Source organism: Bos taurus, chromosome 15, assembly GCF_002263795.3.
Source record: "Bos taurus isolate L1 Dominette 01449 registration number 42190680 breed Hereford chromosome 15, ARS-UCD2.0, whole genome shotgun sequence".
Taxonomy (NCBI): Eukaryota; Metazoa; Chordata; class Mammalia; order Artiodactyla; family Bovidae; genus Bos; species Bos taurus.
This window is the reverse complement of record NC_037342.1, coordinates 76,568,359-76,673,856: the sequence shown is the minus strand read 5'-3', so window position 1 is coordinate 76,673,856 and position 105,498 is coordinate 76,568,359. Positions and strand designations below refer to the sequence as shown.

General features: G+C 49.1%; 5 protein-coding genes across 24 annotated transcripts; 2 read left to right on the top strand and 3 right to left on the bottom strand.

Annotated features, from left to right (window-relative positions):
* Positions 1 to 2,621: 2,621 nt before the first annotated feature.
* Positions 2,622 to 17,009, bottom strand: F2 (coagulation factor II, thrombin). Of its 2 annotated transcripts, none has more exon segments than NM_173877.1 (14): positions 2,622 to 2,886; positions 3,021 to 3,091; positions 9,361 to 9,542; positions 9,785 to 9,958; positions 10,457 to 10,624; positions 11,606 to 11,732; positions 11,808 to 11,942; positions 12,238 to 12,552; positions 13,763 to 13,899; positions 13,997 to 14,102; positions 15,480 to 15,530; positions 15,760 to 15,784; positions 16,399 to 16,562; positions 16,907 to 16,990. In NM_173877.1, coding segments are annotated over 14 exon segments (1,878 nt in total). In that variant the 5' UTR covers positions 16,986 to 16,990; the 3' UTR covers positions 2,622 to 2,742.
* Positions 17,010 to 25,444: 8,435 nt separating this feature from the next.
* ZNF408 (zinc finger protein 408) lies at positions 25,445 to 30,891 on the bottom strand. Its single transcript, NM_001193157.2, has 5 exons — positions 30,843 to 30,891; positions 30,276 to 30,553; positions 29,333 to 29,394; positions 28,850 to 29,109; positions 25,445 to 27,771 (listed from the first exon to the last, which is right to left on the bottom strand). The coding sequence occupies exons 1-5, from the start codon at positions 30,889 to 30,891 to the stop codon at positions 26,261 to 26,263; spliced, it is 2,160 nt and encodes a 719-aa protein (NP_001180086.2). The 3' UTR covers positions 25,445 to 26,260.
* A 56-nt stretch (positions 30,892 to 30,947) lies between these two features.
* ARHGAP1 (Rho GTPase activating protein 1) lies at positions 30,948 to 50,965 on the top strand. 5 transcript variants are annotated; one of them, XM_059874670.1, is made up of 13 exons: positions 30,948 to 30,999; positions 35,134 to 35,315; positions 35,568 to 35,663; positions 42,184 to 42,271; positions 46,349 to 46,480; positions 46,847 to 46,933; positions 47,143 to 47,241; positions 47,884 to 47,991; positions 48,071 to 48,147; positions 48,326 to 48,403; positions 48,766 to 48,894; positions 49,072 to 49,175; positions 49,318 to 50,965. In XM_059874670.1, exons 2-13 carry the CDS (start codon positions 35,183 to 35,185, stop codon positions 49,504 to 49,506), a joined length of 1,320 nt encoding a protein of 439 aa, XP_059730653.1. In that variant the 5' UTR covers positions 30,948 to 30,999; positions 35,134 to 35,182; the 3' UTR covers positions 49,507 to 50,965. The 5 variants fall into 5 exon arrangements, with proteins under 5 accessions (XP_059730653.1, XP_059730654.1, XP_005216508.1 ...); XM_059874671.1 differs by lacking the exon at positions 30,948 to 30,999 and adding an exon at positions 31,359 to 31,401 and having other exon boundaries at positions 35,175 to 35,315; XM_005216451.5 differs by lacking the exon at positions 30,948 to 30,999 and adding an exon at positions 31,359 to 31,401.
* A 2,854-nt stretch (positions 50,966 to 53,819) lies between these two features.
* On the bottom strand, positions 53,820 to 95,887 carry ATG13 (autophagy related 13). Of its 13 annotated transcripts, none has more exons than XM_005216429.4 (19): positions 95,327 to 95,645; positions 94,817 to 94,929; positions 76,406 to 76,487; positions 75,360 to 75,440; positions 74,863 to 74,982; positions 72,864 to 72,910; positions 71,273 to 71,413; positions 68,337 to 68,377; positions 67,481 to 67,577; positions 67,041 to 67,139; positions 66,139 to 66,232; positions 62,985 to 63,083; positions 62,129 to 62,239; positions 61,583 to 61,719; positions 59,315 to 59,429; positions 58,710 to 58,787; positions 58,429 to 58,590; positions 57,747 to 57,875; positions 53,820 to 56,040 (listed from the first exon to the last, which is right to left on the bottom strand). In XM_005216429.4, exons 3-19 carry the CDS (start codon positions 76,472 to 76,474, stop codon positions 55,963 to 55,965), a joined length of 1,698 nt encoding a protein of 565 aa, XP_005216486.1. In that variant the 5' UTR covers positions 76,475 to 76,487; positions 94,817 to 94,929; positions 95,327 to 95,645; the 3' UTR covers positions 53,820 to 55,962.
* Positions 95,888 to 95,984: 97 nt separating this feature from the next.
* Positions 95,985 to 104,954, top strand: HARBI1 (harbinger transposase derived 1). Of its 3 annotated transcripts, none has more exons than XM_005216453.5 (3): positions 95,985 to 96,091; positions 97,081 to 97,893; positions 104,055 to 104,954. In XM_005216453.5, exons 2-3 carry the CDS (start codon positions 97,224 to 97,226, stop codon positions 104,432 to 104,434), a joined length of 1,050 nt encoding a protein of 349 aa, XP_005216510.1. In that variant the 5' UTR covers positions 95,985 to 96,091; positions 97,081 to 97,223; the 3' UTR covers positions 104,435 to 104,954. The 3 variants fall into 3 exon arrangements, with proteins under 3 accessions (XP_005216510.1, XP_005216511.1, NP_001069136.1); XM_005216454.5 differs by having other exon boundaries at positions 96,060 to 96,175; NM_001075668.1 differs by lacking the exon at positions 95,985 to 96,091 and having other exon boundaries at positions 97,132 to 97,893.
* Positions 104,955 to 105,498: the final 544 nt, after the last annotated feature.

The window sequence follows — 105,498 nt, the reverse complement described above, 5'->3', positions numbered from 1 at the left end:
ACGGAATACGGAGAGCACAGGGGCTTCCTGCCCGGTCAGCGGAGTCTCTGAATCTAGACTAACAGTTGCTTCACGCTCGGTCTCAGTAAAGCCTAGAAATAGAGCCTCCCTGGTGGTCCACTGGCTAAGACTCCGCAGTTCCAAGGTGTCCAGGTTCTATCCCTGGTCAGGGAACTAGATCCCACATGCCTCAACTGAAAATGCAACTAGCCACAACTAAGATCTGATAAGGTCAAATAAATCATGTTTAAAAAATAAAAAAGAAAGAAACAGAATTCACCTCTGCAGTACATTCCACAAAGCCCCCTTCCACAGTCAGAAAACATTTAAGTCAAAAGAACTTTTCTACACACCTCTTAAGTGGTGTTCAAGAAATGAAAGGGTGATGGGAAATGAATCCTCTACTGATTCTAGTCATGATTTTCGGATGGTCCACCTGCTGCCTGAAATAAAATTAAATTTGCCTCTCTCTTCTAATGGGAACATAGAAGTAAGCCTTTCACTGAAAGGAAGACAGAAGGAATGTATTTAGAAGAATGGCTGTGCTTGGATCTTGAATTAGCAAAGTGGCCATCAGTCTTGTGAGAAGGTACGCCCTTGTTGAAAAAGCAGATTTGGGGTATTACAACTAACAATGCCTTCCCCCTGCTCTGGGCTGCCAAGATCCTACATGCTCACTGAGTTTTCCAGTTTTTACCCTACTTTCTGGTCAACGAGAACCTAAGAATGAGGAACTCAGTCCTAATTCTTCCTTGATGTATTTTTTAAAAATGAGAATGGGAAAAAAGGAGAGGAAGGGGAGAGGTGGATAAAGACACCTACTTTAGGTCCCCTCCAGCCTTAAACCGTGAAATCTAAAGATCTTAGCTCCTAGGCCCAGAAGGTGACCGCCCATGCTCCACCCACCTCTGAGCCCGGGGTTGAGAATCCCGCGTCCTAGAGGTGGTCACCGAGAGATCAGCGTCTCACACCGGAGGCAACTCCCTGGCACACACATCGTAGGCTGCAGTGCCCGCTTCCCTGAGTCAAACACACCCAACAGGAAGAGCAATAGGCCGAGGTCAGCTAGAAACTAGAGCTACGCAGAAGGGCAACGACGTGTCAGAGCTACGTGCCGTCCCGTACACTGCCCTCCGAGCACTGCACACAGGCACGTGCTGTGAAGACACCTTCAAGGTTCCACGGCTCCTAAGACTCCAAACCCTGTAAGAATCCACTTCCACAACGTGTTCCCATTTTTTAGGAAAACAAATTACTCCAGTCTGATAACCACGGTGGGAGTGGAAATTCCAGGCAGCAACAACCCCAGCACCTGGCTTTTTCAGGGCCCAGAGAAGGAAGTGGCTGAGGAACTTTCACCACACCAGGCAGCAGGGAGAACAAGAGCAGTGGTGACTCGTGGAGAGCTGACCAGGTGCCAGACGCTCTGCTAAGTACACAATGCCAATGGTCTCCTTTAATTCTCAAAACCTTATTAACGTCATCATATAGATCTTATACATAAGGGAACCGAGGCTCCGGGAAGTCAAGCGACTTAACCGTGGTTATCCCCCCACCCTTTTTTTTTCCCCTCTGCGCTTAGTGGCGGCTTGCAGAATCCTAGTTTCCTGACCAGGGATCAAACCTGGGCCCCAGCATTAGAAGCACAGAGTCCTAACCACAGGACCACCAGGGAATTCCCATGATTATCCTTTTTAAGGCTGACGCCAAAATATGGACTTCCCAGGTAGCTCAGATGGTAAAAAAAATCTGCCTGCAATGCAGGGCACCTGGGTTTGATCCCTAGGTTGAGAAGATCCCCCGGAGAAGGGAATGGCTACCCACTACAGTATTCTTGCCTAGAGAATTCCACGGACAGAGGAGCCTGGTGGGCTACAGTCCATGGCGTCACAAAGAGTCCCACGCGACTGAGCGACTAACACTTTCAGGCAGTCTGATGCTAGGGCCCCTACTCCAATCTGCTATCCCACAACCCTTGAGAGTGAAGATGCTTAAAATACCGAGCCTTTGGGGGGCATAGATCTGATACTTTAATAATCTGTGCTCAGTCACATCCAACTCTGCAGCCCCATGGAGTAGCTAGTTGCATTTCCCAGGCAAGAATACTGGAGAGGGGTGTCACTTCCTACTCCAGGGGATCTTCCCCACCCAGGGAGTGAACTGCCGTCCCCACCTCTTGCCTCTCCTGCGTTGATTGGCAGGGGGACTCTACCTCTAGCGCCACCTGGGACGTCCCTTAAAGACGTTAGATGGATGTAACTACTCCCCCCTCACTAGCCTGCCCTCCTCTTCTCTGGAGGCTTGTCCCAGGACAAGCTCTTCACAGTGCAGCACAGGCCTCAGTATCGCCTATATTTCAAGTCAGACGTAGGCCCTGCGTAGCCGTGTGGCCTTGAACAAGGTACTTCTCCAAGTCTCGGTTTACTACCTCGCGTGAGGATCGCATGAAATAATCCATGGACGCCCCAAGCCTGGAACATCTGAAATGCTAAGTTCAGGCTGCCATGTCCCCTCTCACCTGGCCCTGTTCTAGGGGTGGCAGGTCCCTCGCGTGCCGCTTGTCCAGGGGTGGGGCTGGCGCTTCCTGAGCTGCCCCATGAACAGCACTGGGAGTCCCGAGGCTCGTTGATAGAGTCACTTTTATTGAGAAAGATAGTTTTAGGAACAAACCACAAAAATAATTCATTCACTGGATTGGCCTCTGAGATTTTGCAGTGAGGAGCCTGGAATGTGGGTGGCTCCCTAACTTCCTAACCGATCAATGACTTTCTGTATCCACTTCTTCAGGCGGAAGACGTGTGTGTAGAAGCCATATTTTCCATCCCTGTCACAGCCTTCACCCCATGAGACGATGCCCATTTGATACCAGCGGTTGTTATAGGGGCTCTGAGGAAGAAATATGGGGTTTCCAATAGAGTGGAGTCCAAGGTAGGGTCAATTGATTGTTCCTGAATCCTCGGGTCCCTCCCGTCCACCCAGAAGGATCTCCCCACCAGTTCCGGGCCTTCGGAGACGCTTACCTTCATGACGAAGGGTCCCCCGCTGTCGCCCTCACAAGCGTCCCCTCGTTTGCCTTCACCAGGCTTGTAACCTTGAGAGAGAACCGCAGTGCTCAGGGAGTGACCAGCTCACGCTCCAGCCAGAGTGCCCCCCGACTGCTAGCCCTCCCTGACTGCGCATTGCCTCCCCCACGCATCCAACCCAGGCAGGTTTTGTCAGCTCTGTCTGCAACATGCAGCCCCAGTCCAGCCACTCTCGCCACTTCCGCACCCGGGCCCATCACACACCACTTTCTCCCCGAACCGCTGCTTTCTCTGCCTCTCCTTTCGCTGCCTCCAATCCAGTCTCCACCCAACAGGCAGAGTGACTTACAAAACCCACCAGACTGACAGGCAGCTGAGAAGAATGGCAGCTGCCTTTATCCAAACATCCCCAAGCACCCTCCGCAAACAACACAGAGGAACTTAAAGAACAATAGACGCTACACCATTGACATACGTGTAACCCAGAGAACACCCAGACTTCAAGCCGCTTTTATGTATCTAAAGGCTAACGTGTTAGTCGCTCCGCTGTGTCCAGCTCTCTGCAAACGCACGGACTGACGCCCACCAGGCTCCTCTGTCCGTGGAATTCTCCAGGCAAGAATACAGGAGTGGGCTGCCATTCCCTTCTCCAGGGGACCTCCCCAACCCAGGGATCGAACCCACGTCTCCCGCTTTGCAGGCAGGTTTGCAGGTTCTTTACCATCTGAGCCACCAGAGAAGCCCATTAGTTAGATACATCAATTAATGTACATTTACTAATGTATCTAACTATACATTTAATATCAAAACTTATGTGGAGATGAGGAGGGAAGAATACTAGATCAAAGAAATAGACGCATATGAGTTAGGAATCTTGTAAATAACCCCAAATCTGCAAAATGAATAGATGAAAACCAAGTAGATCTATACAAAGACACAAGACAACAATGAATATGAACAAAAATAGCTCAGCTAACAAAAAGTCCCCAAACACAAACATGAAACAGAAGAAAACTGTGACTGAATTAAGTGTCACGTGGGGAATTCCCTGATGGCCTAGAGGCTAGGATTCCAGGCCTTCATTGCCGTGACCCCAGTTCAATCCCCGGTCAGGGAACTGAGGTCCTGCAAGCTGCACGATACGGCCAAAAACGAGACAAGATATCCTCAAGCAAAATTTTGGTATGTGAAAAAGAATGAATCAGAAATTCAAAAATTAAATGGATAAAACAACAGTAAGTAGTTAAAAGCAGAAAGTGGTTGAAATGGAACTCAGACGAAGGGAAGAAAGGAAGCAACGGGACAGAATTAATATGTACAATATAGTCCCAGAAAACTTCATAGAAATAAAAGATCAGATGTGCATATTGAAAGGACCCACTGGGAGCCTGGCAAAGCTGATCTAAAACACTCAACTCTAAGACCTAGTCTAAAAAATTGAGACTTCAAAGATGAAGAAAATACCTTCAAGGCCTCCAAGCAAAAAAACCAACTCCCTTGCAAGAGCAAAAGAATTACACTTGGCATCAGACTTTGAAAACAACATCTGAAGTAAGTAACAATAAATTCAAGGGAGGAAAACTTAAACCATGGATTTCAAATCCAATGCTGCTGAACTTGAGGTATCAAAGCTACAGAAAACCAGTTAGTTACATACAAGCACTCAGGAAATTCTTTACCCATAACCCTCTTGAAAAATCTACTAGTGAAAAGCTTCATCCAACCAGGAGATGGATGCTTCAACAAAAGAGCTGATTAACTGCCAACAAGTAGAAAAAATACAATGAAAAGTATGAGAGGAGAAAAGAAAGAAGAAAGCACACTCCCTCTTATTGACTCCCTCCTATTGACTACACAACAATTCAGCGTCAGTTTCAGTTCAGTCGCTCAGGCGTGTCCAGCTCTTTGCAACCCCAGGGACCGCAGCACACCAGGCTTCCCTGTCCACCACCAACTCCCAGAGCTTGCTCAAACTCAAGTCCACTGAGTCGAAGATGTCATCCAACCATCTCATCCTCTGTCATCACCTTCTCCTCCCACCTTCAATCCTTCCCAGCATCAGGGTCTTTTCCAGTGAGTCAGTTCTTCACATCAGGTGGCCAAAGTATTGGAGTTTCAGCTTCAGCATCAATCCTTCCAACGAACACTCAGGACTGATTTCCTTTAGGATGGACTGGTTGGATCTCCTTGCAGTCCCAGGGACTCACAAGAGTCTTCTCCAATACCACAGTTCAAAAGCATCAATTCTTCAGTGCTCAGCTTTCTTTATAGTCCAACTCTCACATCCATACATGACTACTGGAAAAGCCATAGCTTTGACTAGACGGACCTTTGTTGACAAAGTAATGTCTCTGCTTTTGACTATGCTGTCTAGGTTGGTCATAACTTTCCTTCCAAGGAGTAAGCGTCTTTTAATTTCATGGCTGCAGTCACCATCTGCAGTGATTTTTGGAGCCCAGAAAAAGTCAGCCACTGTCTCCACTGTTCCCATCCACACAACAATTAAAAGACTAGAAGAAGAAGAAAAAAAAAAAAAAAAGACTAGAAGAAACTAAGGGCATTTCAAAAAGGGGAAAAGACCAAAGATAATGACCAGAGCAAAAGTGCAACCCTTCCTAGTTATATGGAATGGTTTGAAACAGCTCACAACATCAACAACACATTTGGATCAGGAACTGCCGATGGGCGTACAGCGTAGTGGTGGTTCAAGAACTTTTGCAGAGGAGACGAGAGTCTTGAAGATGAGGAGCATAGTGGCCAGCCATTGGAAGCTGACAAAACAATCGAGAGGATCATCAGAGCTGATCCTCTTACAGCTACACGAGAAGAGGCTGACGAACTCAGCATCAGCCATTCAACAGTAGTTGGGCATTTGAAGCAAATTGGAGAGGTGGAAAAGCTCAGTAAGTGGGTGTCTCATGAGCTGACCACAAATCAAAAACATCGTCTTCTCTTACTCCACACAAAAACAGCTAATCATTTCTCGACTGGATTGTGATGTGCTCAATGAGTGGATTTTATGTGACAACCAGCGATGACCAGCTCAGTTGCTGAACCAAGAAGAGGCTCCAAAGCACTTCCCAAAGCCAACTTGCACCAAAAAAGGTCACGGTCACCGTGTGCTGGTCTGCTGCCCGTCTGATCCGCTACAGCTTTCTGAATCCCAGAGAAACTGTTACATCCGAGATGTATGCTCAGCAAATCGACGAGATGCACCAAAACTGCACACCTGCGCTGGCATCGCTCAGCAGAAAGGGCCCGATTCTTGGTGACAACACTCAACCGCACACTGTACAACCCAGCTTCAAAAGCTGAGCGAACTGGGCTCAAGTTTTGCCTCATCCATCACATTCATCTGACCTCTCGCCAACAACGACCATGCCTTCAAGCATCTCAACGACTCTTTGCAGGGAATAACGCTGCCACAACCAGGAGGAGGCAGAAAACGCTTTCTGAGAGTTCACTGAATCCCGAAGCACGGATTCTTATGCTACAGGAATAAGCAAACTTCTTTCTCACTGACAAAAACATGTTGATAGTAATGGTTCCAATTTTGATTAATAAAGATGTGTTTGAGCCTAGCTATAATGATTTAATGGAGAAGGAAATGGCAACCCACTCCAGTGTTATTGCCTGGAGAATCCCAGGGACGGAGGAGCCTGGTGGGCTGCCGTCTATGGGGTCGCACAGAGTCGGACGCAACTGAAGTGACTTAGCATAATGATTTAAAATTCATGATCCAAAACCACAAAAAAAAAAAAAAGGCAACTACATTTGCACCAACCTATTAATACTTCCTACACTGATCCTACAAAGTCATCCATGAGGGGTAGAACAACTTCTAAACTCCTGTTCATGTCGACATTTTGACTTCTTTCCATGAATCACAAATGTTCTTAATGGCATCTAGAATGGTGAGTCCTTTCCATAAGCTTTTCAATTTACTTTGCCCAGATCCATCAGAGGAATGACCATCTATGGCAGCTATAGCCTTATGAAATGCATTTCTTAAAATCCTAAGACTTGAAAGCCAAAACCACTTCTTGACCCATGGGCTGCAGACTGGATATTATGTTAGCAGGCATGGAAACATTAATCTTGTGGGGTGTCTTCATCAGAGCTCTTGGGTAACCAGGTGCATTGTCAAGGAGAAGGAATATTTTGAAAGGAATCTTTTTCTGAGCATCAGGTCTCAACAATGGACTTAAAACACTCAGTAATCTATATTGTAAGCAGATGCGCTGTCATCAGGCTTTGCTGTTCCATTTAGGGAACACAGGAAGAGTAGACTTAACATCATTCTGAAGGGCTGGTGGCTCAAGTGGTAAGAATCTGCCTCCAATGCAGAAGACCTGGGTTTGATCCCTGAGACAGGAAGATTCTCTGAAGAAAGAAATGGCAACCCATTCTAGTACTCCTGCCTAGAAAATTCCATGGACAGAGGAGCCTGGCTGGCTACAGTCCATGGGGTCACAAAGAGTTGGACATGACTGAGCGACTAACTCTTTAAGGGCCCTAGGATTTTCTTAAGGGTAAAGGAACATTGGCTTCAACTTTAAGTCACCAGCTGTATCAGCCCCTAACAAGAGAGCCAGTCCATCCTTTAAAGCTTTGAAGCCAGGCACTGACTTCTCCTCTTAACTATGAGAGTCCTAGAGGGCATCTTCTTCCAGGATGAGGCGCTTTCGTCTGCACTGGAAATCATCGGTTTAGTACAGTCATTGTCATGAATTATCTTAACTGAATCCTCTGAATAACTTGCTGCTTCACCTTGCACTTGGATGTTATGAAGATAGCTTCTTTCCCTAAACCTCATGAATCAATCTCTGCTAGCTTCTAAGTTTTGGCTTAAGGGAATGTTGTGGCTAATTCTATCCAGACCATTAACACTTTCTTCATGTCACTAATCAGGCTGTTTTGCTTTCTTATCATTTATATGTTCACTATAGTAGCACTTTTTTTTTGGTGGGGGAGTGGGTCACACTGCATAGCATGCAGCATCTTAGTCCCCTGACCAGGGATTGAGCCTGTGCCCCTGCAGTGGAAGCATGGAATCTTAACCACTGAACCGCCAGGGAAGTCTCTAGAAGAGCACCTTTACTTTCCCTTTAGAAGTTTTCCTTTGCACTTACAGCTTGGCTAACTGTTTGACACAAGAGGCCTAGGTTTACATGCCTTGCTCCTTAAGCTTAATCATTTCTAGCTTTTGATTTAAGATGAGACAGATGCAGCTCTTCCTTTCACTTGAACCCTTAGAGGCTATGGTAGCCTTATTAACTGGCCTAATTGCTATAGTGTTGTGTCTCAGAGAATAGAGGCCAGAGGAAAGAGGGATCTATATGGGTGTAGCTCCTGATGCCCCAAAACAATTACAATAGTAACATCTGATCACAGATCACCATAACAAATATAATAATGATGAAATAATTACACATTGTAAGAATTACTAAAATGTCCAGAGGGATGGTATGGGGAGGGAGGAGGGAGGAGGGTTCAGCATGGGGAACACATGTATACCTGTGGCGGATTCATTTTGATTTATGGCAAAACCAATACAATATTGTAAAGTTAAAAAATAAAATAAAATTTAAAAAAAATTACTAAAACGTGACACAGAAACATGAAGTGAGCAAATGTTGGTAAAATGGCTCCCGTAGACTTGACTCAAACCTTCAATTTGTACAACAAACAAAAAAAACCCACAATATCTGGGAAGGGCAATAATGCAAAGCAAAAACCTAAGCACCCATCTACAAATGAACAGATGAAGAAGATACAGCATATACATACACACACACACACACACAATATTACTCAGCCTTTAAAAAAGAATGAAATTCTGCCATTTGCCATAACATGGCTGGACCTAGAGGGCAGCGTGCTTAGTGAAATAAGAAAGACTGACAGGGACAAATACCGTGTTATCACTTATCTGTGGAATCCAAAAAATAAAACAGATGAATATAATGAAACAGAAACAGACCCACTGACAGAGAACAAACTAGGAATTGCCAGCAGGGAGAGGGAGGTGCGGAGGGGCAAGACGGGGCTGGGGGTTAAGAGAGAGAAACTACCGCATCCCATCTAAATAACCAAGATACACTGGCCAGCGCAGGGAAATACAGCCATCATTTTGTAATAGCTTTAAATGGAGTATAAGCTATCGACACACTGAATCACTGTGTTGTACACCTGACACTAATATTGTGTATCAACTATATTCAAATAAAATGTGTAATACACAAGCAAATAAAGCGAAGCCAGGCCTTGAACACAGGCCCGCGCTGTTAACGGGTCTCATCCTCCCACCGCAGCCCCGCCCGCCCAGGGCACTTGCCGGCACAGAACATGTTGTCGGTGATGCGGATCCGGGTGGAGGCCTTGCACACGGGCCGCTCCACGAGAGGCAGGTTGACCACCTGGAGGACGCTGGGCTGCACCTCGGCCACGCTGGTGGTCCACGTCTCCCTCCGGTTGCCCCAGCCCGTCACCCGCCCTTTGAACCCAGCGTGGAGCAGCCTTTGGGGAAGGGAGAAGGACCCAGTGAGAACACACCCGCCCAGGAGCCTCCTGGCCCCAACACCACCCCGTAGAGACTCGAGCCTAAGACCCCCGTGGCAGGAAGGCCCGAGGCCTGGAAATGGGAAGGAGCTTCGGCAAGGCAACAGGATGTGAGAGTTGGGCCCAGAACCCAGCCCAGGCCCCCTCAGCCTCAAGCCGCCCCCTCCACCACCCCCCCGCTGCCCTCCTGGCTGCCCAACTTGGCTGCTGTCTGCTTGTCGGGCAGGCACACGGGGTGGATGTAGTCGGATAACTCGATGGGCCTCTTGAGCTTCAGCAGGGCGATGTCCCGGTCCAGATTCTCCTTCCAGTTGTACCTGGGGTGGATGTAGATCTTGTCCAGCATGGAGATCTTTTCAACCTTCCGCTCATACCTGTGCAGACCCCAGCAGAGAAAAAAGAGAAGCTGCAGGCCACCCAGGGAGGTCGGCAGATTCCTCAAGGAGGCAAACTGCCTGCCCTCAGGGGCTGGAAGTCAGGGTAAACATCGGACCAGCTCCCGCCTTGGCAGGCCCCAGGCAGCTTCTTCTCGGCCTGAAGCTGCCCCGGAGCTTCAGGATCAAGCAGCCCAGGCAGTAGCGGGAGGGACACAGGCTGCAGGCCCTGACCCAAACGACCTCTACTCAGGGCTCACGCCTGGGCCGCGTCCTGATGCCTGGGGGGCGCCAAGGGCAGGCCAGGACTCTGCTCTCTGCCAAGCCTTTTAGTTTCCCTGTCCCCAGGTCCAAGCTTTAGTCAGGACATGGCCAAATCGACTTTACAGTAGGGACTGCTGGGTTTTCTACCGTGAGAGACGTACACAGACATACCCCGGTGTCTCAGAGCCACGGGGCCCGCACAGTCCCGCCGCACACCTGGGGGCCCCTCCGCACCTGGTGCGGGAGTGCTTGCCGATGCGCACCAGCAGGTCATCCACGGTGAAGTTCTTGTCCCAAGGCGGGTACAGGAGACAGTGGGCAGCCGTGAGGACCCAGCGGTCACTGATGAGGCTGGCCCCACAGAGCAGCTCCTGGGGACTCTTACGAAAGAGCATCACCTGCCTGAGGCGGGAAGCCGGAAGCATTAGGTGGTGGCAGGGTTGGGCGGGGGGCTGCCCCATTCACCAGCCCTACAAGCAGAAAGGTCCGTCTTAGTCAAAGCTATGGTTTTTCCAGTGGTCATGTATGGATGTGAGAATTGGACCATAAAGAAGGCAGAGCGCCGAAGAATTGATGCTTTTGAACTGTGGTGTTGGAGAAGACTCTTGAGAGTCCCCTGGACAGCAAGGAGATCCAACCTGTCAATCTAAAGGAAATAAATTCTGAATATTCATTAGAAGGACTGATGCCGACCCTGCAGTCCTTTGGCCACCTGATGCGAAGAGCTGACTCACTGGAAAAGACCCTGATGCTGGGAAAGATTGAGGGTGGGAGGAGAAGGGGACGACAGAGGATGAGATGGTTGGATGGTGTCACCGACTCAATGGACATGAGTTTGGGCAAACTCTGGGAGATAGTGAAGGACAGGGAAGCCTGGTGTGCTGCAGTCCATGGGATTGCAGAGAGTTGGACACGACTTAGTGACTGAACAACAAAAACAAGCGTAAAGTCCCAAGTTTAAGAACTAATTAGAGCTAACTGCTGGGCCCAGACCCCAGCTTGACCTGGCCACCCTTGGGGACAGGGCATCCATGTGACACGAAGAGGCAGCCACCTGCATTTTGCTTCCACCGCATTGAGCTTTTTCCAGGCCACAGTTGGCACAGCCTAGCAGAGAATCAAAGAACTGGAATCGAGTCCTGCTATGTAACCCATTCACTAACAGCATCATTTAGACGAGTCCCTTAAGCGCTCTGAGCCTCAGCTTCACCATCTGATTTGGAGAAGTAACAAACCCAAATCTAAGTAGGTGACAGTGAGGATTCGATGCGATGCTGGTGTGGCTAGGTTACCAGTGGAGCCTAAGTCTGTGAGCGCGGAGAAGGCTCCGGGGCGCGTGGTGGGGGGCGGGGAGAGGGCACGGGGGAGGCGAGGAGCACGCACCAGGGCGAGAGGCCAACCTCCGCGTCCTGACCCTCCACGATGCGCCCCTCGATGTAGGACTCGAAAAGCTCCTTCTCCGTTTGGTCCTGCACCTGCTTCTTCTCGAACAGGGGTCGCAGGCCACAGTCTAAGGGGCAAGCGGGACCGTGAGAGGTGGAGCGCCGCCACGCCCCGCCCGCACGCCGTGACCCCCACACCTTACCGGCCTCCCCGGCGCCAAAGGTCTTCTCGTTGAAGAAGGGCTGGAAATGGTCCTCAGACGTGCGTCCCTCGATGGCCGCGTCCGGGTCCGGGTCCTCACCCAGCCTGTCTCCCAGGTCTCCATCCACCGGCTCCTCTGCAGGGACCCAGACACGGGCTGCGGCTGGGCCGGGCCATGCCACACCCGCTGCCTGGACTGCCCCGAGCCCGCACCCCGGGGAGGCCGTGTGGCGGCGGTTAAGAGCGCACCTTACTAGCGAACCGCAGCTCGCGGGCCTCACTGGCCTCAGCTGTGGGCAGGGGCTAGGCTCGCCCCTACCTGGCTCAGGAAGGCCCTGTGCCCACGTGGGAAGCCCGAGGCCAGGGAAGGCTCCGCTCCCGCTCTGACCGCCAGGCCCCGTCCTCTCTCGGCCCCGGCCCTGCCCTCTCACCGCAGTAGTTCAGGTCACAATACTCAAAGTCGCCAGGCTGGTCGGCCACGTAGCACCAGGCGCCCTCCTCGTCCCCGTCTGGGTTGCGGCAGAAGTTCTCCGCCAGGGGCACGGCCGGGTTGAAGTCCTGGTCCTTGCTCAGGGCCTTGGCCTGCTCGCTGCTCCAGGCAAGGCAGCGGGACCCGCGTGTGGTCACCGCCAGCCGCCCCCGGTACTCCCGGCCGCGGTCCGGGACGCATGTTTCCAGTAGAGGCGACTGACTGGTAGTGGAGCCTCCCGACCGGGGGATCACCTCCACTGTGACTCGGTCCTGGCCTGGTGGGTGAGGAGAGAGAGGGGGCAGAGAGCGTTGGACCACAGTGGAGCCAGACAGGATGGGAAGCTCTGCCCCCTGACCTTTGACCTGTACGATGTCAAGTCACTTAACCTCTCTGAGCCGCATTCGGCTTGCCTGTGAAAGGGATCTCTAATGAGGTTTTTTTTTGCAGGGTTGTTGAGATTTAAACAAAAGATATGGCGCAAGTGTCTGGGGCGTGACTAGCCAGGGATGGTACCCAGGTTTCACCTCCTGCGCTATCTGTACTCTACTGCTAGTGCCCGCCCAGAGTCTAAGGGATTCTGTGTTTTCACAAAGACCCAGTACGAAAGACAGCTGGATCGACTGAGGATGACAAAAGAGAGCAACCCATGTTTGCTAGATTGAGTTACTGGCACTAATTCTTTATCCCTGCCTGAATCCACACCCTCTGTCCTGTTATTTTATAAACAAAGTGTAGCCTCCACCTCTCAACCTTGGCCTTGATCACTTGACTTGCTCTGGCCAAATGTGGGCAGAACTGACTGCCAGTGTCTGTGCTTCTGTTCACTGATTGGTATTTCTGCCATCCCCACGGAAGGAGCTGCAGCCTTTCTGCCTCCCTCACCGTGGAAGAGCAGACCTAGACCCACCCACCCGAGGAGCTGAGCTCAGCTGGACCCACTGTTTGAAGCGGGGCCCCCCACCGAGCCCAGCCTACATCTGGACCCCACAGACGCATGAGCGAGTGTGGCTGCAAGGAGCAGAGCCACCCCAGCCGACCCCAGCAGACACATAAAAAATACACGCTTACTGGTGTCTGCCCCCGAGCTTTTGTGGCTTGTTGGTCATTTTGTGGGCTCTGCGGCACTATTGTGACTATAGCTAGCTGCCACGAGATGGGAATTAATAATGAGAATCATGCAGGGCTGGACTGTACGAGGCTTGCTGTTGGCACTCAAAAAAGGGCATGTGGACTGAGATGGTTAGGAAGGGCTTCCTGGAGAGAAGAAGGCCCGGAGCAGGAAGGAAAGCATATTTAGAATGAGCCACGTCCTGGATTGTACGGAAGCAAAAGCTGTGGAGGGAGAGGAGGAGGCTGGAAGTGGACTTGCTTTGGCCTCCTGATGTCACTAACCGGAAAGTGTCTAACTAACCCGGGTCAGAGGGTGCTGGCATCTCGATTCCCGTCCTGGCTGTGGCCTTGGGCCACCGACCGCCCCCGCTCACCGCACACCGGGACGCTGCACTCTTCTCTCCGCAGAGTCGGGGATGTGGTGTAGCACCAGGGCCCAGTAATGCTGCCATCCGGGTTGCGGCAAAAATTCTCCCGCAGGTCAGCCCCCGGGTGGGTGGTAGAGTTGATTCTGGAATAGAAAGCATCTCAGCAAGAAGCCCGCCCCCGCCACCCGCAGTGTCTCCTCGCCCCCGGCGTCTCAGCAGACAGGCCTGCCCGTCACTCACTCTGGCTTATGTGGGTAGCGACTTCTCCACAGCTGGCACTCGATGCCTGACCGGGTGACGCTCACGTTCCCTCGGTAGTTCATCCCCACACCTTCAGCGCAGTTTCCTGCGGAGACCCCAGTCCAGGTGTCTGCCGCTGAGGACTTGTCCACCCGCCCTTCTGTCCTCGTAAAGCTCTGTCGGTCCCTCCCCTCCAAGCTACTTCTGCTCCATGACCCTTAACTTGCCTTCACTCAGCACTTCCTTTGTACCCAGCAGGCACCCAACATTCACTGAGCGCCCCCTGTGTGACAGCCATGTGCCAGGCGCTGTGCCCGGGACCAAGAACACAGCGATGAATAAGGCGGTCGGAGCCACGATAGGTCCCTGCCCTCACGGAGCTCATATCCAGCGGCTCCCCACCACGGACTGAAAGCGTGAACGAGGTCCTTAGAATCTGGCCCTGGTCTGCCTGTCCTGTTGTCTTCGTCCTCAGCCTAAGGGCCTTTGCGTACGCTTTTGCACACACCTTGGCCTTGGCCTTGGCCTGCTTTCCTGTTTGTTCATCAGTGCATCCCACCCATACAAGTAAAACTACTCCTGGGGAGTGGTCCTTGATTCTGCCAGCTAACGAAACTCTCCCTCTTCTGGAATTCTCTGGGCACCTGGAACAGAACTTTTCCATCAATTAATTTGATGTTTTGTATTTTTGCTTTCCTATGAAACTATGAGCTCCCTCATTCTCTTAAAATTCCCAGCACTTGACCATAGAGCTTGACAGATTGCAGAGGTTTGATGAGAGGTCTACTGAATAAACCCTTAACCCACGAAAGCGTGGCCAGTGGTTAAAGCTGTGCTGCGGGGCCTACTGCCACACTAACGGTGTATTCGGGACGCGATGGAGGAGGGATGATGTGCCCGGGAGGCCTGGCAGGGTGGTGCATTTGCACTAGTTCCTGAAGGGCGGCGCGGGGTGGGGTGGTTCCCCAGTGAGGGCTCTCCGGGGGAGATAATCGTGCTAACAGGGGCCAGGATCTGACATATCTTGGCCTGTTTAGAGAAATGCTTGCTTTCAGGAAGCGGGGGCTCTGGGTTCAGGGTTGGTGAGATGGGAGAGAAGGCTAGAAGGGAAGGTTAAGGTCAGAACCCACTAAGTTCACCAGGCTAAGAAGCCTGTGCTTTATTCTGGGGACAACAGGGGCGGTGTTGGAGAATGAATGTGACGTTATCGAAGCTCTGCCTTAGGGACACGGGGAAGACTGATTGGCATGGGCAGGGGCTTGGCTGAGAATGAGGCCTTAGCATTAACTCATGACGCGTTCATTCATTTCCTCCTCCACAATGAATCATCGCACGGATGATTGCCAGGCATACAGCCAGGGGCAAAGACGCATCCTTGACCTCAGGAACAGAAAGGCCACCGCCCCCCACCCCCGGGCCTCGACTCCTACCCCACCCCTACTTTGCACACGGGGGTCTCCCCACCCCCATGTCAGTTCCTCACCTTCCAGACATTCATTGAGCTTTTCTCGAGGATTTCTCGCTGACTCACAAGCTAGAAAAGACCCAGAGACACCACTGAGATTGAGGTGGGGACGGGACAAGTAAAGGGTAGGACAGCGCTCAGAAACAGAGGGGCGGGCAGACAATGGAAGGAAGGGAGGAACGAGGCAGGGGCGCAGGGATGGGCGGCTGGGCGGACCAGAAGCCTCTCTGGGGTGGAGCACTCTGCAGCTGGGGTCCCCAGGACTCCCCTCCCAGAGCAAAGTCTTCCGCGTGTTCACCTGTGTACTTGGCCCAGAACGCATCCTGAAAAACAAGGCTGAGTATGAGGCTGTGGCAGGATCCCTTTTGCTTTTTAGAGTCAACTTTGTCTTCTCCCTATACGCCCCCCCTTTCCCTTACTCTGGTTACTCCCCGGGGACATGAGGGGAGCAGCCTGTACCCCTCCACCCTCCCAGGTCAGCCAAGACCGAAAGGGATTTCTGTGGAGGGTGGTAAACTGGCGGAGGGGCCCAGGCGGAGCCCCGGGGAAGGGAAGGCTGCTCAGGGCTCCCGGGACACTGAGCCCCACGCCTGACGGGAGCCCCAGCACCCCAGGGCACAGAAGTCACAGCAGACCTAAAGCTGAGCCACGCGGCCAGCGCCAGCCGCTCCAGAGATCCCAATGCAGACAGACGGCTAAAGACTGAGGAGCCCCCTTCCCTCGAAGCCCTGGAGCCTTGCCGGACCCTGGGGCCTTGACAGAGCCAAGGCGCTGGGCCCTCCCAGAGAGACCGAGCTGTTCATCCCAGCGGCCCAGTGAAGCAGGGCCCACACGACGCGATCAACAGAAAGCTGCCGGGTTCCTCCATCCCCGACTCTGTGCTCCTGCAGCTGGGACCCCTTGGAGGGAGCCAGGACCTGCCTCACCGGGGCCTCACCGTGGCACTGAGAGACTCCAGGGCCTCGAAGGCCTCCTCGCGGCTGCATGGCTCCTCCAGGCACTCTCGCTCCAGGTTGCCCTTCCGCACCTCCTCCAGGAAGCCCTTGTTGGCACGGCGGGCCCTCTGGAGCAGCGAGGATGCTTGCTGATGGGCCAGGAACACTGCAGGGGGGAGGAGGCTGGGACGATGGCCACCGTGGGGGCAGGAGGCAAGCTCTGCTGGCTTCCGAAACGGGGGAGGGGGACTCCGGGATGGCGGCAGGCCCCGGAAGGCTGCTAGTGGCAGCCCACTAGCCCTCTCCTTTCATGGGTCACCCCCAGCCCACCTTCCATATTGCCTGAGAGCAGTAGTCACTGTCTGTCCGGCCCGGAGCGGCCGGGTCCTTCCCTGAGCTGGACATGGTGAGGATCTGGGGACCAGCCCTGTTTCTCTCGGTGGAGACCCCCAGCCCACAGACCCACACCGCAGTCCGCCAGCCTATCACAGCTTCCAGCGCCCCCCTTACCATGCTGGCTGTGCACGAGGCTGAACAGGGCAGCCAGGGCCAGGCAGCCAGGCAGCCGCGGGCCTCGGACGCGCGCCATGGTGTATCCGCTCCGGCACTCTGCGGGCTGGTCCTGACCCCACCGGGTTAATGTTGAACCAACGTGAAGAAATCAGCCGGGAAGCGGAGGTCAGCGGGTCAGGGCCATAGGGACACGTGGATGGAGAGCCCACCCCCGCCATCCTGGGAGGAAGCCCCAGAGCGGAGCCCAGACGTGCTGCCACCATCCAGCCTCTCCCTCTCCGGGGTCAGTGGGGTCACAGGGTTCTCCTGCAGGCTCCTTCCTACCTAACACACGGTGATGGTTGCTTTGACCTCTGTGAGCCTGTCTCCTCCTCTGGGCGGTGGGGAGAGTGTCCTGCTGTAGAGACTGAAGGAGATTCTTAATTTAGAGGGGAGCTTAGTGAGCAGCAGCTGTGTGCAGGAAAGCCTGCGGGGAGGGCTGTGGAGTCCACCGTCCACATGTAAGGAAATGGAGGGCAGGGTGTGGCCACCCGGCCGCACACGGAGGGTCCCACGTCCCCGCCCTGCCTGGGAGCTGGGGAGGCGTGTTTGTGTGTAGCGGTTGCCAGGAGGAAGAGTCGGGCCCTGGGCCTCCCAGGCCTCTGGTCTATCTTCGTTCCCAGGTCACCCAGGACCGGTGGCCTGCAGGGGCAGCTCATACCCCCACACCCACCGACCTCCAGGGCAGGGCCCTCCCTCTCCCCCGGCCTGTCTGCCCTGGGGCCGGGCCTCCCCTATTCCCCGATTGCAGTATGAAAGGTAAATATTAGTCCTGGGTCTAATTAGGACAGAGGGCCAAAGAGCAGGAACACAGGGAGCACGGGTTTTTGCCTCGCCATCCTCTGGGCCTAGCCGTTTGGGGTCTGGACTGAGGTCATGTCCAGTGTGGGAAGATCGCAGGGAGAGGCCCAGGGCAGAGCGGGGGATGGAGGGGTGGCAGGGAACTAGCGACCAGGGCTCAAAGGAGTCAGCTCAACTCCTGGGTGGCCCCGTTCCACTGTATATATATATTTACGTTATACACGCACTCATTCCTACTTTTCTATGTATTTTAAAAACTGAGGTTTAGCTTGAATACAACAATGTTGAAACAACTCACAGCGTTTCACTCAAACTGTTATTATACACACACTCACGTGACCACCACCAACTCAAGAAGAGGACATTTCCAGCCCCCAACAGACTCCTTTGAGTCATTCCTGAGATAATCACTACTCTAACCACCATCGTTATTACCATAGATCAGTGTTCCTACTTTTGCACTTCATATAAACCGAAACCACCAGCATATACCTGTTTGGCTTCTCTCACTCAGCACGTCTCTGAGGTTCACCTCCGCTGCGTATATCAGCAATCTGCTCCTTTTAAAGCTGTGTAATATTTCATTGCATGAATATTGCAATTTCATTTACACATTCACCTGGTGGGCTTCTTGGGTGGTGCTAGTGGTAAAGAACCCACCTGACAATGCAGGACGCATAAGAGACACGGGTTCGATCCTTGGGTTGGGAAAATCCGCTGGAGAAGGAAATGGCAACCCACTCCAGCATTCTTGCCTGGAGAATCTCAAGGACAGAGGGGCCAGAATTAGGCCTCCATGCGGGGCTATAACAAATGGTACTGCTGTGGATGTTCGGGTACAGGTCTCTGGTGTAGATGAGCACTGATTTCTGTTGCATACAGAAGATCCAGGATGGGTCCCAAGGCAGGCATTTGTTTTGACTGAGACACTTTGATAAATAGTCGTCCTGAGTGGTTGTACTGGTTTATACTCCCACCAGTCTGAAGACTTTCAGCGGCTCTTATCACACCAGCTCATCTCTCCACTTCACAGCAACCATTCTGAGGGATGTGTCGATGTCTCGTTGTGGTTTTAATTTGTATTCCCTGTTGACTAATGATGTTGAGCCTACTCCATTTTTTTTTTCTGTCTTGTAGTGGAATGGTGAAAAGATCTCACCTCATTAATTTCTTTAAAATCTCCATACGAGTAGGGAAGGGGGTAGAGCTGAAGAGGGATGTAGTTTCATCCTTCCTGTGTTTTTTTTGAAGGGGGCCCCGCCCCCTCACTGTGGCCATGCGGAACTTCCCAGACCAGGGATCAAACCTGTGTACCCTGCACCGCAAGCGCAGAGTCTTAACCCCTGCACTACCAGGAAAGTCCTCGTCCTTCCTGCTCGAAGGCAGGCGCTCTTCCTTCTGCTGAGCAGCAGCCTGGGCCAGTGCTGAGTCAACCTGAGTGGGAGGAGAGGGTGTTGGCCAGGACACAACAGGCCCCCTTCCCCTGCAAGTTCCGGCCGAGCGTGGGCTACTGACTGCCCTGCCGGTTCCCTCACTGTCAGAAACCCCGTCCTGACAGCCAAGTACCGCAGCATGCAGGAGAGTGCTGGCTTGGGAGGCTGGTCCTGGGGCTCACTACCTGTAAAACCAGAAATGCAACAACATTCACTTTGCAAGGCTGTTGTTGAGAAGCTTAAGGTCACACTGGCCTCTCCACAGGCTCTTCTTTGGAGCTGCAGCCTCGTCAAGTCCATGGCACGCTTGTGCACAGACACGGCTGTGCGGGGGCAAGCCATGGCACGCTTGTGCACAGACACGGCTGTGCGGGGGCAAGCCATGGCACGCTTGTGCACAGACACGGCTGTGCGGGGGCAAGGCTTGGCCATGTCTTCCTGGAGCTGTTTTCAGACGATGTTCCCAAGGAGAAAACATGAGATTTGGTTATAAGGATTCCTGCTTTCCCAGGCTTGTTCCTGGATTTATGAACCAGGATGATGAATTTACAAGCCGCGATAACCCCCATGGCCATGTCTATGTAGAGGGGACAACTTTTCTGACGAGAACTTCACTTTGAGCATGTCCAGACATCTGGTCCTTGGCAAACGCGGGACCCAACCCAAATGGTTCGGTTGGTTGTCAGCACAGTTAAGAACGATGGGTTGGATGGCCAGACTGGGTTCTTTGGTCAGGAGACAGACGGTGTGGATACTGTGGAGGCCATGAGCACTTGGAGCCAGGGATGGCAAGACCAGCAAGAAGACTCTCAGCCATTCTGATTTTTTTTTTTTTTTTTTTGGTAGTATTTTCTGGGCCATGCCACCCAGCATGTGAGATCTTAGTTCCCCAACCAGGGCTTGAACCTCCGTCCCTTACATTGAAGCATAGAGTCTTAACCCCTGGATCACCAGGGAATTCCCTTTATGATCAACTTGATTTTGTGTTTTATCTTATCTCCATGGTCCCTCTTGTCCCTGCAGAGACCACCTCCCAGCGCTCACATCCTGCTGTGTCTGTGCTCTCACTGTAATTCTTTGAATTCCAAATACCTCTTGTCTCCTTCCAGGCCTAGTTGGATTCAGTTTACTGTTGTGAAGTAAAAACTAAATTACTCCCCAAAGCGTGTTATGTTTGTAAAGTCTCACAAGGCCTGCCGCACAATAAGCACTCAATAGACAGCATGGATTACGGGATATGATGCAACAAGGAATCCACAATGATGCCAATGAAGGGTTCTTCCTAAAGGAGTGAACCTGGACTGGATCAAACCTCCCGATTTAATTACTAGTTTAGAGGACGGACAGACAACAGAGGAGTGAGTAAGACACTGACCACGAGGAAGGAGGGACATCTGACAGGACAAATGACCCTGGTTTCTCTAACAAATTCATGATGTGGAAAGGAAAGGGGTGGGTGGCAAAGACCATTCAGAAAAGAAGCATGAGAAAAGGCCTAACAGCAAACGCTCAAAGGGAACAGAACGACCATGACTGGTTCAGACCTTTGAACACGTCAACTGTAAAAGACTGATTTTGGACGAGTAAAATCTAAACATAGGTTAGATATGCAATGCTATGGAAGAGTTATTTTTAGTTTGCTGCATAGTGCTTTTAAATCCTTGTAAGTTACAGATTATATGTAGGAATTTACAATAAACAGATGAAACAAGCAGGGCAAAATGTTAATGATCATTAAATCTAGGTGGTAGGGATTGTTACATTATTCTTTTACATGTGTTGTGTCTGAAAACGTTCATGATGAAAGTGGACTTAATTCCTTAAGAAATGGAGGCAGGGATTATCAAGTGGGTCCTAGTTGGACAGCCTCCCTGCTCTCTTGAGTGAACACAAGCTGCACCCACTCTTTATTTTGTGGAGAGGACCGGGGGAGAGCACCCCTCTGTGAATGTGGCTCTGGGGGGATCCGAGAATTCTGAGGGACAGGGTGGCACTTCCATGGGTGAAGGGCCCCCATGTATCAAGCACAGGCTCAAGCCTCAGGGCCCACCACAAGCCGCCCAGCCTCCAGGGACCTTTTCCCTGGAATTCTCTGGGGCCAGGAGGTACCTACAGTTAAGCTTGTCATTCCTGCTTTTACCACAAACACATACCTGCACCTTTCAAGCAGGTTGAATTTTCCTCTTGAGAACAAGGCCATAATGAAGGGTTGCATGTTGGCATCAAAAAAAAACCATGGGGGAAGCCAACATTATGCCGTAAAGTAGAGCTCTATAATCATTGAAAACAGCCAAATTGTGTTCCAGGACAATTACAGAATTGTAATTACAATAGAATTACAGAATTTCAGAGCCGGAAAGATCAGATATTACTAAATCCAGACATTTTGAAACCTAGGCCTCTGGGCATGTACCACATGGTGGCCTGTGTTTTTGCATATTAAAAAAAAACTCAAAAAATTATAAAAGTAATTTTTATGTTTTTCCCCAGGAATTCCCTGGCAGTTCAGTGAATAGGACTCAAGGTTTTATTGCCGAGGACCCCGGTTCAATCCCTCATTGGGGAGCTAAAATTCCGTAAGCTACATGGTGGGGCCAAAAAATAAAAAAGGAATTTTCCCCCTTTTGGTTGAAATTATATCTTTTTAGTGGTTGCCTTGTCTTTTGTTCCTTAAGCTGATTAGCAGTTTTCTATTTTCTTGCAAAAAATATAAATCAATTTCTCTTACATTTTTTTAAAAAAAAATATAAGACCCACAGAAGAAAAAGCGAGCCAAAAAAGGCTTCATGATGAAGCTGACATTGGGATCCACTGATCTGGTCGTTTCCCAGGTCATTGAAGAAAGGGAGCCTCAGAGTTGGGAAGCTAATGGTCAAGGTCTTAGAGAGAGGTGGTGATCCAGCGAGGACCAGGCTCTGCCTCCCGCCTCCTGGGCGATCGGTCTTCTCATATGACCCCGTCCTGACAGTTTGGCAGGGTACAGCCTAACTGCACTACACACTTATCCGAAGGGGATTCTAAGACCCTCAGCGGATGCCCAAGACCATGGATAGTACTGAAGCCTGTCCATACTGCTTTTTCCTATACTAACAGGAGGGTCGTCTACACTGGACGAAGAGTGGGAGGGCAAGAGACTTCACTGTGCTACCTAGAATGAGTTCACAGCTTAAAATTTGCAAATTATTTCCAGAATTTTCCATTTAATGCTGTTGGATGGGAGTTGACTGTAGGTAACTGAAACCATAGAAAGTGAAACCAAGGTGGGGGAGGAGGGGATGACTGTATACCCACAGGACGAGTACCTGAACACAGAAGTACTGAGTGCTGCTGACCTAAACAAGCATTACCTACAGGCAACGTGGACCTCAACCTTGTCCTCAAGGTAAGGGGGCTGGGCCCAACACTGTTCTTTAAATTTGGTTAGCTGAAACACAAGATCTAGCTGCCTGACTAGGGATGGAATCCAGACCCCTGCATTGGGAGTGCAGTCTTCACCGCTGGACCACCAGGGAAGTCCCTCCAATACTATTAGTAACCAGCTGCAACTTACTAGGTGCTCAGCATGTGCCAGGTATGTAGTACTGATGAGGCAGGTACTACGGCTGGTCCCATTTCCTGGATGAGCAAACAGAGGCACGGAGAAGTACCTTGCTTGAGTTTATGCTGCTAGTTCAGGGTGAAGCTGTGATCCACACCTGGACTTGTCTAGTCCACGAATCAAATTTTATTGTATTGTGAAGATTTTTCTGACAGTATTAAAGCTGCAAGTTAGGATAAAAGACCCCTTGTCTCCCGCCCTTTCTGATGTTTGCTCAGCAGCTGTACACACTGCGTGGTTCGATCTGTGAAAAAGCTTCCAGCAACATTTTCATTGCAACTTTGCTCTACAGCAAGCAGCAGCATTCACATTCGGTGCTAAGTACACCAAACAGCTCAAAGTGACTCCATCAGTGGATGGAGAAGAGAAGTAGGGAATAAAGGACTCCGAACACTGTAATCACACAGGAACTGTTTTGGTATGTGGGAGGGGATATTTTCTCAAACCATATTCCCATGATGTTTTCCCAAGAACTGTCACTGCATTTTATTTCCATTGGAGAAGCACTGAGGTGGGCTTCAGAAGGCCTGGGGCCGTCCTGGTTCTCTTCACTGGTCTCATGCCTCCATGGGGGACTTCTCTCTTGGCCTCTGTTGTCTTATCTGAAATGGGAGGAAGTTGGATGATGCTCTTTGACACCCACTCCCACTTCAGCCGTCAGCGCTCTGAGGACAGGCTGCTAATCCAGGTGCCTCTGAATTTGGTGACATGATCTGACACTGCTCTGCATCTCCAGGGACAATCAGTGCAGAGAAAAGGCCCCCATCTGTGTGAGGATGTACCAAAGTGGGAGATAAACATCCCAGCTTCTGGCCTGAGGATGGTTGTGGGGATTGACGGGCCTTCCCAGCAATCCACAGTACCCCTGTTTCCCCGCAGTTCAATCTCAAGCGATAGTCATGTCCCAGGTTACCTAACACTGGCTAGACACAGCTGAGTGGTCACTTGAGTTGGAATGACCTGCCCAAAACTGCAGATGGAAAAGAATAAGACCTACCAGGCTAAGTCAGGGGGTTGGCTGACTCAAAACTATTATTAGAAGCTGTTTTTCAGGTTTTGGATGGTGTGGGCTTGCTTTCCGCAGATCGTCACCGTCTCTCCATGTCTTCCCTCTCCTTGGACAATCTCAGAATGACGCTCTGCCAAGAAGTTATTCAGGCTGGGTGGGTGGATGAATGAGTCAGTGGCTAAGCAGGAGACACACGGCTGCTTGTGGCGCCATGATCAAGAGATGGGGAGCCGGAGGGCATGCCACGTTGCAATCCTGGCTCTGACTGGTCTCGGCTGGGACTACCCCGCTCTGAATCGGTTTCTTGTCTGTGAAATGGGGGGCACAACACCCAATTTGCAGGCCAGGAGGAGGGAACAAGAATGTGAGCTCCCTGTCTCTCTTGTCTCCTCCTTCTCAGAGCAGTCTCCAGTCTGGCTTCCAGCTGCCCTCACTCAGCTCACTGGCAGCTTCTGCAAATTTCCACCTTCTCAACAGGCACAGCCATCGGCGCCCTCCTCTTCCTCCTTGCCAAGATGCTCTTCCATCAGTTTCCATGACTCATACATGCCAGGTTCTCCGGTTTCATCAGAGGCTGCCTTAGTCCCTCCTGCGGGGCTTCCCCTCTCCCCACAGGTGGTGCCATTTCTGCTAACTGGCAATCTCCTCAACCCAGCCCAGCCCAGCCTACATCACAGCTGTCCTGCTCCCACCCCAGGGCCACCTAACTTCCTAAGTCAGAAAGTGGGAGCCAGAGCTTTCTCTCCCTCTCTGAATTCAGTCGCTTCTACCTTCCAGAGAACATGTCACCCCAAGCCCTGGCCACCACCTACAGTCGCTGCCCAGCCCGTCTCCTTCCTCACCCTGCCTGGGCCACGCTGGCCCTTGCTCTTGCTTGAACTCGCTGGGCCCTGGCGGCCCTGCTCCCTCCGCCTGGAGCCCGGCTCTGTCTGCAGACAGGCTCCCTCCTCTCCACGGTGTGGTCTGTCTACTTACTGGAGGCCTTCCCTGATCACCCTCATGGAGTCTCGCTCCCCATTCCAGCCCCTCCTTGCGTTACTCTTTGCTGCAAGGGCCGTGACCTGGTATGTATTTGTTTCCTGGCTCTTTACAGAAACAGTTGTTACTGCTACCCCAGACGCCCGGCACACAGGAAGCGCCATTTGCTCGGTCAGTGACCACTCCCACTGCTGCCAACTCTCCCCGCCACCTCACTGACTTTCCACACCTGCCTCTCACCCACTCATCCTCTCCAGGGGTTTCTTTAAATACCAATCTCCCACCCCCCTGCTCACCACCCTTCAAAGAGCCCCTCAACGTCCTGAGAATAAACTCCAAACTCCCGAAGCAAGGCCCATGTGAGCTGGCCCTGCCTCCTCGCCCCTCGTTCCGTTCCAGCCACGCTGGTCTCAGGGGCTCACGCCCCAGACCCTCACCAGGGTATTTTCACAACCAGCTCCCCACATGCCCACCTTGCCCCGCACCGACTCATCCACCACATGGCAGCTGAAATGCAGGGCAGCAGAGCGTGGAGGGCAAGAGCCTGACTCCCGCGCCAGACTCCATGGGTTTGAATCTCAGCTCTGTCACTCTGGGCAGGACGCTGAAAGCTCTTCATTCCGCTTTACCTCACCGGACTGCTGTGAGGGTTATATAAGTAAACTCACAGAACGGACTGGCCCACAAAGAAGGGTGTTTATTATCATCTCCTGTGGGCGCCCTCCCTGATGCCAAGCTGACCCACCCCATTCAACAGGTTCACAGCACTGGGAAGCACTGCTCCTTGAACTCCTCCAGTGCTCTTCGCTCCTGCAGACCCGTGCTCTGCAAAGCGCGCCGCCTGTGCCTCATTCACAGCCGCGTCCCCAGCAACTCGGGCAGGCCAGGCCCACTGTGTTGATTCAAAACACATGTTCGTTCTTTGCTCTTTCCCTCCACAGAGTTGCCTTTGGCCAGACGCACAGAAGGTGCAGACCTGGCCCCAGACACCTGGTGAGCTCAGCACAGAACAAAAGCCACCCTCACAGCCCTTAGGTAGGGACAAAAGCTGCCAGAATAACCTTCAGTCTGACCCAGAGACTTGTGAGCAGTGAGCCAAGTCTCTCTGGCCTTTTAACCCTCAGAGTCATCCTGTTTAGGACCAAAGAGAAGTACACAGATGTCCCTCGGGGAGCTGGGTGGGAGAGACAGAACCTGGTACTACGTGCCCAGGCAGGACCACCTCCGCAATGATCAAACAGGCACCTCGAGGAGTTCCCAGGGAGGCGGGCAGAACAAGCCCCCTGTGGGCTGACAGGAAAACTTCACAGAAGATCCGTAAGTGGTTCACCTTATTGAGGGTCTTGGGGAACAATGTGGTTGTCTGGAAACAGGAAGGGAAGTCCCTGACCTGCTTGTCACAGACTGGCCTCTATCGGGAGCCCAGAGAGGAAGCACACCCACGCTCAGACACCCGAGCCTCTCTCAGAGCTCTGTGGGGTAAGGCGAGGCTGTCAGCTGCCCGTCTCCACCTCCACCACCTCCGCCCAGGTGCTGAAGCCCAGGTCCTTGTGGATGAGCACCAGGCCGGGGGCAGGGCCCGGCTCCTCAGGCGCCACAAAGCACTTCTCCTGGCTCTGGGAAATGGTGACCTCGAAGATGTCCCGGGCCGGGGTGCCGTCCCCTTCGCTGCCTGCATCCTGCAGGAGCACCACGGTGGGCTCGGATGTGGCGGGCGGCTCGCAGGGCAGGCTGGCGGGGGCCCCGGGCTGGTGGCTGAGCTGGTGCCGCCTGAGGCTCTGTAGGAGCGCGTAGCCCATGCCGCAGGTGGGGCAGCGGTGCGGCTTGTCGGCCAGGTGGGATTTGAGGTGGCGCCGCAGCTTGGTGGCCAGCGTGTACGCCCGGCCACACTGCGGGCAGGGGAAGGGCCTCTCCCCTGAGTGCAGACGCTCGTGGGCGCGCAGTGTGTGCGGGTCCCGCAGCGCCTTCCCACACACGGGGCACAGGTGGGCCTCGCCCGTGTGGGAGATGAGGTGGCGCCGCAGCTCGGGCCGCTGTGGGAAGGCGTCGGCGCAGTGCGGGCAGCGGTACGGGCGCTCCCCCGTGTGCAGCCGCAGGTGCCCTCGCAGGCTGCCCCGCTGGCGGAAGGCACGGCCGCAGTGTGGGCACGGGAAGGGCTTCTCGCCCGTGTGCAGCCGCATGTGGTTCCGCAGCGAGCCCTGGCTGGCCAGAGGCCGCCCGCACACCGGGCAGGGGCACGGGGTGGGGGCCGCCGCCGCCTGGTGCGTCTTGCGGTGCAGCCGCAGGGAGGGCCGGCGGGCGAAGGCCTTGCCACACTGCTCGCAGGTGAAGGGCCGGGCGCCGGAGTGGACCACCTGGTGCTCTCTGAGGTCCCGCCGGGTGCCGTAGGCCTTGTCGCACTGCGGGCAGGGGAAGGGCCGCACGCCGCGGTGGCCCAGCGTGTGGGCTCTGAAGCTCTCCTCTGAGCTGTAGCTCTTGCCGCACTCAGTGCAAAGGAAGGGCTTGTGGCCCGTGTGCACGAACGCGTGCTTCTTCAGGTGGCAGAGCTGCAGGAAGGCCTTGCCGCACTCCCCACAGCGGTACCGTCGGCCCTGTTTTGGGGAGCCTCCCGCCGGGCCAGGGGGGCTCCGCAGGCGTGCAGGGAAGCCAGGGCGCTGCGGCTCTCCAGTCGCCTGGGCCCCGGGCTCTGAGGTCTTCGCTCTGGGTGGGTGCTGACCGCTGGGGCTCCGCAACTTCTTGACCAGGTGAGCACACAGCTGGGGGGCCCTGTCAGAAGAGGAGGAACTGGCCTCACCCCTCGCAGGGCCCTGCTGGGGAGCGGAGCTGCTCTGAGGCTCAGGTGGCGTCTGGGTCTGGGGCGGGTCCTCCTCGTCCACGCTGTCATCTGCAGGCAGCGGGCCAAGTGGCTGGTTCTCCTTGGGAACCGGGGGCTGGGTCTGGGGCGTAAGTCCAGGGCTCACCACACTCTCTGCCTGGATGCTGGGGGGTGACTGGTGACCGGGATCTGCAAGGCAAGAGAAGGGTGCTGGGCTTAGTAGAGACGGTAGCAGGTGGTCATGGTGGTCTCACCAGGAAGTTCTAAGAATACATCTTCTCCTCCTCCGCCCCTGAACCACGGAGGGAGCCATGACACTGACTCTTCCCTGGAGCATGAGCCACGCGCTCTGTTTCTGGCCAGTCTCAGGGGCCTTCTGGGGAGACTCTCCCGAGAACCGCGGTGTTCTAGACATCTGAGTGATTCCTAGAGAAGGCCATCCCAGAGTGCCCTCGTGCTCCCTTTCGGTACAGGCAGGCGTTTCTGATGAGCTGAGACCACCACCTCCTCAATTTAGCTCCTCTGAAAATAAAGGAACCCACATCCCCAGCCCAGACAGAAAAAAAAAGTAAGAAAATTGGGAACTTTACACACAGCTTGCTGTCTTCATCCAGGTAACCCTACTATTCTGGGAAACTTAACTCAGAAAGATAAAACATGCAAACATCTATACAGCTGACCCTTGAACAACGCAGCTCTGAACTGCACGGCCCACTAATACGTGGATTTGTTTCAACAGAAATTCAACCACAGCACTACGCAGTCCCAAGTAGATGACTCTATAAAAGCAGAATCACCGATACGGAACCTTGGATACGGAGGTCTAACTGTAAGTTGTATTCAGAGTTTTGACTGCCCAGAGGGAGCCAATGTCTCTAACTCCTGTGCTGTTCAAGAGTCAACTATACTGTTCATTCCATGGAAAAGACTCATTATTCATCAAAAAGAGCAGCCAGTGAGTTTACATCCCCAAACTCCTTAAACCTCTCACCTGAAAATTCTAGTCTTGCTGCCTCCATGATCCTAAGCCCCTGTCATTATGTCATGATCCTTAACCCAAGCCTGATCATACCCCACCCCTATCCCATACTGGAAAATCCACCTTATACCACACTTTCAAATTTCAACAAATATCCAGGCTTTGCCCTTTCCCCTCAGAAAAGCTACTGTTCTCCCCTGCCAGCTTACACCGTGAGCTCTGCTTTATCTTATCAACACAGGTAATTCAGGTGAAAACGTGGGAAGCCAGCGTTTATCTGGCACATACCTGGGCAAGGTTCCGCTGCATCCTCCCCAGGGCAGGCCACTTCCTGTCGCAAGGCAGACTCCACTTCTGTCACCACTGCTGCGGACGACGCTTCCTCTAGCCTGGGCTGGGGGGGGCTCGGGCCCTCGGAGGGAAGCTGGGGCCACAGCCGCAGCTCAAAGCCCGGCAGCACGCGCCGGGACACCCGCAGGTGCAGCCTCTCGCCGATCCGCACCGGGGCCACGTTCCCCTCGCCCTCCAGCCTGCCCAGCTGCACAAAACTGCAAAGCAGAGCACGGGCTAGCCCAGGAGCTCCCTTTCCAGCGGCCCTCCCTGAAAGCCCCAGCTCCTGGACAGTCTGAGTCCTAGAGGACCCCGTGCCTCTGGGAACACTCACTGCAAAAGATCCCTGGGTGGGACTTACAGACCACTTCCGGCTCCACCCCCTGCCACTACACCAGGCCCCAGAGGAGCATCTCCACTACACACTCTCCTGTAACTTACCTAGTCCAGCCTGCACTCTGCTCACAAGCACACACGTCTCCCCATGAGCCTAGTGACACGTCCTGAAATAAACCAATAAAAGTCCTTCTCCCACGTGCTGGAGGGGCCAGGGTGAAACCAACAACAACAACAAACCCTGATGGAAGCTTTCCTGAGACAGATCTAAGATGAAGTCCCTGGGAGGTTAATTGTCGCTGGTCTGCTGCTCCAGGACTACGCTGTTTGAGTTTTCATTCAATAAAGGCCAAAACCAAAAAACTGTCCCTCACCTCCTCCCAAGGTGTGGCTGCTGCTGCTAAGTCGCTTCAGTCATGTCAGACTCGGCAACCCCATAGACGGCAGCCCACGAGGCTCCCCTGTCCCTGGGATTCTCCAGGCAAGAACACTGGAGTGGGTTGCCCTTTCCTTCTCCAATGCATGAAAGTGAAAAGTGAAAGTGAAGCCGCTCAGTCGTGTGGAGGATTACTAAACTGAACAGCACAAGCAGTAAGACTTACCTATGAGTTCAATGAGGCACGGCACAGAACTAGTTATATGACAAGGCTTTAACTCCATGGCTTTGTAATTCCAAAAACCTTTGCTCTTGACTTTTGGGACTACTGACACTCCTCTAATTCACCTTTTCTTTTCTTTTTTACATTTCGGCAGTGCCACAGTGGCACGTGGGACCTTGGTTCCCAGAGGATAAGGGATGAAACCCCTGCCCCCTGCGGTGGAAGCAGAGAGTCTTAACCACTGGATCGTCAGTCCCCTCTACTAACCTACCTTTTAAAAACTTTTTGCACCTCCTTAGTTACCACAAGAGAGGGGAAACAATCCCCGAGAGACCGGGCACAAACCACCTCCTATCTCTTGAAATACTCTGCACCTTCTAACAAACTGGAACGTTATCTGGAAACGTCTAATTTTCAACCATGATGAGGAGACGCCTATCCCTCAATACCTCCTTCCGCTTTGGTTCCACTCCATTTCCCTTCTGCTCGGAGACAGACCCCTCTTCCAGCGGCCCCCAGAGCAGTCCCGGCTGCAAGGGCTCGCCGACACACCAGACCCCCAAGCGCTGCTCCGCGGTGAGTGAGGGGCCAAGGGCCAAGCCCCGGGGGAGGCTCTTCAGAGCGAGGATGGCTCGGGTCGGTCCGGGCGGGACGTCTTTGAGTCCCGGTGCACAGCCTTCGCTGGGAGGGCTCCATCCCGACTCCGGGCCCAGGCGTGGATCGGGGGCTGCGGGGAGAGAGGAAGCGGCCCAAAAGGTGGTGGGGGTGCCGAAAGGTGGGGTGAGGAAGGAAACGCGAGGTCCAGCTAGGCTTTAGGAGTCTGAGGGATCTCTAAGGGTTCCAAGAGAGCCCTCCGCTTTGAGGGCTCTTAAGAAGGCCCCAGCGATTATTCGGAGGGCACCGGAGGGGGACGCCAGGCTCGGGATGAAACCGGTCAAGGAAGAAAGAGTTGACCAGAGAACGTCCGGGGTTGCCAGAGCAGAGCGGAGGGTCGGAAACACCCGCAAGTCACTCACCTAACTGCAGTCTCCCCCTCCCCAAGAGCAGCTCCTCCGTCGCCTCCATCCCGGGTCAGAAAGCCTCCTTCCGCCGGAAGTGAGCTTCGCCTTCTCAGCTTCCCCCTGAGGAACCGTCACGGACATCCAAATTCCCTTTCGGGAAAGAATCCAAAGAGTAAGACCTCACGAGTGCACAGGACCGGGGGTTTGGGAGTACTTGGTGAGGCCAATCTCTGTCCGAGGACAATACGAGCTTAGAATTCGGGAGGTCCCCCCGGGGATCTGAGTATCCGGTAAAGAGGAACTAGTTGTTCTAGGCGCTTCCCCCGGTAGGGACCACTGGGACAGTGACACTGTTCCTCCTCCTGGCGGGCACGTACTCAGGCACGTACGGAAGGGGAGGAGCTTCCGCGAAGGCCTCGTTGGGACCCGGCGGCAGGTCGGAAGTGGGTTGGAGGTGTGGCGGAAGTGGCTGGGGAGTGAAGGGACTGGGAGGGGGCGGTTCCCCGTGAGACAGAAGAGCCGGATGTTTGCAGATCTTTGACAGGCGTGGCAGGGAGAGCGGTGCCCCTCCACGGTGAGCTGCGGGGTGCTGGGTCTCCCTGGGGGTGACGGGGGCAGGAAAGGGACCGGTCAGATCTTCTGAAGGAAGGGGGTTCGGATGGGGAGGATCGGAGCAGAACCGCGGAAGGGAGCGAGGATGGAGTGGGGCCTGGGAACCTGGCCTTCCCGCTGCGCGGGCTTTGCTTCACTCGGATCTGAAGTGAGAGGACTTTACTTCCTCGTTCCTGGCCGCCTCGCTGGCTGTCATCGAGCAAGCTTGTGGGAAGGGGAAGTCTCCCTGGTCCCAGCTGGGCAAGCACAAAGACCAAGAGGTTTGGGGGAAGAAGTATTCCACCTTTGCCATTTCTCGGCAAATTACATTTTCGTATTCGTGACATGGGATACTTAAACCCAAGCCAGGTTTGGTAAACCATGAGTTTCTGTGCAGATGTGATTGTAGTTGGAAGTTTTGCCGCTGTGTTGTGAGATTTGCATTTTCACAGTTCTGGAGTCCCACCTAGGAGGGCGATCCCAACGCCAGAGAATACGATTTCATGTTGTTTATTCCAGTTATCCACGGAGGAGATTAGGGAAGAAGCTTTACTTTGCCCTTTTTGTAGAACTTTGAGAATCGCTTGAATAACAGTCCCTTAGAGAAGTATTGAAGGAATTGACCTGCACAAAGGGACCACCTTAAGGTAGACATGGATTAGAATCTTGACTTTGCTGTATGACCCTAAGCAATTGCCTTATTATTATTTTTTTTTTTTTCTGGTGCTGCTGCTGCTGCTGCTAAGTCGCTTCAGTCGTGTCCGACTCCGTGCGACCCCATAGAGGTTTCTCAAACTGTAATGGGTTTTACATACCTCTCTTGTTTTACATAACCTCACTGGTGCTGTTGTGAAAAAATAATTTGTATCCAGCTCATGGATGGTTGGTTCCCTTTTCCTCTTAGGATACAAATTGACTTGTTCTGTTACTCAAAAAAATAACTGAGCATCTACTCTGTGCCAAATGTAATTTTGAGTAGGTCAGGCAGGCTTTCTTAAACAGGGCCTGTGAATCCCTTAAATTTCATGCAAGATTTCACGCATGTGCTGATTTTGCTGAGCGAAAAAGCCACTAATTTCTCCAGAATTTCAGAGAGCTCCAGGACTTCTGCCTAAAATGATTCTTGAAGATTTTTGTAAAGTTCAACATTTTACCAACTGAGAAGGGAAAATTTACTCTGAAAGTAAAGGCTTCGCAGGTCGCTCAGTGGTAAAGAATCCACCTGCAATGCAGGAGATATGGGTTCCATCTCCGGGTTGGGAAGATCCTCTGGAGAAGGAAATGGCAACCCATTCCAGTATTCTTGCCTGGAGAATCCCCATGGACAGAGGAGCCTGGTGGGGTCACAAAAGAGTCGGACGTGACTGAGTGACTAAATAACAACAAAAAGAGTGTTTTGCAGAGTGGTGCAGGACTTGTAAGTGACAGGAGTCTTGGGCAGCCAGGATACTTTTTTTCCACTATTTTATGTTCCAATTTCCCTGTACTAGCTTCCCTTCCCCTCCCACTGAATGGGAGCTGAGCTTCTGGGCTCACTTGGGCAAGAGCTGTTGGTTGGAAAGTGATGAGAGAGGCCGGACTGGCTGGGAGGGGGAAACAAGAATGATTAGTTGTGCTGGAAAAGGAGGTTATGGGGCAGGGGAGAGGTCAGTTTGGAAGAACTGGCAAAATGCGACTGTTACTGGAAGAGGTGGGGTTAAGCTCATCTCCCTTTGAGAGAGTGTCCCTTTCCCTCCCTCATACATACTTCAACTCCCAGCTGTTTCTTCTAATCCTGTTGTCCACTTTAGCATAAGTATTTTATTACACTGGACAATTATATTTCTAGGAGGAACCTTCACTTCTGTAGATGAGGAAATTAGGCCTAGATAGGAAGAGGACTTGCTCAGCATTTTGTGACCCACACAGCTCTATGGCCCAGGTCTTTGGTGTATCTCATTCCATGCCTTTTTCACAGCATCAAATACCCACCGTGAGCAGGAAGACTTCTCTGGAACAGCTGGGGGCAGGGCTGAAGGAACGCTTGGTGTCTGGGCAATAACCCAGCAGAAGGGATGGAGAGAAGGCTCAGGCCTGGAGAGGGTTCCTGTGAGCTGCATTCTGTCCCTGTTACCTGGCGAGAGGGGTCTCCCTGGGGGAGCCTTCACAGCCTCCTGGCTGAATGCTGGGGCAATGCTTATTCCTGAATTAGGTGTTGGAGGGTCGAAACGGAATGGGGAGCTGGGGTGAGGGGTACAGCGGCACTCAGTGGGAGAAATGCATTCCCAAACAAGAAAGGACATCTTTCTTGTGTTTGTGGAAAGGGACTTTTGCTCTGGTGATAAGCAGTGAATAAGGGTAGCAGGTAAGGCCAGAGGACAGGAAGAGGAAGAAAAAGAAGTTGTGGTGTGTGTTTTTTGGGTGGGGCAGGGGAGTTGTTTGGCAGCTCAGTTTTGGCTTCAGACCTTCAAAGAGCTTTTACCACTGAAGCAGTGTGGTTGCTCTGGTAACAGGGTAGTTGTTGCTAGTTTGTTGCTACATAAGGAAGTAGGGAGCTGCTGGTTTGCCATCCAGAATCTTTGCCAAGACGTGCACAGGAGGTTGTCACGTTGCTCAGAGGTGTCCAGGGTCTGGATCTGGGCCCACAGTTCTCGCCTCTTCTCCCCTACCCGCGTCTGGGTCTTGTCTGCACTCCTTATCTGCCCTGCTGAGTCTCTGACCATATATGTCATTTTTCGGGGCTCCAGGAATGCAGTGGACTTAGAGCAGCCTCTCCTGCGGGGTTGGCCGAATGGGTTGAATTAAAACTCCCCTCCCTCACACATCTGGTGAGCTGGTGAAGGCAGAAGGGGTGAACTTCTCGTCAGGGCCGAGGGCAGAAGGTGCTGCCTCCAGGCTGCATGCAGCCGCGTCCCTAAGGCCAGACCCCAGACGCGAGCAGACCCAGCGTCGGAGCTGGCTCTTCTCCCTGCCCGCCTGTGGCAGCCGCTGTGCTGGTCTCCACCTCCCGGGTCTCTGCACTCTGGGTATCGTGGGCTTCCTCCTCCCCCACCTGTACCCTCCGATCCTTAAGGTGGTCTGAAACCAGCATCAGGAGGTCCCCACAGAGTAGAGTGGGCTTGGGAGCCTCCAGGAGCCTGCAGATTGTCCGTGGTGACTGGCAGGCAGATTGCATTTCCTGCTGCTCGATCCTGTTCTGGGGCAAACCCAGCTGGGCCCCGTGGCTTTGGCCTTTTTCCTTTGCCTCTGGCCACCTCCTGCTCCCAGGACCACAGCTGACCCATTTCAGGCAGGGATCTGGAGCAACCCTGTGCTCCTTAGATTCTTGCGCAATCTTTTCCCCATAACTACTGGGGTCTGGGAGGCGTCCGTGCCCTGTGACCCTGAAGGAGAGGGGCACGGGCCTCGACCCTCCGCAGCTGGGATGGCAAGGCTGACCCAGCGGGGCAATGGGCAGTGCAGGGTGTGGCGCAGCCCTTCCACATCCAGCTGGAGGGGCCTGACGGTGGGCACTGAGCCGTGCCCTCTGTTGCCCCAGCTGCCTTTCCTGACAGCGTGCCAGAAAACCATGGAGCCAGGAAAGCCAGGCACTCCATGGCGCTCTTGGCACGGGGGAGAGATGTTGAGGAACAGGGACAGAACAGGGGAGCAAAGAGTGGGGGCCGGAGGGCTTGCCGTAGAAGACATGGGTGAAGAGAGTGTCTCACTGAGCAGCCAGCTCCCTTCTGTCTCTCAGGGTTCTCTGTGGGTTCTGCCGTGTGGAGCTGTGGGGTGCAGGCTTGGCCATGGACCCGCTCTCAGAGCTGCAGGACGACCTGACCTTGGATGACCCCAGCCAGGCTCTGAACCAGCTGAAGCTAGCTTCCATCGATGAGAAGAACTGGCCCTCAGACGAAATGCCCGACTTTCCCAAGTCAGGTGGGCGCAGCCCAATGTCAGCAGCCTTTGGGTGCCTTAGAAGGGGAGACTCCCCCGCACTTCCTGTGGAAGGAAGACCCTGGGAGGACGAGGTGGGGGCAAACAGATCAGCCCCCATCAGAGCAGGTCAAATCAGATGAGGGTGGGGCTGGGGCACAGGCCTTACCTGGGAAAGGGCCAGAGAGCAGGGATCTCAGAGGGGGACGTTAGCGCAGCCCCCGGCTCATCCCCTGACTTTGCCGTGTTCCTCAGATGACTCCAAGAGCAGCTCCCCAGAGCCTGTCACACACCTGAAGTGGGATGACCCTTACTACGACATCGCCCGGCACCAGATCGTGGAGGTGGCAGGTGAGCGCCCCTGCCCCCCAGCCCGCACTTAAGGAAGCCAGCCCCTTCTGCCTGAGGGCAAGGGGCTGCAGGGGAGGGCCAGGCATGACCCCTGACTGGGGAGCTCTTCCGGTTCCATGTACCATTTTTTTTTTCTTTTCAAGTTCACTTTATTTTTGTTTTTTGTTTTTTAATCGGAGGATGATCGCTTTACAGTGTTGCGCTGGTTTCTGCCATACAGCCACAGAAATCGGCCATCAGTGCATGTGTATACACACACCCCCTCCCTCTCAGACCTCCCTCCGCCCCCCAGCCCCACCTCGCCCCTCTCGGCCACGGCAGGGCACCAAGCCGAGCTCCCTGCACTTCGCATTCTTTCAACAAGCAGACTCAGTTGTGAGGGCCGCTGGGTCTGGTCACCCACAACCACCTCCCGACCTGTGACCTGGTCTCCGTTGGCGGATGGCGTGTGGGAGGCATGCTGAAAGCCCTGGGTGTGATTCCCAGGTCTGCCTCTGAGCGCCTTTCCTCCTCACAAGGTTTGCTGAGATGATGACGGCAATGAATGTATGTCAGGGCCTGGCCCACAGCCAGAACATAGTTGGCCCTGAACACGTGTTCATGCGGCTCCCTGCCCTTTGCCTCAGGTCAACTTTGCTACCCCAGGAATTCCGAGGAATCCCAGGGAGGTGGCAGTCCCTCTGGGGAAACCCCAACTCTAAGGAAGTCTGGAATGGCAGAGCCTCCTTGCGGGAATTAGGAGCCACGTGACTCCTGGGGCATCGGGTTCCCCACACATGTCCTACCTGCTAAGAACAGGTGTGGAGGCCCCCTAGAGTCTTGGCCTCAGTGAGTGCCCACCCTGCTGTTCATAACACGGGGCCCAGAAGACCCCTGCAGCAGGGAGGAAGCAGAGACGTTGATGACCTGTTTCTGCCCTTAAGGTCCTCCTGCTGAAGGAGGAAATTGAAACTGTAGGATCCTTTGTCTTTCCTTCAGCTGTAAGCAGGGTGACAGCATGGCCCTGCTCTGAGGTCTTGGGGTGGACTAAGGGAGCCAGATGGCTTGTGGCCCCCGGAGCCCTGCACCTTGCTGGCCGAGGGGTACCTGGAGGCATCTGGCCACAGGGAAGGGGCAGGGAGCCCCATCTCTCCTGAATGCTGGGCTCGGGGAGGGGTGGGGAAGTTGAGAGGGTTGTTCCTAACGTTTCAAGGAGTTTCCTTGGCATCGATGTCCCTGACGCCTACCCTGGTCTGGTTTAGAGAACTTGGTGGTGGCCTCTCTCAGCCCTACTTAAGCAAGGCCAAGAGTTCTTTAGTGATCTGGTCCTGCCCTGAGCACAGGAGGGTCCCTTGAAGGTTTAGAATTTTCCCCGCTCCAGGAGATGGACCTGGTTGGGAGTGTCTGATGTGAAGGAGTCTGTCTCCTGACCTCCTCCTGGCGCATGTGCCCAACTCACCGGCACAGCAGGGTAGGCTGCCCCCAGCCCGCCACGGATGTGACCCTCGAGAGCCGAGCGGCAACTTGTTTCTGTCTCTCCAGGGTGTGATGAGCCTGAGGGGGCCCAGCCAGGTAGGTGTGTTGCTGGCTCTCCGTGCTTGGCCTTCTCTGGGCTGTGGATCAAGAAGGGCTCTTGGTGGAAGCCAGGTGGGGCCAGCTTAATTGCAGCCCCACTCCCAGGAGCTGGGAGCTGGTGGTGCCGGTGGGGGCCGGGTGGAGATCACAGAGGATTATAGGAGGTTTGACAGCGTGGGAGCTGTGCAGGGACACATGCAGAGCCCCAAGGGCACGGTGCCCCAGAGGAGGGAGGAGGCCCTGTCCACGGCGGGTCTTGGGGCTGCTTGGGAGCCGTGGCCTGGCCTGAGTGCTGGCTCGGGGCCCCTCTCAGGGGGCATCCCCCGTGCGTGTGCCTCTCTGAGTGCTGAGAGGCGTTCAGATTGGCACTGCCCGAGCAAGAGTTGTTTGATGAAGACTATGGGAATGTCCAGGGAGTCGTTTCCTGGCCTTGGAGCCCCTCCTGCAAGGGGCAGTGCGTTACGTCCCCAGCTCCTCTGCAGTCCTCCGTTGTCCTTGCTGGCATGCTCCACAGTCAAAGCTGACTGGTCCACATGGGTTCTTTCCAGTGGCGTGCTGGTAAATGTTTAATAGTTGGTCCTCCAGAAAGGAAAAAAAAACCCCAAAACTGTTACTGTACTATTTGTAGCATTTTCAGTTTCTACCTGCCAATAGCAGATTTCAAGCCACCAGCAGTGATGGCAGCTGGCTTGCAGAATCGCCGGCAGTTTAACCTTTGTGCAAACGTGCCCCAGCTCCCACCTCCCACCTCCTCGGCTGCCTGCTCTCAGGTTGTGGGAGGGTGCTGGTCCGGCCCATCCAGAATGCCTGCTGGAGGAGGCGCGCTGTGGCTGACTAGCCCCCAGGTTCCCCTGGGAAGTTCCTGATCGGTGTCTGGGGAAGGCAGAGGTTTCATTCTCAGGCGGCTGGTCTTTTCCTGGCGCTGTTCCACAAGTGCCCGGCCCGCCCTCTGAGCCCTCTCCCTCAGTGCTCTGGGGACACAGCTTCTTCTTTCCCTTCAGTCTCCAGGGTAGAAGTCTGTTCTGAGATCAAGAGGGGACTCCCAGGCCTTTTTTATGCATGCGCCTTGGAGGAGCAGTTACCCTGCCTACTGGCAGATGCCCGAGCTACCCAGGACTTGGGCAGCTGGGGCTCCACTCCAAGGAGGAGAGGGCAGGCCCTGGGCCTGGGGCTTACCCATGTCTCGTTCCTTGCTGCTCGGAGATTCTTGCCACCCAGTCTCTCCCTGACCGCCCCCCTACCCCCGACTTTGTCCCTCATCCCCATCCTGACTTCACTTGCGTTTGTAAAACATTTACTTTGGAACAAGCCCAGTAGTCAGCATTGAGGATTCATTGAGGAAAAATGTACACTCCTTCTTTCACGGATCATACAGTCCAGTGAAGTGGTTCTTGAAGTGGTCAGGCGGCCTCCTTGGGGATATGAAAGGTATGGCCCTCTTTTGCAGAAAACACATGCATGGACTGGTAATATCTTTTCTCTAACATCATGGCGTTGGTGGGTGCCCATTGGTGGAACCCCGGTTCAGGATCCAGTGTCCCATTTACAAGGTGCTGGGGCAGCTGAGTGGTGGAACCACAGGCCTCTGGCCTCTCGCCTCAGCGGCTTGCTTAACCTGTTACCAGCTCTTTAAATCCCAGGGCCCTGTGAGCTCAGACCTCCCGCCCTGCCAGAGTCCTCAAGTCTGCCAGCCAGTGTGTGTGTGTCAGTCACTCAGCCGCGTCCAACTCTTTGCAACCCCATGGGCTGCCGCCCACCAGGCTCCACTGTCCGTGGAATTCTCCAGGCAAGAATACTGGAGTGGGTAGCCATTCCCTTCTCTAGGGGATCTTCCTGGTCCAGGGATCGAACCTGGGTCTGCTGCACTCACCAGCCAGTGAGGGTTACCTTACTGTTGGAAGGCAGTGATGACAGTCTTTCAGAATCCTCGATGCTCCTCCCAGCATTCCCCCTGCACCCTGGGTATTTCCTCTATTCAGAGAAGAGTAGAGAGATGATGCGTTCCCCCTCCCCCCTCCCCCAGCCACAGGCTCGTAGTAGGAGGCCGAGGGGTTATTAAGCTCCCGACTGTACACAAGTCTAACCTTCGTCCTTGCCCCCTGCCAGCCTGCTCTTCCTTCTGTCGGAGTCAGTGGGAAGTGAATCAGAGCAGGCAGCAGAGCCACCCGCCGCTGGCCGTGAAGGAACCCAGCGCCTCAGGATCTGGGCCAGGCTGGGAAGGAGAACAGGTAACACCTGCTCCTTCAAAACAGACCTGCTGGATGGAGCGGCACCGTCTCCTCCTCAGGAACGCTTGCAGAAGGATCTCGGCTTGTGAAGTCTGGAGAAAGTCTGCCCTGCGCTTTGGGAAACTGCCTAGAGCAGTCTCATAACCCAGATAGCACTGTGAGCAAACTCAGAAATAGAACTGTGCCGGGCTGACCTGTGCCAGGCGACCGGCGCTTCCTGAATCCCCGTCACGTTGCTGGGCTCTGGACCAGCCCTGGACATTCAAAGACTGACACAGTGGCACCTGTCTGTGAGCTGCTCATCACCCCCAGAAGAGACAGACACGAAGACAGTTATACAGGAGAGTCAAATCGTCGTGACAAAGACGGGTGACAGTTCACGCGGGGAATTGCCCCTGGCCTGCCCCAGGGAAGGAGGAGAGACACAGGCTTCTGCTTGGGACGAGTCTTAAGGGTTCAGAGGAGATAGCGGAGAGGAGCAGAATTGCCTGGTGGAAGTCCTGTCTGTCTGGCATGAGAGGCAGATGCTGAAGCCGCCTGCCGTGCACTGGCCTGAAAGCGTGTGGAGTGTGAGCCTGCCACGGGGGGATATGGGGCCAAGCCTGGATAGTCCTGTGAGCCTTTCTGAGGGGCTTTTACACAGCTCAGGATGGGGTTCAGGAGGAAAGGGGAGTCAAGGCAGGAGAGACAGGCGCAGGTAGATGTTTCTAATTCTCCACAGCTGGAAGTTGGGGCAGTTTAGAAAGAAGAATGGAACCAGTCTCTGGGCCTGATGGGAAACCTGATCCAGGAAATTCTGGGAGGGCCCTGGCTAGCACCTTTCAGGGCCAACAGAGGCTTGGCAGTGTTCTGAGTGGAGATGGGATTGTTGGAGGGGTTGATCCAGAGGCTGGACATGATAGTCGGACTCCTAGGAGCCTGGGAGGTGCAGGCTCAAGCCAGAGCACCAGCAGGGACTGAGGCCATGCCGCCCACATTCCAGAAGCCTGCCTCAGCCTTGAGCAGAAGGGCAGAGCATTGGCAAAGCACTGAGTCCTGGGTTAAGTCACTGACCAGAAGGATCATGAAGACCATGGTTCATTAAACATGGAGAACACTCAGTAGTAAGGTGTCAAGGAATCCCTTAGTCCTCAGAGGTGAGAAGCAGACAGGCCATGTGGGCTGTGTAAATGGCTTTTTATTTGCCTCTGCAGGAGGGGCATTAGGTGAGTGTGGTCTGTGACTCTGGAGAGTGTGAGGCTAAAGATGAAGGGAAGGGCCCTGGGACATGGGGCATGGGGGCCGAGCCTTATCCCCACCCGGCTTTGTTTGGGGTCCCTGGTCCACACCCTGGAAGAGCGTCTCACCTTGGGAGGCTGTCTCATGTCTCAGAAGCTCCCCGGCTTCATGACAAGGCCAGATGGTCAGACCATGAAATAGTGACTCATTTTGGACAGACATCCCTCAGGGACACCATGAGCGCTTTTCCAAAGCATCATAAACTCCTTCGAACTCCACGTTCTTTAGAATATCCTTAAGGAGAAAGAAATGATTTGTAGAAATGTCCAGAGATCAATCAACTGTGGCCAATAGTTCTGATAGTAAAAATCAGAAAGTGCTGTTAGTAGTCAAGACAAAGACATAACTATTAAGTCATCAGACTGATTTCCTCGGTGGCTCCAGGCTTTCTGAGAAGGTGGCTCCAAGAAGTTTTTCACATACAGGCTGTTCAGAGCGGGTGCTTCTGGGATAAGCGTGGAATTATAAGATGATGTGTGGCAGTTGCTTTGGCGGCTGTGACTTGTTTTGTTTTCTTTAGTTATGGTGAAATTTACATAATGTAAAATTAACGGTTTTAAAGTGTTTAATTTGGTGGTGTTTAGTACATTCTCTGGAGAAGGCAATGGCACCCCACTCCAGTACTCTTGCCTAGAAAACCCCATGGACGGAGGAGCCTGGTGGGCTGCAGTCCATGGGGTCACTGAGGGTCGGACACGACTGAGCGACTTCACTTGCACTTTTCACTTTCATGCATTGGAGAAGGAAATGGCAGCCCACTCCAGTGTTCTGGCCTGGAGAATCCCAGGGACGGGGGAGCCTGGTGGCTGCCGTCTGTGGGGTCGCAGAGTCGGACACAACTGACGCGACTCAGCAGCAGCAGCACGTTCTCACTGTTGTACAACCACTGCCTCGGTCTAGTTCCATCGTTTCGTCCGCAGTTTCCCCCGTGCCACCCCCCATAACCACGAGCGTCAGGCCCTAGTCTCCCTTCCTCCCAGCACCTGTAACCACTGACTTGCTTTCCTTTGCTACAAATTGACCTACATAGCTCATATAAGTGGGACCAAACAGCATGTTTCCATTCAGGTTCTTTCACTTAGCACCCTGGTGTCAAGGTTCACTCACAATGTGGCATGCATGCTCCCTGCCTTTTTATTGCCAAGCAGCAGTCCACTGCACAGAGACACCACATCTTCTTTATCCACCCATCCTCTGATGGACATTTGGGTTGTTTTCCACCAGGCGTGACTCTTCAGAAAGTCATATTGTATTTTTTATACCCCGGGTCAGCAACCCTGAGAGCACCCTGTCCTTTCTTCAGTGACGTGCCCTCGAGTGCAGGCAGCTGCACAGAGGTCTGTCTGCACGGCCCCCGAGCTAAACGGCACGGGTCTCCAGGCCTGGCCCCTTTCAGATCCTCGCCTGACTGCTCATGGCTGGTCACACACTTACTGTCTTCTGTCTTTCTCCACACCTAGGAGATGACAAGTACGGGCGGAAGATCATTGTGTTCAGTGCCTGCCGAATGCCCCCGAGCCACCAGCTGGACCACAGCAAGCTCCTGGGGTGAGTGCCCACGGAGGGTGGGGGGGCAGTGGTGGGCCGCGTGCCCGGATCTCTCCTGCTGCGAGGCCGTTTTTCTTCCTGCTCCTTCCTGCCCTGGGAGCACCGAGCCAGCCACCTCCCTCAAGGCCTCCCCTCTTCTGCCGAGCCGGTTGTCTCACTTTGTTTATCTGTCCTTGGCTGCGCCGGGTCTTGGCTGCTGCACAGGCTTTTCTCTGTGTCAAGCGCGGGGGCTCCTCATTGCAGTGGCTTCTGTTGTGGCGGAGCACGGGTTCCAGGGTGCTCGGGCTTCAGCAGTTGCAGCACGTGGGCTCAGTACCTGCGGCTCCCGGCTCTAGAGCACAGGCTCAGTGGTTGCGGCACACGGGCTCAGTTGCTCCGTGGCATCTGGGATCTTCCCAGACCAGGTGTGCAACCTGCATTGGTAGGTGCATCCTTTACCACTGAGCCATCAGGGAAGCCCTGTTTTTTTATTTTAATAATTTTATTGAAGTTCGACTGTGCTGGGTCTTCGTTGCTGTGCGGGCTTTTCTCCAGTTGCAGTGAGCGAGGGCTTCTCTTCGCCGGGGCTTCTCTTACTGCGGACCACGGGCTCCAGGGCGCACAGGCGTCACGAGCTGCAGCTCGTCAGCGAGCCATTTGACATCTGTGGGGTGGGCTAGGAATCAGACCTGGTTTCTAGTCCTGGAAGCCATCTGCGTGACCTTGGCAAATGTCTTCATCTCTTCCAGCTTCTTTTCACTTTTCTTAGGGGATGATACAGCCCTTGTTCCTAGGAGGAGTGAGATACTGCTTGGGAAAATACTTTGAAAAGTCAGATACTGTCCAAACATGAGGCCTGATTAAGATGATGATCAGTCTGAGGCGGTTACAGTTGTTCACCATTTACATGAATAATTACCATTAATTGTATTTTGTGCCACATCTGGTGAAATGACTTCTGTACGTATGTGGGTTCTGATAGCGAAATGGATGAAATAGCTCTGGTTGGTCTGGAAATCTCTGGGGGCAAGTTCGAAGGCTGATTGAAAGCAGAAGTTTGACAGGCTCTGTTCTGATAAGTGTGGGTCCTTGGGCCCCCACCAGGCGTGCGCTGGGCCCACAGCGCGTGTGTGCAGGACCCGTGGAGGCAAGGCCATAGCTGCCTTCCTCCTGAGGCTCCTCCTCCGTGTGTGCACCGATTCCCATCTTGTACTCCTTTCCCGACCACTTCAAAGCACTCCGCTCGGTTGAGAATATCTGCCCTGCCCTTACCAGCTCTTTGGGGGTCCTGAACGGTTGTGTATGTGGAGGGGCTGGTGTGGGGTCAGGGACAGTCTGGGGCTGCTGCAGCAGAAAGGCGTGGGGGCGGGGCGGGGGTGGCGGCATACAGTCTCTGCAGTCCTGTGAGCCAGGGCCGGGCCGCGTCTCTGCAGTCCTATATGACTGCTTTCCCTCTAGTCTCTGGAGCCCTCCTCCTGGGGCTCCTGAGCCGCGCAGGCAGGCAGAGCCTTGCCCGGGCCTGTCCTGCGGCCCAGCCAGGAACAGGCCAGGGACCCCGGCCTGAGGGGGGGCTGACTCACATGCCCTCCTCTCTGGTTTTATCTCAGCATCTGGCAAGGCATGGGACAGACTCCTGGCCGAATGATGGTCTGAGTGGGAGGAAGTCAGAGGAGGAAGGTGGGAAAGCACCCAATTTTCAGGAGCCAGCTTGCCGAGTAAGGCTGCCCCCTACTCGGGGGCTTTCGGAAGCCCTCTGTCTTACCCAGGAAGACACCCATCCTGTCTTACCACCTCCACCCAGCCTGGCAAGGAAACCTTTCATCTCGCATCAGTCCTGTCATCTTGTTTCCAGCCTGATTATCTCAGGCTTGGCTTTTCCCAGCTGTCCAGTCAGATCTGGGGGGTTGAAACAGAAAGTGCCTGAAGCTTGGATGCAGAAGACCAATGAAACTCCAGCCCTGCCATTAACTAGCTGTGTGCTTGGGTCAGGTCTCTCCTGAGCCCTATAAAAATAAGAATTGTGCTCACTTCACCAGGTTGGTGTGGACCTTAGGTAAGAAAATATACATGAAATGCTATTGTATTCATCTGTATCACAGATTTCAAGAATTTAGAAAACTGTAGATAGCGATTAAGAAGAAGTACAGAGAGCAATAAAATGTCCCATAAACCCACCACCTAGAGAGAAAAACCACTGGTAATATTTCACGTCCTATTTTTTTTTCTGGAACATATATTGGACTCTATAGTTAGTTTTATGTATTACATAATGTTTTTATCTTCTGAGCATTAGACATTCCTCAAGGACATCCTTTTAAAAAATTGTTATCGATATATATGTGTCCAGGAAAGCAAGCACATTATGTACACTACTTGATGAATTTTCAAAAATTAAATACACCCAAGTCATCCACACCCACAAACCTCTCTTTGCTCTTCCAGTCACTGCCCCAGTGTGACCACTGTTCTTACATCAGGCTTCACAGATTGGTTCTGTCTGCAGAAACATCCTGTGGGGCATTCTATTTATGGGTGTCCTGTGATTTATTTAACCAATTCCCTACTCTTGGACACTGAGTTTGCTGCTCATTTCCCACCCCATTATAAAACAGGCTATAATGAACAGACTTTTATTAAAACACTTCTGTCCATCTCTGAGTAGTTCCTTGGGATAAATTCCTGGACACATTTTTACCAGGTCAAACAGTATGAACATTTTATAGCTTCTGATAAACACCACTTCACTGCCCTCCCAAATGTCATAACATTTATCAAAGGATGAGTGTATTTTCACTACAACCTTTGCTGTTTCACTTGTCTTTGTAAATAAATCAATCGCGCGGCACACAGGCTCTTAGTTCCCCCACCAGGGATTGAAGCCATGCCCCTTGCAGCGGACGCTCTGAGTCTTGACCACTGGACCACGAGGGAAGTCCCTAACTTTTGCTGTTTTACAGTTGTGAGATGCCCTCTTTTTATGTGACAGCTTTTTTTGCCAAGTGCTCAGTGTGTATAAGGGGTAAATTATTGGGCAGTGATGATGATCAGAATTAAGATAATCAGTCCGGCATCAGGCACCCCACATGCCCACCAGTGCTGTCCCAGCCGGGCACCCGTGGACCAGCGTTCAGGTTATCCTCTCTGGGTTAGGTCAGATTGTGTCTGGGCACTTAGTCCCATCCTTGGCCACTTTTCCCGGCTCCTTTCCTCCTTCCCTGCGTCTCCTTGGAAGCCCTTAGCATTCCTGTGTGCCCAGCTTCCCCACATGGAGCAGCGTTCCTCCTGGGACCTGGGAGCTGTAGGCCAGGCAGGACAAGGGTTTTCCCCAGGGCTCCTCTCCCTCTCTGGAATTCATATTCATTCACTTCCTACTTCCCCACCTCAGATGAGCCCAGCAGCCACCTGTGTGTTTGTATTAGATAGTAGGTATTGTGCTGTGAGGATTGGGAACTTGAACTGTGGGTCCTTGGTCCACAAGCTGTCCAGAAAAAACACTGGAGCAGGAGAGAAGGTCCTCTGTCCACTCTGATCCCCTTTTACAGTGCTCCGCAGCCAGCCCAGCAGGTGTAAAAGGCAGACCTGTCCCATGGTCAACATGGCCAAACTTGGGAGTCAGTTCACCTCCAGGCTCTCCCACAAGCTTGACCTCTCTGAGCCTCACTGCTGTCACTTGTAAGAGGGGAATAGTGTCAGCCTCCATTATAATGAGGAAGGCGTGAGATAGTGTATGCCAAGTGCTCGGTAGACACTGAAAGCTTAATCCTGACAAATGGTGACCGCCATCATCATTGACTCACAGCAGTCCCGTGAGGGGAAAGACTGTTACCATTTTGACTGGAGGTATGTGAGGTGGCTCCAGTAGGAGTCCTGGTCTCCTGACTTCTGGTCAGTGCTCAGGAGAACTGTTGTTGCTACTGTTATTCCTCGCCCAGCCCGGCTGTTCCTCGTCCACCACAACATGGTGACCAGTGGTGCAGCCAGAATAGACCGGGCAGGCCGCGGGGGCGGCGGAGGGGGCAGCTTCTTGGGGCACGGGGTCTGTCTTACCCGGGCCTCCCCTGCGGACACAGCAGGCCTGAGTGGGGCTGTCCCTTGCAGGTACCTCAAGCACACCCTGGACCAGTACGTGGAGAGCGACTACACGCTGCTCTACCTACACCACGGCCTCACCAGCGACAACAAGCCCTCCTTCAGCTGGCTCCGGGATGCCTACCGGGAGTTTGACCGCAAGTGGGTGGGGGCCTCGGGGGAAGCTCCAGGGCCCGGGGGCCAGCACCTCTGCCCTATGCTGGGCTGCCCTCTGCTTGGGCAGGAGTGTGTATTCCATGCCCCGGGGGAGGCAGGTGCCCCCCGACCTGGGTAGACGGAACACTAAGACTCCCAACTTGGAACGGCCTGGGCTTGAATCCCAGTTTCTCTGCTGACTCCCTCCATGACCTTTCATGCTCCTTAAGCTCTCCGAGCCTGTTTTCTAATGTGTAAAATAGGGCCGCAGTGGCACTTAACCTGGCAGGCCTACCTCGAGTCATCGAGTCAGGAAACGCACATCAAGGCCCAGCTCTGCCTGTCCCCTGAGCGCCTGTTCTGTCTCTGCAGGTACAAGAAGAACATCAAGGCTCTGTACATCGTGCACCCCACCATGTTCATCAAGACCCTGCTCATCCTCTTTAAGCCCATCATTAGGTGTGTGGGTCCAGGGCGGGCCCTGGTCTCTCATGCCCCACTGTGTGCTGTGAAGCAGGTCCCCAGGAAGCCACCCATCCTGGGGACAGACTGGTCAGGCCTCTGCCTGACCCGGGTGGGCCGCTGAGAGTGCTGGGCCGCTGAGAGTGCATGGAGGCCTGCTGGAGCCGGCCCGCCCTGGACCCACATGTGTTCTGTCCCACCGACAGCTTCAAGTTCGGGCAGAAGATCTTCTACGTGAATTACCTGAGCGAGCTGAGCGAGCATGTGAAGCTGGAGCAACTAGGGATCCCCCGCCAAGTGCTCAAGTGAGGCCGGGACTGGGGCTGTGTGTGCCCAGCGGGCACTCTACATGCAGGTCATGCCTGTGTGGGGAGAGCGTGCCGGCCAAGGGGAGAAGCAGCCTTGAGACCCCCCGGATACACCGAGGACGCAGATGTAATGAGAAAGAGGCAGTACCTGGGGTCAGAGTGAGCGAGTTCAGGTCCCATATCTGCCACTGAGAAGCTATGTCACTGAATCTTTTTTTTTTTTTTTTTTAGTTTTAAGTGGCGTGTAATTGCTTTACAATGTTGTGCTCCTTTCTGTTGTACGGCCACGTGAATACACTCTGTGTGCACAGTACAGCTCCCTCACCCTGGAGCCTTCCTCCCTGGTGGACAGAGTAGGGGAGGGGGAGGGGTGGACAGGTGAGAGAGTAGCCCTGAGATACAGACACACCTTGTGTAAAACAGAGAGCCAGTGGGAAGCTGCCGTCTGACAGGGGGAGCTCAGCTCCCTGCGTGTGATGAGTCTTTTTGAAGTCTTCACTTGCTCCTGGGCAAAGCTGGGTTGGTTGGAGGACTGTATGAGGTCACCCATGTAAGGCAGCCCAGTGTCTGACACACAAGAGTTGCCATAGTGACCGCCCAGCCAGGTCAGGGGCCCGACCCTCCCCACTGCTCCCTTAGGTATGACGACTTCCTCAAGTCTACACAGAAGAGCCCCGCGACCGCCCCCAAGCCCATGCCACCACGGCCCCCTCTGCCCAACCAGCAGTTCGGGGTCTCCTTACAGCAGTGAGTACGCGAAAGGTGGGGTGGGGCTGGCATCCGGGGCGGGGAGGGCGGCAGGGCCCTCACAACCTCGTGCCCACAGGCTTCGGGAGAAGAACCCAGAGCAGCAGCCCATTCCGCTTGTGCTGCGGGAGACCGTTGCCTACCTGCGGGCCCACGGTGAGTGCCCGGCGCACCCTCCGCCCTCGGGGAGCTGCGGGGCAGGGCTGGGTGGGGTCCCACGTGCACCAGTACCCGCCCTGACCCGGATGGGAAGCCCAAGGTGCGCGGAAGGGGTTGGGGGATTCCACACGGCGCCCCAGAGCTCTGAGACTCACCAGGCCTGGCCGTTTGCCAGCTCTCACCACTGAGGGGATTTTCCGGAGGTCGGCCAACACCCAGGTTGTCCGGGAAGTTCAGCACAAGTACAACATGGGTGAGTGGCCCCCAGAGATGTGCTGAACCCCGAGGGCCGGTGCAGATCGTGTGTGTGTGCGCGCGCGCGCGCGCGCGCGTGTGTGTGTGTGTGTGTGTGTGTGGTTTTTTTGGCATTTGGTATGATTACACGGGTCTCACTCCTGCCTGCTTGTCCCAGACCCACTTCCTCCTAGATGAGGTTTCTGGAGGGAGGCGAGGAACTGCCGTGGTGTGTGTTCAGGGGCCCCACTCGGCAGACAGCCGGCCCTGTGCCCCTGTCTCGTGGGAGCCGGGGCTTGTGATCAAGGGGGCGGCCAGGATTGGCTGCTGGGCTCCGGGCCCCGCCCAGCGCCTTTCCGCGCCCCGCCCTCGCGTCTCCAGGGTTGTCTGTGGACTTCGAGCAGTACAACGAGTTGCACCTGCCGGCTGTCATCCTCAAGACCTTCCTCCGCGAGCTCCCCGAGCCCCTGCTCACCTTTGACCTCTACTCGCACGTGGTGGGCTTCCTCAGTGAGTGGCCCCCTCTTCCCTCCCCAGCGTCCGCAGGGTGGGGTCGCAGCTGGCCTCAGAGCGCGCCTGTCCGCCCAGGAAAAGTCTGTTTGGGGGTCTCACTCGAAGCCTTCTGATGGGGCTTCCTGAACCAGTCTGGCCATGGGCCCGTGTGACCCAGGCGCCCGTTCCTCACAGACATCGACGAGAGTCAGAGGGTGAAGGCCACTCTGCAGGCCCTGCAGACGCTGCCTGAGGAGAACTATCTGGTGCTGCGTTTCCTCACTGCCTTCCTCGTGCAGGTAGGGCTGGGGGCCGGCCTCTCCGCTCCTCTGGAGTGGGGGTGGGGGGCGCTGCTCCTGGACTTGGGTGCCGGCGCGGGAGGCAGGGGTCTGTGGTTTCCGGCTGCAGCTCCCCCCTCCAACCCCGCCGTTCCTCCCGCAGATCTCGGCCCTCTCTGACCAGAACAAGATGACCAACACTAACCTGGCCGTCGTCTTCGGCCCTAACCTGCTATGGGCCAAGGACGCCGCCATCACCCTCAAGGCTATTAATCCCATCAACACCTTCACTAAGTTCCTCTTGGATCACCAAGGGGAGCTCTTTCCTAGCCCCGATGCCAAGGGGCTCTGAGTGCCCGCCCCGCCCGCCCCCTGCTCCGGCAGCCCCCACTCTGGACTCTCCCTCCTGGCTTCAGCCTTACCGGAGCCAGGGGATCCTGCCCGGAAAAGGGGCTCTGAGTCCCCTAGGAGAGGGAAGCTGGAGCCCACCCCCAGACAGCTCCTCCTCCCTTTCTGGCTGGCCCACCTGGCCGGCCCTGAGGCCTCACTGTAACCACAAGACCTTGTCTCTTCGCCTTATTCTTCTCACTGCCTCCTTGGGTCCCTGGCTCCTGCGAGGCTCTGTGGAGCTGGCTCCAGCAGCCACTTCCCTGCTTCCTCCTGCCTCTCTCCCTGGCAACTGGAGATGCCAGAATCACTGCCGGCTGGGCTGGTAGCCGGGGCTGGTCCTCCCCCTTCTGCCTGCTGGGGAAAGAAAGGCTAAGCTGGTTGGACTGGCCCTGCTGAGGCTCCTCCCTGTCTGGGTGCAGGGAGCACCCAGATGACAGCACCCTGTTCCTGTCATCTTCCCTCTTACGGCTCGGCCTTTGGCACTTCCACAGTGAACGGACAGCAGGCTGGAGTCCCACAGCGGCCTTCTCTTCCGCACATCCTGGGTCCGCCTCTCCCAGATGGTACTGCCCCCCAGGGCGTCCTCACCCCCCCTGGTTCTCCTGCCAGGACTGGGAGCTTGGGTGACAGGGCTGCGTCCCTGCCTCTGTTCAGAAGAGAAGCCCCACTCTCAGCCCGGCAGTCCCCTAGGGTCCGGTCAGACCGGTGACCAGCAGCGCCCCGCCCATGCCCCGCCTTGCCTCTCCTCCCTCCCCAGTTGGACAGATCCTTGGCCTCGTCTGTTGTGGAGGCACAGGGGGGGCCCTGCTGGCTGACTCAGGGCCTCAGATGGCTGGTGGTTCCTTCCTCCAGTTGCGGACTCCTGGAGGGGCTGGGTAGAGACTTTGCTGATTAGATTGGCCCCTGCCAGGTAAGTTCTAGCAGCCTCCCCCAGGACCTGGTAATGGCGGAGGCCCCTCTTTCCAGCTGTCCCTTCCTGGTGAACCTCCTTCCTGAGGCCTCGGTCAGAGCCCACACCGTGGAGGCCTCACTGACCAGCCCTGCCCCATCTGCGAGTTGGGCGTGGCCTGGGCCCTGACCTCACTGGGCTCTGTCCCCAGGACACTGGCGTGTCAGGACCCCCAAGGACGGATGTGGCTGTTGCCAGCCACTGTGTCTCCAGGCCAGGCCCAGGCTTCTGCTGTCTACCTTCCTTTGTATATCAGGTGTTGCTCACCATCCCATTTACTGGGGAGCCTCGTGGATCTGTTTGGTCTCTCTCCTGTCCCCCGCCCTCACCACTAGTCTTTACCCTGGGGATGCGGGGACCTGTGCTGTGAATCAAGCGTTCACATTCATGCTTAATGGCTTCCTTGGCACCAATCGTGTATTTTACCTTTGCACTTTTTATATTTCAGTAAAAATCGAGATGGAAAACTTTGCATCTGGCTGATCATAGAAGTGGGCGTGGAGGCTCAGAACCGGGTGGGAGGTGCAGTGTGGGGTAGTGGCAGAGGGGCAGAGGGGCCGCAGGACGCCCCCGCCCCGTCCGTCTGACCCTTTCCACATCCTGCTGGTATGAAGCCAGCTTTCTGTCTTCCAGGCTTACCTTCCATTCTTTCTGCACCTGTTGCATTCCAGCTGGCCCCCAAGCGCTATATCCTATTAACCAGGACCTCTGTTCCCCAAACAGAGCGGACTGTGGTGGACCACAGCACGAGCTCTGGAGTCAGACCGGGGTTTGAATCCTGGTTCCATCACTCGTAACCAGCTCTGACTGGTAATTGTCATGCAACTGGTCCCACCACTGAGACTGTCGCTTCGTGTCTCAGAAGATCAGAAATATAGTTGTCCTTTCTAGATGTGGGGGATGTGTTCCAGCCACCCCCACCCTGAGATACCAAAATCTAAGGGTGCGTGAGTCCCATATATAAAGTGGCACAGTAGTTGCAATATAACCTCCATACATCTTTTCTTTAAATCATTTCTGGATTACTTAGAATACCTAATACAATGTAAACGCCATGTAAATAGTTTCGAACATGCAGCAGATTCAAGTTTTGCTTCTTGGAACTTTCTGGAATTTCCTTTTTCCAAATATTTCTCTATCCAAGTTTGGGGGAGCTCTCAGATGTGGAACCCACAGGTGCAAGGGCCAACCATAAGGTACACACGGCATAACAGAATGAGTGCCCGGTGGACACTGGGATGATGGTCTTGTCGCAGATAAATGAAGTGACAGGCCCACCCTCTGGTAGCAGCCCGGGTTGGAGCCCTCGCCTCCTGACCACTGTGGTCCTCCCCATACTTCCCTCAGCCGGAGAGCTTGGCTGTTTCCATCTGCTACCCAGTCGCGTGGAGGCTATGAAAGATCCAGTTTTCCTCTTTTGAGCAGGTTTGGCTTTGATTTCAAGGTTAAGCTAGGGACTTTTTGGTGCTCCAATAGCTAAGACTTCATATTCCCAGCGCAGGGGGCTTGGGTTCCATTTCTGGTCAGGGAACTAGATCCCACCTGCCGCAACTGAGTTCACACTCTGTAACTAAAAGATCCCACCTGCCACAACTAAGACCCGGTTTTGCAAAATTAATATTAAAAAAAAAAAGTTTAAGATGGTAAAATTTATGTTACATGTATTTTACCACAATTAAAAAAAATGGTATGTCACAGGGAGCACAGGCCAGAGTTTCACTTGGCACAGTGACCAAGTTCCAGCTGTTAGCTGCTTGCCAGCTGATTGCAATCAGGAGGGTACGGTGGCCTCAGTCAGGCCTGTTCTTTTATCTCCTCATTGCTTGATTTGGCGGAGGAAGGTGGGCCAAGGCTGTACGATCAAGGCAATGGTTATAAATGTTGACGCATTGAGCTCCAGGAAGCCAGTCCCCCTCAGCCTACCCTTTGTCCTCAGCTACCCTTTGTCCAGGTAGCTCAAACAGAAGGTGCTGGCCACCTGTCTCCCTGGGTCTGCCCAACTCTAAGCTGGGTGACTATTTGGAACAGAGGGGCGGTGACCCAAGGAGATGATGAGGCAGGCGGTCAGAAGACAGCTGTTAGGGCTGAGCTCCGGCAGGGCCTCTGCTGAGTGACTCAAGAGCCAGTTTACCCCTGCCTTGGCAGCAGTGGGTCCCTGGGGCAGAACATCGGGACGCGCTTTAAAGGAGGATACCACCAGACGTGGGGCAGTTGAATACTTTGCTTTATTGGAGTGGGGGGGGCCCAACTGAAAGTGAGGACTCCAAGGACAGTCTTAACCACCATTTCTGACCCCGGGGTGGGACGCATGCGTGGTCAGGTGTCATGGGCAGCGTCACGTGCAGTTCGCTAACTAGCAAGGGCTCTAGGGCTCAAAGTGGCGGCAGTGGGCGGGCCCATCCTTTCCAGCCCCTTGGAGCTGAATTTAGAATTTTCTAACCTGCCCTCTCCTCCCCTGGGGCCTGGCTTCAGCCTGAAGGGCATGGGAGGCAACCGAGACAGCACTTGCCTGGGTTTGTCGGCAGCTCCACCTTCTGCTCCCGTTCCTACCACAGGCAAAACAGAGGAAGGAGCTGGCTTGGCTGAGGGCTGTGGAAGCTCCCAGGTCAGATCGGGGCAGTGCAACGCAACTGCCTGGGCCCTGGACTTCACTCAGTCCCTCTCCCGTCTGGTTTGCTCAGCCACAACCCCTCATACCAGATCAGCAAACATCCTGGTGGTTTGGGGAGTCCCCCGCCCCCTGCCTGGTCTCTCTGCAAACAGGACAAGAGCACTGCCAGCTGTCTTTTGCTGTCTTTCCCTCTGAGCCAAAGGCTGGTGCCTGGGGTGAGTGGGGAGCTATGGTGCAGGGAGCAGGTGAGGTCCGGAGGAGCCGAAGATGACGGCCTGCTGTCCCGAGGGCTTTACTTCACACGCATGTCTCCGTCACACAGGTCACCTCACTGAACACGTGTCTCACATTACTCACACACAACCCCTGAAATGGGAACATTACAGACAAGGAAAACGAGGCTCTAAGAGGGGTTTGCTGGGACCTCCCTGGTGATCCAGTGGTTAAGACTAGCAGCTCCCACTGCAGGGGGGCGTGGATTCGATCCCCACCCAGGGAACTGAGACCCTACGTGCCCCACGGTGCGACCAAAAAAAAGGAAACGAACGAGGTTTCCTGACCAGCCCAGGACCCCTAGCAGCCGGTCAGGCTCTGAACCCTTGCTGTGCCTCACATGGCACTTCTCTTCCCTCCCCGGAGCCTGTCAGCAACCTGGGGCTGTGCGACGTTGGAGGAAGAGGGTAGGTTTTTTGACAACCTGCAGGACAGGAGGCCATAAAGTACAGAAAAAGTTTATTGGAAATCTCTTGAATACATTTTAAAGTAATAGCTTAGTATTTCCAAATGGATTCGGCTGGAGGCAGGGAGGGGCTGTTCCCCCTGGAGACGCGACTGGTCCCAGCCCCATCAGGGGGTGCTGTGGAAGTCGGTCTAGGGCTCATACCTGCCACTGCACAGGGCTGAGGGACAAGGGCCGGCCTTGACAGTTGCCCTGCTCCTCCCAGGCTCGGCTCCAAGTCCGGCTCAGCCCCCCTGGCCTCTCACGGAAGGGGTCCTGAAGAAAGGCTGCTGCCTGCAGAGGCCAACAGTTCAAAGAGGACAACGGCTCAGAGGTCTTCCCCTGCTCGGCCTTGGAAGGAGGGCTGAGAGGCTGGCTGAGGTGGGAGTGGGGGGTATCAATGACTTACCAGGGCCTCCACCCTCCTCAGTGCTGGGGCCCTGGGGGGTAAACCAGGATTGGTGTAGCAGGCCACAGGTGTGCTCGGCCCCACACCAGGAGGGCCAGCTGGATGCCACTTCGAGAAACGTGCCTTTGTGGCAGCAGCGGGTGTGCACGAGGCTGGGCTCAGCCCCATGGAGGTGAGGACAGAGCTGACCCCAGCGCTGAGATCAGCCTCGTAGGGGGAGGCCGCCGCCCCCCGCCCCCGCTAACAAGCAACAGAGGGCCACCTGCTCTGCTGCAGAACAGCTTCTGCCAACGAACACCCAGGTGGCCGCGGCGGGCAGGGCACGCCTAGCCTTCCTCGGATGGGGCTACAGATGAGGCGACCAGGAACAGATGGTCCGTGAGTGAGGCTGGGCTCTTGGCCGACTCAAGTAACAATACCTGAAGGGTTAAGTCAACTGAATGCCCAGCTTTGGTTTCTCAACAAGGAATCGATGCAACTAGTAAACCTCAGGGCAGGGTACAGACCCTGGGGTTAAAGAGAGCTGGTGGCCAGGCCCAGGTGGAAGGAGGAGAAGGTCCATGACCCCGCCCCGAGAAACCAGAACAGTACCCCAGGAGGAGGGGCCTGCCCAGCCTACCCCAGGGCCATAGCGGGGGACACACACAGCACCCCGTGGGCACTACCAGTGGCATGACCCTGGTGAGTCATCACATTTTGAATCCAAGACTTCCTGGGCTGCTAGGACATGGTCAGTCTCTCTGGAGAAGCTGGGCGATTGAAGGTGCACGTGTCTAAGGTAGAGTCTGTGGTCAGCTGTCAGTTCACATGCAGCAATTCTGGGAGGCTTTGTGGCCCGCCCCGGCCAGCCCTGTTCTGGGATCCCACCTTCTACGCCTCGGAAGGAAGATCTGAGAGCAGCAGCCCCGAGTGTGAGGAGCCGCTAGAGAAAGAGGCACTGCCCCAGGGAGCCTCCAACCTTCCCAAGTGAAACATGTTCTCTCTATAAAATATCTGATTTCTCTGAAAGTAATAAATAGTGACTGTGTCCTGTAACAGGGGAAGAGGGGAGGAGAAAGGAGAACCTGTGCTGTGACTCCAGTGACAACTCCTAGAGACGCAGGACTCTGCTTCCACACTGCTGGGCAGGCAGCCGCCAGGGCTACTCGGATGGGCGGGCACGGCTGACTTTCGAGTTCTCATCACCTGGGGTGGGAAGCCCACCACATTGCCAACAATACAGGCCCGGGACAAAGGGAGGAAGACAGAGAGGAAGAAGATACCAGAACTAAGAGGAAAGACCCTGAAGGAGAGCGTCCTGCCTCCCTCCTCCCGGCACGGTCTCCGTCCTCCTCCTGCCTCCGCTCCAGCCTCGGGGCTACCAGCTGGAATGTCGCCTGGCCGATGGCCACGGCAGGCCGGCAAGGGGCCAGCTGCTGGGCAGCCCCGGGGCGCGGGGCTGGCGGGAGGAACGGGAGGACGGCCTATGAGGCCTCCGCTGAGGGTGGCGTGAGCGGAGGGTGGGCAGAGGGCGGGTGGCGGGGGTCCTCGCGGATGCCGTCATGGGCTGTCGCTGCTGCCACCGGTCTCCGGGAGGGGCCAGAGCAGGGGCTTCCGGGTCCCCCAAGGGGACCGCCTCCCCTCGGCCTGGCCTGGAGCAGGACAAGGGGTGGGAGCAGCTGCCAAGGGGGAGGCGCTCTGTCTCCTGGGGCCACAAGAAGGGGATGCTGCTGGGACTCAAGGACACCAACTTTACTGCAGGGTTTCTACAAAGGCATCAAATTCTCGGACATTCTTCTCGTGCGCAGCCAGCTTCTCTGGGAGTGAGTCCTGTGCAGGGGGGGGGAGAGGAGCTGCTTACTCAGTAGGCCGGGAAGCCAGCTGTTAGCCGGGGCTGCAGGGAGCAGGGTACTGTCCGGCTCCGCAGGGCTGGGCTGCCGAGCAGCTGAGCAGGCACTGGCCAGTGGGGGCTGAGGAGGGAGACAGAAAAGCCTGGAGAATCCAGGCTGGCCACACACGCGATGAGATGGAAAAGGGCCACGCCCACAATGGGACAACACAGAGGAATCCAACGTGAAATATCTTTGGCACAGATTAGACTAACGTTAGATTAAGACAGTGGGTTTAGAGCCCTACAGGTTCAGGAAGCGAACGCTATCCTCACAGCCTGCGCTGGGCCGGTGGCAGAGTCCCGTGGGGGCACACACCAGGCAGTCCCAGCCACACCCTCAGGAGGTTCTGACCCTGCGGGTCGGTGGCCAGGTTGGAAGTCTGCATCTTTACACCAGCTGAGGGGCTGGGTGAGGGTTGGGGCATTGAGAGAGAACAATGAAAATGAGGCAGAAACAGGCGGAGTTAAGTGTAACTGCCCACAGGTTCAACCATTAGTTAAAGCCTGGCCCTAAGCAGGTGGTCTGGCCCCACTGCCGAGCGTGCAGCGGCAGAGCTTACCCCCCACAGAGGACGCCCTGCCAGCTGGGGGCACCTGGAGCTCTTCGGAAGCAGCGCAGACACGCCGGCTGCCCGGATGGGTTTGGGGGGCTGGAGCAAGCCGGCTGCAGCTTCATCTTAAGAGCTTTTGGACTCCGGCTCCTTCCAAGCAAATTTCAAATGAGTCCGGAGAGTCAATTAAAAGCCTAAAATCAGAAGCCCGACTCTCAGGGGTCAAACCTTTGTTTTGCTGGCTCAGTGTAATCACCAGCAAGTTATTTGTTCCCAACGTCATTCTTCTCATCTGTAAACTCGGATAAGAAGAAAACCTACCTCTTGGGGTCTCATGCTTGGCACCTAGAAAGCTTCAATAAATGTTAATAATGACATTTTTGCTATATTATTATTACCGAGCAGCTTACCAAGCAGGCTTTTCTGTTTAAGGCAAATCAAGGGCAGCTGAGCCAAGATGCCTATTCCTAGAGCCACTCCTGACTGCAGTATAGGAGGTCAATATTTCCACCTCAGGCAGGGGGACCCCAACATCTCGTGGCACAGGCACCCTGGATCTGTGGCTGTGCCAGACACTCCTCTGCCCATTGAGGACAGGAAATAGAAAACACCCTAAACGCTCATTACAGTTAGTATCGGGACACCTGGCTGAACTCGGGAGCACGGGGATGAGTGAGCAAAGGGCAAGAACACCACCACTCGGTCCTCCTGCTGCTTCTGCCCTGTGTCCCTGGCACCTGCCTGGCAAGCTGGACAGCTGATGGCAAGAGCTGCTAAGGCAGCTTGGCTGAGTGGCATCAGCAAGTAGAGGACATCAGGCAAACAACAGGGGAGTGAGAACTGCTGGGATCAGAGTGCAGGGAAGAGGAGGAACAAGCGCAAGCATTTCAAGACAGCGACTGTGGGACACAACGCATAGCTCGAGTGCGATCGCAGGAAGGCAACGGTTCAACCGTCTTGTCCTGTGACCTCAAGATGGGAGGTGTGAGCGTGGGGGAGCAGCGGGAAGAACTCTCCAGGCCTGCGGAGCAGGAATGGCCATGGAAGGAGACAGGAGGCCAGAGGGCGAGACAGCAGGCAAGGGGCTTCCGTACCAAGTCCTCGGCCATGGACTGGGCCCCGATGTCGAGGGAGAGGCTGCTCAGCTGAGGCGGGTTCTGAAATTCACGATAGAAGGTCCCCAAGTCCATCGGAAGGATGTCGTCTTTAGAAAAAGCTGGTTTCTTAAAAAAAAAAAAGAGAGAGAGAGACTGACTCAAGTTTAGCTTGCCTTAAACCACAGTGGAAAATCAGACGGGCTTAACTATTAATAACCCTCTTTCCTTTCAGGAATTAGAGGAGAAAGGGCTCCTCCAGGCTGACCTTTGTGGAATCTTTACAGTTTTCTCTTCTGGGCAGCTAAATTCATCCTGGGGATGACCTCCCTCTATCCTGGGCAAATTTCTGTCCCCTTCCTTTACATTCCTCTCTTTAGCAAAGGGCTATCCATTCATGAACAGGACCCGCGCAGGTCCGACTAGACAATCCGATCCCATTTAGAGGTGAATTTGAATCAAAGACACAGCACCAAATGCCTCGCTGCTCATGGGCCTCTACACGTCTCCCCAAGCGGCGTGTAAGGCCAGGTTCCCCACGCAAAGTGCATAGCCGGGCACCCCCCTTCCCTCTGTCTGGACCAGCCCATCGGATCCCCGAAGGCCTACTCAAGAGCAACAGATGCTTCTAGGTTTACTGCCTCTGAAGCAGCAATGGGCAAGGGAGATGCTGCCAACTTACAAAGTCGATCATGACGAAGTCGTCCTGGGTATGGCCGCTGCTGCCCCCGCTGGAGCCATCAGAGTGCAGGCTGCCCTGGAGAGGAGATGTAGTCTCTGGGGAATCTGGGGGATTCACCTGTTTCAGAACAAGGCGGAGGCAGGGGCTGGTCCTGGGCACTGGCTGTAAACCATGAGCCAAGGGTGTGGCTAACAGTCCGCGGAGGAACAGTGAGCGGCCCACCAAGAAGGACAACCACTGTTCGCTGTCTCCCTGCAAACTCGACTCAGCAACGGACTCACCATGGGATCTGCATCCTCCAGCTCCAGGTTCTTGGGAGCAAACATGGCAAAGGGTATGTCCAAACTGGTCAGGGTCACCTGGAGAGACGCAGGAGAAAGTATCAGTGCGCCCCCTTCCCCCAGCTCGTCTGCTTCCTTAGGGGCTGCCAGAAGATGGGGGGGCATCCAGCAGGTTCACGCACTTCAGCTGACCATGCCACCCTCAGGTTCCTGTCTTGCTGGAGACCCCTCTGGTCTCCCCTGCTTTCCACCACGTGCCCACAGCATCCACAGGACCCTGGATTCAGCTCTGGAAGCCTGACCCACAGCAGTTCAGTAACAAGTGTTCCTCACTGGCAGAACTGAGGAGGACTTTCCTGTCTCAAGTAGTGCTGAGGCGATGACACTGCAGTGCAACGTGTGTGCTAAACGGCGTGGTCTCCTCTCCTACGAGACCGCATAGCAACAGTTCTTAACGTTTCTGGAGTGATGTCACAGGTCATTAATCCTCCCCATAGAAAATTCACACCATTTTGCATGTGATTTCAGTGGTTCCACAGGTCCCAGGTAAGACCTCACTCTAAGGGCTCACACATTCTCACAGGTTGCGGGGGCAGAAAAATCACCTGGTTGATGGGCTTGTTGACAAAAGCCCCCACTTTCCGGACAAAGATGGTCTCCAAGACATCGTGGGGGGAGGCCCGTCCCTCGCTGCTGTTTGATACAGTTTCAGCATCCTCACTGGAGAAGAAAGGTCATGTCGGCTCTCCTTCTCAAACCACAGCAGAGCCTACTGGGTTCCCCGTAAACCCACCACCTTGTGAGGCCACAGCCCAGGACAGGAGCTGCCCCCACCAGCCCAAGCATGTGGGAAATGGCAGTATGAAGCCTGCCTGGGGCCCCGTCACCCTCACTTCTGAGTTGAGAGCACAGGACTGCACTTCCTGGAAGAGCTAAAAACAGGCATATGTGAATGAAACTCGCTGTTACACTTGTATAAAGCTTCCATAAAATTTACTCTGTCATACCAGGGATAACCATCAGTCACCGTGCATCCAGCTATCATACACATGGGCAAGCAGCTCTCATAAACGACTAATTTTAATGTCAGTCCAGTTACAGAGCCAGACTCGAGATCTTACATCCCCCTCTTCACTTTGTCGTTTTGCTGCCTGAAGCTCCACACCACGTGTCCGCCCTCCCCTTGCCCCGAGTCCTCTCTCTGTTCAGCAAGGTCTCTCAACAACACACCCAACCTGGCTGCCCCTCCCCCTCCTCCCAGGTGGCACAGTGATGAAGAATCCGCCTGCTAACGCAGGAGGAGGTGCGAGTTCAATCCCTGGGTCAAGAACATCCCCTGGAGAAGGGAATGGCTACCCACTCCAGCATTCCTGCCTGGAGAACTCCATGGACAGAGAAACCTGGAGGGCTACAGTCCAAGGGGTCACAGAGTGGGATACGACAGAAGCAACTAAACGACTCCCTCCCGCCCTCCAGGCTGATGCTGAGTCCCGAAAGGTGGGGGACACCAAGCAGAAGAAACAGGAGCTCAGACTGTCAGTCACAGCCCTGTGAGAAGCCGGGGACGGGAAAGCCCCAAGGCAGGGGCTCAAGATGGGGAGGACTATGCAGTCCAAATGGCTCCCGGCCTCCAGACACCAGGGGGGACCAGCGTTTGAGAGCCCCCGGCACAGGGCCCTCTGTCTTCAGTTACTCCAGGTCACACCCCAGGAAGCTAGGCTCAGAATGCGAGTAAAACGACTACGATGGGGCTTCCTTGGCTGTCCAGTGGCTAACACTCTGCTCCCACTGCAGGGGACACAGGTTCAATCTCTGGTAAGAGAACTAAGACCCTGCATGCTGCCAAAAAACACTAAGAGGATTCCCCCTCTGATTATCTAACAGGAGGAAAGAGGATGGCGGTTTGAGGGGCCAGGCATGAAAGTAATTATTTTTCCTGATGGATGACATGGAAAGATCCTTCCAAATAAACCCCCTCCCCCAACTCCACTGTGGGAATGGAAAAAAAAAAAAACAGGAATTTCTAATATCTGAAAGTTCATTTAAGATGCAATGGGGCAATCGACGTCAGTAACTCTGGGGCCTTCCAGTTAAGAGAGGGCAGTGCAGGTCAAGACAGGCCCAGCTTCCCACAGAACTTTCGGTGAAATGGAAAGAGTGAGTCTGGGCTCTGCAATCCAAGAAGCCAGGCCTGTGCCTGGCCGTTCTGTGAGCTAACTGTTCTCTTAGGCCAATCACTTAACCCTTCTGAGATCCTGTCGCCTATTAAAGGGAGGTAACATGGTGATTTTTGCAGGGTGGGATTATGAGAACTTTCCACCCAATCCATGTCTTCAAAATCTGACTTACAGACTGTATCACTTCTGCAATCAGAAAAGACAAAGGTTTCTTTTTGTATTCCAGTAAGGAAAAACAGTTGTTTCTACAGGATCCCCAGGAGGCACGAACACAGCAGAAAAAGATAATGGATCATAACTACCACCGCAGACACACCATGACTCCGATGTCACGGGTGTGGTTAACACCACCCTGTTCTGGTCTCAGGGAATACTGAGGACACCCAGGGAACCCATCTCAGGGGACGAGAGGAACATCTCAAAACACCTTCCTGCATCAGGGTAAGGCGCGCCAAGCCCGGCTGCCTGCTGTCAGAAGACAGTAGTGGTGCCCAGGGCAAGCCCCCCCTCACACACCAGCTGCAATGCAAGATTCTTATCGGGAATTTGAAGGATTCCACATTTTCCCTGCAAATGCCAAGCCTGAGCCAATGCTGAAAGCTACTCTTTACTTGCTGATACCAAATAAGCAGATGTGTTGGGGAGGACAGGCCCCTGGTTGGTCTGAAGAGCGGCCGAGCCAAAACGTGAACTCACCTGCTGGACGGCGTGGCGGCGCAGTGGGCCCCATCAGAAGGGGTGTAGGTTGCCAGTCTCTCCTGGTCAGCCTGGGCAGCATGGGCAGGCTGGCTGGGACCAAGGGGTACCCCACCTTCCTTCCCAGGGACCATTAGCTTTGGGGGAAAACGAAAAAATACAGTGAATCACAGCAACATCAGGCAGGAGGGGAGACTTGCTGCCTAGCACGATGGCATCAGCTGTCCAGCTTTCCCATCACCAGTGCTGCCACCAAGTGGGCAGGAAACCTTGGAAATCTTGATCCTTTCTGGGGCTCGCTCAGTTAATGGAAGACATGCACGGAAGTGACTACAGAGGGAAAGAGAGGGGGGAAACACTCGGGAAGCTCTTCTTTTCTTTCTGAAGTGTAAGAGGCGGCCTCTCAGAACCATCTAGTCCTCCGAAGTTACAGAAGAGCTTTGGTTCAGAACACGTAGGACACGGGTGTCTTAAGAGGCCCTCTGGTGTGTCTGGGCAGGGGAGGCAGCACAGGAGCCCCTGGTGCCCTCCCACCTTTAAAGATACCTGCTGAGGGTGTGCGGCGTTTAAGCCAGCAGCAAACACTACTGGATAAGCCAGGTCAGCAGATCCAACGCCCAGGGCAGCAGGCTGATAGGAAAGGCGAGAGCTGGAGAGCTAAGCAAGAGAAAAACAAAGAGGGGCAGCGGAAAGGAGGAGGGAGAAACAGGCACTCCTAGAGTGTGACCAATGATCAGATCAGTAGGGCGAGGAGCGGGTCCCGTGCGCTGCGGGGGAGGGCCTGATGTGAGGCTTACAGACAGACCAGGCCGTTCCTCTGAAAGTAGGAAAACAGACTGATCCGCAGTGGGGCGGACAGTCTCAGCTCCGTGCCCTCCCAAGGCCTCACGTGAGTTCCCTGCTCCCCCTTCTCCCAGGGGTTCAGCTACATTGGCTCAGTTTCCAGCCCAGCAGATCTGGGGAGCACCGTCTGGGCAGAACTGGGAACCAGAGCCATCAGTTTTCCCAGGTCATTCTAGTCTCTTCTTTGACCTTGAGGTCCCTTTGAAACACAAGGCATCTTCTTTAATCACACCCTCCATCACCACTGGGTTTGGGAGGGTTCCTATTTATAGTGAAAAAGAAAGAAAACCACTCTTGGATGATTTATCTGGGGAAAAAAAAAGATCTAAACAACTCCATGTACTTTTCACATCAATGGTAGGAGGAGGGGCGAATGATGAATCTTATTTTGGGCCGCTGGTGCAATGGCTGCATCCTGTTGAAAATCAATTACCGCACCTCAAAATAACCCACAGAACACTTGGGGATATTTAAATAACTATACCCTGTACTTTATTTATAGTTTTCAAATAAAAAGAAACCATCTGATAGTATCCCCTTCTTCCCAGTATGGACTCACTTGATGGGAAAAGGCCAGTCCTGCCGTGGGGACCCTCAGGGTGTCCGTCACCACAGGAGTAGGGGTCTGAAAAAGTGCCTTTGTGACCGTAAACACACACTGTGCACAGATACACACAGACAGGAGAAACAGGGGAGAAAAAAGAAAAGGGGCTTGAGAAAGAAGTGAAAAAAACTCTGGAAAGGGCAGTAGCAATAGAGGCTGAAATGTACAGTGACGTCAGGAGGGAAGCAGGGAGAAAGCTGTATGACTGCCTTCTGAAAAGGACCGCTTGGAAAGGTGTGAAGAAGAGAGTTTATCCCTGGCGTTCTCCCTGATGCGCAGGTGGAAAGCAAAGCTGAGTCGAGCTGCTATGACTTGGTGAAACCTGAACCAAGCATTAGTCTGCCTTTAGTCAAAAGAGGGTCTCTTTTAGAAAATTTCCAACAGGAGGGTCCTGAGAATGTACACAGGGTATGCTAAACAGGAATGAGGATGCTGAGGCTAAGATATTAGACTGAAAGCCTTCTTCTGGGGACTCAGAATCTGTAGGCTCAGGTTTAAACAGTTGATGCTTGTTGGCTGTGCTTTTAAAATGCTCAGGAACCCAGCGGTGAACTTTCTTGCATCAGCTCAGGGAAGATGAGGTGGTATGCAGGTGTAGGCATCAGGGTGTGTGTGTGCACACGCTCACAGTCCCTGAGGGTGTAGAAGAACTTGATGGAGTAAAGGCTGGGGCATTTTCAAAACTCAGGATTTCAAAGCTAATTATGGGCAAGATGATTGTTTTGGGTCTTGCTGTTCCATCTTTAAGTCTCGCCAATTAGCTAATTAATTAATGCCTAGAATTGGAGGTAGGACCCCAAGATACAGTACAGGTTCTGAGTCACAGCTATTTATTAACTTAGCTCTGTGCCCAAATGATACAATGATCCTTACTTTACTAGAAAAACAAAACAAAACCAGCCCATTAGTATTTACTGGATCACAGCAAAAGCTCAAACAGAAATTGTTGAACAATTATGTGATTCCCTAGATTAAACAAAAGAAGAAACTATTTCAATATTTACAGGAACAAAGAGACCAGGTGGTAAATGATTTTTCTTCCTCTGTTCTACCATCAAGCTTCAAAATGAGTATTTCTGCACCAAACTGTATAGTCTTGATTACAAGTACTCAGGGAGCAGTGACAAGGCTCACCCACTGGGTGCTCTCTCTGATGAAATCTTGACAAGATCTACCTTTAAACTGTAACAAGACACAATAGGCAACTGATAACATGAAACACACAGGCTCTCCTTACACAGGTTAATAAACCTTTCTGCAAACCTCAGCTACAGAAACGACTTAACTTCCCTTTACCTTTGGGGTCTGGCTGAATTTCCACTGTATCAGAGAAAAAGAAAAACTGATGTGTTAAAGCCGCAGGCTCACCACCCCTAACATCTCCCAAGTTTATGTATGGTTTATGAGTTTATCAGTTGTTAAATGAGCATTAAATGACATATTCAAATTTTGATGATTTAAAAAACCATCAACTCACGAATGTGAACTAGTAAGAAAGTGGGCTTTCCTCTTTTTTTGGGTCAGTATCGCTCCCTGTCAGCAAGCATACCAGAAGCCACCCTCTTCCAGAGCAACAGCAATCTGTATGCCTACATATATTAACGGGGAGGGGGGGTGAATAACAATTCCTACACACCCAAACCAAACTGTTCAAACAATTTCACAAGACTCTCTTAAACTTTAAATAGTCACATTAGAAATAACAGTGATCCATGAATTTCTATAAAGTCCTTCACACATAAGTTAGCTTTTGTGCTTAACCCCTGCTTTTAAAACAAATCAGAACTATACTTTTAATTTAATATCTAAAAGCACAGGATGGAATAAATCTAAATTTTTTCTTAATGAAGAAAATATAGAGGATAAAAATGTACGGACAGCTAATTAATTTGTTGGGTCCAACACCCCCGAGCAAGATGGTGAAAGTAAGATGGTGAAAAAGGATAATCAGGGGCTAATTTAGGCTTCCCAGGCAGCACGAGTGGTAAAGAACCCACCTGCCAACGCAGGAAATGTAAGAGACGTGGGTTCGATCCCTGCGTTGGGAAGATCCCCTAGAGAAGGGCTCCAGTATTCTTGCCTGGAGAATCCCATGGACAGAGCAGCCTAGCAGGTTATAGTCTATAGGGTCACACGGAGTTGGACGCAACTGAAGTGACTTAGCACGCACACATGCATGGGTCTAATTTAAAGGAAAATAGAATTCACTTAGGGAACCATCTAATATGAAAGAAAAGAGGAGGGAAAAAATAGAGGCAGGCAACGGGTAGATGATAAACAATCTGGGGTGGAAGGGAAGAAACGTGCCCTAAAATTCAGTCAGCTGGAAAAAACGACTCCTTATCTGAAGCAGTCTCAGAACCACATGTATATCATACACTTCTTTGGGGGAAGTGTTCACATTGCTTGGAGCCTGCGTTTTATTGAAACTGGCTGTGACACTGAAGATGGAGCCTAATCATGTTCAGAGAGGGAATGCAGACAAACAGATGTCTATGTAACTATTAAGGAAAACTGCATAGCTGGGGTCTTAATGGCATTTTATGCTAAATGATCACTGGCTCCTTTTTTGCTCCTTCCATTATTAGGAACCATATTTAGGAACCACTTCAAAGAAGCAGCAGCTACTAGGACCTCCCTGGTTGTCCGGTAGTTAAGATTCCATGCTTTTACCACAGGGGCATGGGTTTGATCCCTGGTCAGGGAATGAGGATCCCGGATCTCATGTGCCGCTGGGTTCGGCCAAAAAAAAAAAAAAGTAGCTGCTAGTTCTAACAAGTGTTGCTTTCAGTGTCTCTCTGGTGCCAGAACACAATTCTGATTTTGTAGGGGTTTTCTGTGGCTGATTTTCTAGGGAATTGTAAGATGTCACCAGGGAGGTAAAAGTTACATGGAATCTTGCATGTTAAGATTGCAGACTAGAAATACTACAGTATTATCTGCTGGGTAAGAAGGTTCTCCTTTACTCCTCAAAATAACTCCTTGAAATAATCACCACCACCACCACCAGAAGAGATTGTTATCTAAATTTTCACATAAAATTTTCATATCATAAGGCCCATATATGTACTAAATAACTACCGCCACACCAGAACCTGTTTCCCCCTACCTGGGAGGGAGGCGAGGTGGAAAAGGAGGTGGCGCACACTTCCTGAGAGTCTTCCACAGAAGGACACGCTACTCCAGTGTCCTCGCCGGCGGTTCTGTGGTGAGGGGGAGAGAAATCATGAACTGACTGATGGCAGCCAATTTCAGAAAGGACACAAAGAGAGCTGAGATATGGATGCGAGTTGTGCTAAGAATCCTTTCGACAGTCCCTAATTTCAAGAGAGGTGCATTGAGTCCTTGATAATTTCAAATATGTTCAGAAAGCAACATCTAGAGGTTGACAATGGCTTTTTTTTTTTTTTAAATCCAAACATTTCACCTGACATACCATTTGAGAGCGTTTTTTTAAAGCCTGGCCAATGTAGGGCCAAAGAATCATCAGCAACAGAGAATGCAGTGAAATAAAAATCTAGATTCCAAAGACAAAAAACAATCCAACTTCACGAATCCTTCACAGAAAGGCAGCATCTTCCTTGGTACACATCTATTCCAATCTCTCGACAACTCTGTTTTCTGGGATCTAGGCCTGGAGATGTTTGATTCTGAGGAATAAAACTGAACTGTGCCAATGGTGACCTGAAAACCACCTAATTTGCAAAGAACATTCTTTCTCCACATTACTGCCACTCTCAGAGTTTCTAAGTAAAATCAAACCAAAAGTCAAATCAGTACTGTCTAGGTCAAAATATCAAAGGATTTTTTGAGACGTGGTCTACCTTTCGTCTTGGGGTACCTGACAGGCAGCAGCAAGGATACAGCCAGCCACTCCACTTCCCTCCCCGTGGGGTCTCCATCCGTGTGCCCTGCCTATCGGTGAGTGTGGATAAAGGTGCTCTACGGGCCTGTGCAAGATGGATGTTTCCACCAGCCACAGTTTGGAAAAGAGTTTTCCACATTCCTCACCTGTAATTGCAGGGGTGCATGGGCGAGGAGCTGGGATAGGGACGGTCCACAAAGTGATCAATAATAATGCCCATGATAGGTGGGGTCCTCTCAAAGTGCCTGTAATGCAGTAAGCAGATGGCCACATTTGTTAGAATGCCTTGTCACGCCCCCTGCAGCCCTCAGAGATCCCTTTGCCTCTTATCTATTGGAAGGAACCACAGAACCTCAACTCCTGCATCCCTGAAAATAAGCCATCACTTCTACGTTGGCTCTGGGACACTCAGCTTCTCCAGTCTGGAGACTGGGTTGTCTCAGTTCAGCAATGGCAACGGTGAACTCTAGGCCCAGCTGAGGCGAGGGGGGATGGTTGGAAGAAAAACAACTTTAATATCTTTGGAAGAATTCCTTTTTTTTTTTTTTTGGAAGAGTTCTGTTGGATTCCAAGGCTCTTTCCTCACCTGGTGGACATGAATGCCAAGTTAATCCTGTAAGCACAGGAAAGAGTGATGGTGCCCACAGGGGTACCCACTGTCCCAACACGAACTGTCTGGAAACCTAGAAAAGAGATAAATAGTTAGCTTTTTTCCAGACAATAATGACACTACCGTCAGTACGTCTTTCCCTGAACCATTCAGCCACTTGTACAACCTCTGGCATGACTCACTTAGCTACCTTGAATGCAGCAGCCTCAATTTTATACATATGTGTATGTATATACATATAATTTTATTTTAATTTATTCTATGTTGACCTAATACTGGCAGGGGAAAAAGCATCTATTTCCTGATAAAACTACCTTCAAAGAGGTAAAATGATTATTAAATCAAGTTAGGACTTAAACAAGTCCTAACCAACCCTGTCCAGATGTGCCAATAAGACATTAAAGGGGCACAGAGAGTTCCTCACACAAATACTTCAATTTATAAAGCAACTGCACTCCCACCCAAGCTGCCACCCCAGAACTAAGCACAGAAAAGAGCCAGGGCATTACAATAAAACTTTCCTAGTTTTCTTGGTTTCACTTCCAATTTTTCAAAATTGTTGATACTCATCAGAAACGTTTAACATGATCACTGTAGAAAATTAGGAAAACAGACAATCATATAAAGAACAACAAAGAATTCTGAGTTACTAGAACTTTTGGGAAAATTATTCAGTCATTCCCTGGTGGCTCTCCAGACCTGTCTTTTCCTTACTTGTATCACACATACTAAAATCACAAGCTATGTAATATTACAGGCAGCATCCAAGCACATCTCTGAGTCAGGAGAACACTTAGCAACACTACAAATGTTTTTTAACCTTGATACATACCTTCCCCTAAGCCATTCAGCTGAACGTCCCCAAAATATATTCTGTAGGGAAGAAAGAAAAAAATGTTACTTGATTCTTTATTATAAGGGCCTGCATACTAAACACCTAGAAACAAAGTCAACAAAACCAACCCTTCTTTTCTCATCTGCATGAACATCTCTCCGAATGGAGCAGTATTGCTACTATTCGATTAAGCTGTAGGCATGAGGATGGTTATGCAGAGGACTGGTTAAAAAATTAGAAAAATAAAAATTAAGTGTGACCTGCTGTTTAAGTTCCTTATTCCTGCTTCTGCAGCATATTTGTAAAGTTATATGCATGAATGCTTGCTAAGTTGCTTCAACTGTGTCCACCTCTCTGTGACCCCATGGACTATAGCCCGCCAGGCTCCTCTGTCCATGGGATTCTCCAGGCAAGAATACTGGAGTGGGCCTGCCATGCCCTTTTCCAATGGATCTTCCGGACCCAGGGACTGAACCCGCATCTCTTATGTCTCCTGCACTGGCAGGTGAGTTCTCTACTACTAGCACCACCTGGGAGCCCTTTGTAAAGTACACCTATTGGGAAATAGAGAATATACGGACAAAATTGGCAAATAGTTCTGGAACTTCTATTACCAGATATAAGACATTTTTGTTTTAGAATTGACCTATAATTGACACACAACATTATATTAGTTTCAAGGATATATAATGATTCAATATCTGTACACATTGCAAAATAATCACCACACTAAGTCTGGTTAACATCTGTTATCATTCACAGTAACATAATTTTTTTTCTTAAGAGTGATGAGAACTCTTAAGATCCACTTTCCTAGCAACTTTCAAACATGGGATAGAAGTCACTAGATTTTGAAATGTGATCTTCAAGGTGGGCTCACTCTGCTTATTGAAAGTCATTCCATCATTCCAAAGTAAACTAAGTAATTAGAATATCTTTTCTACCACTGAATAAACAGGCAAGACTATTCTACAACTATAAAAATCTAAACACAGTAGAATATTTCCATGAATCTCCCTGGGAAGGCCAGTCTATATTAGCAAAAAGTCTGAATTATAAAACACTTAAAATGTATTTTCATATTTTTCAAGTAATACTGTTGAAAATTAAACACATACATGGGTTTGTTCAATAAAAACTAAGCTCTGACAATCTACAAAGCCCTAAGGTTAGATATTAGGGATGAGATAAAGATAAACTAGGGACAAGTCCTAGGATGAATCTGAATCCTAGGTCTCACAGATTACAGTCTGGAATGGAAGAAAAGAAATGTATATACATATCTGAACTACATGCACGAAAGTGACAGATACCATTAAACAGGGGTTAGCCCACTTTTGTTTAAAGGATCAGTTAGTAAATATTTTAGACTTGTGGGCCATATAGTCTGGGGCAACTACTCAGCTCTGCTCTCATACTACAGAAGTAGCCACTGATAATAGGTAAATGAATGGGGTGGCTATGTTGTAAAATAATTTTATTTATAAAATTATTTGTAAAATAATTCTATTTATAAAAACAAGCAGATGGGGGAAGAATTCCCTGGTGGTCCAGTGGTTAAGACTCTCTGCTTCCACTGTCAGGGGCCCAGGTTCAACCCCTGGTTGGGGGGAACTGAGATCCTGCAAGTTCTACAACTTGGTCAAAAGAAAAAAAAAAGGCCTAGAAAAGTAAACACACATAGGGTTGCTAGATTACTTCAACAGAACTAGTTAATTCTCTAATCCATGGTCCTTCCATCCTGTTATACCAATTCTCAAAATCAGCTCTTTGCATGTAAGCCAAAGGCCAACACCCATGGCTCATCATTAACATGAAACAGAGTCCCGGCTAATTTGGGAACCCTGACTTTCCAGGCTCTGCTCTCACACTTTGCTACATGTCCTCTTCACCACCACGCTGGTCCATTCAACAACCTCTATCAGTTCAGTCGCTCAGTCGTGTCCAACTCTCTGTGACCCCATGGACTGCAAGACACCAGGCTTCCCTGTTTACCACCAACTCCTGGAGCTGCCTCAAACTCATGTCCAACTCTGTGATGCCATCACTTCATGGCAAATAGATGGGGAAACAATGGAAGGAGTGAGAGACTTTTTTTGGGGGGGGGGCTCCAAAATCACTGCAGATGGTGACTGCAGCCATGAAATTAAAAGATGCTTGCTCGTTGGAAGAAAAACTATGACCAACCTAGACAGCATATTAAAAAGCAGACACATTACTTTGCCAACAAAGGTCCGTCTAGTCAAAGCTATGGTTTTTCCAGTAGTCATGTATGGATGTGAAATGAAAGTTGGACTATAAAGAAAGCTGAGTGCTGAAGAATTGATGCTTTTGAACTGTGGTGTTGGAGAAGACTCGTGAGAGTCCCTTGGACTGCAAGGAGATCCAACCAGTCCATCCTAAAGGAAATCAGTCCTGAATATTTATTGGAAGGACTGATACTGAAGTTGAAACTTAATACTTTGGCCACCTGATGTGAAGAACTGACTCACTGGAAAAGACCCTGATGCTGGGAAAGATTGAAGGCAGGAGGAGAAGGGGATGACAGAGGATGAGATGGTTGGATGGCATCACCAACTCGATGCACATAAGTTTGAGTAAGCTCCCAGAGTGGAGATGGACAGGGAAGCCTGGTGTGCCGCAGTCCATGGGGTCGCAAAGAGTTAGGCATGACTGAGCTACCAAACTGCCCGAGAATTTAAAAATCCTTTCCATAGCAATCAAGACTGTATATAAACAAAAGGATAAAGAACTTGGCTGCTTTGGAAAAAGCTGAGGTTCATAAAGGAGAATAGATAGGCAATCACAGTAAAGGTATAGCATCAACCATCCAAATATCTGTCCAAAAATTAATCATGGAATACCTGAATGCTGGTCAGACAATGTGCAAATTGATGAGTCCAAAGTGTGAATCATGAAGGTGAGCTGTTTACCTGTATAAGATGACATATTCATGCCCCTGCTTTCTGGAGAGTCTGTAAGCTGGTGTCACCCTAGTTATAGCAAGCAGAGACTTCAGCAGCAACGACAATCTGTTGTACACAGCATAGGAAACTTTGATTTCTTTATCACACCTGCGGAGCAAAGACACTATCAGCATTCTCCTGCTTGGCTATCACAAAACAAAGAACAAAAATGCAATGGATAGAGACATTAGCTATGTTCCATGGAGTGACTGACATTATTTGTCAGCATTAGAACATATAATTGAATGACCTTACTGTACACTATAAACTAACACGACATTAAAAATCAACTTAATACTTCAATTTTTAAAAGTCTAAAAAAAAAGTTAACATTATTCATAAATTTGGATAGAATATAACCTGATTTGCAGCCTAAATAACATTTTAAAGAGTATTACAGTCAAAAGAGATAGTTGCTAATTAAACTGGAACTGTGTAAGATTAAATTTATAATTAAAACATCCTCTGAACTAAACTTGTAATCAGAGCGCTTTGTCAGCTCATCAACAAATTGTTGATGTTGACCAAAGTTTTACTTTCCACGCACCAGACAAAGGCAGGTGGGCAACAAAAGGTCTCCAATATATCTTTTTCTAGCTTTGAAGCAGTTATCTTTCAAAGAAATAAAGCAGAACACTTAAAAACCAGTAATTCAATATTGCAGTTGTATTACTGAAAGTACAAACATAATTTCAGTGTACTATCTTACAGCAGTCTACTTCTATACATCTAACAGGAAATGTGGAGAAGTGCTTGGTACGAAAATTTTGGACTATAACCTGGCAATTGCTTTTTAAGAAAGAAAAATAATGCCTATACCACTCATACTTATTAAAAAGATTTTTATTTTGATGTGTTGCTATTTCCTCAATTTTCCTATATATTCTTCTTGAAATTCGGGCAGGAATTCAGCTAATCTGCCCTGAAAAAAGAAAATGGAGGGGAAAATAACACGCATTCCTAGTCCGTGACCAACACAGCATGTCTGAAGGAGTGGCGAGGGGAAATCTTATTGGACGTCTGCCACCCAGAAAACAGACAAAACAGAGTAGTCATGTTACAAGAGCTCAAGGGATTTAATCAGAGAACTATGTGTACTCTGGGAAAACAACAAATCCTTTTTCAGCTTTCTCTCTGCTCCTCTGTGTTGTCTGAATCTCTCTGGACCGACACTCCTTTTGAAGGTCATTGCTGTGCCTGGGCTGGAAGCCAAGCACGAAGCCAACTGTAGCAAAGACCTACCAGCTTTGTTAAGTGGTCAGAACACTCTCCGTGACTGATACAAGCCCTGCTTTTCACGTGATGTCGTGCACTTTATCCTCAGCTACCACAACCAAGGATTCTAAGATAGAGCACTTACATACTTTTAAAATTTATTTATTTCTAATTGAAGGATAACTGCTTTATAATACTGTATTGGTTTCTGCCATGCATCAACATGAGTCGGCCATAGGTATACATATGTCCCCTCCCTCTGGAAACTTCCTCCCGTCTCCCACCCCATCCCACCCTTCTTGGTTATCACAGAACATCAGTTTGAGCTCCCTAGAGCACTTACTTTTCATTCATTTCCAGACACCAGATTTCTAGCTCCATGGAATCTCCCTGTAAATGGAACAATAAAAGGTATTGTTAAGATATTATTAAAAGATATTTCAGTTTTGCTTTTGATAATCTTTTTTATTATAAAGCACAATACAGCCACTATAAAAATATTACAAAGTATAAATAAGCAAAAAGAAGACATCACTTATAATACAATCAGTGATTTTCCTAAATCAAAGTGAGCTCATACCATACATTCTATTTTTTATCTTTTTTTTTGTATATACTATTTTTATCACTTTTTAATGTGCTTTAAACTGTGGTGTTGGAGAAGACTCATGACAATCCTTTGGACTGCAAGATCAAACCAGTCAATCCTGAAGGAAATCAATCCTGAATATGCATTGGAAGGACTGATGCTGAAGGTGAACCTCCAGTACTTTGGCCATCTAATATGAAGAACTGACTCCTTGGAAAAGACCCTGATGCTGGGAAAGAGTGAAGGCAGGAGGAGAAGGGGACGACAGAGGATGAGATGGTTGGATGGCAACACCGACTCAATGGACATGAATTTGAGCAAAGCTCCAGGAGTTGGTGATGGACAGGGAAGCCTGGCAAGGTGCAGTTCACAGGGTTGCAAAAGTTGGACACGACTGAGAGACTGAACTGAACTGATCACTTTTTAATCAGTAAGTACAACATGGAATTCTCCTTATAATTAAAAATTCTACATTATTTTTAATGGCCACATAGTATTCTACCAGGGCTTTCCAGTGGCTCAGGAGCAAAGAATCTGCCTGCAGTGCAGGAGACCCAGGCTCTACGTGAGGGCAATTCTTTGGTTGCAGCAAGCGAGGACTAGTCTCTAGCTGGGGTGTAGGGGCTTCTCACTGTGGTGCTTCTCTTGTTGCGGAGCACAGGTTCTAGAGCACAAACTCAACAGCTGCTCCACAGCATGTGAGATCTTCCTGGATCAGGGGTCGAACCTGTGTCTCCTGCACTGGCAGGCAGATTAGCACTGAGCCACCAGGGAAGTCCACTCACAACAGTGTAGAATCTGATTTCACAGATGCCTGAGAGATGAGAGAGTTCTTCCTTTTGGACTCCCTAAGGATCACTAAGGAAAATAACTCACAGTATACACCAGTAATTCAATAAAGAGAATAGGATGTTTTGTTTTATTTGGTACTAAGATTTCTACAGACTACATACTGACATCATTCACACAATAAAAAATTAAGAGCCTACTATGTGCCATCCAAAGCATTGTGACAGGCACAGAGATGATTATTTATTATATCCTGCCTCGTTTCAAAGAGAATTGAAGAACTACACAGATAAAAAGGTGTGGCATAGCTGCTGACCTCAAGAATAAAAGTGTAAAGTATCAACAGGAACACGTAATAACTGTATACCATATTTTATCTATACACTTTACAAATAAAAATTAAATGAAGAAGTATAGCCCCACAAGACTGTGAAGTGTGGTGGTGGGAGAGGTGGGGCTAAGTACTTTGGCCAGAGTTACTCAGCTAGGCTCTGAATTTGGTTCTGTATAGCTCTAAACTCCATTAGCCTTTTATTATTCCACACAGCCTCACAATCCTGTAGTGGAAATAGATTAATAAACATACAAGAAAAACTATTTGCATCATGGAAAAAGGTGGAAAAACACATTAAAAAAAAATCACATTCCAGCAAGTTATACTCTAAGAAACAAATATAAACAAAGCACACAGGAAATCTAGAGAGTGGTTAGAAAGGGAGATCTTTTAGAGCATATGAGTGTTGAAGGATGAGTAGAAACACATCACTTACAGATGATATATATATGAAGATGAGAGTGAAGAATCTACTCCAAGTGGTTGGAAGAATAAGTACAAAAACCATGACCTCCTCAGAGAACCATGAGACGATCAGAGAGGGAAAGCGTAGGAACAAGGCTGAGTTGGAACCAGAGTGTAAAGTGCTTTGGGTGCTGAGTTAAGACCCTGTCCTGGCCATAACCTTACCTCAGAAGTCTTGAGTGAGATCTCCACACACATAGACCTCCCAACAGCAGGCAGCTGCCCTGCCAGGGCCTTCTTTGCTTCATGTGTAACCTCTGGGATGTCTTTGATTGCTAAATTGAACTAGAATACAAGAACTTTGTGTTAAACACTCGCAAGGAACATTATGGAATCAAAGTAGTAAGACTGGATACTGAGTAACGTAGGCCTTACCCTGACTAAGGACAGTCATTCAATTCTCCTTTCCCCTTAAGAGATGTCTTGCATCAAGGCCCCAAAACTCAGGTTGATAAGTTTTCACTCATCACAGAGGAAAACCAAAGAACATCCAGGACTAACATTCAATGAAGAATGAATTTTCCAAGTGAATGGATCAAATGGAATTAGGCATTTTAATGTTATGACTTAGTAATACTAGAAATATTATTATTTATTACTACACCATGATTCCTTGTGACAAACACCAAAGTATATCCCTCAGCAAAGAACAGGAATTTTACCCAGTCTGAACCCGTTGGGGAAGAAGACGAACGAGTACAAATCTTCTCTCCCAGTCGAGCCTGGACAATCACTTGGACAGTCTGAAAAAAACCAAACAAAAAAATCAAAGGTGACGTTTCAACAAACTGATTTGGCTCCTAATCAAGATTAAAACCCTCTCAATGCAGGGTTAAAAAGGTGCCAATGATCTTAACTATACTTCAGGAAAGGATAAGATTTAAAACCATCAAGAACAGGAAAAAAAAAAAAAGGGCACAAAAATAATACTGTAAATATTCCTGAGGACCTAGTGTCAACCAATTAAGAGAAACCATAGTCTGAGGCTTGTAATCTATAATACACTCACATGGCAGAAGGAAAGCTGCACGTGGGGGCTCTGACTTTCATCAAGAAACAAGTCCAATCGTAGGTTTAAATATTCACTGCCATACACTTATGTAATCATAGTAGATTTAAACCAAGGAATCCACAATTATTCATATGACTTGGCCCATATGGCAAAAGTCTTCCGGCTAATTTTACAACCAGAATCTACTGCATGGCTTGTTCTTACATAGCAATGGTTGAGAGGAAGGCGAGATAGAGGTGGAAATGATTTTTAGATTTAGGAAAAGATGCCTTCTATAGCACTCAAAATTCAGTTTTAATTTTTCATTTACACAGAAGGGGACAATAAGCGGAAAGTGAGAGAATTCAGAGGTAGATGATGCTTAGGGAAAGATGCCCAAACTGCTGTCCATTCTAGTCCAGTCTTTGTTCTCACCCCAAGGGAACATACTGTGCCAATAACCTGGCATAATAAGTTTGACATTTCTGCAAACAGGCTTGCAAAAAAAATGTTTTTTTTTAACAAGTAGCTTTGGAAAATTGGAAGCTTTTTAGTTACACCCCCAGTACCGCCCCCAAATTTCACAGTTTGGTTTACAACAGACAGAAGTATCCCTTAAAATGGGCAAGCTGCAAGCTGTTATGCTGTATTTCCAAAAAGGGAGAGGCATGGAAGTTATTTCTAACAGTTCTAGGCTCAAGAGAACGGATATATTACCTTGAGGGCAAAAAACTTAATGAACTTGTCCAGGTCCTTTCTGTCCTGGGAATTAAGATCAGTTTCCATTGCCTATAGGAATCTAAAACAGAAAAAAAAAAAAAAGTGTTGAATAATGTGACTGTGTTTTAAAAGGGATTGCTACAACAAAGCATACAGAGATGGCATTGTCTACTAGCTGTATGAATAGTCATGTAGGAGGTAAAACCTCCCCTCCCCTCGACTAAAGACACCAACATGAAAAACAGAAGATACTATCTTTTGAGGAAAATAAACTCCAAAGAGCTAAATCTATAGACCTAGAACAAAGATGAGAAAAGCCATTTTACCTGAATATGAAACTTTGAGCTTTTAAACTTATTCATTTAAAAAGTTATATTACCCAGCATATTGAAGACTAAGTTTTAATGAGGCAAAAACTTTATTAAAACATAAAATAAGTTAACATTCTTTCAACCAATCCAGGGATCAAACCCGCGTCTCTTATGTCTCCTGCATTGGCAGGCAGGTTCCTTACCACTAGCGCCACCTGGGAAGCCCAACATTCCTTCAAAAGACCACTAAATCAGTTTAACTTTGGGTGGGAGTCAATGGCACCCCATTCCAGTACTCTCGCCTGGAAAATCCCATGGATGGAGGAGTCTGGTAGGCTGTGGTCCATGGGGTCGCTAAAAGTTGGACACGACTGAGCGACTTCACTTCCACTTTTCACTTTCATGCATTGGAGAAGGAAATGGCAACCCACTCCAGTATTCTTGCCTGGAGAATCCCAGGGACAGCGGAGCCTGGTGGGCTGCCGTCTATGGGGTCGCACAGAGTCGGACACGACTGAAGTGACTTAGCAGCAGCAGGGTGGGGGTGGGATGAGAAGGGGCTGGTATGAAGAAGAAAGCATTTAGGGCAGAGAAGAGCATGAACAAAGGCAGGAGAAAAATGGGTTTTAAACTATTAAGTACTCCAATTTTCCAGTGATTGTGTATGGCTGGTTTGGGCCAGACCACGAGAGTCTCAAACACAGTGCTAAAGACTGACGCCAGGAAGGGGAGCACCCTCGAGGCTTTTGAGAAGACGAAGCAACACAATCCAAACGGTGCGTCAGAAAGATAGCACTGCTGGCACACTGTTGAATAGTTTTGAGTAGGAAGAGCAGGGAAATCAATTAGGTCCTTGGCACTAATTCAGGCTTGTGGCCAGGGCTAAAAGTCTAATAGAGACGTGATTTGGAAATATGGATGGGAGGTATTTTAAAGGAAGAGCTGACAGGATTTAAGGACTGAGTGCAAAAAGTTTAAATGGGTTTCAGTTAACAAAAAAGAAAGTGAGAGGGAAAGCTAGTTTTAAGAAAAGGATAGAGTTGAAACAGGAAATCATGAGTACAAGTTTAGAACAACACTATTCTTTATTGAGGTGTGAACTTACATGCAGTGAAATGCACAAACCTTAGGTGTACAGCTCAGTAAATACTTTATATGTGAACACTCATACAATGACAACCCAGATGCAGTTATAGAACATTTCCTATAAGCCGGAGGCTCCTTTTGTGTCCCCTTGGTCAATAAACCCACCAAGAAGTAACCATTATTCTAACCTCTTATCACCATATTAGCTTTCGTCTGTTTTGAATTTCTTCTAAGTGGAATCAAGTGGTCTTAACTCTTCTGTTGTGTAGCTTCCTGTACTTAGTAAGATCCATTCATAATGCATGCAGTTTATTCCTTTGCATTGCTGTGTGGCACTCCATGTTATGAATATGTCACCATCTATAAATTCCACGGATGAACATCTGGGTGGTCTCCTGCTTTTAGCTATTACATTCTTGCATGACATTTCTGGTGAATAAAAATCCTTGCTGGTGTCCCATGTAAAGCCAGGAGTGCTGAGTTGGGTCAGCAGGCATACCTTGTTTCATTGCACCTCACTTCACTGTGCTTCACAGATGCTGCTTCCCCTTTTTAAACGAATTGAAGGTTTGTGTCAACCTTGTGTTGAACAAGTCCATCAGCGCCATTTTGTGTCTTGGTGTCATATTTTAGCAATTCTTCAAATATTTCGAAACTTCCACCAGCAATAAGATTACAATTCACTGAAGGCTCAGGTGATGGTTAGCATCATTTTTTAGCAATATTCTTTTTTTTCGGCCGTGCTGGGTCTTTGTTGCCGTGTGGGCTTTTCTCTAGTTGCAACAAAGTGGGAGCTTCTCTCGTTGCGGAGGACAGGCTCTGGGGTGTGCAGGCTCCAGCAGTTGCAGCACGTGGGCTCAGGAGTTGCGGCTCCCGGCTCTAGAGCACAGGCTCAACAGTTGTAGCGCACGGGCTTAGTTGCTCTGCAGCCTGTGGGACCTTCCCGGATCAAGGATTGAACATGTGTCTCCTGCACTTGCAGGTGTATTCTTTACCAGTGAGCCACCAGGGAAGCCCCAAAGTATTGTAGCCCCAAAACTCAAATGAAGTTTTGTACATTTGTTGTTGTTGTTTTTCTAAGGCCATACTGTGGGGCACGTGGGATCTTAGTTCCCCAACCAGGGATTAACCCGTGCCCCTGCACTGGGATCACTGGGCTGCCAGGGAGGTTCCTACATGTTGTGTTTTAAAGACATAACGCTATTTTACTCTTAATAGTTTATAGTTTAAAACACAACTTTTATATGCACAGGGATCCCAAAAAAATTCATGTAATTCACTTTATCACAGTGATCCGGAACCAACCCGCAACACATCCAAGGTATGCCTGTATTTAGCTTTGACAATCACTGCCGAACGGTTGTCCAGGGTTTGTACCAATTTGTATCACCACCACAAACACACTGGGGCTCCTGTGGATCCACAGCTATAGCACCACTTGGAACTGCTGGTTTTTTCATTTTAGCCATCCTGGTAGGAGTGTGGTGGTATCTCATTTAATCTGCACTGAATGACTGATGATTAAATTGAATGCCTTTTTAAAGGCATTTAATTTAATGCCTAAATGACTGCCTTTCCCCTCCTGGCACTTTTTTCGTGTGTTTGTTAGACATTTGGATATCCTCCTCTTTTACAAAGTGCTAATTCAAGTCTTTACCCACTTAAGAGTGAGTGACATCGTTCAGTCGTGTCCAACTCTTCGCGACCCCATGGACTGTAATCTACCACGCTCCTCCATCCATGGGCTTTTCCAGGCAAAAGTACTGGAGTGGGGTGCCATTTCCTTCTCAGAGGATTTTCCCGACCCAGGGATTGAACCCAGGTCTTCCACATTGTAGGCAGACGCTTTACCATCTGAGCTACTGAGGAAGTCCTTTACCCACTTAAACAAATATTAAAGTAAAAATAAAAAGATCTTTTAAAGCTTTAAACAGCTTAAGGCCCTGAAGCAACCCAGCCATAGACCTGAGATAAGCATAGTGCTGGAGGACTGTGCTGCCCCTAAAGTGGGGACGTGTTCCTACTATCAGAGAATCTACCGACACAAACACTATAATGGCATGACTCTTGCAATTTTTGTACCACTGGAAGCACTAAAAGGATTATCCAATAACTAGAATTAGTTACTGACCCCAAAGTCGGGGCGGGGGGGGTGTCTCCACAGAGAGAAAGACACCAGCACTTACTGTCTCTTTAGGCCTAGGATGCCAAGGATGTTAATTCATCCTCTACAAGTAATAGGTGGTTTACCTTTGCTTTGCTCTTACAAAATTCCTTCTTTGAGTGCTCCCAGGATTATAAAGGGAAACTTGGTACGAACATTAGAGAGAGACCCACAGTTGAACTTTTCTTCCTGCTCTTTACTATGCTAACCAATTACTAAATCCTTCAAACTTCTGCTTATATAAAATCCTTTATATTTGCAGCATTTTCATTTCCATAGATAACCACCTTAATTCAAGCCTCATTTCTTATCTGGAAGAGATACCAGATCTCACTTTACCTTTGAAGAGGATCAGGCTATGCCATTCTAAAATATGCTACTTTGGCATAAAGATTATTTTAAGCTAAAGACATTTGAGATTCAACAGATGTAGAAAACCTTTTCAGCGCTTCCCTTATCTGACTAAAAGCAGCAACTTCTAAGAAATGAGGACTGCCATAAATTCTCATTTCAGGTTGGCGTCTACTCCCAGGAGAGAGACCAAGAGTAAACCTAATATAAATCCCCCATCTGGGGGAGTTTCATGGTCATGAAAAAGACACAAAGACCATTTGCACCCACACAAGCAAATATTATCACCAACTTTCTTTTCTCCCATTTGTTCTCCTCAACACTCGTGTTTCCTAAAGAAACTTGTTTGTTCTTCCCATAAAAGCCTTTTCCCCCCTCTCTTTCTTCTATTAAGTCAGGCATAGAAATTCCAAAATTTTACTACTTCTTTGAACTATTTATATATGCAAAATCAGTAGGGAAAACAGGGAAGTGATTTTTGAAAAGGTAATTGGAAGCCTGCTGGCACTTTCAGGAAAGATGTTGGTCACTGAAACTAGCAAATAAATGATTATCTTGGCCCAGGGTCTAGTGCTTGGACGTACAGGCTCAAAAGAAACTAATTTTATTAGTTCAGTCAAGGTCTGGGGGGACTTCAGTTACAGGAGACAGTTTATATACATGAATGAAATTTATTAATTGAGAAATGAAACTGAGAAAGGAAGCATCAAGTGATTGACATGTTGCCTTTCTTAAAAGGAGACCATTTTGGGGAAACTAAAATTCTATCAATCCACTATTAGCTTTATATAGCTTTCTCCACCTTGGGGGCAAGAATGTTGGAATTCTGACACCAAGAGGCTAGACAGGGTCTTCTTCTTGGCTGACAAGGCATGTACTTGACTTTTTTCTCTTTTTTTGACTTTCTTTTCTTTACAGACAAGTACCAACATTAGTCATTGTTATCAACATGTTATAACTGCCAAAATGACTATCTACATTAAGACCCCTGATGGGACAGGTTTTAAGAAAAATACGCTGCTAAGTTGCTTCAGTCTTGTCTGACTCTTTGTGACTCTACGGATCATAGCCCACCAGGCTCCTCCATCCATGGGATTCTCCAGGAAAGAATATTGGAGTGGGTTGCCATGCCATTCTCCAGGGAATGTTCCCAACCCAGGGATCAAATCTGTCTCTCTTAGTCTCCTGCATTGGCAGGCGGGTTCTTTACCACTAGTGCCACCTGGGAAGCCTAAGAAAATACATCAGCTTCTAGAGGACTAAGCCAAAGTAGGGCTTGCAGGTTTGTTGTTGTTGTTCAGTCACTAACTCATGTCCAGCTCTTTGCAATCCCATGGGCTGCAGCACAAAAGGCTTCCCTGTCCTTCACCATCTCCCGGAGTTGGCTCAAACTCCTGTCCATTGAGTCAGAGGTGCCACCCGACTGTCACAGCCTCTGCTGCCCCTTCTCCTGTTGCTTTCAGTCCTTCCCAGCATCAGGGTCTTTTATCAATGAGTTGGCTCTTCAAAACAGGCGGCTAAGGTATTGGAGCTTCAGCATCAGTCCTTCCAATGAATACTCAGGGTTGATTTCCTTTAGGATTGACTGGTTTGATTTTCTTGGAGTCCAAGGGACTCTCTCGAGTCTTCTCCATAACCACAATTCAAAAGCATCAATTCTTCAGCACTCAACCTTCTTTATGGTCTAACTCTTACATCCATACATGACTAATGGAAAAACCATAGCTCTGACTATATGGACCTTTGTCAGTAAAGTGATATCTCTGCTTTTTAATACAGTACCTAGGTTTGTCATAGTTTTCCTTCCAAGGAGTAAGTGTCTTAATTTCATGACTGTAGTCACTGTCCACAGTTATTGTGGAGCCCAAGAAAAGAAAATCTGTCAGGATTTCCACTTTTTCCCTTTCTATTTGCCATGAAGTAATGGGACCAGATGCCATGACCTTAGTTTTTTAACGTTGAGTTTCAAGCCAGCTTTTTCAGTCTTTCATCCTTACCAAGAGGCTCCTTAGTTCCTCTTCACTTTCTGCCATTAGAGTGATATCATGTGCATATCTGAGGTTGCTGATATTTCTCCTAGCAATCTTGATTTCAGCTTGATTCATCCAGACCAGCATTTCACACAATGTACACCGCATGTAAGTTAAACAAGCAGGGTGACAATATACAGCCTCATCATACTTCTTTCCCAAGTTTGAACCAGTCCATTGTTTCATGTCCAGTTCTAACTGTTGCTTCTTGACCTGCATATAGATTTCTCAGGAGACAGGTAAAGGTGGTCTGGTATTCCCACCTTTTTAAGAATTTTCTGGTGTTTTTCTGGAATTCCCTTGCTTTCTCTATGATCCAATGAATACTGGCAACTTGATCTCTGGTTCCTCTGCCTTTTCTAAACCCAACTTATACACCTGAAAGTTCTCAGTTCACCTATTGCCGAAACCTGAGAAATCTGTATGCATATCTGTATCCACAGTGTTTAGAACATGTGCAGACTTGTACCATACTAATGTCTTTAAATAATTACCTGAAAATATAATGGATAAGCAAAATGTGGTATATACGTTCAATGAAATGTCAGCCATAAAAAGGAAGGAAAATTTGACCATGCTACAACATGGATGAACCTTGAGGACACCATGCTAAGTGAAATAAGTCAGTCACAAAAAGACAAATACTGTAGGATTCCACTTATACGAAGTACTGAAAAGTCAAAACTGCAGAGACAGAAAGTATAATGGTGGTTCCCAGGAGCTGGGGGGGAGACAGAATGGGGAGTTACTATGTAGCAGGTCAACTCTGCTTCACAAAATGAAGTGTTATGAGGATGTACAGTGGAGAAGGGTGAACAACTGTGTGGACGCATTTAACACTGCTGAACTGCACACTCACTAATGGTTAAGACGGTAAATTTTAGATGACTTGTATTTTAACACACAAAGATGCCATTAAATAAATAAAGTTCCCACTGTTATGCAATGGATGTAGATAAGCACCAACATCCAAATACTAGACAGAGATTCTACAACATGGCTTAACTGCAAATGATATAATCAGCTAAGGGAAAAGCACACTTATCTGGGTAGACAGGTTTTCCAGATCTTTTACTTACGTTCACACTGAAATGCTAAATTTAGCATTTGAAATAAATGTTTTATAAATAATAAATCTTTAAAATAAACAGAAAACCATTCATCTCACTATTTTACCAATCCTGAATTCAAAGTACAGAAATATAAAAGCTATAAATAAAGCCAGAAGAGGAAATAACAATGAAAGATGTCAACAAAATACTGGGGAGAGGCAAATAAAGGTTTTGATGTTTGTTTTGTTCTACTCACTTCTAAAAAACAAAGAGTGAGGAACTTAAAAAGCATACACACAGACAAGAGATAACAGCATCAAAGTCCAGCAAAGTAGGACAAACAGATAACGGAATAAGCCAAGCATAGCTGATATCCAGGCCAGCAGCAGGGGAAACCCTAAGCAAAGAAAGCTCATCTGAACCAAATAACCTGAGAAAGGGTAAGGAATTAGTCACCAGATAGCTCCTAAAGTAGGGTGGCAGACGGGGCTGAAAACAGGATCGAAAGTCCCAGAAGAAGCAGTCAGAGCCCACTCTAAACCCTCTAAGTGCCCTTCCTCCCTAATGTCAGAAAACTGGCCTTTGGGAGGTCCTAAGGGCTTCCCTTGTAGCTCAGTTGGTAAAGAATCTGCCTGCAGTGCAGGAGACCGGGGTTCGATCCCTGGGTTGGGAAGATCCCCTGGAGGAGAAAAAAGCAACCCACTCCAGTATCCTCGCCTGGAAAATCTCATGGACAGAGGAGCCTGGTGGGCTGCAGTCCATGGGGTCGCAGAGAGTCGGGCACAACTGGAGAAGCCTGGTAGGCTGCAGTCCATGGGGTCGCTAAGAGTCAGACATGACTGAGCGACTTCACTTTCACTTTTCACTTTCATGCATTGGAGAAGGAAATGGCAACCCACTCCAGTGTTCTTGCCTGGAGAATCCCAGGGGCGGGGGAGCCTGGTCGGCTGCCTGTCCATGGGGTCACACAGAGTTGGTCACGACTGAAGTGACTTAGCAGCAGCAGCAGCAGCAAGGTACTGGAGTAGGAAGACTCTGAGCTCACCTCCTCTCACAAGCACCAAAATTACAATTATTTATAGAATAATTCTTGAGGAAAAAGACCAGAACCTATCAGAAAAGATCTTCCACAACTAAAGATAGAAAGAAGGAATCACAGAGTGACAGGTAGGAGTGGGGAGTCCTAATAGAGTCAAGACCCATGACTCTAGTTGAGGGACCTACAAACAGAAAAATTGTTACAATATATTTTCCCTCTGAGGGAATTGCTCCAAAGAAGAATTTCTCCAAAGAAGCCCCCAATCTCCTGCTGAAAACAAGTTTTCAACTCCTTTCAGTAAGGAATAGGCATACAACTGTTGGATAATAATGGGAAGAGTATGTTTATTTTGTAAGAAATCATCAAATGGTCTTCCAAAGTGGCTAAACCATTTTGCATTCCAACCAGCAATGAGAGAGAATTCCTGTTGCTCCACGATCTCTCCATCATTTGGTGCTGTCAGTGTTTTTGGATTTGGGCCATTCTAATAGGAAAAGGAGTGTGTCAAGGCTGTATATTGTCACCCTGCTTATTTAACTTCTATGCAGAGTACATCATGAGAAACGCTGGGCTGGAAGAAGCACAAGCTGGAATCAAGATTGCCGGGAGAAATATCAATAACCTCAGATATGCAGATGACACCACCCTTATGGCAGAAAGTGAAGAGGAACTCAAAAGCCTCTTGATGAAAGGGAAAGAAGAAAGTTAAAAAGTTGGCTTGAAGCTCAACATTCAGAAAACGAAGATCATGGCATCTGACCCCATCACTTCATGGGAAATAGATGGGGAAACAGTGGCAACAGTGTCAGACTTTATTTTTGGGGGGCTCCAAAATCACTGCAGATGGTGACTGCAGCCATGAAATTAAAAGACGCTTACTCCTTGGAAGGAAAGTTATGACCAACCTAGATAGCATATTCAAAAGCAGAGACATTACTTTGCCAACAAAGGTCCGTCTAGTCAAGGTTATGGTTTTTCCAGTGGTCATGTATGGATGTGAGAGTTGAACTGTGAAGAAGGCTGAGCGCTGAAAAATTGATGCTTTTGAACTGTGGTGTTGGAGAAGACTCTTGCGAGTCCCTTGGACTACAGGGAGATCCAACCAATCCATTCTAAAGGAGATCAGTCCTGGGTGTTCATTGGAAAGACTGATGCTAAAGCTGAAACTCCAGTACTTTGGCCACCTCACGCGAAGAGTTGAAATACTGGAAAAGACTCTAATGCTGGGAGGGATTGGGGGCAGGAGAAGGGGATGACAGAGGATGAGATGGCTGGTTGGCATCACTGACTCGATGGATATGAGTTTGAGTGAACTCCAGGAGTTGGTGATGGACAGGGAGGCCTGGCATGCTGCGATTCATGGGGTCGCAAAGACTTGGACATGACTGAGCGACTGACCTGAACTGAATAGGTGTGAAATGGTAACTCACTGTTATCTTAAAAGATATGTCTTTTGCAAATATTTTCTCCCATTCTGTAGCTTTTTCTTTTTAAAAAAGATTTATTTATTTATTTGAAGTTTTGACTGTCCTGGGTCTCAGTTTTTGCACATGGGCTTTTTCTAGTTGCAGAGAGCAGGGGCTACTCTTCATTTCGGTGTACAGGCTTCTCATTGTGATGGCTTCCCTCACTGCAGAGCACAAGCTCTGGGCACGAGGGCTTCAGTAGTTGTAGCACGTGGGCTCAGTAGTTGTGGCTCGTGGGCTCTAGAGAGCAGGCTCAGTAGTCGTGGCTCAGGGGCTTAGCTGATTCGCGACATGTGGGATCTTCTCAGACCAGGGATCGAACCGGGTCCCCTGCATTGGCAGCTGGATTCTTAACCACTGGACCACCAGGGAAGCCCCTGTAGCTTATCTTCTAATTCTCTTAGACAACTTTAGCTTACTTTCTTTTTAAACAAATTTATATATTGAACCACTCTAATATTAAAGAGTTAAAGTTTCCTTGATTTAAGGATGAATGTTATTAAGCAAATTCCATTGTTTTGAGTAACATCTCCTGGCATATTATCAACACTGCTTTCACATTTCTTTAATGCGTATTTCTATTCACAATACTCTACAGAATAGTAACTTCAAAACTATTACAGAGATAACAGGATACTTTTGCCTTTAACTAAAAAAAGTTTTTTTTGCTGACAAACACTTAGCACAAACATTTTCAAGATTGATAAGTATTTAAATAACACTCTGTACCATCAAGTGTTTTTAAACTCATGCTTATCATGCAGTATGTAAGTATGGGGAACACCGAAATGAAAACTGACAATTTTACATTTACTTCTTCAAATAACAGTGCGAAAGAGCAGAGATAATCTTTTCTTGCCACAGTCATTATTATATAGGAAGAATTGTCGTATTTTCTCCAACACTGGTTTCAAAGGCAATTCTATAATAAATGGGGACAAAAAAATACTTCTTCCCTGTAAACTGCCAATTAGTAAATGTATAAGAAATAAAAATTATTAGAAAAATCACCCATTTTGCAACCATTGCAGGACTAACTGGTTCAAGCAAATCACCAATGGATGATAAATTCATGACATGAAAATGTGTTTGTTGGCAAATGGTATATTAACAGTCTTCATGTGGATGATTATTAATTACAGAGTCATCAGTGAACACAATCTTAATAAATAAATAAATAAATCAGAGAAACATACCCACAACTGAAAAACTGACATTACATTCTCCTGATGTGATGTAGTGAGAACAACATGACACTTACGGAGCTTTTCTAGTCAATTGTATAACCCAAATCTAACCACAAGGAAGCAATCAGATGAGCTTATATTGCAAAACAGGAACTTTTACATAAGAGGCTCTTACTCTTCAAAAATTGTCAATCTTAACATGAGAAAAAGTCTCAAGAACTGTTATAGTATAAAGGCAATAGAAGAGGTATGACAACTAAACGCAATGCTTGATCCAGGACTTTTTTTAAACTTGCTATAATGGACAGTATGAAAACTATTTGGCAACATTTGAATGCTGACTATACACTACTAAAGGCATTGCATCAATATTAAATTTCTTGAATTTGATACAATTACACTTTGGTCATATACTTATTCTAAAGAGATACAAGTAACCTTTCTCAAGAATCCAGGAAAAAAAAGAAATTGTGTATCACTCTGTTATATACTATGTTGCCACTGACAGAGAAAAGTAAAGCAGTGTGGCCAAGAGTGAACCCTATGTGAACCAAGCTGAAGAGTTATATTTTTACAATTTTTCTGTATTTCTTTCATTTAAAAAAAATTTTTTTAATTCAGAAACAAAATTCATTCTCATCAAATGGGCTATAGTAGGGTAAAGATCTTAACTAATTTTCACCCGGCATAAAAGTTTTCTATCTCCTTGTAGACCTATTGCAAATACAATTTTTCAAACATCTGAATGACTGCTCTAGCTGTACTTCTAAGATCCCATCACAGGATATCCTTGCCTTGAGAGTAAATAAGACATAGAGTTTAATGCACTGCACTATGACAGACATGAGCTTAAAATCTTTGAGGAGGAGGTCTGACAGCAATATGGACTGAACTGATGTTATCAGTCGCCCCCACCACCCGCCACTACAAGCACATAAAAATGCAGATAAAATATGAAAATAAAAAAGGTCTTGATACACAGCTAAACTAGAAAGATTGAAAAATTCCAGGTTCCAGAGAAAAGGTGAGTTAAAGCCATAAATATAAGGGAAAACTGATGACAGGGAGCTGAGGCCTGTGGGGAGCAAGCTCAGATTCTTGTAATGAACACATGAGAACAAGACTGCAGCGGGTGGGCATCATATCTCAAGCTTACAAGCAGGTAGAAACCTGCAGAAAACCCCAGAGTCAAGTGCTCCTCATCAGAGGCCAGAAGAACCCTAGAGAAGCAATAAGCAGGTTTGCCATCTATCAGGGCAAGGTTGGGAGGTGGGGAAGCCACCCTAAAACTTCAAAAGCATAACTCAGTAAGGTACAAAGATATAAGATCCAAAATTTACATCCTGTGCATGAAGAGTAAGGAAACAAAAAGCCAATAAACTAACCTAAAAACTTGTTTAGAACCACCAAAACCCCTAGAAACAGGCAGAAGAAAGTTTGAAGCAGACTTGAGAGAAACTTTCACAGATTTGGATCATTGACAGCCAGGCCACTTACAACCCTTCCTTCCAACTTTTAGCTCGATGATTTCAGAATTTAAAAACTTATGGATTGCACATGGAAATAAAACACCAAGAACTCCAAAGAACAAGACAATGTAAGAGCCTATACCTCTGAGGCAGGAGAGTCGGCGCCCTAGGAGGAAATATGCTTACTTGTGAACTTGTTAAACATGCTGGTTTAGAATGCTGAGAAAGGCGGTGGGTCAACAGTTTTTAAAGATTCACTTTATATAGCTTTTCTTAACAGAGTTATAACTCACACACCATAAAATTCACTGTTTTATAGTTTACAGTTCAGTGTTTTTTAGTATATTCACAAGGATGTGCAACCATCCTCACATTTTTATCACACTGAAAAGAATCCCACGTCTGTTATCTGTCATTCCCCTTCTCATTCTCCTTGGCAACCACTAGTATACTTTATGCCTATGGACTTACTTATTCTGGAATTTTCTCATAAAGGAAATGTGACTTGCTTCCTTCACTGAGCATATTTTCCAGGTTCACTCTATATTGGAGCATATGTCAGTACATCATTCCTTTTTATGGCTGAATAATATTCCACTGAATAGACAGATTACATTGTGTTAACTGAATCATCAAGTGATGGACATTTAAGTTGCCTCCTCTTTTTGGCTACTGTGAACAATACAGCTAAGAACACTCATGGGCAAGTTTTTGTATTAACATATGATTCTCTTGTATTTCCTTATTACTCTTTTCCCTTTTAACCCATAATAAATAACCCAGATAAAAAGGCTGTTGCTGTATTTGTTAACTTTTTTTTTTAATTTCCAAAAACAATGGATAGTAGTTCTTCTCTCAGAAAACCAATGTAGCTGTAATTTGCATGTCTTCAAGCTAATTTTTTTAAGTTTTATTATGAAAATTTTTTCATTAAAGTAAGCTTTTTAATTGAAAATACACACCCAGAGAAGTGTACATATCATTAGATTGCAACCTGGTAAGTTTTCACAAGCCAATCCCACCAGCGCAACTGGCACACAGATAAGGCACAGCCAACATCAGCACCCAAGACTCCCCGAGTGTCTTCTTTTAGCCATTTACCTCCCAACAGAAGCCACTGTTCTTATTCAGTCACCACAGATTGGCTTTACCTGTTTTAAAATTTCATATAAATGGTTGTGTCTGATTTATTTCATTTACTATTAATGTTATATTTGTGAGCATCATTGATCATAGTTGCACATAGCTGTAGTTCACTTGTATGTGGAAAATTTTAAACATCATTCAGCTTCAACAGTGTCGAATAAGGTGGGCCCTTAGCCTCTGACAAAAGCAAAGGCACTTTCTTGCTGAAAGAAAATTATGTTATCCTAGCCCACAAATTATCTCTATAATTTTTCATATACAATTTCTGGCATATGTTAAAGTAAATTAGGCACTCATAGAGACAAACACGAATGACCAAAATCCAAAAGACATCAGAAACATTAACAGTTATCAACACAGACCTCAAAATTACTATGCAATATGTTCAATTAAATGAAGGACAAAATTGAGAATTTGGACAGAGAACAAAAATCTATAAAAAGAACCAAACAGAAATTCTAGAACTAAAAAATAAAACGCTAATTTAAGAACTCAATGGTTGAGTCTAACAGCAGATCAGATCAGCAGAAGACAGAAATATTGAAAGGAAATATAGACTGAAAGAAAATATCCAAAACAAAGCATAGAGAGACAAAAGGATGGGAGATATGGAAAAGTGTATGAGAGATAAGGACTGCCCACAAACTGGGGATACTTTTGAGTGTGAAAGGGTACTACTTAAGGTGTTTAGTTATATCATGACAGTAGGTACAAAATGATACGTGAGGTTATCTGAGATACTGAGGACACAGGGAAAGGTCTAACATATGTGTGACTGGAATCCCAGATGGGAGAGGAAAAAGAAAGAGGGAGAAGCAAATTAGGAACTATACAGCTGAGAATTTTCACGTAAAGAGGTAAAGCAAAATAAATTAGGTAAGTACAATCAGTCCAGATTAGTAGGGAGACATAAAAGTGGGCAAAAGAGACTAACAGTGTATCAGGAGGGAGTCAATGGAAATTCTTCTTAGGTAACAATTTAAGGATGTTAATCAGACTACAGAGAAGGGGAGATGAAGACCATCTAGGAAGACATTCAGTAAATCCAGATGAGAGTGGTGATAACACTGGATTAAGGTGAGGCAGTCAATAAAGAAGAGAAAGTGAACTCGCTCAGTCGTGCCCGACTCTTTGTGACCCTGTGGACTGTAGCCCGCCAGGCTCCTCTGTCCATGGGATTCTCCAGGCAAGAATACTGGAGCGGGTTGCCATTTCCCTCTCCAAAAGGAAGAGGCAAACAATTTCAAAGCAAAAGCTGAATAATTTGGCAAGACAACATACAAAAATGATCCCAGATAATAGCTCTAGCCCTTAAAACTGGGAAAAGTTAACATTGACCACTGAAAAAATAATTTCTATGTTTTCTAATTTTTAACATAGAGTTTTGTTTTTATTTTATTAAAAAATTTTTTTAGGTCACGCAGTGTGGCATGAGGGTTCTCAGTTCAAGGGACACCATAAATTGATCATGTTCTTGACCATCTAAAAAATTTTCTTTCCAAGCAAACTAGAAACATAATAACAAGTTAACTATGTATACAATAGAAATCTTTTTATAATAAATATTGAAATAAAAACAGTTACAAATGATCGAGAAATTAACAAAATGAAGAATATTTGACAACAAATGAGACAAGTCAGAAGAAAATTTACAGCCTTAAATGCATTTATAACTAAAAAAACAAAAGCCTCAAATAAGTATCCAATTTAAGAAACCAGAGTAAAATAAACCAACAGAAAATGGGAGGTGGGAATAAAGATAAAAGCTGTGTCTGATTAATTATGAACAATTTAAAAACTAGTCCAAAGAATAAATAAGGCCAATATCTGATTTCTTGAAAAATCCAACAGAAATAGATTAAAGGGTAAAAACCCCCTTAAGCTTATACTTAAAACAAGACTTCTAAACCTCTGCAAGTATTTCTCAATATAATATCTTCCAATGACCTGATAGCTGTGGGCAACACAGAAGGAAGGTGAGGCTGGGTACAAAGCTTAAGCCTGAGGGTATAATACGATTTTTAACTTTCTTTCTTTTACATTTGTATGAATCAAAAGTCGAATGTGAAAGCAGTATCTTCCAAATCAAGAATCCTGGGTTATCACTTCTATAAATTCCTTTTTAAAATTTACATAATATTTTTAAATTTTATTTATAATTGGAGGATAATTTATTTTTAATTGGAGGATAATTGCTTTACAATGTTGTGTTGGTTTCTGCCATAAAACAACATGAATCAGCCATAGGTATACAGATGGCCCCTCCCTTTTGAACCTCCCCCTCCCACCTCCCACCGAATCCCACCCCTCTAGGTTGTCACAGAGCACCAGGCTAAGCTCTCTGTGTTATACAGCAACTTTCCATCATCTATCTATTTTGCACATGGTAATGTATATATTTCAACACTACTCTCTCAGTTCTTCCGGGGCCTCCCCTCGCTGTATTCGTAAGTTTGTTCTCGATGTCTGAGCCTCTCTTTCTGCCCTGCAAACAGGTTCATCAGTACCATTTTTCTACATTCCATATATATACATTAATACATGATATTTGTTTTTCTGACTTATTTCACTCTGTATAACAGGCTCCAGGTCCATTCACCTCACTAGAACTAACTCAGATTGATTCCTTTTTATGGCTGAGTAATATTGCATTGAATATATGTACCATAACTAGTTGATCCATTCATCTGTCGGTTGACACCTAGGTTGCTTATAAATTCTTTATTTACCTTTACTTTTACTAAGAAACTATTGACAGATTAACTATTCCATGTTAATTTAGTTGTTTTTCTATGTAATCGTGATTCACGATCTTATCCTTTCTCTTATTTACTAATTTTTTTTGGCTGTGTCAGGCCATGCAGGATCTTAGTTTCCTGACCAGCAATGAAACCCATGCCCCCTGCAGTAGAAGCTCAGTCTTAACCACTGGACCACCGGGGAAGGTCCCTCTTATCCTCTTATCCCATCACTTGTAACCAAGGGCATATGGGGGACACGACCAGGGCAAATCTAAATTTCTGGTGCCACTTACTCTGGCATTTCAGGGATTTCACGAGTAAACTGGGCCACATTTACTTTACAGTTAAAAACAATTTAAAACTAATTTTAAAACCTAAATTTTTAAGTTTCTTTCTTTTTTTTCATCTGTCTGCTGCGTGGCATGAGGGATCTTAGTTCCCCAACTAGGGACAGAACCCATGGCTCCTGCAGGGCAAGTTCAGAGTCCTAACCACTGGACCGCTAGAGAATTTCCAAGAAAACTTTCTCTATTCCCCTTGGTCATAGTGGACTAGCTAGCCTTCTTTGTATTCTCCCTGGCTACACTGCCTTTATACCATCAGTGACTACTTGCTGTTTTTATTGTTGTCTATGATTTAACAAAGAGGAGGCAAAGATCAAAACCCCATGAACTCTTTCCTCTATTAAATCCATGCAAGAAAAGATGGTGCCCTATGGAAATTCACCTTATTTAACTCATCACCGAAAACTGGAAATTACTTCTAAATCATCCACACTTAAAGTTTAGGTAAGCTTTGTCCAAGAATAAACTTTTAGTATACATATTTTAAGACTCTCAAGTCAATAAACAAGTCAAGAGAGTCTTAAACAATATGGTAATTCAAATATTACCTGAATAGCTTGTATTTCTTATTAGTGAGTTTCTGTACCTTTTTTCATTAAAAAAGAAAAACACTGAAGTTGAATAATAAAGGGTCATAACAGTGAAGAATTTTTTAGGTGTACTCTTCATTCTCTGGGATCTAAGCAGTGCTCCAACCATAGTGTTATGATGTCATTTTCATCTCTTCTATAATAAAGTAAAAAGTGTTTAAAAAGTAAAATAAATATTTAAAAATAAAGTTTTAGGGATTTCCAGGTATTACTAAGATTAAATAAATTCCCTCCAGATGAAAATTCCAAAATAAGTAACTTCCACTACAGCTGGAACAAAATGTAACTGCAGAACAACTGTAATGAACCTTATCAAGTGAGAGCAATAAGTTCTATAGTGGTTGCATTTTCTGATTAGTCAAAATTATCTTTGAAAACTCACTCATGTATAATCAGGTCTTTGGAAGTTCAATATTAATGTCTTAGGCTTCTTTTTGCATTTAGACTATTGACACCTTGTTCTGGGTCATGGAGGTCATAAGCTAAGGCAGTTGAGTAGATGCAAGCAGGTAAGACAATGGGAAAAAAGAGATTATTGCCCTCTACCTCCATACAGTACAGCCCCAGGATGTGTATATAGTAAGACTGAATTGTGTCCAGCTGATTCCTAGGCCTTAAATAAAAAAAATATAATTTCGATTATTTAATAGCTGCAGACCTGTAGTTTTTGCAGATCTTAATAACAACCCAAGGAAAAAAATACAAACATACAACAGGAACTGTTAGGTGTAAGTACAGTAATTGCAACTTTCATGAAATATAAATCTCAAAAGTTGCCATAGCAGTCTTAACTTTAGACCCAAAGGCGTACAATTTGAAAACAGCAAGAGAATTAACTACACACATTCTACTATACAGATGAGTATATATGACACTTGCTTTAGCACTTATTCATCATCCACTAGGTATTAAAAATACTAACTCAGGATTCCATTCCGCAAGCATTTAACAAGACTTCTGCTCAGCTAAACAATGGAGTTTAAAGAAACAAAGAAAAACTTATAATTTAGTTGGAGCCACAATATTTACCTATTTTTTGAAAAGGACTAACATAAAACAATGCACAACAACCTGGAGTTAATTTAGTGTAAAGAAAGGATCTGTTGCTTATTATATTATTGCACATCTCCCACTGAAGTGTTCAATAAATTCTACCACCTTAGGAGATGACTTTTAAACGTATTAAACTAATTATAATGAAAAAATAGGTACTTTTGTTCTTCACATATTCGTTCATTCCTATCTCCCCCCCCATCCCACCGCCCCACCTTACACCCCTTTCTCTCTGGCTGTGGGATGGCCAGAAGAGGAAGAAATACTAAAAGTGAAACGCTGCATGAATTGATCAGGAAAACTTGGTAAATAACTGACTGGGAAAGTGAAAACTGAGATAAGGTAGTGATGAATCCCAAGAAGGTGCTTGGCCACTTACCCAGAAATTTATTTAATGAGAATGGATCGCAGGTTTCCACAGGTCGTTCCACTGCCAGTAAGAGAGTCGTGAACCTTGGGTCCCTTTTTTCACTAGTCAACAGTCTCCCTCACCTACACGCGGAGTACATATTTAGCACTCAACAAACCTTGATTGACTGAAAATCTATCTTTTTCATACTGGTACCCAACCACAGAGGTATGGTCCCACAAATTCCCTCCAGAAAAGCCTTACGATTTAACCCAAAGAACTGAGGAAGTAGTCAGAAGCTCTGGGGATCTTGGTAAGGACTGGGAATGATCAAGGGCCAATGGGGCCTACACTGACCCGACTTCCCAAAGAAAGCTCAGGGGACTGACCTACAGCTAGCAGGCTTCGGCTTCGCCAGGAGGTACGCGACAGGCCGCAGATCCATAGCCTCCCACCCGGGGGCGCTGAGAGACCCGGGGGCGCTGGGAGACCCGGGCGCTGGGAGACCCGGGGGCGGGGGGTATTCCCTCAAGTTAGTACCTGTGAAGCTGCGACACAGAGAGTGGCTCGGGGCTCTCATTACGGAGGCCGGGGCCTGGGGCCGGCCAGCTGCGCCTCCTGCCTGAGGGCTCTGCGCTCCGGAGCTGCAGTGACAGCACGGGTCGCAGATAATACCTCACACCTCGGAAGTCTCGTGGCTCGCAGGCCCCGGGAGTTTCGTTCCCAAGACTTCGCGAGTCGTCGCACTCACGTCTACAAGGCGCTCTTCAAGGCTTCCCTCACAGCTCAAGCGATCACTCCTGCCTTAAGCCCAGCCACTGGTCGCTTCCCGGCGCCGCCATCGCTAGTGTTTGTTTTCATTCGCTTCGGTGACGGCCGGGGGAGGAAGAGGGCTACGGGGGAAGTACAGCTGCCTAACATCAGTCGCACTTTCTCTACAAAGTGGATGCCCTACTTAATCTTCTTCCTCTTTGATGTGTCCGTAAAAACTGGTTTCCTTACCAAAGTCTGAGTCCCCAGTCTCTTCAAGGGTCTCAGAAAAGAAAGGGGTAAACCCAGCGGCGGGGGGAAGACGGGGGTTGGAAGAGCGCGAAAGTTTGGGCCGTGTGTGGAATGTGCGCTGACGAATCGCAGATCGCGGCGGCGGCCGCAGAGAGGACGCGGCTCGGGGCGGGCGCTGACGCGGAGGGGCGGGGCCTGCACTGAGCGCCGTGGCGGCTCGTCTTCGGCCGCAGGTTCCGGAGGCGGGCCGGGCTCGGCTGGGTGGGTGGGGAGTGTGACGGGTAACCTGGCAGCCGCGGAGAGGTGGGTGAGCGGCCTCGGCTGACTTGGGCCGGGACCATCACACTTCCGTATCCACTTCTAAGTCAGCTTTTCAAAGCCTTTGAGGTGGAGTCGCCTGTCAGCCCCTAGCTCTCCCAGCCTCCTCTTCTGCGCCTTCCTTCCCACCTGCCTGGTCTTCTCTGCTTCCTAGCCCTCAGCCTCACGATTTGGGTTTCTTGGGGTGAGGGGAAAGCCTTCTGTTAAAAGCACGTAATCTCCCTCGACCAGCCTGGGTCGTGGGCGGGTTTTTTTGGTTTTTTTTTTGCCCCTTCCCTGTTAGACGGGTTTGAACACCACCACCCCCCACCCCCGCCCGCCCCGCGTCTCTTTACCCCTTACTTATCCTGTGGAGTCAGAAGGGTTTGGGTCATGAATCCCGCCGTGACTAATCTCTGTCCTGAGTACTTATGACGTCTGTCAGCGGCTTCGTGGCCTGTCTACTTAGGAGCAGACCTCTTACTTTGTGAATAATTATGCCATCACCTCCATTAACCTTTTGCTCTTCCCAATTCAAGTTGTGGTGGTTTAGTTGCTAAGTCGTGTCCGACTCTTGCGACCCCATGGACTGTAGCCTGCCAGGCTTCTCTGTCCATAGGATTCTCCAGGCAAGAATACTGGAATGGGTTGCCAGTTCCTTCTCCGGAGAATCTTCCCAACCCAGGAATTTAACCTGGGTCTCCTGCGTTGCAGGCAGATTCTTTACCAACTGAGCTAGGAGGAAAGCAGTTCAAGTACCAGGCAGGCACTAAATGAGCCACCAATACTCAACTCCCATTCTCCAAGCCAAAGCAAGCCCGTCCTGTGGTCGTGAGTTAGTGGAGAAAAACCCAGAGTTACAGTTATAGCACCTTTTGCTTGAACAAAATGGAAATTTGAGAAAAGAATCTGTTGTGGTCTTTGAATCGCTTTGAAGTTTTTGGTGGGTTTCTAATGTCTTTCTTGTTTTGTTTTGTTTTGTTTAACCTTTACAGAGAGAAGATTATAAATACCGCAGCCACTTAAATGACGGTTAGCTGTTGAATTCTGACACTTAAATACTTTCTTTCATCAGCATCTTCACTGGAAAGAGTTCAGGAAAAATAACGGAGGGAAAGAAACAACATTTACATGTACCATGGCTATACCAATAACAGTACTTGACTGTGATCTCTTGCTATATGGCCGAGGTCACCGGACATTGGACCGCTTTAAGCTGGATGATGTGACGGATGAATACTTGATGTCCATGTATGGGTTTCCACGACAGTTCATTTATTACTTGGTGGAGCTCTTGGGGGCGAGCCTTTCTAGACCTACTCAGAGATCCAGGGCTATTAGCCCAGAGACACAGATCCTTGCAGCACTGGGCTTCTATACCTCAGGTTCCTTCCAGACTCGGATGGGAGACGCTATTGGAATCAGTCAGGCATCTATGAGTCGATGTGTTGCCAACGTCACTGAGGCGCTTGTGGAAAGAGCTTCACAGTTCATCCACTTTCCAGCTGATGAAGCCTCTGTGCAGGCTCTGAAGGATGAATTCTATGGGTTGGCAGGGATACCAGGAGTCATAGGGGTAGTTGACTGTATGCATGTAGCAATCAAGGCACCAAATGCTGAAGACCTTTCCTACGTGAACCGTAAAGGTCTTCATTCTTTAAATTGCCTGATGGTGTGTGACATCAGAGGGGCACTGATGACTGTGGAGACAAGCTGGCCAGGGAGCCTCCAAGACTGTGTTGTGCTACAGCAGTCTTCTCTCAGCAGTCAGTTTGAAGCTGGGATGCACAAAGAGAGCTGGCTTCTTGGTAAGTCTGAGGTATAAATGCTTCATTCTGTAGATAGTGAAAAAATACCTGGGACAGTAGAATGAAATATGGAGGTCTATAGACCTGAGTCTCAGTCCTGTTCTCTTTTCAACACGACCTCGGATGAGAACTCTCTGAGCCCTAATTTTTTTAAATCAACATTTAAAAGACACTTATTAACAATAAAAAATATTTATCTATTTATTTGGCTGTGTGGGGTCTTAGTTGGGGCACACAGGCTCTTCCTTGCAGTGTGAGGGCTTCTCTAGGTTCAGGGCCTTCTCTGGAGTTGCTGCACGCGGGCTTCGTTGCCCCTCGGCACGTGAGATCTTGGTTCTGGACCAGGGATCGAGCCTGAGTTCCCAGCATTGGAAGGTGTATTCTCAACCCCTGGACCACCAGGGAAGTCCCAGAAGACACTAACATTTAAAACATATGATTTGACTCAGTTCTTCTAAGAATTTATCTTGGAGGTACATATTCAGAAATATGCAAAGCAAAATTACACACAGGAACTTGCATAACAACAGTATTTTGTAGTCCCAAACAACAGTAGCAACAACAAAAATTCCCCTTAAATAAAGCCAAAGTACTTATCAGTGCAGATCTGGTTAAATATAGTACCTTCATACGATTGAGCCTTAACTTTTTAGAATTTATTTGGCTGCGCCAGTCTTAGTTGTAGTACATGGAACCTTTGTTGAGGCGTGTGCGATCTAGTTGCCTGACCAGGGATCGAACCTGGGTCCCGTGCATTGGGAGCATGGAGTCTTAACCCCTGGACCACCAGGGAAGTCCCAGAGCCTTCATTTTTATTGTCTGTAAAATAGTGAAAGTAATGCTAAGGGCAGTAATATCTGTTGTTAGGATTAGGGAATATATACGCAAGTTCACTCTGAAGTATTGTGCACATGTATTCTTTTTGCCATCGGTGACTGTCTCCATGACGTCTATATGAAAATGACAGTAGACAGTGCGTTTATACAGTTCTTATGGAAACTCGCTTCATAGACCTGCCTGCCCAAGTGCCCTCGGAAAGCCAGGCTTAATGATCTGAGTAGAACAAGAACCCATTCGGTACGAAGCAGTGCAAACCAATGTGACTGTAGAGCTGAGAGGAATACAGTTAGTTAGCAGTGATGAAACCCTCAAGCCTGGCAGCTTTCTTTTTGTTTTATTTTTAAAGCACTGCTCTTTTTGTGAGCAACAAGACAGGGGTTATCTTGTATACAACATATGTGAGAGATGAAGGAGCACATTAAGCATCAGAAGACCTCTCTTTCAAAACCATGAATCTTAACCTGGTTTATTAAGGCCAGTCTGCACTGCACATGCTTGTTATGCAGTGTTTCACATGTAATAGATGCCCAGGAATTTTTTTTTCTTTAATGTGCTTACTGACAGTTAAAGAAAAACCTTCCCTGGGACTTTGCCAGAAGTCCAGTGGTTAAAATTCTGTCCTTCCAATGCGTGGGATTCAGGTTTGATTCCTGGTCGAAGAAATAAGATCCCACATGCCTGACAAGGTGGTCAAAAAAAGAAAAAGAACCCTTCCCCCCTTCCAGGTGAAAAGAGACCGCTGTCACACTGGCTGGTTTGGCACTGCCAGGGCACCACGGGCAACAGCTTGGAGATGAACTGATTCTCTTCAGTTGTCGCTTCTACACTGCTGCCAGTACATCGCCTTCTCATTGCCTTACTGGATGTTTGTGTTAATCCCGCCTTTTGCCTAGTCTGAATTTGTAAATTCTGTTTTCAATCAACTCATACCAAGAAGAGAGGGAAAGACTGCAAATGTCTCATCCAGCTTCTTCTTCCACGGCTGGGGAAGTACTTGGGTTCCAAGCTGATTTCTTGTGACATCACCTGGGTACCCTAACTCTAACGCCAGCTAGAAATGACTGAGCACGTTAGTCAAGTTAGTCAGGCGATCTTGTAAGTACTTTGCCTTGGATTATCTCACTTAATCCTTATAAAAACTTGTAAGGAGTTATATGCTAATGTCAGCATTTTCACAGAAGAGGAAATTAAGGCACAGAACATCTGTGCCATTTGTGTTTATTTTTTTAGAATGAATCGTATGAGGAGTTACTCTATTTGGCAAATGGTCTTTTTGCTAGGACTTCAAGGTCATGTACCAATCACTGATTTTCTTTTCCTTCACAATTGGGGACCCCAGTTTCAGTTGGAATTATGGCTTTAAAGTAGTTTTTCAGTTGTTTACAGGACATAGTTGAAAATACGTAAAAATTTGGACAAATTTTTATGTATTTTTCTGATTGCCCTCTTGACAGAAAGAGTGCAAGTGGGAGAGACGGAAACATTTCAACCACACTTAACAGATGTTTATTAAGGCCAGTTTTGGTACCCGGCCACATGCTAGACACTAATGATGCCAGGGAAGTATACCCACAGAAGTTGATGCTATGGAAATTAATTCCTTTAGTATCCTCAGTTCTAGCACAGATCCTTTGAAAAGCCTCCATGAGCTGTAACAGGCAAACTAGTTTGAAAACATGTGAACTAGTGTAGTGTTTCACAATTTTTACAGATCAAAAAGAGTTATCTGGGGAATTTTTAAAATGTATGTACTTATTTTTGGCTGCGTCAAGTCTTAGTTGAGGCACTGGGCACATGGGCTCTTCTCTAGTGGTGGAGCATGGGCTCCAGAGTACCGGCTGCGTTGTGACAGTGTACAGGCGGCCCCTCAGCATGTGGGGTCTCAGTTCCCCGACCGAGGATCGAACCCTTATCCCCTGCATGGCAAGGTGAATTCTTAACCACTGGACCACCAGGGAAGTCCTCTATCTGGGAAATTTGTTTAAAATAAAGGGACCCACTTCAGACTTCAGAAATGAGATTCTTCAAGAAAAGAATCCTATCATCATTTTTATCAGGTGGCCCAAATTATTTGTAATGAATAGATGGTTGGAAAACACTGGTTTCACATATAGGGAAAACTGGTAGGATTCCGAGGAATGACAAGATGTTGAAAAAAAAGAGAGATAAGATGACTGATTGTATCTTAAGTACACCATCAGATTTGTAGAGCGGTTCTAGATTTGCTAAACCTAGAACTAGCTGTGATTCCCCCTTGGGTTTTGTTTGTTTGTTGAGCATATTTTAACCTTGGGTGTCATGCCTTCACGTCCTCATTCTTGTCTGCCCCTTCAGAGGGCATCAGCTAATTCTTCTTCTCTAAATGTACCTGCTCCTACACACAGTTCAGCCCAAGTTATTCCTTCAGCTCTTGACCTAGTCCTGTTAAGCAGCTTCGGGTAAGCTCTGCCAGAATGTCTCTTGGATGACTGATCATATAAGCAATTATAATCTGTTTAGCAATTCTGATCCTAATCCCCTCCTGAGTGTCTGTCTTTCTGGATTATAACCAGTTAATGGTGATCGGGCGTTTTATAAAAGGTCACCACTAACTAGCTGATCTTGTATGTTTACCCAATTAAAGCTCATATTGTTTCTTAGAGTGACATTTAACAAATATTTAGCATGTCTGTGTTTTCACATTCATCTTTTTATTTATTTATTTATTTGTTGTCCACGAGGCATGTAGGATCGTAGTGCCCTGACCAGGGATCAAACCCACATTCCCCCAGCCTTGGAAACACAGAGTCCTAACCACTGGACTGCCAGGGAAGTGCCTCGACATCCATCTTAAATGTTTTTTAATTGTCTCTTGCAGCATTATACCATTGTTTTAGTGACTCTGCCTCTGACGTTATTAGCATTAGTTGACTAGCTCCTTCCTCTTCTGTGCCTGACAGATCATAGGATGGCCGACATATATTTTTATTTTCTCATTTATAAAATGAGTTCAATAATATCTGCCTGGCAGAGCTGGGATTGGAAAAGAGATAATACAATGCCTACTACATAGTAGGTATTCAGTGTCATAGATATTATTTTCATTATGACTTATAACATCAGTTTCTTATATACAGTATATATTAGGGACAAGTTCAATTAAAGAAGGTTGTACTTAGGAGGAAAAAAGTCAGCCAAATATACAATTTGAAGATATTTGATATCTCAGATACTTAAAGTTAATCCAGGGGCTTCCCTGGTGGCTCAGTGGTAAAGAATCCAGCTGCCAACGCAGGAAACATGGGTTTGATCCCTAATCCGGGGAAATTCCACATGCCACAGAGCAACTAAACCCGCGTGACACAACTATTGAGCCTCTGCTCTAGAGCCCGGAAACCACAACTACTGAAGCCCTCGTGCCTGGAGCCAGGGCTTCGCAACAAGAGAAGCCACTGCAACGAGAAGCTCATACGCCGCAACTAGAGAGTGGCCTCTGCTCACCACGTCTAGAGAAAGCCGGCGCACGGCAATGAGGACCCAGTGCGGCCGCAAATAAATTTTAAAAAATTAAAGTTAATCCAGTCTACCTAGAACTAATACAGTGTTATGTGTCAATATCTCAGTAATGTTTTTAGTTAAAAAACTGCATTTAAAGTTAACACAGGTCTTGGAAATGTAAGCTCCTAAAAGAAAGGAGTTCTATATATTTGGAACAGTGCCTAGCACTCTCTGAACAGTCCATAACTATTTACTGAAATTGATGGTGGGTGAGGAACACAACAAGTATGCAAGCTGGTATTCCTTAGGTCTATTTGTCTCAAATTTCTAAGGGTTTGTGCTTCTATCTGAGACATTTCACCTTCCAAATTTAGTGAATCAAGACAAGTAAACATTGTAGAAACATTGTGCTATTGTAATGGGACACTGCACACTGGTTTTGTTTGTAGTGCTTCCCAGGATCATTGGTGCAGAAGTCATTTAAAGGAGATGCCTTGTGTATATAATTTTAATTGACTTCTGATTTTACTTCCCTATCCCTGACTGTTATTATTTGCATCATTATATTTATGCTTTCCTTGTTAATGTGAAATTCTACCAGTTCCTCTGTTACAAAGGTGTGGTCCTAATGAGTGTGATTTCTAGGTTGGCAGAACATCTCTGCTGGCACTTTTATTCTCCTGAGCACTGGAAGAATGAATGATTATTGTCTATAAAATCCTCTGAAATCGCCTGGTAATGCCTTCATACCTGACATTTTAATGGTAAAGTTAGAGATTTTTTTCCTCATAAATGTTTTGAGGTCTTCTGGCAGAACTTCCTATTTCTCTCTTGCACTCTTGCTCTTTAGAGATTTTATTTTATTTTAAAATGTTTATTTATTTGGCCACTCTGGGTCTTAGTTGCAGCTGGGGGATCTTTAGTTGTGGCATACAAACTCTTAGTTGTGGCATGTGGGATCTAGTTCCCTGACCAAGGATTGAACCTGGGGCCCCTGCATTGGGAGTACAGAGTCTTGGTCACTGGACCACCAGGGAAGTCCCTAGAGATTTTAAAGACTGGCTTGCTATGTGATAGTTTAAACTAACTTTTTATTTTAGAACAATATCTCTGAATTTAGAAAATCCTGGAATTGCCTAGAAGTCCAGTGGTTAGGACTCTGTGCTTCTGCTGCTGGGGGCCCAGGTTCAATCCCTGGTCAGGCAACTAGGATCTCATAAGCCACATATCACGGCAAAAAAAAAGAATATTCAAGAATTTCATTTGCTCCAGTGCTTTCACCTCCATCCCACATTCCATCAGACTTAGCTTTCTTTAGCCATGTCAGCTTTTTTTCCCTGTTGGTTTTAACCAAGGGTATTCCCAGCCAAGACGCCTGTCTTCCTGCTCCTCACATAGGCATGCCTTCTCTATACCACAGCATTTCTCTCTCTGTTTCCCTGCTCTGCTTTGGCTCCAGAAACAGTTACATATTCTTGTCCATTCTCTGTATATGCACCTGCTGCTAAGTCACTTCAGTCGTGTCTGACCCTGTACGACCCTATAGACGGCAGCCCACCAGGCTCCCCCGTCCCTGAGATTCTCCAGGCAAGAACACTGGAGTGGGTGCCATTTCCTTCTCCAATGCATGAAAGTGAAAAGTGAAAGTGAAGTCGCTCAGTCGTGTCCAACTCTTAGCGACCCCATGGACTGCAGCCTACCAGGCTCCTCCGTCCATGGGATTTTCCAGGCAAGAGTACTGGAGTGGGGTGCCATTGCCTTCTCCAGTATATGCACCTGGCTTTTCTTTTTTTGTTTGTAATCCAGTTATAAACGTCTGTGATTTCTTTGGGCCTTCCCCACAGGTGACAGTTCCTTCTTTCTCCGCACCTGGCTCATGACCCCACTTCACATTCCTGAAACTCCAGCTGAATATCGCTATAATATGGCCCATTCTGCAACTCACAGTGTGATTGAGAAGACCTTCCGAACGCTCTGCTCCCGATTCCGCTGCCTGGATGGATCCAAGGGGGCACTGCAGTACTCCCCGGAGAAGTCCAGCCACATCATCCTGGCCTGCTGCGTCCTCCACAACATCTCCCTGGAGCACGGGATGGATGTGTGGTCCTCTCCAGTGACCGGCCCGGTGGAACAGCCCCCCGAGGAGGAATATGAGCACATGGAGTCCTTGGACCTGGAGGCTGATCGTATCCGTCAAGAGCTGATGCTCACTCACTTCAGCTAATGTGGAAGGTGGGGAGGAGCGAGGCTTTCCAGGAGCTGTGACAAACTTCCCCTCTCAGTACCCCCTCCACAGTCCCATCGCCTAGCATGACTGAGTGTGTGGACACTTGTCACAAACTGATATATAATCTGCGTGTTTTAGAAGGGTTGGGTCAACACCAGAATATCTTGATTCATTTGCAAATTTATTAACTAAACAGAAACCCCCAAGACCAACAGTTCCCTGCTATGCACTGAACACCAGGTTAGCACCATTCACTCAATTGAAAGTTCCTTCGTTGTAGACATTTATTTCATGCTTACAGAATCAAAGAGGAAAACAGCATATAGCCAGACGAACGCTTTGTTTGTTGCAATTATCTAGAGATTTCAAAAGAAAGCAATATTTGTCCTGAATTATCTGGATGGTATTTTAGCTTTTCTAATTTCCTACCTATGAAGACATAATATGAGGCAAGTGTGAAAAGTGATTTTCAGCTGGGGAATGGGCTTCTGACATAAATAAACGGCTACTAATCTGAGCTTGCAGTGTGTGTTTTTAAGAAGATGTGAGGGACAGTCTGAAACCTCCATCTTAATCTGTCTGCAGTAATTGAGCTGACTTGGACCTAGCTCCCAAGGAGAACATGTGGACTCCAATCTCCTACTTCCAACCCTGAGTAGGTGCTAAAGGTTAAGTGGGTTTAGGAATTCAATCAGCTTAAAAAAGACAAGTCAAATATAGATAAAACAGAAAGCTTACACTTTTACAGAGGATCTAAAGACCCTGATGGAATAAAGTATTAAGAAAAAAAGAGCGGTAAAAGGGATATAATTCCTTGATTTGAAATTAATTTTGAAGTTAGATCTACTTGAATTATCTTGTGTGCAAAGTGATGGACAGAATTTCTCAGGAAATAAATAATCCCCCACCAAGTCTTATTCTAAAATTATACTGATATAAAAAGAACCCGATTGGAATAATGAAAGTGTGAATTAGGTTCACACATTGGTGCCTTTGCTGGGACCAAAAAGAGACTTTCCTGAGGTTTGTTTTGTTCCTGGTTTCTCAGCCACTCACCATGT

Excerpts from the sequence above, each read along its gene's own strand:
- F2 (XM_005216401.5), bottom strand. The coding sequence starts at position 16,985 with ATGGCGCGCGTCCGAGGCCCGCGGCTGCCTGGCTGCCTGGCCCTGGCT. Across the intron at positions 12,553-13,762 it reads GTGCAGCGTCCCGGTGTGCG|GCCAGGACCGAGTCACAGTG; the intron begins GTGAGCGGGGGC and ends CTCACCCACCAG. Across the intron at positions 2,887-3,020 it reads GGGGACCCTTCGTCATGAAG|AGCCCCTATAACAACCGCTG; the intron begins GTAAGCGTCTCC and ends TTTCTTCCTCAG.
- ZNF408 (NM_001193157.2), bottom strand. The coding sequence starts at position 30,891 with ATGGAGGCGACGGAGGAGCTGCTCTTGGGGAGGGGGAGACTGCAGTTA. Across the intron at positions 30,554-30,842 it reads GAGGGGGAGACTGCAGTTAG|CCCCCGATCCACGCCTGGGC; the intron begins GTGAGTGACTTG and ends CTCTCCCCGCAG. Across the intron at positions 29,110-29,332 it reads CAGAGTGCAGGCTGGACTAG|TTTTGTGCAGCTGGGCAGGC; the intron begins GTAAGTTACAGG and ends TCTGCTTTGCAG.
- ARHGAP1 (XM_059874670.1), top strand. The coding sequence starts at position 35,183 with ATGGACCCGCTCTCAGAGCTGCAGGACGACCTGACCTTGGATGACCCC. Across the intron at positions 47,992-48,070 it reads TTCGGGGTCTCCTTACAGCA|GCTTCGGGAGAAGAACCCAG; the intron begins GTGAGTACGCGA and ends TCGTGCCCACAG. Across the intron at positions 48,148-48,325 it reads TGCCTACCTGCGGGCCCACG|CTCTCACCACTGAGGGGATT; the intron begins GTGAGTGCCCGG and ends GCCGTTTGCCAG.
- ATG13 (XM_059874619.1), bottom strand. The coding sequence starts at position 76,474 with ATGGAAACTGATCTTAATTCCCAGGACAGAAAGGACCTGGACAAGTTC. Across the intron at positions 67,140-67,480 it reads TTGGCATTCATGTCCACCAG|GCACTTTGAGAGGACCCCAC; the intron begins GTGAGGAAAGAG and ends ACTGCATTACAG. Across the intron at positions 59,430-61,582 it reads GCCGCCACGCCGTCCAGCAG|TGAGGATGCTGAAACTGTAT; the intron begins GTGAGTTCACGT and ends TTTCTTCTCCAG.
- HARBI1 (XM_005216453.5), top strand. The coding sequence starts at position 97,224 with ATGGCTATACCAATAACAGTACTTGACTGTGATCTCTTGCTATATGGC. Across the intron at positions 97,894-104,054 it reads CAAAGAGAGCTGGCTTCTTG|GTGACAGTTCCTTCTTTCTC; the intron begins GTAAGTCTGAGG and ends CCTTCCCCACAG.